The sequence below is a fragment of the Gallinula chloropus genome (genome assembly GCF_964237585.1).
Source record: "Gallinula chloropus genome assembly, chromosome: Z".
Lineage (NCBI taxonomy): Eukaryota > Metazoa > Chordata > Aves > Gruiformes > Rallidae > Gallinula > Gallinula chloropus.
The window spans coordinates 75,914,221-76,035,300 of record NC_140089.1 but is presented as its reverse complement, the minus strand read 5'-3'; the positions used below and the strand labels follow the sequence as shown (position 1 = coordinate 76,035,300).

Below are 121,080 nucleotides of genomic sequence, written 5' to 3'. Positions count from 1 at the left end.
CAGGAGAATATGTTTCAGCTCCGGGCCCCAGGCAGATGCTAATGGAGCTGAACTCCAACAAACACCAAATGCTTTTGTTACGTGCCCGACACTCCTGAAGTCTCATGCCCTAGATGCAGCAAGAGCCCGAGGCACATGTCCAGTCTATATCCTAGTCCGCTTCCACTCACCGAAGAGCCACACCATAACCATACAAGTGTTTCCATATCCCTCAGAGAATTTGTCATCATTGAAGTACTGAGTTGTAATGGGTCAGTTCTTACTGTAAGTAGCAAGTTTTTAGATTTCATGGTTCCTTGACTAAATATTAAAGTGTTATTGTTATATACAAATAAATTCATAGTATTTTCATATTTCATTTATTTAAAATAAATGTTTTAAGAGTTCAGTTTGGACTCTTCCAAAACAAAACTTTCACGTTTTTATCCTAGGATGCACATGCACTTTGTAGATCCCTTTCTCATTGCGCTCACAACGCTCAGACTGTGCCTGGGGCACTGGTAAGGCGTCCAGGGATTCTTCTGAGAGAGTTCTTGCCAGTCTGTGTTCCACACTTGGGACGTAACTACATCATTTCTAGTTTCTACCTGACTCAGGTGGGGTTTCCCTGTTAATTTTTCAGTTGCCTGTATAAGGGAGGAATGCTTTTCACTAGCATCCTGGGTATAGCAGTGTGTGCTGTCCCACACTTGCTAAGTGTCTCCTCCAAATATCCCTTTCAAAAAAAATCCATAGCTTGAGGGTTGGTGCGTGGGGAACCAGGGGTCTGGGAGTGGAGAGTTCATCCTGCACGGAACAGTGCTCTGCCTTCCGCAGCCGGGCACCAGAGTGGTGGTCACCCAAGTGTGCGGCACAGGGTACGGCGGTCCCCTGTAGAGGAGGCAGTCTGCTGCAGGGGAGCTGCAAAGGTACATCCCCAGTAATGGTGTCACAGTCCGTGACTCAGAGCAGGAGTATTGCCCATCAGTGACTCTTTAGAGAAATTTGTTTTGACTTTGAAAGATCTTTCTCCATCACTGTGCTTAGGGCCATTGTGTTGAAAGGCTCATGTTTCTGTTTTGGGAACAGACATCCTGCTTCCTAAAAGCTGGAACATGATTTGGCTCGTTTCCACTCACACCTCCCCGGGGGATTGACTCCTGAACAGGGTGCTACAGGTTTCAGAATACCACAGACCACATAATTTCAGATTCGTGAGGGCATTTGTGGTTCTGCATGTTCCTGTGTGGAGATGGATTTTTCAAGGTCAGCCCCAAACATCTCCTGTCTGATCTGAATGGTACCACTTCAGATTCCTGTAATAGTGACTTCTCTGTGGTTCGGGTCACTCCTCATGGATTCTTTTTACTTGCCATCCAACAGTGCTGGGTGGAAAAAAGCGAGTTTTGTAAAATAATCCAACAAGTGTTACACCTTGTATAAAATTCTCAGCTCTGACCAGCTCCTTATCAGGACTTAGAATTTTAGCTAATTATTTTAATGCTCGATTTGTCAAAATCAGCATCTGTGATGTTTTGCTTAAACTCGTGCAGTTGTCAGAGATTTCTGGGAAGTCAGGAATTTATTCCTTAGAGCTGCTGGAGGAATAAATGATTTGTCTGCTATGTTCTCAAAGCATCAGTGGTACTTTAACACCAGAACATCACAAGGAAAGGGGGAAAATAATGTCCTGAGCTAGAAAGCAAATTTCTTTTGAAGTTTCTGCTCTACCAGAGTTCCTTTCCTTCCCTTCATGTTGACATCCACGGGAAGCAGTTGCGGCAGAAGCTGTCTCTCAGTCTGTGTTCAGCCTTCAAGTCATTCAGACCAGACTCCAGAACAACCATGCACTGCTTTCTACACACTTACTTTTTGGGCATCTCTGATGAGCGCTTGGATGCGCCAGAGTAATGGGATTTTTTTTTCTTACCTTCAATTTTAACTGGTGGGTGGGAAACCTGCCCATACAAGCCACTTCCTCAAATGGCACATCAAATATTTCAGGACACAGCTGGTCATCACAAGACATGTATTTCTTTCATCATGCCCATCTCAACTCCACGTACTCTCTGAGCTTGCCTTCTGCCTATTGTTGTGTCTTTATGCATCAGAAAAAGAAAACCCCTTTATTTTAGCTTATTTTCAAATCTTGCAGTTGAGGATCACAGTGGTGTATTGCTGCCTCACCTCTCCCCCTGCATTGAGCTGTGCAGTGTGATTTCATAACGCAACTTTCAGGCTCATGTTCACTGTGGGGTTGTAGGTCCTGATGGTGCTGTGTTCCTTCTGCTTACAGCATTGTACACCTCGTAGTGCAGACACTGCTGCTGTGCATGATCTAACTCCTCACACAGTCCCTTGAAGCCTGTGTGCGGTCTGTAGGGCTGAATGCTGTCTCCCATCCTCAGAAAGAGCAAGTGTGAGCTCAAGGCTCAAGGAAGCCCAAAATGCAACTGACTTTCCTGGTGTGTTCCTTATGAAATACACCCATTCCTCTTTCTTTACTAAGGCAGCATTTTTGGAAACATAGATGCCAGCCCTGTGTATCTTAAGCTGCCTTTTCACATTGTTTGCCATGATTTTAGTAGTCCTTTGGTTTAAATATCTCAGCCAGCTACGAGAGAGAGGATTCTGCTGAAGATGCATACCAGAAGGCAGGCAGTGGTAAGTACAATTTTCTTAATTTTTCTCTGAGTAACTTAACAATTGAGATTTCATATTGAAAAATGAAGATTGTCAAAGTAGCATCTTCTTAATTTTGCACCTTTGTCTTTTTCCTCTTCCTATTTTAATTCTCTTTGGGGTTTGTTCTTTGGGTTTTTTGGTTGGTGGTGGGGGGGGGGGTGTTGTTTCCAATACTTTTTTTTTTTAAGTTTAGGTTTGTGAGGCTTTTTTGTGTGGGTATGTTTGGGGATTTTTCATTTTAAAGGAAAGGTGCAGGGTTTTTTTCTGGGAAAAGTTGATTTGGGTTTTTTAAGCTTTCTGACTGAAGCTACTAAAGAAACTAAGAATTAAATCATGTGTTAAGATGCAAAAATATGTGAAAATTAAGCACAAAACCAGAGAAAAGCATTTCAAACAGTAATTTTTATAAAATAGAAATCTAAAGTCAAGTCTGTATCTTTGATTTAACCTAATAACGTAATTTTATTCTTAAACATGTGATGCTTCAGTGTCTTTCAGCCCAATGGAAATGTCTCACACTAAAACTGCTGAAGGGAATTTAGGTTTCTTCAGGCAGGACTCCAAAAGACTATAAGCCCTGGCTCTAGGAAAATGAAAACTGCTGCAGCTGGTCCCACTTGAGCGGCTCTAAAAATTCAACCTTTCTTCTTGAAAAGTTTTTCCTCCATATCTTATTTTACAGTTAGGTTATTCTAACTAAGTATGCATGAGAATACACATATATTCCAACTCCCACACCTTCCTCTGCATTTCCGTATGTATTTTCTGAACTAATTGATACATCCATCTTGATTTAGCTGCTCTGCTCCATAACACACCCTCTTTGGCTTCTGTGCAGAGCTTTTTGGTTAATAAGCAAACAGGTAAATCAGACATTCTCTAATGAAAACAGGACTGTGCATCAGTATTAATTCCCCTCCCTCTGCCTCTCTTTCCAGCAAACACTTGGAAAACAGACAGAAGCCGCCGTCATGGGGAACAACAAACTTGACTTCGGAGTCAGCCCTTCAGCCCAAGGCTCAGCCAAATGCAAGCTGCTGTGCTGCTCTGCTCCCTTCATGAATGGACAATGTATCATTTTCCTGGTAGGACCACTGGCATACTGACTCTTGCTGAGGATGGGACTGATGCTCTTGCTGGCTTTGTCAGAAGTGCTCCTGGTTTGCTTTCATCTTGCAGCCAAGAACCAGTACAACACCTCTGCCAAGGTTTTCAGAGATGCTCCAAAACTTCCATGCTTATTTTCCCGCAGTAAATCAGAAGAGGAAGAGGCATTCCCATTCCTCTCATCATGTTGCTGTGTTTCTACTAATTGTGGATCTCCCTTTGCTCAAGGGGTATCAGAGGGAACTCCAATTACATCAGCATCACTCAGAAAAAGAAAAGGAATTACTTCAACTGGTTCACAAGACAGTATTTCTACAGGTAAAGGTTTTGTAATACAGAGGAGAGTTATTTGCTCCTTACAGACCAGAATAATTTTTTGAAGAGAATTCTTTCTGGCCTGTCTCCTGTGACATCATTGCCCACTGTTACTTCCCAACTGCTGCACCCTCAGAGGGGAATGATCAACAGAACATCAAGATACTTCAACTAACACAGTATGCAACCTGCTTGTTTGGGTTAAAACTGGTCTTCTTGGAATCAAAAGAATGCCTCAGACTTAGACACACTCTTCTGTGTCCATGTTGACTAGAAATCTGCTCTCATGACAGACAGGAAGACCACTGTAGCCACCTGCCTGGCACTAAGGATTCTAAGGCAGTTCTGAATTTTTTTGCCAGCAGAACAATGCTGAGGTGGTTGCATATTGCTTTTCTAAGTAAAAATAGCCTATCTCTATCACAGTATTATTTGCAGTTCTTGAGACATTGAAGAGTCTTAACTGAATGTCTCAAAATTGAGAATGCCAATATTGTTAGAATACATCACAGAATCTTAGTTTAGGGGTTGGAAGGGACCTTGAGAGATCATCGGGTCCAACCCCCCTGCCAAAGCAGCTCCCTAGGACATATCACCCAGATTGGAGATATTCAAGACCTGTCTGGACGCCTGAGATGGAGACTCCACCACCTCCCTGGGCAGCCTGCCCAGGGCTCTGTCACCCTCACTGTGTAAAAGTTCTTCCGCATGTTGGTGTGGAACTTCCTGTGCTCCAACTTGCAGCCATTGCCCCTTGTCCTGTGCCCACAGACCACTGAGAAGAGGCTGGCTGTTTTCCCCTGTGTCCCACACTTCAGATATTTAAAAACGTTAAGAAGATCCCCTCTCAGTCTTCTTTTCTCAAGGCTGAACAGCCCCAGTTCTTTCCAGAAGCCAAAATCAGCTGATATGTACAGCATTTTAGAGCAAAGGACCTTTTTTGCCAACAGCCTGGAGCACAGAGGGAAGCTTTCCACGCTTCCCAACATTTGGACTTTACAGACACCCCCTCCAGTCTAGTTAGGGTGTAACAGAGAGGGTGCACCCTCTCTGTGCACTTATCCCTGAGAAGTATTTTTCTTCTCCTGAAGTTCCTCGGTGACCTGTGGAAATTCATGGCTGGGGAAGATTGTGTGAGCCACATTTTGCAGAAGAATCTCTGCTCACTGCACTACAACATTGTTTTGCATTCAGTGGAGTAGAAATTATGTCACTCCTCTAAACACAAAGCAACAGAACTAAGGCTGTACAGAAGGTATGTGCCCTGTAGAAAAAGAGATGAATTCATGCAGATTTTTATATCAAAGTTCAGTCATGGTAAAACAGCCTTTACCAGGTAAGACACTTGACATTTTTCTCCCTCAACTGGGATGGAGACTCAAGTCCTTTGCTGGAGTTGAGTTTACTATTAAGAAAATCTTCACAAAGCTGAAAGTTTATTACAGTCTTGAAACTACAGCTTTTTTCAGGTATGGGTTATGAGCCAATTGTTACCTGAAGAACTACTGTGATAGAGAAAGTTGTGGTTCCTGGGCATTAGAACTTTGGGTTTGTGTATCTTCAGAGTAATTTATGGGGAGGGGACATATGTCTGGTTGTTTCTCAGTGAAACAAGCAACAAATTTCTCTGAGAATCTATTGACATCTTTTCAATAGTAAGATAAATCTGAAGAAAGTAAAAAATAACAGAAACCAGAATCCAAAGCTCAAGTTGTATAAAATTGTATCACCTCAGATCCACCTGATGGGTAGAAGTCTGAGCATAGGCCTTGTGTCATGTTACAGCACTGTACATAGCGAAGTCTTTGCTGAAAGGTGGTTGGGTTTGAAACTGCTTTCAGCTTCACAGGAAGACTATTTGCAGCCCTTTGTTCTATCAAATTGGGCTTGACATTGTTATGATCGTCAGCTGTTGCATAAACAAAGGTCTTTATGTTGGAGATACAATGGAAGACAGACTGTTAATGTTCTAAGGAACAGCTTTGCTTCTCTCCCATTTGTAAAAGAAACTCCTACTTGTGCTCATTTTTGTTTCCTCCCCTATACGAGTCTTGTTATCATTACAGGCACAGAAAATCACCTGATGAACACAAATGGCAAAACTGCTGGCAGCCCACAAGACAGTGGCTGAGGAACTCAACAACTCTTTTGCCTCAGTCTTCACCCGCAACCTTGACAGGACACCTCTCAAGTGGATGGACTGGGGGAGCAAAGTCCCTCCCATTGGTTAGAGAACATCAGGTTTGTGACCACCTGAACATACAGAAGTCTATGGGACATGACAAGATGCATTCCTGAGGGAATTAGCTGATGTAGTTGCCAAGCCACTCCCCATGATATCTGAAAAGTCACAGCAGTCAGGGGAAGCTCCCAGTGGCTGGAAAAAGGGAAAAATCAGATGAGGACTCTGGGAACAACCAGCCTGTCAGCCTCCCCTCTGTACCCAGGAAGAGCATGGAACAGATCCTCCAAGAAGCTATGCTGAGGCACATGGAAAACAGGGAGGAGATTTGAGACAGCCAGCATGGTTTCACCAAGTCTTATCTGACCAACCTGGTGGCTTTCTGTGATGGAGTAACAACATCCATGCACAAGGGAGGATGTCATATATTCCAAAAGGCCTTTGACACAGTCACACACAACATCCTTCTCTTTAAATTGGAGAGAGATGGACTTGGTGGGAGGGCCGATCAGGAACTGGCTGGCTGGGTGGTGGTGGTTTAAGCCCAGCTGGTAGTTAAGCCCCATGTGGCTGCTCTGACAGTGGAATGTGAGAGAGAATCAGCCAGGTGTTCAGCCATCCCCAGGAAAGCAGGGCTCCCTCACGCCTAACACTGACTTGGGAAGCCAAACACAGCCACTTTGAACATCCCCCACTTCCTCCTTCAGCTCTACATGCCGAGCATGCAGAGTACTCCCCCTGCTGTACTGCATCCAGCTCTGGGGTCCCCAGTACAGGGAAGACATGGAGCTGTTGGAGCAAGCCTAGAGGAGGGCCATGAAGATGATGAGAAGGCTGGAGCACCTCTGCCACCAAGACAGGCTGAGAAAGTTGGGCTTGTTCAGCCTGGAGAAGGCTCCAAAAACCCCTTACAGCACCTTCCAGTACCTAAAGGGGGCTGGTAAGAACGGTGGGGACAGACTTTTTAGCAGGTCCTGTAGGGTAAGGATGTTTAAGCTGAAAGAGGATGGGTTAAGATTAGGCATTAGGAAGAACTTCTACCCTGTCAGGCTGGTGAGGCCCTGGCACAGGCTGCCCAGAGAAGCTGCCGCTGCCCCCTCCCTGACAGTATTCAAGGCCAGGCTGGATGGAGCTAGTGGAGGGTGTCCCTGCCCATGGCAGGGGGTGGGACTAGATGGGCTTTGGGGTCCCCTCCAACCCAAACCAGTCTGTGAATTTATTATTCTAAAACACTAAGGCAGTGCACGTGCACAGGTACGGTCACTGTGGTACACAGCAATAACAGAAGTCTGTGTGCAAAAACACTTCACAGCAGAAACTAATAAATTCCATTTTATTAAATCACCTTATCACAATTCCTAAGTTATAAAAATAGTATTTATAATAATTATGGATGAAGCTAAATCCTAAGGTAAAACAGTTGTGCAATGCTCTTAAAATAGAGTAAAACTTCTTATGCATTTGAGAGGAGCAAAGTAGCTGACCCAGAAGTTCTTCCTTAAGACTGTTGGTCTGTACTTACCCCTCCCTGTATTTAGTTCTTGTTGACTTGAAGTCATATGGAAAGCTAACTTGAATGTCATCTAGGGAAGACTGAAAGAAGCAAGAATTTCTGTGCTGCTTAAGAAAACCAATGCAAAACATGGCCCCTTTTAGATAGAACATTTGAAAAAACAAAGCCAAATGCCAGCAACTGTTTGAAAGTGCACAGCATCTGAGAAATTTCATTCACTTCTGTTCCACATCTGCCACCAGAGCCTCTACTGCACTCCAGTCCAGTTTGCTGATACTTCCTGTGCTTTCAGAAATGCCATCAGTGTCAGTAATGCCCAGAGGAGAGGAATTCACAGGATGAGGGGCAGAGTCCTGTTGGAGGAAAAATGAGATGGATCACTGTGTATCATTCATGGACCAGACCTCTATGCAGCCAGTAGAAATGACCCCACTCTTTTCAAACATGTCCTAATTGAGTCACTTATCTGATTATTCTGCAGCAACTGCAATCTATTGTCCTGTTTATGCACTCCCACTAGCACCTCTTGCCTCAACAGACAACGTACCCATGCAGTTTTTATAAAGAACATTCATTTTCAAAGCTCACAAGAACGACTTTGCTAGTAAAGTTATAATGCAGTTACCCTGATCCATCATCATTTATGCCTCTGTCCATCTATCCCACCCACACATTTTGAATACAGAAACACCTTTTAAATAAAACAGAAGTAATCAAAGTGTTAAATGGCAGGTATCAAATCATTCCTGGAATAAGCAGGCATCCTACCAGAAACAAGGAGTCATGAGTATCTTCAAGTATTCTTCTCACATCATCAGGCACAGTCCACGGACTCACTATGTCTCGATCAGACTCTTCATCAACATCTTCTGTCTGAACTGCAGTGGCAACATGTAGAGTCTTTTGTTTTGAGGTTCCACTTACTCTGCACTCTTCAGCTGAGGAGAGAAAACAAGCCAACCATAGCATTGTGATGTTTCTTGCTGTTTTCTTCTGAGTACCTTGAAACTTCTCCAACAGCAGAAGCTTCAAGTCCTAAGAACAGAAGCTGCATAAACAGATGTAAAAACCTCATGCTTCATTGTCTGGAAACAATTTGGGGTTGTGACAAGAACATGCTGCTGGTCCCTTCCAGCCTCACAGGCTTCCCAGGGGAGACCACAGAGTGCAACAGGAATATTCAGGGTGCCTACAGCATCCAGGTCCTGTAGTGTTGTCTACAAGAAGGTACATTCCTACATTATTTGATAGAGGAATTAAACTATGTAAACGCTGTATTTGTGCCACCTACAAGACATGGAACTGCAGTGGAATCCTTACAGTAATAGAATATAGATACAAGAAGATGAAATCAAGAGCATGAAATCAGAGAAAGATCAACCTGCATTTAGAGTTTAAAAAAGAAAATGTATGGGAAGGAGGAAGAGATGACTTTCCACACACATAGAGGTCAGTGACTTACTCAGCAAAAATGCCTACCTGCTTACTATTGCTTGTCTCCCTTTCCTGCATTGCCAACAAACTGACTACCCAAACAGGATCTCTACTATGCCACTAGTGTAATTCTGGGATAAAGGAAAAAGTAATCAACCCACAGTATTTCCTAAGTTTCAGACTAATTCTCTCCTCAATTCTTTTCTGTATGACCAGAAACTCTGCTCTTGTAATCCTGCATCTGTTAAAGAATTTAATCAGTAGGAAACATTTATGGAGGAAACTTCTGTGGTTCCAGTTCTACACAGACAGGAATAGGGAAAAAAAGATCACTAAAATCCAGGCTTTTTTTAAAGGTAAGTCATTAATTCTTCTGCTCTGACATTATGATAAAATAGTATCTTAAACAGATACTCTACAGAGGTGTAGCCAAGACTTTAAAGGGCTCAGAAAGTAAGCAGCATAGAAAGGTAAAGGAGAGGCATGATACTTGTGCACTGCAGAGCTATCTAACTCTCCCTGAGGGTTCCAGCTGACAGAGAGACTGAAATCCTTTTGCCCTCATGACTCACAATGCCCATGTCAGGAAATCACTCAAATCTAGCACATTTGCTTCACTAATCTTGGAACTACTATCAGGCTAAAACCATTCAGGAGGTAAACAGAGGTGATTTCATCAGTTTCTAATGGAAAAGGGATTGTTATGTGAGGGAAAAAATGATGATTTTTATTCTTCTAAACAGATTCTGTATCTGAGGTCTGTGTTGCATAAATTCTATTCAGGATGCAGTCTGAAATCTGTTCTGTGTGTCTTAGTTCTCCCCTGTATTACACATCTGAACAGCACTATGTCATTGCTCTTTGTAACTTACAATGCCTAGAGTTAACAGGACAGCTTGCAGCACTCCTCATTCTTCCTCTGGAAAGACTTTTCTGTGGGACAATACCAGCATTTCCTGGAAAGTCAGAGAAAGCATTTCCCCCATTAGGTGCAGTAGATCAAAACTATTCAGAAGATACTTCAAAATTGTCATCTATGAGCTTGTTTGCTCGACCACGTGTACTCTTGCTGTGGCAAATTAAGCTACTTTGGATTTAGAAAGAGATTACAAGGAAAAGTAAGTCTTATCATTTAGCAGGTCAGTGACAGCAGAGTTGTAAAAGTGTCAGGACAAGAAACCTTCAGGATCATAAATCTGACTACCTACACAGGTGTTATTAAAGTTCCCCCCTCCCAAAATCCAAGAGTAATGTGAAGATCATCTTCACATTAGATGAAGTATAATGTACATGCCTTCATTAATAGGCTGCCCAGGGAGGTGGTGGAGTCTCCATCTCTGGAGATATTCAAGACCTGTCTGGACGCCTATCTGAGTGATATGTCCTGGGGAGCTGCTTTGGCAGGGGGGTTGGACCCGATGATCTCTCGAGGTCCCTTCCAACCCCTACAATTCTATGATTCTATGAGTCTATGATTAAGAAAGTTCTGTTCTTACCCCTGGACTGTGTGAAACCAAGTGTTGGGGTGAAACGTTGTGCTTTATGACCACAGCTGCGTTTGGCTGCAATTCTGCTCCATTCTGACGTAACTGGGCTGTTCAGAAGCCCTCTGCAACAAGACAACACACAAAAACAACAACAAAGCCCAAATACAATCACATACCATTCCTCCACACAACCTAGACCTAACAGAGCTTCTCTGGATAAGGTAAAAAGGCCACGGAAATCACCTTCAGCCCACTTAGCTGAGGATCAGAATCACATGCTGCTTGAGGGATCAGTGAGCCTCACCAGGATCAGAACTGCTGTCAATCACAGTAAAGAGATATCAAATTGCCTTTATAAAGAGATAGTTTAGGTCCAACAAAACTTAATAATAAGTTACTGCCACTCAAAGTGGCTTCCTGCATGACATTCCTTAGTGTTTCTAGGTATGGCAGGGCCAATCTTTTTTAAACAGCCTTTGGAAACCACCAGCAGGCTCAATAAAGCACTGACAACATTCAATTTAATAGCTCTGTCCTGCAACTTTGCCTGCTAAAGAGATGCAGAAATATTTAAGCCTGGAAGTTACAGGATTACCTAGAAAACATAAAACTGTATGTAGAAGAAAATGTATACTGCAATATACACCTGGATTACATACACACACACATTATATTAATGTGTATTTATCTATTCAATTAGAATAAATTCACCAATTTATAATACTCAAATACCATCATCTCCTCAAAAGGCAACAAGCACCAAAATTCAAAAGAAGAACCAGTAAAATTCTAGGTAATGAAAAAAATTAGAAGGGAGCAATCTAGTGAAGTCTATATGGAGACAAAGAAGTATTTTTACTTGCTTCTTGCTTGTCACTAGCTGCTCCTTTTATCAGTAACTATGTTGCTGGCTATAGTACAGTGGAATTGGGGCTGAGGAAAATGGATGAGGACATCAATTACAGCTCTGGCTGTAGAGCTGGCTTACTCTGTGCTCTGAAAGGCATTTTTAAAGATCCCTCCAACATGTGCATTACTGGCTGTAAGAAGACTGGTACAGCAATTTAAGACTCCTCTCACCAAGACAAAGTTTGTCTTTGACTCTGCCAGAATATTAAGCTTCTCTCATGCTAATCCTGTAGCAACTGGCTACTGGATTGCAGACAAATCTGAAGTGCTGTAAAAATACCAATATATTAGAGCAAGTGTCATGCTCAAAGTTGTTACCCTTTAGTAGATGCCATAAGCCTTTTCCTGTGCTCTTGGGTTGATCTTGTCCTGGACAATGGTCTATGTTCTTTTGCAGGTAACACCTCTGTTTCAGCTAACATTTCATTCATCAGAGAGAGTGCTTGTGATATTCTCATACTGTGATGCTCAGATAACAGGGCTCTGTGGAAAAATTATATATTATATATTAACTCATTCTATTACTCACTTAATTGAAGCTTGCTTCTGAGTCTTGTAAGGCCACATGGCAACCAGAACAGACAACATATTTTTGCAATTTCAAAGAAGACACACTAATCCTTTAAAGATCATTAGCAAAAGCTAAAACATTTATTAACAATGGTTTGTCAGAATGAATGAGTCAATGTTGGAGAAGAGGGGAAAAAAAAAACCCACCCAAAATGCTATTTTAGAAGTGAAAAATACAGTCAAACAATAAAACAGGTTCAGAGTTTTCCAAAATGGTAAAGCAAACAAATTATTTATGCTTTTGGTTGGAATGCCATGCATATCTGAAGTTTCATTGACGAGTGTTTTACCCTGGCTGAGAGCTGAGATCCATGCAGCTGCCTGCTCTTTAAAGGAAAACAGGAGGGGGAGAAGGGGGCGGGGGGAGGGTGGTGAGGCAAGGGAAGGGAAAAGGAAGGGGCAAATAACAACCCCAAAACCAAGAAACCAAAAGCCCGGGGGTTGGGATAAGGATAGTTTACTAGAATAGCAGAAAGATACAATATAACAATGCTAACAGGACTTTAGAGAAAAAAAAAATCTATGAAGCTGTTGATACACAATGCAGTTTCTCACTGAACCCACAGCTCAGGCCGTGCCACCCAGAGCCGTCCCGGGACCCGACCGTCCCCCAAAAACCACGCGTCCCGGAGCCGCCCCCTCTTTCTCCCCCCTTTATACTGAGCAGGACGTAATTGGCATGGAATACTCTCTTTGGCCAGTTCGGGTCACCTGTCCTGGCTTCGTCCCCTCCTTTCTCATTAGTAGAGAAATATGAAGAGCTGAGACAGTCCTTGACTGTCTGACAGCAACTAAAACCATCAGGGTGTTATCAGCACGGCTTTCATTTTAACTCTCAAACACAGCATTCCATCCGCTGCTACAAAAGAAGTTAACTCCATCCTGACCGAAACCAGGACAACAAGACAGTTAAAACTACCTCTTCCTTACATCACGAAGACTCATATATAAATAAGAATACCACAAGTTAATTTATAGCAACTTACCTGTCTTTTTCTTCTTTCTTCTTCTGGAATAATCTAATATCCTTTGAAGTGAGACTACAATGCTGTGCAAAAAAGGACAGTAATCATTAACTTACTAGGTATGGTGGTCTCATTCTAATCTCTCGTTATGAAAATGACAACCTATTTGACTTGAGTTACTGTTTAAGACACTCTCAAGAATGAAAAACAATATAAAATTACATGGCCCCACCAAGAAATTCAGGTAAGATGCTATCTATAAACTTCCAGCTTCTAAAAATACTCTGAAAGCTTGCAGTCACACCTTCCATATGTCCTATGCTTAAATAAAATAGTAACATTCCTAAGAAGATGTCTTCATTGTCAAACTCAAAGTTTCAAATGGCCTTACCTTCAGTTTCCTAAAAATCAATGATGTTCATAAGAGTAATTAAATTAAAGAACAGGGTAAGTTTGTACTTTGACCTGTGTTTGCTAGAGTACAATCTGTGGTTTTTTAATGCTTTCTTCTAAAATTTCACAAGAAAAACCTACAATGAAATCATTAAGTATGTATTTATGGGTTGTGAACACAGAAGAGGGAAAGAAGCAGGGCCCATTTTTCCTTGATCCCTTCTTTCTACAAGTGTACAAAAGAGCAGAGGGATTCAAGACTGCTTTAAAAAAGAGGAAATAATTTATTTCATAGTTTTATCTCCTGTAACCCTGGAGCTTCCCCTGACTCAGCAGTGACTTTTCAGATCCTGGGGGTTACAAATGCATACTTTGAGACTTGATACTGATTGGAAAATTATGTCTGGACTACTTTTGTACCTTTTTTCCCTTCAACTATTTCCAATACAATGCAGTAAACATTGCTGGTATTTCCATTACAGTTATGGGACTATACCTCCTGCATCTAGACCTGAGGGACAGAGCAGAATTGCCACCTGCAGCCAACTGTCATCACTGCAGCCTGTGAGAAGCTGGTGTGGTTGCTTACCGATCACTTCTGACATGACTATGGCTGGTTCCAACAAAATAAAATTATACATATAAAAATCCAGCATTAAAATAGGACACTGCCCCCAACAGCCTTTATGTTACCTAACCTGAACAATCAGCACTTCTACAATAGTCAACAATTACTCTTCAAGATACCCATAACTCTTACTGCATTCTTTCGTGGATTGAATGGATTACGCTCCTTCTGTCTTTGTTCATCCAGTTTCCTCACATATTCTCTCATTCTTTCCTTTTGCTTTTTTTTCATCCATGCTTGTATCTCTTTCTTCTCCTTTTCTAGTTTTTTAGAATGTGCAGCAGCAGAATCATGAACCCTGAGAGCAGATGTAAATGGAAATAATCTAGCACACCCCTTAACTTGCAAACAATGACAGTTACACATGATATAACAAAAACACTGCAATCCTTTTAAAACTCTGACTCAGCTGGAAGCATAAGTAACAAACAATGGGAAAAATCTTCTAATTTTTACTTCAAAAAATCCTGACACACAGTAATTTCCACCATATTTCCTAAAAATTTTTCTTTTATTTAGCAACTTGTTGTGCTTTTGCCCCAGCTGAGAACTGGGCACCACGCAGTCGTTTGTTCTTTAAGAGCGAGTATGAGGAGTGGAGGGGTGGGGTGTGTGGAACTGAAGGAGGGGGAAAGAAAACCCAAAAACCCAAAACCTCATGGGTGGGGATAAGGACAGTTTACTGGGATAGCACAAAGATGTAATAATAATATCAGGACTCTATAGTAAAATATATGAGACTGTTGCTACATAATGCAGTTCCACACTGACCCGTACAACTCAGGCTGTACAGCTCAGAGCCATCCTAAAACTGGACCATCCCCAAAACTGCACATCCTGGAGCTGCCTGCTCCTAACCCCAGCAGTCCCCCTTTTATGCTGAGCATGACATAACTGTCATGGAATACCCTCTTTGGCCAGTTTGGGTCACCTGTCCTGGCCGTGTCCCCTCCCTTCTTGTTAGCAGAGCAATATGAACAGCTGAAAAGCCCTTGACTTCTTGGCAACAACTAAACCATCAGTGTTATCAGCTCTGCTCTCATCCCAGCTCCCAAACATGGTATTCCATCTGCCTCTAGAAAGCAATTAACTCTATCCTAGCTGAAACCAGGACAAAACTACATTCAGACAGTAGGACCAAATTGTGGTCCACCTGTTATTGTCTTTCCAAGTTATCTGGCACAGGAAAATACACAAGTCATTTTGCTTTGATCTTTCATTTTAAAGTTTGTCCAAAAATTAAAGACCAGTGAGATGCTATCATCCTTTTTGTTCCCTCCCTTCAACCTATGAGCTCCTTCAGAAGTCTATCTATAGAAAGTAATTTTAAAACCACTAAATTGGAATACTAACAACAGAAAAACACAGCCAACAAGAAATGCTGTTCTTCAGAAATATTAATTCACTTTGCAATAGTCTTTAAAGTAAGCAACCTCTCTCATTTTCAAGATTGGCAGGCACTAATAATTCTAGAAAACAGAATGTATGAGTGTTGCAAAATAAGGTGTTGCTAGCAGCTGAAGTTCATCTGAAAGATTATGGATTGAAGCATTAAAAGCCCTGAAGGGATTAGAAGAGCTCTGATACATTTGTAAGTGATTTACTTTATGGCAAAGGGAAGTATCATTATCAGAAGTATTCAGTCATATGTGAAAGTATGTATGTGAAACCGAGTTGCTTTTATCTCTTCAGAGAGGTTTGATTAGATACTACTTGAATATGTTTCAGAAGTTTTCAGTAATTTTTAAAATATTCACATAGCTGCACAAAACAATCCAGCTAACATTAGTAACTACTGTGGAATTCTCAAAGGACCACCACGATGTTACGACCTGAACTCCTTCTACAATTCAAATAAATGTCAGAACAAGTAAACCAGAGCACTGCACTCTGGTGTCACTAGAACTGTCACTAGAACACCCTGATACAACTATCAGTGTGGTATAGACTGTTGCACCAACACAAGAGATTGATTGGCATCGCCGATGATACGAAGCTGGGAGGAGTGGCTGACACGCAGGAACACTGCGCTGCTGTCCAGAGAGACCTGGACAGGCTGGAGAGCTGGGCAGGGAGAAACCAGATGAAGTTCAACAAAAGCAAGTGTAGAGTCTTGCACCTGGGAAGGAACAACTGTTTGTATCAGTACAGGCTGGGGGATGACCTGCTGGAGAAGAGCTCAGTGGAGAAGGACCTGGGGGTCCTGGTAGATGACAGGTTGGCCATGAGCCAGCAGTGTGCCTCGGTGGCTAAGAGAGCCAATGGGATCCTGGGGTGCATCTGGAGGAGTGTGGCCAGCAGGTCAAAGGAGGTGATCCTCCCCCTCTACTCTGCCCTGGTCAGGCCCCACCTGGAGTGTTGTGTCCAGTTCTGGGCTCCGTGGTATAAAAAGGACAGGGATCTCCTGGAGAGAGTCCAGAGAAGGGCTACAAAGATCATTAAGGGCCTGGAGCATCTTCCCTATGAGGAAAGGCTGAGTGAGCTGGGGCTGTTCAATCTTGAGAAGACTAAGGGGGGATCTAATTAATGTCTGTAAGTATCTTAAGCATGGAATGCAGGGGGAATCAGCCAGCCCCTTTTCAGTGCTCTGTGGAGACAGGACAAGGGGCAATGGCTGCAAGTTGGAGCACAGGAAGTTCCACACCAACATGGGGAAGAACTTTTTCACAGTGAGGGTGACAGAGCCCTGGGACAGGCTGCCCAGGGAGGTGGTGGAGTCTCCATCTCTGGAGATATTCAAGACCTGTCTGGACGCCTATCTGTGCAATATGAGCTGGGGAGCTGCTTTGGCAGGGGGGTTGGACCCGATGATCTCTCGAGGTCCCTTCCAACCCCTACAATTCTGTGATTCTGTGATTAATAGCTGTATTTTTGCCTTGTAAGCAACTGGTACCACAAACAGCTGTAATTTCAACCTGAGGAAAGAACACAGCTATAGTGACACTCATGAAGGTGTAGAAATCTCTAGCAGGGAGGAGAGCATGACAAGCGGGAGTCTGGGGCCAGAAGCTGTGAAGCTGCTTTGCACCAACAGATTTCTATTCTGTCTTTCAGAACTGCTTTAGAAGGCTCCAGTTCCCTCAGCTGAACTGTATCTGATGGATATACAGAGTTGGCTCCAGCCTATACCTGGTAGAAGGAATAAACAAGTAGGAAGGAAAGAATTCTGAAACCAGAATAATAAAACACCATCAGTACACTGAACAACAATTGTCAATAACAGTTCTAATACTAGTCCCATTAACATCAACTCTGATCACACACTTGCTTCCACTGTTGACAGGGTGTGAGCTATGGGAATAATATCCAGTATTAAAATTATTTAATAACACATAATCAAAAACAGCCATGTTATTACCTAGAGATTTTCTTGGCTTGCATTTTTGTTAAGCCCAGTTCTGATGGAGACACATCACCTTCTACTACAAGATCCTTAATGATGTCAGTAACACCACTCAGACCAGTAATGTGCAGGGGATCTTCTAAAGAGCTGAAGTTAGATAGGGGAAAAGAAATGTTACTGATTTAATGCAGAACAAGCCTGTAAGAACAAGCAGCTAAAATCCTTCCTTTTACACTTAAACTAAGAATATTCAGGTTGCGTTAACAGAAGCCTTTGGACTGATTTTTCTTTCCCCTACATCTCACTGTGTTAGTGTACACAAACAACACCTGGAAAATGTATGTAGATGTGCCCTAAAGTTACCAGCCACCACCTTAGTTTTGCTGTCACCACGTACACATTAGCTAACTTTATAGCTTCCCAGTGAAAATGGGACAGGATGAGCAAGACTGGACTAACTTCAGGGGTACTGCTGCAACCAAACCAAAAATCAACCATCTAAAAATATGGCCCCATCCAAAACTGAACTGCCTGTGCTTCACTGGGTTCCATGAACATTGCTGGCCCAGAGGAGGCTCCTGAGCCTTCTGTGGCTAGCACAGAGGGCCAGAAGCACTGACAGGGTTTATACTGTTGCCCATACTGACATACACCTGAGGGATGCTGCCAGTCTCAGGAACCCTAACTCACAGTGACCACTGAGCAAGAATCAGTGTGTCTATCAGAATAGTTCTGCCTAAATTCTACCCACCTCTCTCCTCCCTTCATCAGTTGCCATCAAAAATAAAAATCTCATGTAGTTTATGATTACAAACTACACCTGTTTCAAGGAACTCCCTCTGGATAAAAATCACCATCTGCTATTTTATTGCCTCATACCTATCCTCAAAGTTAATGCAATCACTTCTTCATCAACTTCAGTCACAACAAGTAGTTTAATTTAAAATTAATTTAAAGTGCTTTAAAAATAAACTAAACCATTCAGTTTGCTGCTATGCTTCAAGCAAAAAAGTAAATGTGGTCTATTGAGGAGAATGACCAGGAAGAAAGAGAATCCAGCTTTCTATTGCACAACTGGATACAGAAGACTAACAGCAGCTAACAGTAAAAAACCACGTATGTCACACCATCATATTTAATTCTTAAGTACATTCCAATTTTGAAATCTCTGGTTTGTTGCTTTACACTGTTCACTTCCAAAACTTTCTGGTGATAGCTGGCCTCAGTAGATAACTACTAGCAGCAGTTACATGTGCTTGTTAGAAACCAGTGTTCTGGAAAAGGGAGAAGTAACCAATGCACATAGACAACAGAGCATCTATATTAACACCTCTTGCTACTTGTAACTAGAAAGCAACATGGTTCCGCAGCTTTTGCATAAAGTAAATTTAACAGGCACTATCAAAGTCAGAGTAAATGCCTGAAAATAACTAAGGAAAAGGCTTTCACTGAGTTCAAAAAGAAATGCCTAGGTTTTTATGTAATTGATAGTTCCACCTTGACAGTCCTCTTTTTGGCAGTAGTTTAGAGTAAACAGATTTTTTCAAACAACATACCTATCACATAGATCTCCATGTGTGTGAAGGCCTGAAAGAGAAACAGCCTTTGTTAATGGAAGATTTGCACTTATACACAAACTAATAATACATATATTAAACAGCCTGTGGAATAAAATACAGCAATGTAGCAACCTGAATATGTTGACGTCAAAGATAAATTAGTACTGTACATAAGCTTAGTGACCCGTGAGTTAGCATGTAACTGACTGCAAAGATAATAAAGATTCACAGATTTGGGCTGGAAGGGACCTCGAAGATCACCTAGTTCCAACCTCCCTGCCATGGGCAGGGACACCTTCACTAGACCAGGTTGCCCAAAGCCCCATCCAACCTGCCAGGGATGGGGCTTCCACAGCCTCTCTGGGGAAAACTGTGCCAGGGCCTCACCACCCTCATAGCAAATAATTTCTTCCTAACATCTAATCTAAACCTACCTGCTTTCAGCTTGAAGCCACTGCCTCTTGTCCTACCATTGCCTGGTGAACAGCCCCTCTCCCACTTTCCTGTAGGGCTGTAAGTATCGGTAGGCCATAATTAAGTCTCTCTGAAGCCTTCTCTTCTCCAGACTGAACAAACCCAACTCACTCAGCTTGTCTTCATAGGAAAGGTAGTCCAGCCCCTTGTGCTTAGTTCCAACTAACTGGAAATTATCTGTTCCAATTAACTGCATGGCATTTTATGGAAAATTAACAACTGACACTTACCTGAAGAAGCTAGACTTCAAAGTCCTGGCATTCGGGAAATGTAGCCAAAAAGCTGTATAGATGTCTTGGGGGATGAACACTGCTATGCTCTCTAAGCTTAACTGTACTCTCAAAATACTATAGTTGAAACTTATTATCACCTACAGTTTTCTTAGCTGGCAATTAACGAGTATATATGTAAAGAGAAAATTTTAAGTGAACTGCTGCTTATAAAATGCATCTGGGTGTGCATACCATTTGAGAATCACTTCTGTGTGCATATATAGGAACCACATTATAACACCTTTTAAGATTGCTGCAAATGCACAGCCCCTTTTCAGTGGTCTGTGGGGACAGGACAAGGGGCAATGGCTGCAAGTTGGAGCACAGGAAGTTCCGCACCAACATGCGGAAGAACTTTTTCACAGTGAGGGTGACAGAGCCCTGGGACAGGCTGCCCAGGGAGGTGGTGGAGTCTCCTTCACTGGAGATATTCAAGACCCATCTGGACGCCTGTCTGAGTGATATGTCCTAGGGAGCTGCTTTGGCAGGGGGGTTGGACCCGATGATCTCTCGAGGTCCCTTCCAACCCCTACAATTCTGTGATTCTGTGATCCTGTGAAATGTGACTGTAAAATGCATATTCACTTCTACAAAGTATTTATCATTTTTAGAAGCTTGAATGCAAGCAATGCAGGCAATACGCAGACAAAATAAGACACTACATTTTTAAACACAGACAAGCAGTTGCTTGCATAGTGATTCTTCCCCCTTGTAATGCTAATGCAGTCTTCATAATTGCAAAAATTAATTTACTATCAGTTTGCAAAATTAAATAAGACCTCATAAAATGATATTTTAGGACACAGACAGTAGTTACTGTATGATGTCATAAACCAATTTATTTTGCTGATATGGGTTGGCCTTAATTGAAATCTCATCTTTCTAGAACACAGGAGGATGATAGAGATGAGAAAGACAGCTTTGTAAGGAAGCTGTGAGTGTTCTGCAGCACTGTGCCTATTTATATTCATGCAAAGTTAACTAAATAATTACAAATCAGCACAGTTGTGCATTTCAAAAAATAGATGCGAAATTACTCATTTTCTTTCAATAATGGTGAATTTGTGTGCAAATATAATTCATTGATGAACTCTTTTCAAAACTTAGTGATACTGTTCCATCATGAAAACTATAACCTCATTATGAATGCATATCCATGAAGCCATTCTAAATAAAACAATCTAGAAAGACTGACAACTGCATTTTATGAGCTGTGGAGTTACATAACATTCTGTGTAATAGCAATGAGGAAGTATTACATGAGGAAGAAAAGGTTCAGTTATTTTTAAAAGCAGAAAAAGGGGAAAATAATCCGTCAAGAGTATACCAGAAGATGACTTTATGCCACTGGGAAAGTTAGAAGCAGACACTGCAGAGGCAGAAGAGTGTAATTCCAATGAGGTGTGACTGGGTACAGCACATTTCAAGTTTAAGCCCTCCTTTTCATCATCTGTAACATCTTCAAAAATCATGCCCTTCAAGTGATGTTCTGATTCCATGAAAAAATTAATAAATACAGTAATTAACACAGACCAATGAAAAATACCCACAGCGCAAAAAGTATCACTCAGATATATTGGTTAGTGGTTTATTTAGTTTTTCTGTCAAATCTAGAACAACATGAACCTAGATCAGTTGTACCACCCTGAAAGGGCACTATCAGAAAGAGCTGTGATATACAGAAGTGGTACATATATGTGAACAAAAAGAATAAACTATGAGTTGTTCTGTGTGAGGCTAATGAACATCTCAAATATAGTCTTATCTATGTAGATATAGCTATGATTTAGTTCTATACACTCGGCTGTGTATGAACTTCTTAAGAATACTATGTCAGCAAGCAAAGCACTCATAAGCACCATGTTTTGGTTTTATGATACAGTAGTAAAACATACTATCACCTTTAAAATCCTACATAAAAGTCCTGCATTACCATTTTGAACAAGATAAAAGTATACAGATATTTTTAAATTCGTTTTTGTTGAAACAGTACATGATGTTCAGATTTCCTACCTTTGCTTTTATTTCCCCTATTTTTTATTTTTAGTGCATATTTCAGTAATTCCTGTTGGAACACCATTAAACTTCAGCAGAAATTGAAAGTCAGGCAAGTTTAATATTCAACTGCAAGTTTACTGTGCTTAATGTGTACTGAACACATACCGTCATCAATGATTCCAACATCTTCAGAGAATGAAGGACGAGCACCAAGGTCTGAATTGTCAGCCGTTTCAAAATCTTCTATTATTTTCACTAGCTATAAATGAAACCCAAAAAACTAAATAATGATACATTCTTCAATGTATTTCTGACACTTACACAACAGATATTCAAGCAAAATGTTTTCTTTAAATAACTTTTTATCCTCAGAATCCTATAAATGTATTTTAACGGTGTATCCTAAATAAAAACAAAGAAAACTGTTGAGGAATCAAGTAGATTCATATTAATCTTAAGAGTTTAATCTTCTGGACCCTTCCTCTGAGAAAATACATATGAACTCTATTATCCTTGTTAAAAATTATCCTTTTATCCTTTTACTTCTATTGATCACATTATTTTAAAAATAGCTGGAGTTTTCCAATATGTCTTATCTAAAAAATGTAGAACTATTTCTGTACTCTTCACAAATCAGGAAAATTAGAAAGTGAAATCTAAAACTTAATAATCCAGATTGAGACAATTTACTTGCAAGTTATTCTTACAAAAAATAGGCTTGAAAACTGCTTTCTAACATGTAAGAAATATTTAAATAAGGGACAAACAACTGGTGTGTACTGAAGAAATGTGGTTTATTTTCAGGATTTGGCTAGATATCCAAGTTTTAAAACTCAAATGCATTGAAATGCTGAAACAAATAAAGATTATGTGAAGACTTTTTTTCACTACAGGATTTTAAAACTGTGCCTTGGTAATCACCTTGACCAAGGATATCACCAATTAAATAATCCACTTTAGTGCAATAACTCTGTGTAAGTGACACATTGAGGTCCTTACATTTCTGTGAATATATGGAAGGACAGACAATGGACACTTGGTTCAAATGATTATACAAAAAGTAGATGCCATGGAATTACACAGTGCTAGTGAATGCAACCTGCACTAAGCCCAGTCTACAGGAACTGGAAATTGATTCAGTTTTCTTGATATGGAAAGAATTTTTTTTTTTTGTTTTTTACTTGCTAGGTAAAAATCAGAACTCCTGGCTCATCTTAATTAGTCATTCCAAGTTTGATCTAAACTTAATAAAAATGTAAAATCAGTGTGAGAAGTAATTGCCAGCATTCCCCATTTCAAATACACCTAGAGTCAGCCCTGCCTGAAGGTTTAGGCAAATTAAACTAGACAGAGTATTAAGAAGTTAGTATCTTGAAAATTTTTTACTCTTTATTATGATCTTTGTCACGGTCTCTAAAACAGTAATTCTTGAACTATACATAATATCATCTCAATGCACAATGGCCAAAATGTAAAAATCCAAATATTTTACGATATTAATAGGAATAGGTTCCAGACATAGTCAGGCAATATTCTGCAGAGGCATATCTGCAGAAGTCTTTGCCAAAAAAGGTCTATTCAGCCTGAACTGTGCTCTTCTGTTTTCCCAGTTACAGAGACATTAAAAATATTTTGCCCATGCACTAAGAACATCACAATTCTGGCCAGCACTTGGAGCACTGTAAGTAACTATGTCAGCCAAAAGATGCTGCACTAAATGTCAAAGAACTGTGTATCATTCTCAATTTCTCTCAACACATACTAAGTGGACTTGAAAATACATGGTTCCAAAACATAAATTTTGTCTTTATCTGAAAGAAATTAGAAAAATAACCGTTTCAGAAACAACAGCTGGCAGTCACAACTCACCAGTTCAGTACTTCTGAAATTCTCCATATTTTCTGCCATGTTTTCTAGCAGCTGTAATTGCATATCCATTTCCTGCTGCTTTGTGGAGAAACATTCTTTGCCAGTTAGTTTGGATGGAAGCCCTGATGGAGGAAAAGTTCTGTCATCTTCAGGTACTATGTTCGAAGTAATACCACTGCCAGCAGAACCTGACTTCTCATCTTCATTTTGTGCTTGGCTTGGTTCACTTTTCAGGTGATCATCTTGAAACAAACAAACAAACCAACCTCACAACAGTGCACTGCAAGTAATTAGACATATCTGTGCTATATCTAATAGTATGTTTCAATAGACATGAGGCATCACAAAAGAACTCAAACATATTAATGTTTTTGACTATAAAAAAGCAGGAGGTGAGTTGGGGAAATGCTGCAGGTTTTCTCTGGGAGGTAAAAGTACTATAGCAAAAACATACAGCTTTTCTTTCCTGACTTAAAACTGAAATGTCTTACCTTTATTCAGAAGCACCTTGGGTGGAATTGCATTAGTAACAGAAGCCGCTGTGTGATGAAGTTTTGCAGTAGATGGAATTTCAAACTTCTCATTTTGCTGTGCATTAGCTACCTCTTCAGTAGATTCAGGTATCATTGTTAAGGGCAAATTGTTAAGGATGTCACTGTCTTCAATATCAACTACATCAATATATTCATGTCCATCCTGAACAAGATTATGAAGAATTACACAAATGAGGAATTTAGCACATATTATTTACAGTATGTTCTTAACCATTTCCTGTGTTTACCTCATTGCTTTGAGTTGAAAGACTTTGTTTTGGAGACAACTGCTATCTTCCCTACAACTGATTCATCCATATATAAAGAACACAGATTTGTGAGATAAGATAAACAGAATACTTAAAATGCATTTTAGCCATTGGATCACTAACCAAATCAGGGGCATCTGACAGAAGGGATGGTAAAGCTGTCTCGTTCACTTCAGTGGGAAATTTCAGGTTTAAATATATGTCTGGTGGTAGTATCTCAGAGGCACTAGATGATTCTATAAGAAAAGAGTAACAGTCAGTACTGTATTTACAGTAGAGGCCGTGAAACTTCAAACAAACTATTTGGAAACAGGTCTGCGTTCTCGACATGCTAAGAAAAGATTTGACTAATATTTCTTTAAAAAATAGAGAGTGTACCTTAATAGGCTTCTCTCTGCCTCTCTGGGCAGCCTGTCACAATCACAGTTAAAACGTCTTTACTTATGTTCACATAGCACCTCCTGTGCTCCATCTTGCACCCATTGCCCTTTGTCATATCATTGGACATCACTCAAAAAAGCCTGGTTCTGTCCTCCTGACACTGACACTTTAAATATTTAGACATTAATGAGGTCACCCCTCAATCTCCTCCAAGCTAAAGAGACCCAGCTCCCTTTCAGCCCAAAATCTAAGTTACCTTTTTTTTTTTTTCACACATCTTAGCAGATGCATGGAACAACTGTCTAATTAGCTGAGCTATCACAGCTTGATTTCATGTGGAGCTGAGATCTGTACTATTGCACTAGTCAATCTATTTGGTCCCTAACACCGACTTCCCAATGTTGAACAGCTAAAATCCACAAATATACCTCCTCATACAGGAATATACAAGCATAGTTGCACTGCATAATAAAATTCCAGCCAATCTTTTCATAAACAGTATTACAATTATTTCATGTTTGGTTTCAACTACCTCATGTACAAAATCCATATTAATATACTAATATTTTATAGACTTCCCAAGCAAGAAATCAAGTAGAGAAAGATTGAAGCCGCACCTGACACAGGAACTGACATGAATGAGTTGTTTCTTCTAACTTCAGAAACTTCACTTCCAGCACTGATTCCAACATCCTGATATGATTTGAGCACTTGATAGGAAAAAACCCAAAACACATGAATTTAAGGAAGGTAAAGACATTGGTGGCATTATTTGTACGTTTCTGATTTCCCAGCTCACACTCAAAGCAAAGTTGGGGAGGGAAAGAGGGACAGAACCAATTTCAGTCCCACGTGAAATGTTTTCTAAAATATATTTAGGCAGAGTCAAGCTAAGTTATAAGAAGCATTCAGAAAAAGTCTCAGCAGAACTGAGTTACAGAAAGCATGCCGAGGCTCTTACACAACTGCATCAGTAATACTTTTATTTATAATTATTTTAAATAATACATAGTTTATATTCCAATAGCTTCTGATTTAACACTTTTTGAATCAAAAAGCTACAGCACGAAAAACTGAAGCTACGTCATAAAAAATTCTTTCTCCCTTTAAAAAAATTACTCCATTTTGGAAGCTTTCCAAATATCACAATTAACAAGAAGCAATACCAGAACTAGCTGGCTGGCTGTTGTAGGTGACACAGGTAGCACTTACCTGGGTCAGTATTTGTACTTGCATCTTGAGTTTCGGCTGGTTTTTTTCCTGTAGAAGCCATGTCATATAGATCTGCTGAAGGAGTAATTGTTTCCCCCCTCGTCTCTAAAAATGTGATAAAATACAATAGATGTCTAAATATAATGCAAGAATTAGAAATCTATTAAAGCAATTACATTAGTTAAAAACCAAGGGCTCCACCAGATTTTTCTTTGTATTTCTGACATAATTTTAGCCTTTTCCTAAGGCTAATGAATGCTTTCAAGACAAGCACTACCTGCCTTACGTGAATATACAGCTGTACTGAAATTTACAATGTGACCCTGAATTAAAATCAAGCCTCAGGTTGAATGTGTTATTAAATATTTTATGATGCTGTACAGTAACAATATTTCATATTTTTAAAAGGGGAAATTATTTTGACATGTATACTTTCCTTTACTGATATTTCTACGGTGCTTTGCGAGCCAGTATGTGTCTCAGGCCAAACATCAGATAACCAATTGCGTTTTGGAATACTAAATAGTGTTCTAAATTAATGTACTAGCAAGAACCAAATCTTCCTATAGGCATGGTCTTCATTTTTCAAACTAGAAATACTGTTTATATTTTTTCTTTTAAAAGACTTTTAGATTTTATGTAATTATAATAGTCAAATACAAACAGTACCTTTTAAAAACAAACCAATTTAGAATTTGTAAGCATTTTTATAGCATTCTTCTGATTAACCAACAACATGAGCAGAAATCATTGTGAACCATAGTTGATGAAATTCTTTATTTCATGATGTTCATTGTTTATAAAAACAAATACAAGTTTGTCATTTATTTTTAAGAAGCTTAAAATAATTCTGTAATTTTCAGGACAATTATTACAAGTGTACAGAGAATGGGTATGAGATCTTGAATTTGTCTGCATCTCTCTCCACCTCAATGCCCTAAAAACTGACTACCCCCGCAAAAAAAAAATTGAATATCTGTTGTACATCCTGAAAGGTTTCATTATTTTCTGGGGAAAGATCCCATAAGCCATTATGATGCAGTGCTCACAGACACAACTGGTATTTTTAACATCTCGATGACTATAGATTTTTCCTTTGAAATGTAACATATGTTTGTTCCTTGATTTTATTTAAGCACTCAGAGTGATAAAAAGACTTATACTTGCCCATTGTAATGAAAAAATCATCTTGAACATAAGATGTGGGTTTTTCTTGTTGATCCTAGTAGAAGAGAAATAATTATTTTAAAAATAGTGCCAATACCAATTAAAGGCTTTCTTAACGCTGTTAACTTTCGACTATATTACCTTTGAGTAATAATAATATGAAAAAAAAAACCCACATCAAAAAAAACATCATTGTAATGTATCTTCCTTACTACCTTATTTAATTCTTTTGATGCATTTCAATTTGGTGGAATTACTGACTATGTAATGTTCTTTCCCATATGTAAGTTAAGAGTGATCTGCAGTAAGACAAATTCCTCATTCTTTTCTGAGTATGTGTGTCCTGGTTTTGGTCAGGATGGAGTTAACTTCTTTTGTAGCAGTGGATGGAATGCTGTGTTTGAGAGTTAAAATGAAAGCTGTGCTGATAACACCCTGATGGTTTTAGTTGTGGTCAAGCAGTCAAGGACTTTCTCAGCTCTTCGTATTTCTCTGTTCATGAGAAAGGAGGGGACGAAGCCAGGACAGGTGACCCAAACTGGCAAAAGAGTATTCCATGCCAATTACATGCTGCTCAGTATAAAGGGGGGCTGGTGGGAGGAGGAGGGGCAGCTCCAGGACGCGCGGTTTTTGGGGGATGGTCGGGTTCCAGGACGGCTCTGGGTGGCACGGCCTGAGCTGTGGGTTCAGTGAGAAACTGCATTGTGTATCAACAGCTTCATAGATTTTTTTTTTCTCTAAAGTCCTGTTAGCATTGTTATATTTTATCTTTCTGCTATTCTAGTAAACTCTCCTTATCCCAACCCATGGGCTTTTGGTTTCTTGGTTTTGGGGTTGTTATTTGCCCCTTCCTTTTCCCTTCCCTTACCTCACACCCCCCACCTTCTCCCCCTCCTGTTGTCCTTTAAAGAGCAGGCAGCTGCGTGGATCTCAGCTCTCAGCCAAGGTAAAACCACAACAATGTGGTATCTGTGCTGTACCATAACTAACATCTCCCAGCTCTGGTGTGGCTCTCCAGATGCAGAGCTGGGCATGGAAGTCTCAAAGGTATGCTATGGATCAGAAATAGAAGCTACTGCTCTAACTTTAAAACACATAATGTTCTAGCTTGAAATCTGGTACTTGCAAGGAAAACTCCCAAATACATTAAAAGGTACCAAAATGGCCTAAGTAAACAAACAGTAGAAGTGCACAAATAAAAAAGAGCTTGACAATGACTTCAACTCAGTTTCCTGGCTGAGACAGAACTGAAATCTCGTGCTCCCCATCTTCACTCTTACATTATCATCATCCAGCCTCATGTGAAAAGAGTAATGCCTAAGTCATTTGTACTATTATTACTGCTAGGCTAAACAGATCCTTATTTTTTAAAAAGCAGTTTGTCATATATACAGAGAAATATCCTGTCAAAATACTAAGTTCACATCTCAGGCAAAACAAAAGCAACCCTGAAAGACTGTATAAAAATAAGTATCTTTCTTACTGGAAATCAAGGGTATAAATGAAATATACTGCTTCTAGGCTAGAGCCTGGAAGAGCTTTACATGATTGTTTTGGTTTACAGTTTCCTGCTGCTTTCTTTCCTGCTGATATTTGAGTGGAAAAGGCAAAGAAAATAACATTTTTCAGTACCTCAGTCCCTGGTTCCACATGTCTCACTGTGTCACTACTACTGATGATGGAGTCATCTGGGCGGAAGGACACACTTTGTTGTTTCTTCTTCTCTTCCTCTTCCATTTGTTTCTTCTCACGCCTTTTTTTTCTGTCAACATATTAATTACAAATAAGAAGAACTGCACTGAAATAACAAGAATACCTATCATTATTTTCTAAGTATTACTGTTAAGAAATATACACTGAAAGAAAGGTGGAAAACCCCACAACTATTGCATATTATTAGATTAGTTCAAAGCACTGTTTTTGCCTACCAGATAGCTACACAAAATTGTGACAGAACTCATAAAAATGCTTATCCTGTCAAAATCTGCAAATTCTCTAATACGCTATTTATTTCAAATATTACAAACTGCATAACATTCAATATCTATACTTTGTGTACAATCATTACTGTGAAAAATGCCTGTAAAGACTCTGTAAGAAATGCTCTATCAAGAAACAAACATCTGTTATCATCCAAACTTTCTAATTAACTATTTTATTTTAAAAGTTACAAATTTTCTTTAGCGTCTGATAAGTAGAGGCAATAAGACAACAATTGTAACTTGTAAACTCTAGATTGCAGATACTTACGTATCAACTGTTTTTCACCTTAAGAGCTGACAAATCATTTTGAGTCTATGTCTCCAGCTGCCAGAGTTAAAAGCACCATGAGAAGTGTTCTGTTCTAGATGCCATTAACTCTTTCACAGAAAACAGATGTGTGAAAAATGAGGAATGTACTGGCATTATATGAGAACTGAACAAAGAGAAGGGCTACAAAGCTGGTGAAGGGTTTAGAAGACAAATCTTATGAGGAGTGGCTGAGGGAGCTGAGATTGTTTAGTCTAGAGAAAAAGAGACAAAGAGACTCAGGGAAGACTTTATTGCTCCCTACATTACCTAAAAGCTGGTTATAGTGAGGTGGGGCTTGGTCTCCTCTCCCTGGTATCTAGTGACAGGGCCAGGTGAAACGGTCTGAAGTTGTGTCAGGGGAAGGTCAGGCTGGATATTAGGAAAAATTTCTTTACTGAAAGGGTGGTTAGATATTGGAACAGGCTGGCCAGGAAGGTGTTTGAGTCAACCCCAGAGGTGTTTAAGAGTAGATGTTGTACTTGGTGACAATGTCTAATGTTGGACCTAGTCGGGCTGGAGAGATGGTTGGACTTGATGACCTTGAAGGTCGTTTCCAACTGAAACCATTCAATTATTCTATAAGCATACAGCTTAAAAAAACTTGTTTAAAGTACTGGTGTGATCAATTAAGAAGGAATAATCACATATCAAAAATAATGATTAACAACCTAGCAAAACTAAACAAAGTATCCTTTCAGCAGGAATTTTTCTAATCTCTCTCTGGATTCAGGAACAGAGCCTACACCTTCCATTACATCAAAAGAGCATAGCCCTTTCCTTGAAGATCACTGCTAACAGTGACAATATGCAGTGCAGGCCTATTAAGATTCACTGTGTAAGCAGCAAAGCACTTCATAAACAGTATACAGCAATCAGCCAGATCACAACTTTAAACCACAGATACCAGTACGAAACACATTTCACCTCAAATTTTCTTCCTACTAGACTGATAACAGCATCAACTCCTCCATGCCCTCATGCTGTACTTATTCTTCTGTGTCTTAACTACTATTTGCTTCTTCATTCTACTCCAATAAAATTACACTCAATTCCTCCTTATTTCAAGTTTCTGTAAAAAAATCCCACTGATTACAAAGCTAGAAGGTATATGTTACCACCAAGTTGTTCAAAATGAAGACCCACTTTTAAAGTTTTTCTTGCCTTTTTGTATTATTCTGCACATCTCTTAGTTCAAATGGTTCAACATCAGTTTTTAGTAACTGGATAAGTTCAGTTTGCTCTTGTCCAAAGGAAGCACTGGGCACAGTATGATGCTGGTGGCGTTGCTCAAATGCAATGAGGTCTTGAAGCGGAATAAGTTTTGGTGCCTGAAGGGGTTCAAAGAGAGAAGGAAACAAAAATGAAACTACAACACAGGAAACAGAGGGGGAACCTCAGTCAAACTGGATGAAAGCAGCAGATCCTGCTTGGATGTCAGTTATACAAACACAACACTTGTAACAATTTGTAGAGAAAGTATGAGCATCAGACCAGAATCTCAGCCTCAACTGACATGCTAATAAGAATGTACTTCAGTTTCATATCTGTTCTCGTAGCTGTTCTAAACACTTACAAATTATAGAGTCTGGGAACACTTATTTTTGATGAGTAAGAATCCATGAAACTGAAAAAAACTCTACAACTAGGAAAAACAAATTATTAAAATTCAGTACCTTCTTTTTTTGAGGTAAATTAGCATGGAGTAGCGATACTCCTGTGTGCTGTACTATTTCTTTAGAGCCAGTCTCCTTTGTTGCAGGTTTAACAGGTATTAAAGTAGTAGTGATTGGCTGCCTTACAAATGATGGAAGTCTAGGTACTGGATCAAGTTGCAAATGTAACAGTGGAATGCCAGTCACTTTCAATTCTTTGTCCATATTCACGTTTGCAGAGAACTGCTGCTGAGGTGAAACTTCCTGCTGTCCTTCATATTGACCTAGACTTAGATGCCTGGGAGGTCCTTTATTCACTTTTTCTGCCCATCTTTTTCCTTCATCATGCGTTTGCCTTGGGACCTCAGGGTATTCATATCTGCTCATGTTCAAATTTTCTTTTGACATAGTCTTTCTTGGTTGGTATGATGACTGATGGTGCCATAGCGTATCTGATGAACTCCAAGCTATTCGTGGTACTGGGGGTGGTCTAGCAAAAGCTGATGACAATTCTACTGGATGTAAAAATGCTGGTTTGAAATTATAACGTGATTCAAGCTTAAGCAAAGGAAATCCATTTGAGCAATTCAGGTTTTTTTCCACTGGGATAAGCTTCGGTGTTTTCTGGATGCCTGAGGAAGGAGCTAAGAGATGAAGTGGTTTAGTAGGTGTTGAAGGATGCAAATCTTGAGACCGTGGCGTAAGTCCTGTTTCTCTATGGCTTTCCAGTAGGCTTAAAGAAACATTCACATCCAGATGATTCTAAACCAGAAAAGCAAACAAACAGCATTTACAAATAGCTTTAAATAGCAATCATACACTATATATGTACAAAAATGGTATAATTTTTTGTCATCTTCAGCAGTCCCTCCAAGAATACTTCCTAATTTAACAGGACTGATAACATATCAGATATACAGACCAGTCTTCATAAACAACACTTTGATATACTTTGATATACCTACTTTCATATGACCATTGTTGCTTTCAACTCTTAAACTATTCCTTGGTTGAAAATCTGAACTCTTTTGACCAGTTTCTCCTTTGTCTCGAGTGGACAGTTGAGTTTTCAGAGAGCCATTGACTTCAACAGTGTGTGCAGGCTGGCTTCCTTCCAGGTGAACAGATTGATGCTGTTGCAAAATTTGTTGCACGTTTGGCGGGTTGGCAAAGGATGTCTGCACTATTTGCATTAAACTCATGAAGTTGATTTGCTGTAGCTGAATACACATACACAAAGTTAACACTGTAAACAACTTTAACAGAAATCTTAGCAAAAAAAGCTGTGTCTATACTGTAACTGTTCATTATAGTGTTAATATAGGTGACAAAATAAATGGCATCCTAAAGTTTCAATAACAATTCATTTGTATGATTGCTTATTGGGCTGGGCTATCTTTTAGAATACAGTGAGGTTATGCTACAAAGAAAGACCAATTCCTTCACTTTTTTGGTGAAGTATGAGTAAGCGTAATGTCATGATATCACAGAATGTTAGGGGTTTGAAGGGACCTTGAAAGATCATCTAGCTCAACTTCACTGCCAGAGCGGGATCACCTAGATTAGGTCACACAATAACATGTCCAGGTGGGTTTTGAATGTCTCCAGAGAAAGAGATTCCACAACCTCTCTGGACAGCCTGTCCCAGAGCTCTGTCACCTTCACCCTTATGTTCACATGGAACCGCCTATGCTCCAGCCTGCATCCATTGCCCCTTGTCCTATCATGTAACCTTGTCTCAATGTACAAACAAAAATTAAATCCTAGTACATTATGTGGAAGTAGAAGTGTCTTTCAAAAACTACCACACACAGAACACCTTTAAAACACAATTATCTTAATTGTTAAAACAATTAAGCGTTTTAAGTAACTGAGTTTGTATTACGAATGTTATTTTCAATAATGATAACTTCTCACCTGCACTAACTTAAACATTTCATCTTGGAGCATCTGCCTGACAGTTTCTGATGTGTTTAGCTTCTCTTCTGTAGAGGCTTCTTCCTTGATTTCTTGCTTCTTTGCCAAAACGGAAGTATTGGAGGCAGCACTCAACATAGTTGACACAACAGTCTGAGAAGGCTGACCATCACTTACAGAAATCTCTGTATTACTTAAAAAGGAATAGAAAAAATGTATGAAAAACATTGGGAGTTCAGAATACCTACATGAGTTGGTCTTAAATGAATACAGAAAATTTTATATGTATTAATTAATGCATAGGACTAATGTAATAATTAACACTATACAATCATCACTAGAGAGTATGTATGACATTTTCCTTAATACTTCCTAATATGGCAAACAAAACCAGTAGTAAAGATGTAAATTAAATGATTTTTAGTTACAAAGGTATCTGAAATATTATCTTCACTGGAGATACAGGCAGGAAACAATGATTTGATAGAAAGAGGGCCTGGCTGGTCAAACTCAAGCAGCTGATGGAAAATCAAGGAGGATGTTAATAGCTGAAAAAAGAGAGATAGCAGATTCCTTTTCACTTAAATAAACGTGCCTTCATATATTGGGAATTAAAAATAAATCCCAAAAATTCAGATCAGAAAACAAAATAATGTACCAGAATATATGGAATGTGTGTAAATATATATGTGTGTATGTATATAAGTGGTTGGGCTTTTTTCAGTGACAATCCAACCTAAACGATTCTAGGATTATATACTGAATTTTCTCATAGAGATAATTAGATCTTTTAGTAGGTAAAGACTATCAAGTAGGGGAAGTCCTCAGATAAAATAAGGTTAGGATTTACAGTAAGTTACAAAGAAACTGAAGGACTTTACCTATATTAACAGAAATTGATACAAAAGAGATTTCTCTGTTGAAGAAAAATGCTGACATTTTTCTGACAGATAACAGATTTTTCACAACCGAACACAATGGCCTCCATGCATGTGAAGAAACAGACATATAAAGCAATAGCTAAAGAGTAACACTGAAAAAGTTTTGGGTATGTAACAGGCTTGAAGGGACAGAGGGAATCTTTTGGAAGACAACTAAAATGTTTAAGTACGGCCTGAAACACAAAGTTTGAGAAAAGTTTTTTTTTAAAAAAAAAACCGACATGAAAAACCCAGTAAAATTAAATTAGAGACAGAAAAATAGCATTCAAAGGGCTACAACATTCAGGCCTTGCTCTTAACTGAAAAAAAACACAGAGGACTGTTCTAGAAATGAAAGTCTAGGATTGACTTCTGAGCCCTTTCTTCCCCATTTCCAACATTCTCCCTGTTTGCTGTAGGACATAAATTTTAAGAATTATTTTAATATTAATATAATTTTAGAATTTGTTTAGGTAGTTTATACTAATTCTGCCTGAGAGCAGAAAATGAAACTATCACATCTCTTGAAATGTGGTAGCTCTGAATTAACATGTTTGATTCATGTCATATTCTGGACAACATGCAAAAGTCCTCAAGGATTATGACAACATGCAAGACTCCTCAAGGATTATACTACCAAAATGCTACTTAGTACTACATTTTGCAGGTACTATACTTGCAAATATTTTATAGTTGTGGTGGTTTAGCCCTGACTGGAGCCCAAACGCCCACCAAAGTCAGTCTATTACTCCCCTTCTTAGTTGGACAGGGGAGAAAATAAATATAGTAAGAAGCTCCAGAGTCAAAATAAGGACAGGGAGAGATCATTCTGTCAGCAATGACATGAGCAAAACAGACTCAACACAAAGTGAAGAAGGAAAACTGTCTAATTTATTACACTACGCAGAACAGTAAAACTGGAGTCTGGCATGTGACCAGATCTTAAAACAAATGCATATCTTAAACCACTTTCCCCCCACCACTCCCTTCTTAGCAGACTTCAGTCAGGATTTTGGTCCCTTCTTCCCTCCTGCTCGCAGTACAGGGGTGCAGGGACTGGGGAAAATTGGGTTCTCAGTAGCACCTTCCCCCCACCCCTCCATTCTAAGCAGACTTCCCTTTAGCCATGATCCTGCTCACTTCTTCCCCTGCTCAGGGGGGCAGGGACTGGGAAACGATGGGGTTCTCGGTTACTTCTTCATGAGCGGTTTTCCTTTTCCAGATCTTAAAACACCTCTAACCTCCCTCCCCCCTCCCTTCTTAGCAGACTTCACTCTAGTCATGATTTCACTCCCTTCTTTCCCCGATCGCAGCACAGCGGGGCAGGGACTGGGAGATGCGGGGGTTCAGTCAGTCCCTTGCAAGTTGGTTTCTTTCTCAGCCAGAGTGGGGGAAGTTGTGTGCATTCATTCCACACCCTCCCCCTGCTGCACCGTGGGGTGTCACCCATGGGAGACAGTCCTCGACAAACTTCTCCAATGTGAATCCTTTCCCACAGGGCTTTATCTCTTTATCACAGTGTCTCTCAGTTCCAGTCCTCCACAGGATTCCAAGACTCCCCCCGGCAAACCTGTTCCGGCGGAAATATCTCTCTCTCATCTCTGTGTCTCTGATTCTCCTCCTGGCTGCAAGTGCTGGCAGGGGCTTGTTCCAATGTAGAGTCACAGCATCTTCTATAAGTCTCCACCTGCTCCATCCAGCATGGAGCCTCTCCATGGGCTGCGGGTGGGGTCTCAGCCTTTTCCATGGGCTGCAGGGGGGCACACCCGCTCTACCATGGGTTTCTCCATGAGCTGCAGCAGCATCTTTCTCTCCCGCACTTGGGGTGCCTCCTACCCCGCCCTTTCCAGCCTTGGTGTCTGCACAGCTCGTTACATCTTCTCGCTCCTCTGGTGGCAAAATGTAGCTGCTTCCGGGTTTTTTCTCCTATATGTCATTCTCAGAAGTGCTATGATTATCTCTTTGCCACAACAGTGGCCTTGAATTGTCTGAAGTTCACACTGAGGCTGGCAGAAAACTCTTAACTGCTGCTTACAAAAACTGCCTCAGCAGCACAGCCTCGCAAAACTGCAGCATTCCACCCCTCACCTCTGAGAATCACATATATGACAACCGTGCTTAAAATCCCCATCCCAACAGAAGTTTTCTACAATTATTATACTACCCAGCTCTGTTCAGTCTGTTCTGCCCATTCCCTCATCCAATTAGTGTCCTTATCTCAAATTCCTCAAGCCCCGCGTTGGGCACCAAAAAGGACTGTGGTGGTTTAGCCCTGGCTGGAGCCCAGACACCCATCAAAGTCAGTCTATTACTCCCCTTCTTAGTTGGACAGGGGAGAAAATATATATATAAAGAAGCTCCAGAGTCAAAATAAGGACAGGGAGAGATCATTCTGTCAGCAATGACATGGGCAAAACAGACTCAACACCAAGTGAAGAAGGAAAACTGTCTAATTTATTACACTACACTACAAAGAAGAGTAAAACTGGAGTCTGGCGTGTGACCAAATCTTAAAACAAATGCAGATCTTAAAACACTTACCCCCCACCACTCCCTTCTTAGCAGACTTCACTCTAGTCATGATTTCACTCCCTTCTTCCCCCCGATCGCAGGACAGAACACAGGGACTGGGAGATGGGGGAGTTCAGTCAGTCCCTTGCAAGTTGGTTTCCTTCTCAGCCAGAGTGGGGGGGGGCATTCATTCCACACCCTCTCCCTGCTGCACCATGGGGTCTCACCCACGGGAGACAGTCCTCTATGAACTTTTCCAACATGAATCCTTTCCCACAGGAATTTATGTCTTTATCACAGTGTTTCTCAGTCCCAGTCCTCCATGGGATTCCAAGACTCCCCCCAGCAAACCTGTTCCGGCGGAAATATCTCTCTCTCATCTCTGTGTCTCTGATTCTCCTCATGGCTGCAAGTGCTGGCAGGGGCTTGTTCCAACGTAGAGTCACAGCGTCTTCTCTATGTCTCCACCTGCTCCATCCAGCGTGGAGCCCCTCCACGGGCTGCAGGTGGGGTCTCAGCCTTTTCCATGGGTTTGTCCACAGGCTGCAGGGGCATCTTTCTCTCTAGCAGCTGGGGTGGCTCCTCCCCTGCCCTTCCCAGCCTTGGTGTCTGCACAGCTCGTTACATCTTCTCGCTCCTCTGGTGGCAAAATGTAGCTGCTTCTGGGTTTTTTTTCTCCTATATGTCATTCTCAGAAGTGCTATGATTATCTCTTTGCCACAACAGTGGCCTTGAATTGTCTGAAGTTCACACTGAGGCTGGCAGAAAACTATTAACTGCAGCTTACAAAAACTGTCTCAGCAGCACAGCCTCGCAAAACTGCAACAATAGTCAAATCTGCACATCAGACTCAAAATTTAATAAGCATAGTCCATTTCTTACTATAAAACATTACAGGTTTATCTTACCGAGGAGCTTCTGCATCTTGTTCTAAAGAGAATGAGTGAGAAGTCGTGCTAGTAATGACCTCAGTCATGCTATAAATAAAGGAAAAATTAGTATTGTAAATATTATAATCTGTTATGATGTTAATTCTAAAAAACTATTTAAGTAAGTAACAATATAGCATGAAAGCCACTTGATCAGAGCTATACTCATCTGCATTGCTTCAGTAACTGCATTACACTGCAATTTGAGCTAGCAAATATTGACATTCAGGATTTGTCTCCGTAGCAATATGAAGCTGACTCAAACAAAAGCATTGAAAAGGTTCTGGCTATTCAACACACACAGCATGGAAAAGAGCGGTTGATCTGAGTTGACAAAAGAGAAAATCAAATCTAAGCAGTACTGTTAATATCATTACAATATGCATTCCCCAAAAATGGAAAGCATAAGAAATCCCTGAGAGTCATCTTATGTGTAGTTATTTCTGTTTATTTCAAAACAAAAATTTCGGTTAAAAATCATAGAGGATTCTAAGTCTTTCTACAATTTAGCTATTTAAGTTTTTCATAAACATTACACAAACACAGAAATATTTATGCCGTAACAAATAGATTTCCTAATTATCAAGACATTCAGGCACTGTTTGTTTCAGGTTTCACTACTATAAATTTGATGGATCCAAGAAGAAAGCTAATTAAAATAATAAGCTAATGTCTAATTTTTTAGACATTAAAACAAATGAAAAAAATCTCAAAAGACTCAGAGTAAACATAATGAACCCTGTGCTTACACAAGCTTCTTCCCCTGAAAAACTTCAGAGAAATCAAACTAAAAAGTAATCTATTCAAACAGATGATGTGACAACCAGGTTTAAGGACCGTTCCTATAATTTTATAAGACGTTATAAATTTAAAGATATTTTAAAACATAAAAAAATTAGAAGATCAAATGAGGCAAATTTCTAAAGTTCTGTAAAATATCTCCCTCCCTCTTCCGAGGGAAAGCTCTTTCCAAGCTTATTTGCCATACTCTTTTTTATCTCACCTTCTGCCTCCTAGTCACCTCCCTTTCTTCTACATTGTGTGACAAATTAACTGTTAAAATTTCCTAGAGTAACAGCTCTACACTTGTATTTAGCCTGAAAACCCTACTAACAGCAGCAAAACCCCTCTTCACTAGATACCACAATAACAAAACTACTTTAGATTTTTAAGCAAAGTTAAAGGAGAAATTGAAACAACAAAAGAGTCTCTCACACATTCTGCTCAGCCTGTCTTTTCTTAGTTTCTTCCACCTTTTGATCTTCCTGGGGTCTATCTACATCTGAAATGGTGACCTGCTGGAATATAAAGACATGCATTTGCACTTGTGAATTTTATATCCCCCTTCTGCTTCAACACAGTATTATATTATTAGCCTAATACAAACCTACTTTTGATTAATCAGACACTTGAAAAAATCTGACTGAAAATTAACCACAGTTACACACTTACTGGAAGAGCTACAAATCAGAAATACTAGGTATCTCTGTCTTTAAGTCATTATTTTCAAATTCATGTACACTGGAAATATACTCTGGTAATCCTATACCACCTACGCAAAGATGAAAATGCAGAAGCAATCCTATTACACACGAACTATCTACAAACTAAGAAATTGAAAGAAATGCAGTATTTTACGTGTCACAGATTCACTAGAGTAAAATGAATTGTAGAACTGAAGACCACAATACATTCCTTGTTTCTAACGCCATTAACAACACTGACTCTTAAGTACTACAGCAAATGAACCAATAGCATTGCAATTCACATTCCAGCATAAATAGTCCTTAGCCAATTTCAAAGAAAGGAGACTAGCAACCAATGATGAATGATAAAGCTAGGCTCATTTACAGATCCAGACTGAGTTTTCAGACAGGAGCAAAATAAACATATTTACATATTTACTTAAAGAGAAGCAAGCATGCCAACAAGTGGTAGAGTCTTTGCTTAATCACCCTGTGACAACTTCAGACTTCAATTTAAGAAAAAAAGAGTTGTTAGTGCAGTTTTCTAGTATAAGAAAATGCACATTAAAAACTTGTCTATTAAACAGAAGACCACCTGGTTTGCTTTTTTAAAATTCATATGGTTTTGTATGTATGCGTTGTGATTTTACACAGCAAGGTTCTGGCAGAGGAGGGGGCTGCAGGAAGCAGCCAGAAGCTCTCTGCAGGCCCCACAGAGCAAACACCAGCCGGCTCAAGGCCAGACCCACCACTGACCAAGGCTGAGCCCATCAGATATGGTCAGAGTGCCTCTGGGAATCACATTTAGGAGGAAAATAGCAAACAGACACTTCTTGCAGCCAGAGAATCCCAAGTTTGGAAAAGACCTTTAAAATCATCAAGTCCAACCATTCTTGTCCTATGCTAAACCATATCCCTCAGTACCTCATTACCCTTTTTTTTAAAACACATCCAGGGATGGTGACTCAACCCCCTCCCTGGGCAGCCTGTTCCAGGCCCTGAAAACTCTTTCATAACATCTAATCTGAACCTGCCCTGGTGCAGCTCCATACCAATTGTTCCAGAAGGGAGTGAGAAGACGTAAGAAACTGCAGACACCAAGGCCAAGGAAGGGAAGCAGGGAGGAGGAGCTCCAGGCGCTGGAGGGAAAGGTGTCCCTGCATGCCATGGAGAAGACCACAGTGGAGCAGGTTTTCCCCCTGCAGAACATGGAAAAGGACAGGGAGCAGAGATCCCACCTATAGTCCACGGAGAGGCCCCTGACTAAAGTGGGTGAAGACACATGGAAGATGCTGTGATCCGTACTGGAGCAAGCTCCTGACAGGACCTGCAGCCTGTGGAGAGAGACCCCCCATGCTGGAGCAGGTTTGCTGGGGGTACTTGTGATTCCATGGGGGATGAGGCCAGAGCAGTCTGGGCCTGAGTGACTGAGAGACATTCTATGATTTATGACTGCACCCCATAGCAGTGACCCACGCTGGGGCAGCTGGTGAAGCACTGAAGCCCCATTGGAAAGAACTCCCTTTAGAGAAGTTCATGAAGGACTGTCTCCTGTGGGTGGAACCCTACGGTGCAGCAGGGGAAGGGTGTGAGGAATGCCCCCTGGCTAAGAAGGAAGGCAACTTGTGATCAACTGACCAAAATCCCCATTCCCCATCTCCCCCTGTGACACCTGGGGCAGAGGAAGCATCAGAAGTAATTAATAAAGTTGAGCCTGAGAAGGGAGGGATAGGGGGAGGTGTTTCAAGATTGGGAAGTCGGGAAGCGAGACTGTGTGTCTCTGTGCAATAAATTAGGTGCTGTTGTTTTTATTCTGTGTTGACTCTGTTCTGCCCGTGAAGCTGACTGTGGAATGATCTCTCCCTGTCCTTATCTCCACTCCTAAGTGTGGGAGCCTGGCTACCTGATCAAGGCCACAGCTACTTGCGCTTGCAAAAACAGCCTTAAGAACTCACTAACAAGGGGCTGAAAGGCTTGGGAATGAGAACGTGTAAGGAGATCTCATGGTACTTTGAAATTCCATTGTGGTGATAAAGACCTGATACGGTGCAGATGGCCTTTTCCCCCCCTATTCTGGCCCCTAGTTATGTAACCCTCAGATGTACATAAACAGCTACCGGCTTGAATAAAGTGTACTGATTACTTCTAACCATATTGGTGTATAGTCTGTTCCTAGTGCCTCTCTGCACTTCCAAAGCCCCTGGATATAAATTATTTCCCAAGATCTGGATTTTGGACATGGGAACTCGCAACACCTAGGCTTGTTGGTATACATTTTCTTCCCTGCCCAAATGAAAAGGGGAGTTTGGTGGGCATTCAGGACACTGTGAAAAGAGTATTAATAGTGATTTGATACTTCTAAGCAAGGAGGTAAAGTACCTTTCCTCTTTGTTGATCCACAGGTTTGATCTTGACAGAGCTATTGGAGCTTTTTGGAGTTTCGAATGGCTCTTCAAAAAACTCTACAAAATTAACAGAACTACTTTAAATCAAAAAATTACATGATATACAGCACTGTGTTGTGATTTCTGCCACGTGGTTACATTAGTCTACTAATTTCCTTAAGAGATGTCTCCGCAAATTCAAAATTTGTATTACTAGAGATGATGTACCTGAAGGAAAAAAGCAGCGGCTTATTTTCATGGTAGGAATATGATAAACTGAACCTATGCATATTGTTTTTACAGTTTTCAAATCCTATTTTACATAGTTGCATGAAATTTTTTTGAATGAAAGTAAATAAAAGAATGAAAGATGTTATCATACATTGTCCTACCTCTGTAGAAAAAAAAATCATGTAAGTGGAAAACGGATCAGGAAGTCTTGAGAAAGCAATCCTTAAACATTTAGTTATAATACAAGATGTAATACAATGATAATTTCAATAGAACGAGTAAAACTTATTTCCATACTTTGGTTAAACAAACAGCAGGATATACAATCCTAATCAGGCAAAATTCCTACCGTTTTGCATGTCAGACTATAGTCAAAAGTTATAAAAACAAACCTTCTCTTTCTGATGATACATCTAACTCCTCCTGAACAAATGGTTCCACTTCATTAAAATCTTCATGCACAGAACAAGTCCCATGATTAGTTTCCATCTCATCAAAATATTTTGAATTTGTAGACATTCTGGTAATTACAAAAGGTAATTAATAACAGAAGTAATAGGAGTATCTTTAAGCATGTCATTCCTCTCAGATGCCAAGCTACAGCATAAATGTAAAATACACTCTGCTGTAATATAATTAATGTTCATATAAAGATTCTTCCAGAATGTCAATTAAAGCAAGATCAATATTATTTTTCGGTACAGTAGTGATATTTCAGTAACATTAATGGTACCATCTTTCAGATGTGGATCTGAAAGATACATCTAATTACGCAGAAAAATGGAACTAATTCATATGATCTACCAAAACCAGAAGGCATAAACTGCACCATGACTTCAAATTTATTTCTCACAAACCCTGCCTTCATTTAAAAAAAACCCCAACAACAACAACACCCCCCCCCCCCAAGAAACCTGTCAGACACACAATATCTTGGAACACTAATATGAAAGATCTTGGGTTTTTAGTGCAGCAGAAGATAAAAGGTTCAAAAATGGTTTCAGATTAAGGAATCTCCATCTTCAGAACCATGTAAAATATTAACAAATAAAGTATTTCAAATATTTCCATCTATTTTTCTGTCATGCACACATTGCTAGATTACAAATTCAGGAAAAACAATGTTGCGAACTCTCGTCTCACCAGAAAGAAGTTACACTAAAAAGAGTGTAAGTTACCTGAATTATTTCAGAAAACCATAGTATCAGTTATATAAAAACACCTAGACTCCACTTCCACATGACTAAGTTTGTAAACAACCACGTACAATTCACTTCATGTACAACAGCTACATTGGTTTCTACCAAGAGGTACATCTGCTGATGGAGCATATTTAACCTGCTTCCTGCAGCTGTAAACAACATGTATGAGTTTGATTTTACACTCAAAATCCAATGTATATAACACATAGCGACAGCACAACTCTTCATATTGATATGGTGCTTGGCTGAGGAATTATGACCAACTAGAGTTCTTAGGTTAAAAAAAACCCCAAACATACCCAAAATCAGTTTCGCCGGGATCATCATAGGCTTGTACATGCTGAACATCAAGAGGAGGATTGGCCAGTATAGAAGATTCTTCACCTGTATTACTTTCTTTGTCTGTCCTAGTCTGGTCTTCTGATAGAGATGTAGTTTCTTTCAGATATTGATTACCCGTACTCTATTAATAATGATTTAAAAACCCCACTAATTAAAAAGAAGACACCTGATACTTGAAAAAAAAAAATCACGATTATATATTCTATGTTTATGCTTAACTTCATATCCTTTTCCCTACTATACAGCTGAAAAATTCTGGGTTTACAGTTGCCTGCAGAACATGAATTTTGCCCCCTTTTCCATTAAGTGAAGCAATGGTCCTCTGAATTACCCAAAGGAAACAAAGTTAAAGAGAGATCTGTCAGTGTCAATTGAGCCTCAAGTATCAAAAGACACTATATGAGAATTAAATATACTCTATGCAAAGATACACAATAAGATTTGGCCTTCATCACATGTAATACAAAACTCAAAAATTATCACCAAAGACAACCATGTAATGACCCACTTAGATGCCCATGCAAAATTTTGGCAGCATTTTCTAAGTAAAACACAGGTGGCACTTGTTAGAAAACAGAAAATACAAACCAAAGCTAAGATAAAATTTCTTTTGATCTGGGAGAAAAGCCTTCTCCAAAAAAATGCCGCAACCCATTACCCTCAATTCATGTAGGCTTAATTTCACTGACACTTACCCCATCATCTTTCTTACCTTAAATTTTATGCTCTTTGCTTGAGATCCCTCTCTGTGTAACCATTCTAACAGCCATAAAGAAGTAAGAACTGCAGCTGCTGATGTCTTCATATGTATCATTGGGAAAATCTCTTCTAAGTCGTCTTGTTTATTGGAACCACAGAGCAGTCTTTTATCAGACCATCTGATCATCCACTCAAGTAATTTTGCAATACTGCTCAACTTACCCATCAATTCTATAGCTAGTTCTTCTCCTGGTACAAGACCACCTAAATCAACAATTTTATAAGTGTATTTTGAAGTTGTCTGAGCTTGCAGGGTAGAGAAAGAATGGTTAGGAAAGGCCTGGCTTGCTGGTGCAACAGTGACTCCTTGATTATCAATCTTAGTTCTATAAATTGTCTTGTGTTTTAAACCAAATAATCCTTCATTAAGTCCTTTCACAAAGTTACACAGAGAAGGTTCTGTTTTCTGTACAATGGACTGAACAATGCTTGGATTTTCCAAAAGATTTTGGCTTTCATTATAGACAGGCACTGTTTCAGAATCAGAACATGTCAGGGTGACAGTATAGCAAGATCCTGCTCTAAACACACTTTGGCTTCTAGTTTTGCTTTGTCGACGTTTCAGTGTTGTATGAACATCAAAAAAGAGAGAGTTTAATTCATGCTCTCGAAGAAGTCCAGAAAAGCTTCTAAGAAATGGAATTCCACAGTCACTGTACTTTACCAGGTCTCTCTCAATAACATAACTCAGAAAGAGTTCTAAAAAATTAACATATTCATCATCATCACGTTCGAATTCCCATACACCAACTACAGGCAAAGCACGCTGTTTATCTATGTCTTTTCCACATAGTTTCTCTTTATGTTTTGTTTTCCAGTTATGAGCTTTTGTCTTGTGCGTGGTATCTTTGCTGCTTACTTCACCATGTCTCTGATGTTCATTATCTCTGTTATACAAGAAATGGAAGTACTATTAACACCAAAATCCAAGTTAAGCATTATTACATGAAAAAAATAAGTAAATGCAACACCAGTTCCTGTTCTTCCTCTGTTGATAAAAATGGCAAACTATCAACCATTTGATAGTTTGCCATTTAAATTTAAATTAATACAATGCCAAGGTGGAAAATTAATCACATGCAAAATCCATAGTTTTTACACAGACAGCAAATTAGCAGTATTATATATGAATGTGGTCACAGGTAATTATAATTTACACTTCAACAATATATTAGTCGTATAGTAACTGATGTAACATTGGCAGCTGTAAGATTTGATAAATTTATAATTCTTCATTTGATAAATTATGAAACATGGCAGTTATGTTTGGTGAAAAGATTACTAGAACTGAAAGAGAACTTTTTTTTTTAAATAGAAAGCTTTTTGTTAGAATTTTTTTCATACCTTTGGTGTGGAGGTGTTTGAGCTCTACTTTCTTCAGTAAACAAAGCATCAGAAAGTGTATCTGCTGTGTCAGCATCACTGCATACTTGAGGATTCCCAAGATCAGTAAGTGTGCTTCTGCTTAGACTAGTGCCTAATGAGAACCTGTCATAACAGTGTTCCTCATCATCTGCTGCTTCCTCTTCTACTGGCTCCCAAATATTAATGTCTATGGGGCCTATGTTCCTTATTACATCTCTCAAGACCTTCATTCTCACTTTTTCAGTAGCCTGTATAACAGACATCATTTCTTCATTTTCTGTATCTATTGAAAGAAAAAAATCCAAGAGACTTTACATGAAAACTTCTCAGTTTTCAATTAGTCTCTTAAATTGAGACTTGAATGAGCTCAGAATCATCATAAATTATAGCCATTTAGAAATACAGACAGAAACTGTGATAAAGTGAAGAAATACCTACAAGTCTGATACTGGTACAGACATATCAGAAAGACAATACAGATACCGCCACAAAACTATCTCTAAGTTTTCTAACTGAAAACTGTAATTGTTTTACATGGAGTATCAAAATAGGTATCATCACAAGTTAATTAAAAAGTAGGGAAAAAAAGAAAGTTTGTTTAATAATTTCTGAAGAAGGATGCATATTACCTTTAACAATACTGTGTCTGAGTCGCTGCTGAAGTCCTTGATACTTATCTCTTAGTGGAACTCTTACATCTTCAGGATTAGGAAAAGCTTTTACAAAAATCTCTGCCACCTGCACAAAATAAAGTATGTGAACTACTTGAAAAGATGCAAGCAAGCTGTAATTTCCAACAGAATTCACACCGTCAAGAGTGTCTAATCAGTAGCTTTTATAAGAAAAAAACATTTGTGATGATCTCTATTGCTTTTGTTCTAGCTTTAATCTCTTATACCTTTTTCACTGGTGGCAATTCTCCAAGCAGACTCAAAATTACATCTTGAACTAATTCTTCCACATTCATGAACCTGCAGAAAGGAAACATTCGACAAGCCCACTCCACTGCATTCAGACAATGCTCAACTGTGGAGGCATCATATTCATTCTTCTTTGTATCCTAGGAAAAGAAGAAAAAAAAATAGCCTTGCTATAGAAACATTAATTGATAAAAACAATATATTTCTGTTAAATTATTCATAAGAATATTCATAAGAAGTATCTAACTTTATTGGGTAACAGAGAAGTATATGATGCTAGGAGAAAGATCAAGATGGTCATGGACCAAAAAAGAGGATTTCTTTAAATGAACTTAGGAAATAATTCCATTAACACTATGCTAAAGAGTCTGCTTGCTGTCGCTTCGAGTAAAACTCTTCTCTAAACTAAACTAACCATAACTAATTAAATATACTGATTAGTACATAATTTTATTGTGACTTAAGGTTTCTTTCTTAGGAGCAAGATATTTATTCCATCCAAGAGGCTTTTAAAATGGATGAGATTATTCCGAAATAGTCAATTTCTACCTTGTCACTCTAACACAAAGCACAGAAAAATGATATTATTCTACTATTTGAAACAAAGCCATCCTGTTTATTTGAATCTTGACTTTTATGGTGAAGAGAAATTTTGTACTTGTTTGGAAGCAAACTTGGTTAAGGACAGCCAAGCTGCTAAACTAGGTAGGACAAAAATCAACATCTGTACTGTTACAGATATCACACAAGTAGTTTCTTTCTCTTTCTTGATCTCTGACATAAATTGATGAGGGTCTAAGTAGAGAAAACATGATTAAATTTTAATATTTTTCATTACCTCTTTTTAAAAACATTTTTGTTTGTTTGTTTTGGTGTGTTTTTGCAGGGTTTTGTTTGGTTGGTCTGTTTTGCGGGTTTTTTTGTGCATTAAACACAACCTGGTCAGGGATCACCCAAAATATCTTTATGTAGTGAGGAGAAAAAACCTTAGGTACACATGCAGAAACTATTTTCTCACACCAATATCTCTTCAATTATCTGGGTTAAGTATCAAACAAATGTTCAAGTGAAATACTGTTAAAAGGACGTTGTTCACATGGACAGCACTATTCTGTAGCATCAAATACTTACTACTAATTATGTGTTATTAAGCAAATAAGAGTTTTCATAAAAACATAGACCACATCTTTACAATTCTTATTATAGCTTTATGAAATTTACATATATCTTTACCTTGCAATTGTTAGAATTTTCCCTTGCAATTTGGTACCGTCTACAGTTTTCAGATAATCTTTCACGAACATGAAACATCCAACACAAAGCACACAGCTCTCTGAACCAACCTACAACACAAACATGCAACATGTCAAGACTCTCTGTAAATAAGAGATTATTTATTTTTAGATTTTTAGCTAGAAAAAATGAATTAGTATTATTTTAAGAATAACTGAGGAAAGAAATTACTCGTTCTTGAATTTTCACCTGCGCTTTGCAGCTAGAAAACTTTAGTCCCACTTAATGTTCATGTTCTTTCACAGCTGTGAGATCTATACACACACAACAATCCACAACTGCATCTTTCAGATTAAGAGTTCTGATAACCAACATAAAAGATAGCAAGTAGACATGTTTCTGCACACATTGCAAGCCAGTAAGGTTTTCTTTGTACCTGTGGCTTCTCATTTGGTTTTTTTTTCAGTTCTAAATGATTCTATTTTATTCCATACCATACAGACCTAAAATTTTACAGGTAGTATCATCAAACTGATGGTCTCCAGACAACGCAGATCTATAGAAAACAGTGTGGAAATTGGAATAACGAAGCAAAGTCTCTGGGAATGGACTGAGCAAAGGAAGAGATCTTTTCATTCGAATCTATGGATAGTAAAAATAAAGAATTAAATAAACAATAAAAATTGAATTAATAGTAGGTTGAAGTTTTGTATGCATCACTATTAAATGTACAGCCTCTTGGCTATTTGCAGAGTACTGCCAAGATCAGTAAAATTGCATTAAGTTTGCTTTCCATTCTCTTCAAATCAGTATTCTCAGAATTAATTTGAAGGAGTTTCTTTTGTATGAACCAAGGCACCAAAAAATGCCTTCATTTGCATGGTCCTCATGAAACTCATGATTATCATGAAATCCAAGAGCAACAAAGTGTAAGAACTAAGATCACAGTTAAGAAACCAGTTTAATCCAACACAGTCCAGGCTGCTGTTAACCAAGGCAGAGACTAGTTTTCCCTCGTTTCAGTTGGTTCTTCTGATTACCTCCCCATACCAGCATTAAACATGCAACCTTGCTATGAGCAAGCAGAAGGAAGTATGTGTCAGATCAATTCCTGATGTGCATCACTGCATGAATGCTCGTGTAGGTGGGTTGAGTGAAGGTAGACAGTGACACTCAGACCCTTCCTTAAGTGGCTGTGTAACAATGATAAGAAAAACACAAGTTTACAGAATTTTTTTTCATCAACGTATTCTGAATTTGGTTCTGTGCAAACAAAATGTACATGAGGAGAACAAGATCTTTTCAAGTCCATGATCTCTGCACTAAGAGGACCACTTTTCCTGCAGTGAGCTTCATGTTGACTGTTACATATTCAAAATTATTTGAATCATGCTTTCAGTTAACAGTTATAACTCCCAATTAAAACCAGCTTGTTTCTTTCCAATGGAGAAAGAAAACAGTTTGTATGTTAATAAGTGGGTATGGAAAGGCATATAGAAACACTTTATAAAGTAGATACCCTATGTTCTGATTTCCTAAAGGAAATGAACATTAAGTGTAAAACTAGAAGAGAACATATAAAACACATGACATCAAAGTCCAGATGAGACTGAATACTTCTGCAATGCAACTGTAAAGTTGTCAGTAATATTTATGATTGATAACCAAGTTAAAAAAAAAAAAAAAAAAAACCAGTTAACTGCTTACTTTTTGCATAATTTTTCTTGCCCACTTCAATCTTGCAACATACCACTGTGCTGCTGGGCAGGAACAATGAGCAGCCCGGAAGAGCAAGATAACTCGTTGAAGAACTCCTGAAATTTTCTGACGACTTTCTCTCTCAATTTTTAAAAGAATGTCATTACAGTCTTCCTGAAAAATGCAAAATCCAAGACAAAAACAAGACCCAAAATGAGAAGGGACACATACAACAAGGAATCTGACCTAAATGTTGTTTCTGCTTCTAATAATATTTCCCTTTTTCTTTAGAGCACAGATCCTTTAGGGAAAAAAACCAAAGGCACACATACTTATCACTATGGTGTTACTCAAGTAAATGAATGGACATGAAAAAAACATGGAAAAATGAGACCATGATTATTTCACAAATGCATTTAAACAAAGGTCCATGCAACTTCTACAGTGCATACTTACTTCACTGAGAGAAGCTGGCTGAGGACAGTACAATGGTGGTGCTGGAAGATAAAGCCCATGTGGAACTAAACCATATAATTTTCTGCTAAGATCCTTGGCAGAATCCATCAAAACCTGAAGTGTCTCTGAGAGAATATCAGAATCTGCCATAACAGCTGCTTTCAGTAGTTCCTGCATTGAACTATAAAGAACATTTGCATCTTCTTCTTCAATGGGATCTATAAAATATTAAGCACAGAAACCAATAAACTGACTCGGTGAATCATGACTTCATTTTGAAATTATGAGATTACATTCTCAGAATTTGCATTCATCTATTGCAATGTATACGTCACATCTAGTTGCTTTAAGATAAGATCTCTCACATTTGAAAATAGTATTCAATTGTTAATTTTAGGTTTTGCCACATTAAGAGGGAAGATACTGCCTTTCTAGATGGTGAGCTGAACTCTTCAGGTATGCGTTTGCATGACATAACATTCTGGCAAATAATTCTCACCAAGCAGGCATAAAGTAGATATACTATTAATAATGACTATTATTACTGTTTTTATCAGTAAGGATAACAATCAAGGAAAGGGAAATCGATTTATTGAATCTCTTTTACATAATTGTTACTTTTTCTCCCTCTCATCTCCTAGAATTAGGTGATGCAAAATCTTGCCACTACCTATCATACTTATAGATCTTTATATACTGCACATATGTGCATGCCTATTTGAAATAAAGTCCTTGGAAACGAGTACAAAAGAAGAATCTACACAGTGCTAAACTTCATCAAAACCATACCCCAAACATCTACCTGCTGACAGGAACTTGAAATGTGGTTTCCAAATACACAAAAACAAAGTAATGAATAGAGACCATTATAGTCAACTCTCTGTAAAAAGTAAACAAGGGCATGTTAATCTAGCTAATTAAGGGAACTTCAGTAGTGAAGTAGGTTATCTGATAAAAGGCTTGTATACACATATACAGAGGTGCAGAGAGGCAACAGCAGCTGGGGAAACCTGAGTAACATCTAGACCCACAGTAGAAAAATCAGCCCCTGATAAATTCATCTCCACAGGCTCACAGTTAATCTGTGTACTCACAGAAATGGACACTCTGTCCATGCCCTTCCCAGGGTAGCCATCAGTCCCAGTGTCCACATATGAAATCCATCCAGACAAGCCAATGGGACTGAGGGCTTACTGTCAAGAATGATAAGCTATACTAAAAGATGCAAGAAAGAGCTTATTGCAATTACATTATTGGATCTTTAGGAATTAAATCATTGGTGTGTCACTGCACCTCCATTGGGCCTTGTCAGCACTTCTATTTTCCTTGGTGGGGGACTTCTATCCTGTGTCTGTGCATAGGAATTCAAATGCCAGTGGCTGGAGTGTGACCATGAGTCAGAAAGCCTGTGTGCTTGGGATGCCATCAAATGCAGAGACCAGAGTTAAGTCAAAATCAAGTGCCAGCAGGACCACAGGTCAGAGTGCCAACATATGCACAGTGCCAGCAACTGGAGCATGTGGGGCTACATAAGTGACTGTGTGAATGCTACCAAGTATCAAGTCAGACTAAGCCATGGTAAGTCAAACAGCCTGGGAGCTGGGGGTATGGCTCATTGCTGTGACAGTGAAACCACAGCAGCTGGCAGGGACTAGAAAGACCTGTAAAGACTTGCCCAACTGCCAGAAACCTGCTTGTATGCCTGCGTGTCTCTAAGGGCAAGACAAAGGGATCTGGATACTGGAAGGACCAAGGAAGTCACGACCACCTATCAGAAACAGTGGCTACACAGGCATGTGTGTGTCTAAGGATGAGGCATCTGGAAGGACTGAGGATCCCAGATCAACTAGCTATTGGATGGACTGTATATTCAAGCCCAGCGACTTGTGTGGGGGTGTAGACAGTGTGTGGGGGGGGCAAGAGGTCTGTTCCAGGAAATGGAGTGAGGCTGGGGCTTTGGTGGCTTGTATATGCAGATGTCTGAAATGTGGGAGATGCAGCTACTAGGTCTAAGCCCAACTCTGGCAGAACCTGCATTATACCTCCAAGTACGTATATGCAGACCTCCATCCTGAGTAGCAGGAGAGAGAAATGATGGGATTGTTGGCACAGTTTGTGCAACTGCTGAGCACAGTTATAGGTGTTGATCTATGTTAGTCAGTTGTATAGAGGTGGTGTGTCTGTTTGTATGTGCCTACTGAGGATCCAGTCTCAGTCTTACTAACTGTTGGACCTGGGGGCACAGCTGCCAGGCTATTAGATACCATGCCCCCTTAACAGAAAGGAAACGCAAAAATTAAACACCATCATACAACTTGTTTTAAGTATGATTATTCTAACCATTCTGTAAATAGATTCAGGGTCTCTTCTGTTTTGTTTGTTTTAATGAGGTTTAAGTTTCCTTCCAAAACTAAATTTATTATCAATTATAGTCAAATAATGTTTGTCCAATACACACAAAGTAAGATTGACAACAGGCTCCATGATCAAAGCAAAACCACACACGCCTATAAAACTGAAGAATTTGAATACATTATAATACTAATGCTCACATTGGAGAAGGCAAGGCAATTGTTTCTTTTTAAGACAGTGTGTAACAAAGAATATGCCATAAAATAACATGAAAAATAAACAATTATTTATAATTTTATGTACCTGTAAACTGCTTATGTTTAACATATCCTGATGCTTCAGAAGTAACTGGCTGGCCTAACAAAGACTGTAACTTTTCCTGAAAAGTCTGCATTGGTGACAAGCTCAATGGCAGGTGACAGGATGCAGTTTTGAGCCTGCAAGTGTAACAGGAAACTGTTAATAAAAAAAAAAATTGCACAGATAATCTAATGAAGCTCTGTTAAATGAATATCTGAGACAAAGTAACTAATCTCACTTTAGGTCCTACACCTACTAGGAGTCTGGGAAAAGCAATTTTTGAGGCAAAGGATATGCCTTGTTACAAAAAGCTTCATGCAAGTAACATAAATTATAAATAGAGTATACTAATTTGAAGCTCAAATTTACCTTGAGATTTCAGCAGAGTTCTGACAATAGAGCTGGTAGGCCATACCAATTGAAACAGACAGTTTCCAGTCCCCAAGACTGTGTGTTAACCACACAGCCTCTGGAATGAGTCCACCAATAAAGAACAAATCAAGAGCATATTCAGCTGTCCACACAGATGAAAGGTTCTGGTCCCTGACAGCTCTGGTAACCAAACTATGTTGCAGCGGAATAATCCGAGGAGATAAGCCTGACACACAAAAAAACACATTTTAAAGTTTAAATGAATCTGCATGCTATCATATGAATAATACAGAATTCATATGTTCACATTACTTTAAATCACTTTTAAAAATTAACTCTGAAACAAACAGGACAATTTCCTAACAAGGGAAATCTTTAAACAGAATGTCCTGCAGAAAACAGATAAGCCACTCACCATGACAGATACTAATTCTCAGGAAAATGCTGAAAAGCAGGACTTAAACGAACAAGTTAATGGTGCTAAAAGTATAAATCACCAAGCTAATGCATGTAAATCTATAGCAGGATTTAAGCACAGCAAATTAAACTGGTTTTGGGGAAAATACCTTGTTTAATGTGAAGTGGATGCAAGACGTCAACACTGTGTGGGGGGAAGATGTAGAGCAGCTGGTTTGTGAAATAAGCAGCCATGAATCTTGCCATGGATCTAATCACAGCCATAGCAGTTTCAGTATGAACATCTGCTACCATCCATAGTTCATGCTGAAAATACTTGGCATCTAAAAAACCATACCAAATTAAAACATTTTAAGAAAGATTATTTAACATTTGAATGCTCAAATTGTTTAATCACAGCTTATAAAACATTTTTAAAACCAGCAAACTGTAGTAGTATTTATTTTCTTGACAAGCTATTGGAATTTATAGAGCTTAATACACTAATACAGAGCTTTTACACTAATAGCACATTATATTAAAAGACTTGTGTACTAGGGTTTTAATGACTGTAGATGGATCTCTAGTATCTAAATTAAATCAGTACTGAGTGAAAAAAACTGTTTAACTTTGGAAATTTAGATTTCATACTCTGACTTAATTGAAAAATGCAGTTCTGAGCATCTGCAGAAAACATTCCAACTGTCAACCCAGGACTGATGACAATCTAAAATCCACTACTGTATCATTTTCTTATGATACAACATAGTAAGTCAGTAAGATAAAATGAAATCACATCATTTCCTCCTTATTTTTCTTATCCAAAGTGTTTCCTTAAGCACACTGGAATTTAAGAACATTTAGCAGGCCATGTTTTCACTATTAATCATACAGTGGAAGTTGTCTAAACACTTATTCCAAGTGCAACTGAAAGAACATCCAAGGATCAGGAAAAGACCTTTAAAATCACTGAAAGCAGATGTCACCCCATTGCAACAACAAAAGCAGGCTGCCAAGCTGTCTGTGTGATGGGACAGAAATTAGATACTAGGCTATTCAAACAGTATCAGCATACCTTATCAGGCTTTTTGCACAATATAAACATACCAGAAAATTCTTCCGTCTGACTCACTGAGAGCTGCGATCGCCTTAGAATCTCTCCTACCAGATGATCACAAAGGCCCTGAGCCTCACACAAGTTATACTGATACAGGTGGCAAAATAGTATTGCAAGATAATATCTACTCTGAAGAAAACATGTTCGTTTTCCTCCTGCATTAGGAGAGAAAAAATAGCAGAAGTACAATTAGAAGAGAGACAATAAATATAAAAAACAGACAAAGATTGGAAAAGTGCTAGTTCCTCTCATTCCACAAACATAGCTGGATAAACTTTGGGGAGAAAAAGTGTAACTCAGAAGCAGCTATTTCAGGAGATACAATCTTCTAAGTTACTAATTAGTTAATGTACAACCACAAGAGCTTTACTTCTATTGCTCTGTAACTTTTCAAAACAATACAGTGTATTATGACACTTAACCTGTGTTAAGACATAGACAAAGACAGAAAAGCTCAAGGGAGCCTAGCTTGCAAAGGAGGGATGCGTAAACCACAATGAAATTGCTTAGACATCCACCAAACTTCCAAATTCCTGAATTCTTCCTGCACTCCTCATCATAATAACAAGCAAAAAAGTTCCTCATGATGCCTGGAAGAGACTCTGGAGCACACGTTTCATATCAAATCCTACCTGCCACAAACTGTTTTGTTACTCCCAAAACACTGCTGGATTTTACAGCTACTAAAGGAATTAACTTTTTGTTCATCTATTTTTCCCTGACCCTTTCTTCATCAGAAAGTCTTAAAAGTTTTTTTCTTTTCCAAGTATTTCATAACCACAAGAAAACCCTGATATTAAAATAGAAATGGATTAAATTTTCTCAGACAGCAATCAGACTTAAGTTTTGACTTAATTTCAGATATGCCTTTTACCTTTCTTCCCCCTTTTCTGAATGACAGAGTTGCAAATACTTACATCAAGTGATTATACAATACCCCCTCCACTCCCAGACAAGATTTTATCCCTTACCTTTTGCCTTGATTTCACAAAGAGATCTTTTCCAAATGTCCACTGATTCTCTGTATGAGCCTAAAAGGAACTTCTCCTCACCTATAAAAGTCGTATATATAGAAATTAAAAGTTCTGCATTGCTAGTTTCACATCTGCTAACACACTTTTACTTACTTCAGTATTAAACATTTATAAAAAGGAAAGTAAAATGTGAGTCTCCAGCAAATTACTATTATCAGAGCTAAATCTAGGTCTTGAGGACCCAAGCGAAGATAACTGAATATCCTTCCTGCCTTTTCTTTTTCACTGCTAAATCAATATTAAATGAAAAAAAAAATCAGTCATTATCATCTCTCCTATTTTTCAGTATTTTTTTTCAGATTACACATTTACAAATGTTAACTAGTAAAAAAGGTCAATATTTTCTCTAATCTGCATATTTCCTATCATGTGAAAAATGTTTTTTCATTGTAAAAAGCAGCTGTAAAACTGTTTAGCAAGTCGAATATATATTTTTTTTCAGTGTAAAAGCACTCTCAAACAAGAGGTCCGCAGACTGTTACACACTTCAAGTCTCTAAATGACACCTCTCCACTTCTATTGCCCTTCCAGTTTTTAATCCATTGGTCAATTACTTTCATTTGATCTGTTAATTCCTATTGATTCAGTCAATACTATGACAGAAAGGTAACTGTAAAAGAACACAGCTCCTGGACAGAGAAAAAGGAGGAAAAATAGCACTACTATAGAAGAGAAAGACAAGGACAAATTTGCCACTCTAACCTGCTTAGCAGCCAGCCAGCTAGCCAGTTCAGGTATTGGCTGGCTCATCAGCATATATGTTACTCTAGCTCATCCATAAACCATGCTGTAATCTATTTGGGAAACAGAAAGAGTAGTAGGAAGTTGCACGTATTGTTAGGATGAATGAAATAGACATGAAGGAACTAATGTAATGTACAGAGTGATGCAGGAAGAGAAGCTAGACATACATTTAAGGGAGGCAGATCAAGTATATAGTGAGGAAATAATTGTGGTGAGTGACAAATGGTAAGCTGTGCTTATTGGAATAGAAAATGAAAGGAATATATAGCACAGGACAGTAACAAATAGGAAACTAAACTACAACCATGCATTATTTGCAAAATAAATATGCTACATTAAGTCTATTGCACTAGATTACACTAAATGAGGTGAAGAGTTGAGGCTGACTAAATTCATGTACATGACATGCTCATGCCCACAGTGATCACATGAAAGAACTGGATTTTTATGTAGAAATCCTGTTAAGTGACACATTGTGATGCCTATCTACTTCAAAGAAAATAATACAGAACAAATGAGATTAGAATTCAGATCCTCCATTCAGATTCTCTAGGACCAACTCAAGTTAATAACCTTTTTCTTTAGCTCAACAAGCTCTGAAGACTGTAATTTAATCTACAGGTGCATTGGGACATGAAGTATTTAAAAGAGTGTTATGATCTGTATTTCAAAACCAAGTCCCACTAATTAAAATCTGGTGGTCAGCTACTGACTGTCATTAAGTTAGACCTAATTTTCCTAGTATTCAGTTGAACATGGAATTCCCTAACATTTGTAGTTCTTTCCAAAGTACTAACCAGAAACAGAACTAATCCTGAAATGATGTTCTAAGGTCACTCCTGAAGACTGGAGGGTTGCTTGTATATGACTTAAAAGTGATGAGACAACAGACACTTCTTCTGCATTCTTGTTCACTTTTCTGCTCAGCTGCATCTGATACCAAATCACTTTATTATATAGTAATCGCCATAGTACAATCAACCTGTAGTTTAAGAAGTATAACATTATGAAAATCATCAAAAGTGAAAAAAGTACTTACATCTATTTCTTATGTTCCTATATTTTGCATTATGTATCAGAAAACAAAATTATGTAACTGCTTTCTTGACCTCAGTGGGCGTGTGTGTGTGTAAAACTGAAACACTTCTTCCTTTTGTTTTTGGTTTTTGATCAGCAAACATTGATTCTTCTGAATTTGTCTAAACACAGCAATCTACATGAAGCACCCAAAATTAATCCTTTGCTATCTAAACAACAAGGAAATCACATAACCCAGATAAACCTCAAAATGGCTATCGGTTTATGAACAAGACAGATTAAAAATATAATGAAAGCATAACAGAAAAGCAAAGACTGGGAAACAAAATCTGCAAAGAAGGTTTTTAGGGCTAACAAATTCCTGCTGTCCAGAACAGTACTATTAGATGTACTAGTTCAGACAGGTAAGAAGCTTGCTGATATAAAGAAAAACACAGTGCCAGGACTAGAAAAAAAAATCTTGCACAGAACTGCAACAAATCTGCATCTTTTTGTCTAGCACTACTGCTTTCACCCTTAATATTTAAAAGTCAGTCATATGCACAGTGCTCAGCACCTTGAGCACAATTATCAAAAATTAATGAAGTATGTTTCTTAGGTTCTAAACATCTGGAAAGGAACAGCTTGTTCACATGATCATATTTGAGTTCAGCAATAGAGAAAGGCTCTACTGACAATAATATACTTTTCCAACAGTTGGACAGCTCACTTAAGTTCTTTCAATTTTACTGGTATCTCTCAAAGAGGAAATAGCTCTGGTAGTTCAGTAAGTTTCCACACACTGGGCTTTTTCTGGCAGTCTGGAACACAATCTACACAGTCAAAAGCAAACTTTACTGATTAACATGAGATGTAGATATATTTCATATGAATATCATCTTTGCTACAGAGAGTTAAAAACGTCTTCATAGGAAGGAGTGGAATGGGTAAGAAGCAGTTAAAGCTTCTTAACCTCCGCTGATGCCCTACCAGACATGGTGTGAGCAGGTAACACACCATTTTTCTCTGAACTGATTTGCAGTAATTAGTTAAATCACCATAACTGAACTACATTCAACTGTAGGTCTGAGGCCCGATCTGCATACTTTAATAGGTTATCATGCTTTTCCATGGATATGACGCAGAGAAGAAACAGAAAGATGGTAATTTCTGTATAACTGAAAAATAAAACTGCTGTTCCAACACGCAGAATCTTAGAATCATTTAGCTTGTCTAACGTATACCTCCCCTGGCACAAGTTGAGTCCATTTCCTCTTGTCCTTTTTGCTTTTACCTTGAGAGAAGAGACCAGCACCCACCTGGCTACAAGCTCCTTTCAGGTAGCTGTAGTGAGTGAGAAGATCTCCCCTCAGCTTCTTTTCTCCAGACTAAACAACCCCAGTCCCCTTAGCTGCTCCTCATCTGACTTGTGCTCTAGACCCTTCACCAGCTTCACAGCCCTTCTCTAGACAAAACCTAGCACCTCAGTTTCTGTCTTGTAGTGAGGGACCCAAAACCAAACACAGCACTTAAGGCACAGCCTCACCAGTGCTGAGTATAGCGGGATGATCGCTTCCCTAGTACTGCTGGCCACACTAGTTCTGACACAAGCCTTGATGTTGTTGGCCTTCTTGGCCCCCTGGGCACACTGGTGTCGTATATACCAGCAGCTTACATTATGCTAACTCATCTTCAGCCAGCTTTTGACCAGCACCCCCAGGTCCTTTTCTGCCAGGCAGCTTTCCAGCCACTCTTCCCCATGCCTGTAGCGTTGCCTGGGGTTGTTGTGACCCAAGTGCAAGACTCAGCACTGAGCCTTGCTGAACCTCACACAGTTGGGCCTCCGCCCATCGATCCAGCCTGTCCAGATCCTTCTGTAGAGCAGATCAGCACCAGCCAGCAAATCAACAGTCCTTCCCAACCTGGTGTCACCTGCAGACTTACAGAGAGTGCCCTCTATCCTCTCGTCCCAAATATCGGTAAAGATACTAAAGAGAACTGGCCCCAGCACTGAGCCCTGGGGAACACCACTTGTGACCAGCTGCCAACTGGATTTAACTCCATTCACACAGCTCTTTGGGCCTGGACATCCTGTTTTTACCCACTGAAAGGTACACCTTCCCAAGGCATGAGCAGCCAGTTTCTCCAGGAGAATGCTGTGTAAAACAGTGAGAAAGCTTTTGCTAACGTCCACAGCCTTTACCGCATCACTGAGTGGGTCACCTTATCATATAAGGAGACCAGGTTAGTCAAACAGGACCCATCTTTCATAAGTCTATGCCTACTGGACCTGAACATTTAGTATTTTTAGTATTTTTTTTATCACCATACAGATCATTCATACCTTTTTTCTGTTTTTACATCATGGTTTACTGCTTGAGGAGGCTGTCTAAGCAGAGATTTCAATGAACTGAACTGCTGAGTAGTACTGTCATCAAGAACTAGGAAAATTGGCACAATGAGGGAGTCAAGTTCTACAAAACTATTACCAGGAGGAGATGCAAAAAAATTCTCATACTGTAATACACACACACTACTTAGAGTGTGAGAAACCATTTTCAGGAGACAGAAGCACGCCAAAAGGTTTTTTGAGAACAACTGCTCCTGTTGCTGTGCAAGCATCAGTTTTAAAGTTTGCAATGTCAGCTTAGCCATGTGCCCAGTCAGACTGGCTCTTGAATGCCAGTACAAGACAGTTAAAAACTGCTGAAAATATTTTAGAACACAATGCATCCAGTGAGTGTTCTTCATAGACTTGTTTGAAGATGCATCCAGGTTTAGCATGGAACGGTTCACAAACTGTAAAATGTTGAAAAAATGGATAATGCAGTTCACCGTGTAATTCAGCAATGTGTCTTTCTCTTCCAGGTTTTTTGAAGTCCCTATTTTCCAAGCAGCAAGGACATTTCTCTGAATGGTATATAATTCCACTGATATTTTATCTTTCTCTTCAGTATTGTCCTTTGCATGGACAGTATCAAACATTGACGCAAACTCTAGGTGGCCTTGATCAGCTTTGCCAACAAATGAATGGATTCTTTGGCTATAGAAGTTAGAAGGGCTATTGCAAACCTGCTTCTCATCATCCGATTCTTCTTCATAATCCTAAAACAAAAGTTAAACAGCATAATCTGCAAAGAATCACCATTTAGTCAGTGTCACAAATGAAATCTTTATGCTTAATTAACTTGCTTAATTCCTAGTAAGTTTAATTCATAGCAGCTTCATTGAGATCTCAAACTTTCAGCAGGCATAAATTCAATCACTTAACAACAACAACAAAAAAAAAAAAAAAAATCACACTGTAATCACAGCAGTAGCTTTTATACCAGAAAATAAAATCCTGTCCTTTACTACCCCCAGAGAATGAAGAAGAGTTTTTGCCAGAAAACGTAATTCAACAAAAGCACAAAAAAATTCAAAGAACAAATCACAAAACAATACGTGAAACAGAGTAAAGCCACACAGTAACTTCAGGAAGAATGACTCTGATCAAAAACATGTACAAGTTTTGGAATTGATGGAAGAATCCTCTAAAATTGATGATAAATATCTCATTTACTTAGGATAATACCAAATTTCTTTCCAATATACTTTACAGCCCTTGTACATTTAGTAGTAGAATGTTACGTTTTATGATAAATCGAAGCTAAAGTATTGATATGTATGTATAATTGGTAAGTATTTTTCAAAAGGTTATTGCATTGCTGCAAAAAATACGTTTGAAAATAAAGTAACAATTGAGAAAAATAACCATATTCCTCACACCTATAAAGAAAATGAGAAATTTATAATTACTGAATTATTTTAAATATGCTTAGTAAGATACCTATATTATTAAAAAAAAAATTACATCTCAAATACAATTATGCCAATTATCTCATTTTAAATTAAGTGAAAAAGTGCTATTAAGTACCAGTAAATCCATTGTTTTCTCATTCATTTCTGTTGTGTCTTCTTCCAGGAATTTTGGAATGGTGGAAAAGATGGAACTTTGACTTCCAGAATGGTTTAAAAGACTAGCTTTTAAAGACATCAGTGATTGTAAACACAGAGGTCTCCGTTTAGACTAAAAGAAATAACAATAGTGTAAAGTATATTACTAATCTAGCAAGATAAAGCAGCCATTTTATAAACAAAAAAAAGGGAAGTGGTCTCTTCTGTAAAAAAGCTTCAGCTTAAAAGTTCCAGACAGAAAGGAAGGACGGGACAGCAGACATCTTTTGCACAGAAACAAAACTATCATTTGACCATATTTCAGGAATGCAGAATTTTCTCAGCACTAGACAAATTTTGTTCCATGTTGAAAAAAATATGCTTTCTTGATCCCTGACATGATCCAAGTTTGCCACTCTGCAGGGCTTTCTTGTATTCTTTCTAGCAACTCATGTCTTTAAATCCTCAAATCTTTGCCTGCTCTTCTAGCTTATGCATAAATACCATCATAACTCACTTATCCAAAACTCCAAAATATGAACTGAACTGGAAGAGAAGTTGTATTCCATCAGCAAATACAAGTTTCTGAACTTATTATCCATTATATCTTATATGAATGGTAACAGCTGAAGGACCTCTGACTTCAAATGTTTCCCTTCTCCCAGACTTGACTTAATTTAGAAGAGACAGAAAAATAAAGCATTTTTGTTTAATTGACAACCTCAATTACGGATCTAGTGGACACATGCACACAGCACCATTCTGACAGCTACTGACTGTTCTAAAACAGCAGCAGCCTAAGACAGCAAAGTTTTACTGAACCCTTTCTGCATCACTCCGAGATGGTGAGTTAGTCAGAGCACCACAATACATGTCAATACTCTGAAGCAACATACATATATATACACTGAGATATACAAATATCATAGCAAAATAAGTTGAGGTATGCAGTTTAAAGAGAAGGTTTTAATTAAAACCACAAAATAACCCTACCTTGGAGTCCAGCAAATTCTGACGGATATTTTCAAGTCGCTGGGTTGAATCAAGCAAAAGTGATCTTATGAATCCTGATGATGAAAGATTGCTAGGAAATCTAAGCACTGTTACCATGTATCCATCAGAGACAATGAGGTAGGGTAATCTTGAATGTACAGCAACAGAGAATCTCTGTCTCATAATATCTCTTTCAGAAGCTGAAGAACCCAGAGACTGACTGGAGTCATGAAAAAAAGAATGCTGCTGTCTAAAATAAAAACACACCAACAAGTAAGAAGCATCTGACATATATAATAATCACGAAGAGAATAGAGAATAAGTTACGAACATTTCATACCACTCCCATTACTGTTCCAAGAGGTTCATTCAAAATTCTTCATGTCTACATTTTTCACAGGATGAGTGCTCTAGACAATATCTATGCTGCAAGATGCCAGCATTTTGCTGCCATTCCAACTTTTTCAAGAAAAACAAACCCAGCTTTCAGTATTTTTTTAATTCATGAATAAGTATTATATGTATTTTTTCACAATTTGACTTAAAATCTCTGTAGCTTCCTTATCTAGCTCTTACTGTATATGACAAGTGCTTGAAGATGAACTTTTAAGTAGCATCTAATACACAAAAAACATCCTTCAGATCTGAATCTTAGAATTTCAAAATCAGTTCAGATATTCAGCAGAAATATTTATTGTCAACATAAAAGCCTTCCCTTATAAAAGAAAACACTCCTGACTGAGTTCCAGAATGCTATCTTGCGCATGTATTCTAGTATCACCCCATTATACTCTGAAATAATGTGTAAAATTACTGGGGTTTATTTATATTTCTTAGTAGTTCAAGTTTGTAGATTATTTGAAAACAAAGTAACTATATACATTCAATAAATAACCACAACTAAGATATGTTTATGTATTTTAATATGTGATTTTACAACCAGACAATGTAAGAAATTAAAATGCTCTGATTGTTTTCATGAGATGCTACGCTTACACACTATCTTGCTTTAGTAACTCAGAATTAATAAGATTTTTTTTTAAATTAAATTTAAATTTGTTTTCCTCTGTTATTCAGACAGTATTACTTTTGTAATTTCAACAAATGCTAAAAAGTGTTTCCTGAGACCTTCTGTTCCCCCATGCACCCAGCAGCATAATTTCAAAATTTCAATCTGGAGTACCCCAAAAAAACATTTGAAGAGCTAACTACTTTTTTTGTCCATGCACACCCATTATTTAGGAGATCTGATATGGAAACATGATATGAAGTTCAATAGGTAGAACTAAATATTGAACAGCGAAATACAACTGCATTAAAATAAATTTGCACTTTCAGTACTTGTGTAAGCTTAATTTCTTCTTACACCATAATAACATGGTATTTTAAATTGCTAAATTAAAACACTTAAAAAACCACCCAAATCATTTAATGTATACTTACATTGCCAAACTGTCAATTTTCATCATGACAAACACAGTGGAAGAAACAGACCAATGAATGAGAACGAGATATTGAGACCCAGGAAAAACAAACGACCGAATTTGGAAGATGAAGTTTATGTAAAATTGTAAAATGTATGTCAGAAAGTAAGATATGATAATATGACAGAAACGTATTTTCAAACCTTTTTACCTGTATGATATTAGTGGATGAAATGGAATAAACTCTGCTGGTCCAAATTCTACAGAGCAACCAGAAGTAATCAAGGTCAGCAATTCACCCATACATGTCAGTAAAATCAGAGATCCACGTTTTAACATGCAAGCCAAGAAAAGGCTATCAGGAGTCCAGCTCATATCACCAACCCAGTAAGATCTACATTGGGCAGATAAAAATATTTTGACAAATTTCTGTATTAAAAGGTTAGGATAGTTAAAAAGAAAATAATCAACAAAAATCCCAGACACTATACAAGCTAAAACATCCACAACAGCAGAAGAAACAACATCAATTACTGACCTGATAAATTTGGATGGGACTATGCTAGTATTCTTGCTACTACAACCTTTAAGGCTACCCGAAATAGTTACAAAATTCAATGTGTTTAAGAACAATATCTGAGTTGCCTAGAAAAAAAAAGAATTAAAGAAAATACAAATGTCATTATTGTAAAAACAATTTTTGTTTAGCAAGTTATGCATTAAATTTGATGTACTGGAAAGAGTATTATACATGAAAATTACATGGTACTTTAGTATTCATTATTATTTGGAGTATTAATATTATTATAACAGGATATTACTATTTATTAATTTCTATACATGTTTATAAATTTGAAAAATAAATATTACATACTCAATATATAATGTAATATTCTTTTTAACATAACTTCTAAAAAAATCTTCAAAATAATATGAGTACTATTCTTCAATCTTAGGACATGAATAACAGAGCTTTGAAGAACTGCATCATCCTACCATGGTACACTAAATAAGCTGGTCCATATTCCTTGACATAAGCACTAGCATAGCTTTTACTATATTAATATTTGGTTTCGGAGTTCTTAGAAGGATTGACATTATGAAGTAGAAACATAATCTCCAACCCGTAAGGCTGAGGCCTGTTGAGAACCATCCACAACCTTTGCAGATGCAATGCAGTAACTGAATTCTTTAATATTGTATTTCTTGGAGATTAGACATGACAGAAGGGCTTACATAAATTTCTTAACCGCAAAACAGCATTTAAAAATTAAAAGTTTCAGTGCTATTTTTTAGCTGTGGATATCAGTGCGAGTATAATCACATGAATCAACATGAATGCTGAAAAATTGCTCCTAAAAATGTGCTGTAACAGCTTGTCCTGCTTTCAGTCAGGATGGAGTTAACTTCTTTTGTAGCAGGGGATGGAATGCTGTGTTTGAGAGTTAAAATGAAAGCCGTGCTGATAACACCCTGATGATTTTAGTTGTGGTCAAACAGTCAAGGACTTTCTCAGCTCTACGTATTTCTCTATTAATGAGAAAGGAGGGGACGAAGACAGGACAGGTGACCCAAACTGGTCAAAGAGAGTATTCCATGCCAATTCTGTCATGCTCAGTATAAAGGGGGGCTGGTGGGAGGAGAAGCGGGTGGCTCTGGGACACGCGGTTTTTGGGGGACGGTTGGGTTCCGGGACGGCTCTGGGTGGCACGGACTGAGCTGTGGGTTCGGTGAGAAACTGCATTGTGTATCAACAGCTTCATAGATTTTTTGCTCTAAAGTCCTGTTAGCATTGTTATATTTTATCTTTCTGCTATTCTAGTAAACTATCCTTGTCCCAACCCACGGGCTTTCGGTTTCTTGGTTTTGGGGTTGTTATTTGCCCCTTCCTTTTCCCTTCCCTTGCCTCACACTGCCCACCTCCCCCACCCCTCCTCCCTTCTCCCCCTCCTGTTTTCCTTTAAAGAGCAGGCAGCTGCGTGGATTCGGCTCTCAGCCAGGGTAAAACCACCACACAGCTACCACTTAATTCAGACTGGACTATTACCTTAAGTGATGTACAGTCTATCAACCATACCTTTGGATCAGTTTGATTAACAGCTACCGCAAGCAGAAGTCCATCTCTTGCAAACGCACACAGCAAAGCTCCTCTTGACTTTATAGTCACACACGGGGGAACCAAATTAGCAAGAGAACAAGTCTGCTGTACCCAGTGGACCTGATATGGCAAAGAACTGAATACCAGAAAGACAACAACAAAGCCAAGAGGTTACTCAGTTATCCTGAATGGAATGATTCATACCTAGTAAAAAAATCATACAAGACAAAACCACATAAAACCTCAACAATAACAAAAAAAAAAATCTATTTAATTTTATTTATTATAAACTTTGCAAATGCAAAATATTTTGTCTTTACACAAGTTTAAAGCTTATTAATTAATTTTCTGGGACAGGAATTAGGGCTATATGTATAGAACATGCCAATAATATAGAGGCATATTATATAATTAAGACTATTGCATTCAAGCCAGGAACAGCTTCCTCGAACAGTGTAACATCATCCAAACACAGGAATACTCAGAATTCAAAAATTAAAAACAACAGTATGTTGCTCTGAACAAAGAAGCTGCAGCTGCCCCCAACCTGGCAGTGATCAAGGCCAGGTTGGATGTGGCTTTGGGCAACCTGGGCTAGCAGATGGTGTCCCTGCCCAAAGCAGGGGTTGGACTAGAAAATCCTTAAAGGTCCCTTCCAACCCAAAACATTCTGTGCTCCTAAGTTTCAAAACCTGATAGAAAACACAAGAAAGATTAGAAGCATGCCACTTTATATTGAAAAAATAAGCATTAACATAAAAAAAATCAATTAAACAGAAGTAAGTTATGAAATTGACTGACACTTGGCATAAAGAAATCATGAGTAACATGGCTGAGAAATGTGGTTATAATTTCAGGCTGCAAGAACTATGGCATCAGAAAGGGATTAGCATGCTACTGACAAAATTACAGAAAAGTGATACCCCTTAGCAGAACAAGAAGTCAACATAATTAATTTAGTATCAAAAAGGTATAATTTAATAAAGGCAGTTGTACTACGTCAAGTGTGGAGCAAAATTTTAGCAAATTACTCAAGTTATATGTTTAGAGGACTTAACCATTTACACTTACACATATGTGTATCCCACTTAGGAAGAAGAACGGACTACACATGTACTCAGGATTATTATTTAATTGCATTTTTATGTGCTTTCATCATTGCATCTATTTCAGTACACAGTCCTAGCCCAAATAAAGGCAGGTACACACACACCCTTCCACAGCCTAGGCAGAAAAAATGAAAAGGAACACAGAAAACAAGATGCATAAATGTGCACAGCATGCATCAGTAGTAAACAGGACCAGGACACTCCATGAACACGATGCAAAAAGCTCCCTAGCACTAACACATATGCGCACGCAGGCATGTGCGCCCATATACAATCACCCACATAAAACCACTCCATACAGGTGTAAGCTCATAATGAAGTATGGAATACATACATAAATCCTGTTACACTAGCCACATTTAAATACTTGGAAATGATCATATATGTCCACATACAGTTACATACATCCTTGTAGCACCCTATGTACATACATATAAAAACACAAGTAGGTGCTTGTAACCATAGGCTAACTGGACATCAACGTAAACATGTTTAATTGCAGCTCCAATTCTCAGCTCTAATGCACTTCATAATAAAAATCTTCCTCTTGTGCTAGTGTGCCTTCAAACACCTCAGAACTTACCTAATATATTTAAAGGTATTTTCATGCCATCGAAGAATCAAGAATGTGAGCACCAAACATTCTCCAACGTAAAACACAAAAGAGCACAAACAGCAATCACCCAGTATCTGTGGAAAAAAAAAAAAAAACAGAACTAGAACAAGCCAAAAACCTGGTTATTCATAATTTTTGTATTTAGAACAGTAGCTGTTGTATACAATTCATGTTACATACCATAATGCTGTCATTCAGAAATATAAAGACTGGCAAGAATATTACTGGGAACTTTGATCTCATCCACTATGTCTGTTCTTATGTTGTCATTAAATCTAGGAAGAACTACAGACAACACCAAAGAGGCAGACATCGCTCCCAAAATCCACAGTTGCTTCTTTGGCTCTAATTTATGTAATAGACTAAATGATGGCTTTACGGCTTATTTTTTTTACCTCATTTTGCAGGAAATCAGCATGCACTCCAATTTCTTTTTCTTCAATAGAAGGCAACACGACTGACTCATCAGGCAAAACTTGTGTCCAACGCCCAGGAGAAGAACTTTTATAAGAGGTCATACTTTCACATTCTGTGCTCTCCCACAAAAATACACATCCTGTAGGAGTAGTTAACAGTGCCCTTCTGCCATCTCCAGACACATACAAGTACAATCTCATTGAACACTCTGGGAAAAAAAAAAAAAAAAAAGAACAACATGCCATAATAAATCCTGGTCCCCTGTTACTCCTTAAAAGATAAAGGAACCTTGTTTTGTTCTCTATCAAAAGAAATACGAGCTTCTACCTTAAGTATCTTTCATTTCCAGCTTTATGACCAACAGTGGACCTTGAGAAGCAGTATGTCAGCTAGGAAGTCAAATTTTATGCATTTTACTAATCACCTTTCTCACAAACATTACAGTTGTTTCCCAAGATCACCTTTTTTTGAAATCTATCCATCATAAAAAATATATAGTAAATGTGTAAGTGCTCTACTATTACCTTCACCTCCTAAACACACTACTGATCTTCCCTGAAGTGACAGAATTGCTTGTACAATATTTCACATTACAACCTGGTATCAGTGAGATTATTCAGTATCTGACAATACCTGATACTTAACTTTGCAAATATGTGTCTTTATATTATACTCTCCAGTTGGCATTTGTCATAAAAACCTACCTACAAAAAAAACTTCATGTTGTGTATAGGGTTTACATTAGATGTATTCTCTTCTAAGATACTAATAACCTAGTAAAGAATGGTGTTCTACAGTTGAAAACTAACCATTACAAAGTCAAAAATGTATTAAGTTTATTACTATTTACAAGAGACTACTTAGTGCAAAAAACTGTACCATTCAAGAGACAAAAAGGACATTTGTCAAAGCTTAGCTAGCATTCAAATTACACAAATGCAAAACAATGTGAGAGCATAGTTTTTACCTGTGCCCTAACACTTAACAAAAGGAAAACCACTTTCTCTCTATTCAGTTTTTCAAGAGCAATTGAAAACTCCTACCTTGTGCTGCTGCAACTACTTTCCTAGATTCTTCAACTGCTGGCACAGTTTTCAAGCAGTCCTGATCTTTATTCCAAAGAAACAGTTCTCCTGATGTTAGTATTCCTGCCAACCAAGCACCTGTGTTCATGAGGAGAGAGATGTTTTGAAGGATATTATTATGAAATACTCAGAATTACTTCCTTTTTATGTAAACCACAGTCCTAAAGCTGACACTGAACTAGCAGATCGCTTATACAGTCTACATTTCTAAACTGTTAAAACTATAAAAAAGTGTGTTTGAAATACATATTATACTTAACCATTTCTTGATGTTGTTAAAGTAACTACATTTTTCAGTAATGACTGTAGCCGAGGGATTTTCTTCTTTGTCTTTCCTGACGCCAGGTTAATTTCATTTATATGTTTATCATCTAGGAGAAAAATAGCCTCTTTTTCCTGTTTGGAAAAAAGAAGAAAAAAGCCCATTTTATTTTAAAAGTTATTTTCTATGTTAGCCCACAAAATAATACAGAGAAAAACATTAGGGAAAAATAAAGAAAATATGTTGCAGCTGTGATTTCAATCTTCATTCTTTGGCATATTGGCCAACACAAGAACAGATTAGACACCAGTTTTCTCATCTTGTAATGCTTAATTTAGTAGAGATTGTTGCCATTTCAACAGAAATAGTCATTGACTTTAAATGGATACCTACTTAAGCTCAGATTATGTATTAGAAGAGAATGAATAAAGAATAGGCTCATTTTATCATAAAAGCTTAAGAAAGCATGTCTGCGAACAGATGGAGGATGGAATGGGTAAAATGTATTTTGGTCACTATTTCCAACACTGCAATATGAAGAACGGTATTTCCTGAGACATTTTAAACATATCCTGATGTAAATGAAAGCACAACTATTCCTGACAAATTTAACTTAAATAAAAAATTGCTTACACTCACCTGTCCAATCCATGAAATCCGCGGCCATGGTTTTCTTTGCTTGATAGATGTAGAGATGAGAACATCTAGCTTAATCTCCATTCCTATTAAACGTCTAGGAAACCATTATAAACAAAATCACCTTTTTCACATATCTATGTGACTCTAAAGAAAGGGGGGAGAAAAAAAGACATTAAGTTTTTATTATTTAGAGGCTGGGAGCAGAAGATAAGAAGGGAGAGGGGAGCTTCTCTAGGCAGCCTGTGCCAGGGCCACACCAGTGACCCTCACAGGTAAGAATTTTTTCCTGATGTCTAATCTAAATCTCATCTCTTAGTTTAAACCCATTACACCTCATCCCATCAGTACCCTCCCTGATAAAAAGAGTTCCTCTCCAGCTTTCCTGTAGGCCCCTTTACATGCTGGAAGGCTGCAATAAGGCCTCATTGCAGCTTTCTCTTCTCCAGGCAAGAATTCAACTGTCAACTCATGTTGAGCTTTACATGAATGCAGCCTCCAAGCTCTTCTCCTCAGGCTGCTCTCAATCCCCTCTCTACCCAGCCTGTAACCATGCTTAAGATTGTGCCAACCCATGTGCAGAACACTCATTGCACTTGGCCTTCTTGAACTTTATACAGTGTGCATGGGCACACCTCTCAAGTCTGTCAAGGTCCCCCTGGACAGCATCCCTTGATAGTACTTGATGATCTTAGAGGTCTTCTCCAACTTGTAAGGTTCTATGATTCCCTCCAGATTGTCAGCCATACCACACAGCAAACTTGCTGAGGGTGCACTTGATTGCACTGTCTGTGACTCCAACAAAGGTGTTAGTGCCAGACCCACTGTTGATTCCTACTGAATGCCACTCACCGCTGGTCTCCATTTGAGCATTGAGCCCCTGACCACAACTCTGTGAGTGCCACTGTCCAGCCAATTTCTTATCCACCAAGTCATCTATCCGTCAAATCCATCCCTCTCCAATTCAGAGACAAGGATATCGTGAGGAACAGTGTCAAATGCTTTGCACAACTCCAGGTAGGTAATGTCTGTCACTCTTCCTTTTTCCAACAATGCTGCAACCTTGTCATACAATACCACCAAATTTGCCAGGCATGACTTGCCCTTAGTGACACCATGTCGGCTGTCACCAATTACCTCCTGATTTTCCATTTGCCCAAGCTTAGTTTCCAGGAGGATCTGATACATCTGATTACCAAAGAAAGGCTCTGGGATTCCCTGCAGTGTTGAGAGCTGGGTGGCTGCATGTTTCTGTAGCAGCTCTGTCTGGGCTAGCACATCCATCCTGGCAGATGCAGTGGTCAGACCTTTCTGCCAGGTGGGTACTACAGCTAAGCACCTGCTGATGGGGTGATGACAACCAATGGAGCTCATGTATTTAGCCGGTAGGGTGACCAGGACCTCCTGTGTGTGATTCAATGAAATGTAATCATGCTGAGTGGATTAATGTAGGTATAGCTTAAGAGACAATTAATATAACTTTGATGTAAGAATTTTCCTGGTTTTAAGAATACATTAGTTCAAGAGAAAGCTGTAACTGTGTAAGCTGCTTGCAAGAGCAGCTGCAAAACTTAACCATAACAATGCAATAATAACAGCCTTGAAGATAAACAAGTAAGAATTTTTGTGGTTTTAGGAATAGGTTTGTTTTCATTTCAGCAGAATCTGGCTGTAATCACACGAGCTGTATTGCGAAAGCAACTGCCCATAACAATAGTGTAGCAGCCTTAAAGCTGGAGGAAGCAGCAGATGGGGGAGTCATGGATGGTGAGACTGATGACCAATTGGGAGACAGACTGTATCTTGTTTTCAGCAAAAAGGAATGTGTCTTTGAGCTCACATAACCATGGAGAAGAAACATAAAGAGCATGCGCCGAGAACCAGGACGATGTTTAGCCTTCATCCCTGAAGACCCCTGGAAGACCCCCTAAGTGTCACTGAGCATACTCTATCTGGGAGGAGTTAATGTAAATGATTTCCTGGACATAATTTGCATAACCCTGCCTTTTCTTAACAGTTATAATGATTATGTATAGTTATTCTGTATAAATGTGAGAAATTTGGCTTTAACAGGAACACACGTTTGAAGGAGCGATGCCCTGTGTGACCAGCACTGCACTAAAGAATACCTGCTTAATAGTCACCAAGGCTACTGAGTTTTGAGTCCTGCTTTGCAAGGCATCATGTGAACTGACACACCATGCTCTGTTCCCAGCGCTCCCCAGGTGATTCATTATAGGCAGGGTATGGGATGGAGCCGCCCCTCTGAAAGGCCCAGGTCTCATCAGCCCTCCTTTGAGAGCTGTTCGCTCCCCTGGGGCTTCCCAGGCCTAGGAAACCACCTGAGCAGCTCCCTTCGGTGCCTGACTCAACAGAGCTGACACTTGTACATCCACACTAAACCATCTGTTTTAATTTAACTCTTCGTGGTTCACCTGTGCAGATTACATGCTTGTTGCAGAGTCCAAAGGAGCCACAAGATGAAGCATCTTGATGAAAGCTCTACTAAAAATGCAGGAAACATACAGCTGCCTCCTAGGCACAGGGGATCCGAAACTCAAGCAAATGCTACCCGGGCTCCTTGGCCACAGCGGGCAGCTGCGTTTCAGACCAGACGCAGAGGGAGGGGCAAGGCATCCCCGTCTCCAAGCCACCTCAGGCCGCGAGGCGACAGAGCGTGGGGCACCCCACAAACCGACTAGGGTCAGTGTCGGACCCCAGGCGTCTTCCTCACGCTTCGAGGGACTTACGCGGGGGGCGACAAAGCCCCCGGAGCGACTCAGAGCACAGCCAAGCCGCTTCCTCTAAGTGGGCAGCGGAGGGAGGAGGCAGACCTCCCTTCCCTCCTCCTTCGGGCGCCATCCACACGAATCCTGCCTGCAGAAACTTCTGCCGGAGGCAGAGCAAACAGAGCCCCTCAACCTATACCCAGCCCTCAGAACGCAAAGGACGGTGATGCATGCCCAAATCGATACTCACCAGTCGGCAGGGCCAGGGCACTCCCGGGCCGCACCATCACCCGCAACTCCCGACCCCCCAGAAGAACCCCGGCCAACGGTTGGAGGCGGGGCTAGGGTAGTGCAGGGCGCAGGCGCAGGGCCCAACGCCGGCCGACGGACCGCCTGCGCTCAGCGCCGTCACTGCAGAGATGTCTCTCTGGCGAGGGCGGGGCTCTCTTCGCTTTTCCAGCCCCCGGCCGCGCTAGGCGGGCGGCTTCCCGCTGTCGCTTCGCCTACGGCCCTGTCGGCTTGAGCAGCTGGCTGGAAGCCTCATGCATTTGGCTCATGACCGGCCGCGGTGACTTGAAAAGTGCCTCTCCCTCAGCAGGAACCAGTGGGCATCCCATAACCTGCCGCGACGAGAGGGAAGAATGCTGCCAATCAATGTGGTTGATAAAGCACTTCAACTTTATTGCAAGCACACACTTCTTTTTATACTATTCCTACCACGTGTTATACTTGTTGTATTCTAATTGGCTCTTAACTAAAGGTTACATTAACATACTCCACCCATCTTGTAGCCTGGGAATCATGTCATCTTCTCAGTGCCAGGAGCACTGAATCCTTATAACACCTCCTACTCCCACATCTTGTGGCCATGCTGTGTGATACACAAGAATAACGCTGACCAATTGCTGACCCTTCTGTTCTCACCAAGACGGTGTGGGGCCCAGCCTTACTAAGCTACACAGGTGACTGCTTGGACAGCTGCTCCATAGGCTCATGGCCTTGCTTCTCAAGTCACTCTGCAACAATAACCCCTATGGCAAGGGTGCAGGGTGAGAGGGCGCGCTGATGAGCTTTCATATGGGAATGTGCATCCCCATCCCCGTCTGGAGATGGGGGCGGGGAGGAAGATTGCTTGTATTTAGTTTGCATAACAAGGTTTTTGGTAGTGGGCGTGCTAACGGGGGTGAGTTCTGCAAGTAGATGCTAGAAGCTTCCCCTAGGTCTGACAGTGCAAATGCCACCGCTGAGAAGATGGACCCACTGCTGGCCAAGGCTGAGCCCATCAGTGATGCTAAAAGCACCTCTGGGATAACATAGTTAAGAAGGGAAGACTGACAAAAACCCAAACCAAACATGGCAATTTTTGCAGACACAGTGGAGTGAGATGTGAGGAACTTTGCAGACACCAGGGTCAGTGAAGATGGGGGAAGGAGGCGTTCCAAGCACCTGAGCAGATTCCCCTGCAGCCTGTGGAGAAAATCACTGTGAAGCACGTTGTCCCACTGAAGCCCATGGAGGATGATGGTAGGGGAGAGACAGCCCGAGGAGATGCCACAATGGAGCCACCTAAAGGAGGCTGCAGCCTCATGGGAAGTCTATGCTGGAGGAAACCCCTGGCAGCACCTACAGCCTATCGGAGAGAGGGGCCCATGCCAGAGCAGGTTTGCTGGGGGTATTTGCGAACCATGCTGGAGCAGTGTGTAAAGAATGGTAGTCCATGGGAGGGACTCAGATTGGAGAAGTTGGTGGACTATCTCCCATGAAAGGGACTCCTCCCTGGAGCAGGGAAAGAGTGTGAAGAGGAAGAAGCAGCAGAGACAATGTGTGATGAACTGACTATAACCCCCCTTCTCCATCCCTCTGTGCTTTCAGCCAGGTTGAACCAGCACAGTGACAGTAGGAGACACAGCTGTAAGTGACCAATACTCCCTATTAAAAACCAGGAATTTAGGTGAAATATCAAGAATTAGGCGGAGCAGCACTGTGTTTCATCACCTGGGAGCGATGCCTTTAAATTTCCTTAAAGTAACTATTTCTTCAAACTGCTTTGTGTTCCTCAAACCCTTCGACCAAGTGCCTTTCTATCTTCGCTTAACCACTCTTGGTCAACAAGAAGTAACACAGGGACAAAGCCCAAAATAAAAACTTAAAAATACTGCTTTTGAAAAGCTTGCAGTATTGCTAGAGGCATTCATACCTAATTAACTGGAGAGGAAAAAAAAAGAAGAAAAAAAAAAAGGGAACTGAAACTCAAGTCTGTGACTTGTGCCTGTTCCCAACTCTTGATTATTTCTCCAGACCTGCAAACAGAAATATACTACCTAGATTATGGAATATGGCTCAACACAACGTACTTTTCTGCTAGGATTTAGTACTAACAGTTAAATAAATCAGGGAAGAGTAGAGGTTGGACCCGATGATCTCTCGAGGTCCCTTCCAACCCCTACAATTCTGTGATTCTGTACTCCAGTATGTATACTAGTATGGAGTATAAAATGGAGTAACTAGACCAGGGTAAATGTGTATGAATCCCTTGGTGGGAAACATAGCTAGAGCAGAAAAAGACTTAAGTATCTAAAGACAGTACACTTGATATGAAGAAACACAAATATTTTTCCCACAACACAGAGCAATACCTCTATTTAAATACTATGTGATGAAATTTCAACACTGACAAAAGAAAAAACCCAGTAGTAAGATTTCAGCTCTATTTTGCTACATCAAGAGGTAAAATAGATGCATGTTAATTTACCTAACTGCCTTCTCTGGCTGAAAATCATTAGAACGTACCTGGCAGTTCACAGAGAAATAGATTTAATGGCTGTACTTAGAGAAAAATTTTAGAGCACAGTAATCAGATTTGGTAGTAAAGGCTATAAATAGGTAATTTACATGTACATAGCTATCTGAATCCTTTTTTTTTTTTAAAAGACCTGAGATATTTTGCAACTACTACTTTTCCTGGAAAAAATCCAAACCACCTATATTTGCTTCTTTTCCCCATTAAAATGTCTCTCCAAGCTCTTTGATTTAGGACTAAGGACCAGCATGGACTGGTAATTTATTATGCATGTTCTACAGTGTTTGTGTTGCTGAACACATATACAATGCATAGTAGCAAAAGAAACAGAAGATATTTCCTTGTAGGATCAGATTTTAAAATCTAAGGAAGCATGCCTAGAGGATGATGTGTGGGCTTTGCTCCCTTTAAGGAACATACACAATTTGATGCTTGTGTGCACATGATTTTAAGATACAACTTCTACTAAAATCGCAAAGGAAAAACTTTTTGATGGGCTTTTAATACTGCTCTTTCAATTGCAATACAAATTGGATTGCAGAAACTAGCAAATTCATCTACAACATTTTATTTACAGAGGCAGGTTATGTTTAAAATGAGTTACAAAGTAATAGTTATCTTTATTCTTAAAAGACCTGAAATCAACTCATGCAGAGAGCTGAATGCATCACTACTCCCTGGTATGAACACATTTGCAGCCTGACTCATCGACATATGCTTTTGTCATCATCTTGCCTTCTGTGGTTGCAATTTCTTGCTTCAATTTTTGTAAAGCAGGTATCACCTGCTTCTCGATTATGTCATGTTACATCAAGAAAAATATTTCCCAAATATCTGTAATCCCCAAGGGAAAGATCATAAAGTGTATTAAGTTTTATTTCCACAGTAAAAAAATCCCCCTTCGTTGCTTGGCAGTAATAAAAGAAACTCCATTGTCACATTTACATTATACAATTTGTAGACACCTTTAGAACAGCAAGAACATAGGCTACTGTAACATCTGAGCTAACAATTCTGTTGTTGTATTAGTCAATCAGTGAAGCCGTTCTAATTCAGCCTGCAGTGATTTAAAATTCCCAATAGTAGTTTGCACTGTCAGTGTTGGACTCATGGACTGAAGTTCAACCAGGTAGCAGCTGACAGCATCCAAGCAAACATTTGTGAATCGTCGCCTGTAAAGAAAACAGAATGACAATCAGCTCCTTTTTGTTTCTGTGTATTACAGCTCATCTGAAGTAGAAAGTGAGCATTCTTTGAGCTTCAGTGGAATAACATATTAGCAATGTATCTGTCAGACACTTTTAAGTATTAAACTATTAATTAGAAATTGAATCTAATGCTTGTGACTAAGGCATAATGGAAAAATAAATGAATCATTACTGTTTACCTGATATTTAAACAATGAAACGTGATACTTAACAGCACTGTAACATATTCCAATATTTATCTATTACAATATTAATACAATGACTTGGTAAATTATTGACTTAAGATAGCAATTTATATACAATTAGTATTAAATCACCAAATCAGGTACTAATTTCAAACTAGGTATTAAACATTCATTAAAGTTTGAATAACAGCATGTAAATAATGTAATAACATAAACTCTATTTGTAAATGGGGAACATTCATGTGTATTTTCAAGAGAATCAGAAAAATGTATGGTTAAGAAAAGTTAAAGACTTTGCCTAGTTCTGCTTGTTGCTTCAGAGACAAGCCTGAATTAAATCTGTATTGTCTATTTGCAAAAGTTGCCAAAGCAAAGCTAGAGATTTTAAAATATGCAGGCAACTCCTTCAAGCACATAGCTACTGTTCTGGCTAGAAACTTTTTTCTAAAATTAAACCTTAATTCTTTCCTGTTACAGTCTACAAAAAACTTGGGCAGATCAACGCCCATGTTTAAATCTTTTGTTTTCCACAACAGAACTTCTAGCCTTTCTTAACAATTCACTGTTTCAAAAAAAAATTCACAAAAAGCCCAACTCCCATTTCCCCCCACTTTTCTGATATTCCATGAAATTTGTCTGTACTACTCTTTAGAATGCTGTCAATACAAATTAATCCTCTGGGCTTCTCATGAATCTTCAGTGAAATGGAAGCAAGTATCTCTATTGATGTAGTTTATTGGGAGAACCCTGTAAGTTTTTACCAACTGGTCTGGAATGAGAAGTCTCAGTAATTACTAGTAGGAAAGAAACAGTGAATTCATCCAAAAGAAAACATAAAAAAGCTTTGGGCCCTGCTGAAGTGCAGTACTTCAGGATATCTCCTATCTTTCACTGTCTATTTGGATAGAGTTGCCTTTCTTACCTCAGAAGTACTTTGTTTGGATCATGTATGTATCTTGATAATAACACATGAATACACTCTAAAAGATGTAAAGGTTTTTTCATTCTATTCCAGTACGGGTCCTAAAAAAGATTCCAAAATATGAAGGAGACAAATGATTAAGAGTCAAGACTAAAAATAGCGTGTGTATACACACTAGTTGCCAGCTGTGGGAATATTTATTCATTGTAACAAAAAATGTTAGACAAATAATATAAATTAAGACAGAACTCTTAAGTCTGTATTTGAGTACTCTTTTGACTTTTGAGTACTAAAACATACATGAATTTACGTCAGTGTTCCATTATCTACCTGTCTGTAAAAGAACTGATCTTAAGAAGTTCTGAATGCTTTACACTGTAACAAATCTGGGTAGAAAGAAACAAGTTAACCCTCTGTTTCAATTCTGTTTAAGGCTGTTCTACAACCCAAAAGTTAATATGACTTCTTATTCTTTATGCCAATTGCATTAATAGATCAGACAAGATGCAGTTAACATAGCAAATTTTAATCATTAACAGAAAACAAACTAATATATCCAAGATATGCTGTTCCTTCTGCAATATAACAACTCTAGTCCAATCTGATCATAAAAGTGCTTTAGGAAAACTGAAAGTATTAACAATTTTCCTTACACTTTAGGATTGAAATGAGTAAAATCAATGTGGTGCCAGGGGCATGGGAAACAGCATCAAGAGCCTTTGAGTATTTAAAAAAAAAAAAGGTAACAAAGACTATGAAGTGGACATTTTTATATATCACACTGTACATTATGTTTCCCACTAAAGAAGATCTTGACAGTAGTTAAAACCAAAATTTTTGTGGTTATTTTCCTTACCCGTGCTTTGAACAACTGGTCATATACTTCAAGCAGCCTTGGCAATAGCACTCCAATTTCTTGCATGGTGCATGTTACAAAACCTACATCCCAGTTCAGAGTGCAGACCTGCTGCTCTAGAAACTGCACTAAAAAATCTGGAATACAAAAATAACGGAATGTTCAGATTCCAACTTGTAATGGGAGTCACATAGAGAAAAGCATTTGAAAGCTGTTTACTCCAGGTTTTATTTTCTGTCTTCCACAAAGTTAATACTTTTCTCTTCTGAAGCATGTGTGGCAGTTTCCCTCAGTCTGCACCAAAGGACAGATATGCAAAATGTAGCTACCTCCAATGACAGTATTAAGCTATCAGCAATGCATAACAGGGATTACTCACACCAAGTACTTTATCACAGTTCCACTACGGAATTATGCTTTAAGAAAAGTTCATTAACTTCTGTTCCATCACAAATGAACATAGTATCAGTTAATGTGATAGAATAGCCAGCAACACCACTACATGCCTAAGTGTCAGTAATAACTAACAATACGTTGATCGCACTAGATGTACTTTTGCAATACTAAAAATACATTGTTTTTTACAGTATTTTAGTAAAACAACATTTAGTGCTAAGCAGTATCTTTTTGTTTTTTATACATAGTACCAAGTTGTCAAAACACGCCAGCATCTCAAAAGCAGAAAGAAGCTCCAAAAAGGATCTAGAAGACTTAATTCTGGTTTTAGACTCTGCCCCTGCAGATAGCAGTATATACTTCAAAACACAGCAGATAAATCTAGTGGCCTAAAATCTTACTATAAATACACATTTTTACTTTGCACTTTGATACAGACTTTTCTACTCTACAAAATACGATCTAGACAGCCATCCAAGTTGCTGCCTTATAGGCTTCATTTATTTCCCATGCAGGGTGAAAAACTGTAAATTCTGTTTAAATCCCTACGTAAATTCAAGGAAAAACTGTCAACGGTTTGTAACCACAGAACTATATTCTGTTTACAAAATTAAAGCCAATAGGAATTCTATTTCTACTTTTTGTCTTACCTCCCTCTCCTCAAACCCTTGTCAAGTTGTTGTAATAATGAACAAGTATGACAATGCTTTTCTTTCTAATTTCCTGGGTGAAACTGAGAGATACTACTGAGCTACCCTCAGTATCAATGCCATCGCTACTGACAACTGAAAGAATTTGTTGCTTTTGCTATAGTAGAAAAATTCACAAATAACTATGGTAATTTGGGATCACAAGCACGCCATTATGTATCACCGAATTATCAATATTATTTCCTTTTAGATTTTAAAAGGCAGATATTTCTTAGGTTAAAACTTCTTTCAGGAGCCTAAAAAGAAAGCTAAGACCTAGCCATATAATTTTTATGTTTATTTACTATTCCGGCTAAACAACTTGCCTAAAGGGAAGTAACGAGGTGTGCCAGCATATATCTTTCCAAGCAATACCATCTTCAGACTAAGTGCTTGCATTCTGTCAGATGGGCTCAGAGACACATTATCGTTCAACTCTGAAAGTGAAAAGAAAACATTGAGAGAGAACTTCAGAAAGACAGTTCCACATTTACACACAACTACACTGAGGTCATTAATTTACTGCTAATAAATCAAAATCTTATGTCACTGTCAGCAAAAAATCAGCACATGGCAGTGAAAACATAACTTTCACTGGTGTGTATGTGTATATATCCACATATTTTTATGTTTTCTTAAGTTTTTCCATAAAAATCTACTTAAAGAAACCAAACAACCCCAAATCCTACCACACAGCTCTTCCCTTAAATAACTGTCACATAATGACAACCTCAAGCACCAAGTCCAAGGAAAAAAACAAACACAAACGGAACCCAAAGAAAGTGGCTAGGCTTGCAGAGCTTTGCCCATTACTCTGCTTCTCTGTAATGGGATAAAACCCTTATGCTTCCACTTCTGTCAATATTAAAACTCCTTGAAGATTCTTTAATCATTGTCACAATAAATCTAACAAACAACTTCTTAAATGTTATGTGGGATATAACTATTCAAGGCACACAAGCAACGTGCTGCAACTATTTATAAAAATATTACTTTTCTGGCCTATAGGCACACAAGCAAAAAAAGTAGCAACATTAATGAATCACTATTTAATTCAGCTTACCAAATACATTACAGAACAGTCCAGAAAAGATGCATCTCTCTTGGACAGCATACCAGTAGCAGCACATGGTCAGTCTTTAAAGCTTGAATTGTAGTATTTTCCTACAATTCTAGTTTGTACCACTCCTCATCCATTAAGACCTACCTTTCTCAATGATTTCTTGCCAGAGGGTTTGCACCAAGATAGGATCAGAATGGCCCGCACAATGTATAATTGCAAGCTTACATTCCGAGAGCTTAAAAGGGTCAGCAAATTCTCCATACAACTGAAAAAAATTACCAGGATTTACATTTCAAATAGGAAGAAAAGTTTTCAAAATCAGCTTTTCTTTATTTTGTGTGGTAAATACAAAACTAATGCAACTTAAGTAACTGCTGTCAAACACAAAGTGATTTTTTTATTACATTTAGTTTCACTTCTTAAATACTACCCCAAATTTTAACTTACATTATATTTAATACTATTATTTTTAAAACAATTTTCCCAATAAAAGAAACCTAGGTGACTTAAAGATAAAACACATGGAAGAAATGAAAGTACTGGAGACTGAAGAAATATTGAAGTCCAGAAGATGGCGATTCAGAGTAACACTGTCCTGGTTTCAGCTGAGATGGAGTTAATTTTCTTTCTAGCGTCCAGTACAGAGCTGGGTTTTGGATTCAGTATGAGAACACCGTTGATAACACACTGATGTTTGAGCTGTTGCTGGGTAGTTGCAGTGCCTACACTAAGCCAGGGACCTATCAGCTTCCCTCGCCCTGCCAGGGGCACAAGCAGCTGGGAGAGTACAGCCAGGACTGCTGACCCAGCCTGGCCAGAGGGACATTCTGTATCATGTAAAGCAACCTGTATATAGCTGGGGAAGCCAGCTGGGCGGTGGGACCACTGAACAGACTGGGCATTCAGGTTTGGGGTTTTTTGCCTTTCACATATGGTAAGCAATTGCATTTGTGCTTCACTTGTTTTATGGATGTTATTATTACTACTATCACTATAATTTCCTTCTTTTGTTACCTTAGTAAAACGTTTTTATCCCAACCCATGAGTTTGTTTTTCCACTGTCTTCCATATCCCCTTCCGGGGTGGGGGAAGGAGTAAGCACCTGTGTGGTGCTTAGATGCTGGAGGGGGCATGACACAGACATGTTGAGACAAGCAATGCCAAACTGCCCCTCTCTTACTTTTCCTAGTCAGCACAGGACCATTCTTTGCAAAACATCCCACACACCCAAACGTGAAAAATTTACTTTAGATACAGAGAAATTGTAATCACCTTTGTTATATCCATCAGCTCAGCATCCAGCTGGGAGACTGCATCTTGCACTGTAGAATGATGGGAATACTGCCGTTGTAATGTTTCTTGTATTTGAAGCTGGATCCTTGCAACCTCGATTAAAAAGAAAAATAAAAGATTTCAAGGTTAGATTAATTTAATCAAAGCTTCAGAGTACACCTAGAATTAATTTTAACTTATTTTAAAGTAGAAACGTTACAGTCTTACATCTCAGAGTCTCCTATTAACTGCATAACTTTACTGTGTTGGGAAGAACGAACAGAAAACTGTTCTTGCAGAACTGGCAACAAAAATGTCACATGCCAAAGAAACAATCTGAAATAATGCATTTACAGTTTAGCTTAGATAACTATTTTTTCTTACTTCCATTTTCTCTTCTAGTTCATGTAGGAATTCACCATCTGCAGCCAAAGAAGAAATGGCAGTGGAACTTTTGGCACTCAGAATGGCACGTGCAATGTATTCAAGACGCTGCTGAAGTGAAATCTCGGTGCTACAAAACAAATAATCAAAATAAAATGGGCACTTAATACAACTGAGATTTAGTTATATCTTAACTAGATTTCAGAGATTTATGTGTAGCTTCTCCTGATTGTGCAGGACATTATCCAATCACGTAACCCCCATCTTTGTTGTAGGCTCAGTTCTACTATACTTCTGTACTCACTGATTTGCAGTTACACAATCTCATTGTAAGAAATGATCACTTACTATACAATACTAACAACAGGAAATACACAGAAAGCTAATTTGTAATACCTAAACATATATTTCCAATAATAGCCTGGATTAAACGCTAGTGTATTCCATTTAATCATTTTTTTTTCTATCAAACATCCTTGGGCATTGGCCATTTCTAGCCCTTGTCTTTTTTCCTAAAATAACTACACAGAAAGTTTTGATTTTAGTTTGTTTGGGGTTTTTTTCCCCAGTTATTTCAATATATGCAATAGATCACACATAACCCATACCTATGCAGGTCAGCCAATTTAGCCAAGACTCTGGCTGCATTACTGAAATTTCTGTTCTTTTCAAAGTATCTCCAAAGTAAATCCATGTAACGGACTTTGTTTTGGTCAATCTTGGTCATCCGCACAAGGTAGGGTTCCAAAAAGGGGGCAGTAACCTGCAGAAGTCAAAAAGGTAACATTTAGCTTTTTGCACTCTCCTCTTGTTTAAAGCATCTTTTCCAGTTGTCATGGTTTTACCCTGGCTGAGAGCTGAGATCCAGGCAGCTGCCTGCTCTTTAAAGGAAAATCCTGGTGTGAGGCAGGGGAAGGGAAAAGGAAGGGGCAAATAACAACCCCAAAACCAAGAAACCAAAAGCCCATGGGTTGGGATAAGGATAGTTTACTAAAATAGCAGAAAGATAAAATATAACAATGCTAACAGGACTTTAGAGTAAAAAATACATGAAGCTGTTGATACACAAGGCAGTTTCTCACCGAACCCACAGCTCAGGCCGTGCCACCCAGAGCCGTCCCGGAACCCGACCGTCCCCCAAAAACCGCGCGTTCCAGAGCCTCCCACCAGCCCCTCTTTATACTGAGCATGACGTAAGTGGCATAGAATACCCTCTTTGACCAGTTTGGGTCACCTGTCCTGGCTTCGTCCCCTCCTTTCTCATTAATAGAGAAATATGAAGAGCTGAGACAGTCCTTGACTGCTTGACCACAACTAAAATCATCAGGGTGTTATCAGCACGGCTTTCATTTTAACACCCAAACACAGCATTCCATCTGCTGCTACAAAAGAAGTTAACTCCATTCTGACCGAAACCAGGACACCAGTTCAGTGGAACCCTCTAACAAATCATTCTGTTGCAGAGAGATGAGCTCACCTGTAACAGTTTGTCTGCCAGGTCAACTTGTATCAACCAGTTGTAAAGTGCAATACTGAAGAGTTCATCTGTTGAACGCTGAGCCAGTTTCAGCATTTGTTCAAACTAAAGGAAGAAAAGGACAAAGTAGTTATTCCAGAAGTGGTTACATTATATCAAGCACTGAATATACAGGCAACAATATTTAGGCTCACATTATCATTGCTATTAACACTGTACATAAATAAGCCAAAAGTCAAGATTTGTCATGATTTATTGACTTTGCTAAACTATTCCATAGGTTGGTTTTTTATACGGAATTTTACACCATTAAAAACACAGTACTTTCTGGAGTGCACTCATGATTTCTTTGTGAATTTCTTACATGGTGCCCTGCTTCTTCATTGCTTAGCATGTTGGGGTCAGAAGACATCACCGGAGGACCTGGCTTTTTTGGTACACTAGGAGACTGAGGAGCAGCTTTACTTTGATTCACTAACTCTTGAAGGGTGTCAGTGATACACTTGTAACTGTTCAATCTGTAAATTGAGAAAAAAAAAAATAAAAGCCTCACAATTTTCATTGCAATTATCTAAAAAAATGCTTGTTTCAAGTGTTATTGTATGACTTTGTAAGCACAATTACTAAAATTTTAAAAAGGTCATATCTTATTGTCAGCCAATTGCCACAATCTTATTTGTTCTCAATTATTACCTTTCTAACAAGCACTCCTGTAACATTCAGATTACGATGTTTCCTACATCTATCAGTTTACCCCGTTTACCTTCAGTTCCAGATTCACCCAATGCCATAATAACAGTAAGCAGTAATTATATCAGTGACAATGCTGGGGAAAAAAAAAAATCTACATATTACATACTGTGTCCAGCTTTGGAGCCCTCAACACAAGAAGGACATGGACCTGTGGAACCACATCCAGAGGACGGCTACAAAAATGATCAGAGGACTGAAGCACCTCTCCTGTGAAGACAGGCTGAGAGAGTTGGGCTTGTTCACCTTGGAGAAGGCTCTAGGGGACCTGAAAGGTGCCTGTAAGAACGCTGGGGAAGAACTGTTCCCATGGGCATGTAGCAATAGCACAAGGGATAATGGTTTTAAACTAGAAAATGGACATTTAGATTGGATATTAGGAAGAAAATCTTCAATGTGAGGGACAGGTGGATGACTGGAACAGGTTGTCGAGAGACGTAGTGGAGGCCCCATCCCTGGATATATTCAAGGTCAGGCCTGATGGGTCTCAGAGATGTGATCTAGTGAAGTTGTCCCTGCTTACTGCAGGGGCATTGGACTAGATGACCTTGAAATTCCCTTCCAACCTAACATATTTTATGATTCTATGATTATAAAATGTTTGTCATTGCCCTGCAATGACAAATGAAAAGAGTTACTTTTCCAGCAACTTCAGGTAAAGAACTCCATATAATGTTAATAAGGTATCCTGAAAACTCACCTCTCTTGAAAAGCTTGGAGTCCAACAGCATCCTCTTCTGGTTCACCATTTTTATAGAAATGAAGGCCAAGACCTTGGGGATCCTTCTTCTCAGCAGCTGTCAGAGAGAGTTCTACAACTCCCTCATAGAAACGCACTACGAAAAAAAAACCACAAATGCCACAATTCATTATTGTATTAAATCTACAACAAAATGATAAGTGACATTAAACAGTCTGTATCACATAAATGCTCATAGCTCTACCTAACCTGTGGCATTACATGCAAGTTTGAAGTTACATATTTGCACACAAGTTGAAGTCTTGACTGTTACAACAGTTCTATCTACCTTTAAATTAGGTACTAGCTGCTGCTGCATGGGATTCAGAATCATCTTTCAAACAGCTTATGTGGGATAAAACATTCCCTGCCAAAGTACAGTAATCTACTCTCTGCTTAGATATTATTTTCCTAGAAACGTATATAAAGCAAATAGATTCCACATGTAAAAGAAGTGGATAGGAACACATTTATGGAGAAGCTTTTGGATTGGTTGGTGAAATCTAGAAAGGCTTTAAACAAGAACAGATTAACTATTCATTGTGGGAGTTGAGAAACTGTTTATGGTAATCACTGTAACATAAATTGTACATTAGTAAATGAAACAAACACACAAAAACATAGCATGAATGGATACTACAGTAACTATATAGCAGAACTTGATCAGTGAATGCCTCTTACCTTGTCTATATTGTGCACAAACATTAGCAAGATCTACTTGATTGCTAATCTTCTGGTACTCTTTCAGTGACTCCCTCAGCATCTTCTCTTTTTCCATTTTACTTTGAGCCTGTCGAGATCTCTGAAGCAGTTCATTTGCCTGAATTTATTCACACAAACACAGCACAATCAGAACAAGGATTTGTTGTAATTTTAGCAATTCTTACATCAAAACTCAAAGCTGTAAGAGTAGAAACATCCTCTTCTCAGGAGCACACTCTCATCACTTGATAACACTAAATATTATAGAAACACAGAACAGTGCTGCACATGGGACATAACAACCCCATGCAGTGCTACAGGCTTGGGGAAGACTGGCTGGAGAACTGTCAGGAAGAGAAGGAACTGGGGGTGTTGCTTGACTGCAGGCTGAACATGAGCCAGCAGTGTAGTGTGCTCAGGCAGTCAAGAAGGCCAACGGCATCTTGGCTTGTATCAAAACCAGTGTGGCCAGTAGGTCTAGGAAGGTAACTGTGCCCCTGTATTCGGCATTGGTGAGGCTGCACCTCAGGTGCTGTGTGCAGTTGTGGGCTCCCCACCATAAAAAGGAAATCGAGGCCCTGGAGCGAGTGCAGAGAAGGGCAGCCAGGCTGGTGAAGGGGCTGGAGTGAAAATCATGAGGAATGGTTGAGGGAGCTGGGGCTGTTTAGCTTGGAGAAGAGGAGGCTGAGGGGAGACCTTATCACCACCTACAACTACCTGAAGGGAGGTTGTGCAGAGGTGGGCAATGGTCTCTTCAGTCAGGTGACAGAAGAAGGGACCAGGGGAAATGGCATGAAGCTGTGCCAGGGCAGGTTTAGATTGGATATTAGAAAAAAATTTTTTACTGAAAGAGTATAATGCCTCATGTAGACATTACACTATCAGTTTATGGTAGCAACCTACTACAGTCATTTAAAGAGGTATGTGCATTTGTGGAACAGGCTGCCCAGGGAGGGGGTTGAGTCACCTTCCCTGGATGTGTTCAAAAAAAGGGTAGATGAGGTACTTAGGGATCTGGTTTAGCTTGGGATGGGAACGGTTGGACTGGTTGATCTTTAAAGGCCTTTTCCAACCTTTTGATTCTGTGATTCTTTCCTCAGTTTAGTCTCTTGCTTTTTTTCTGTTGACTACTTTTATTGAATTTGTAGAAAGATAATTGTGTTTAAGAACTTTACTTTTTGAAGTTCTGAAAATTAATTTGAAAAAAAATTAGCTGGGAATGGGGAACCAGTTAGTTTAAGTCTTAATCACAGAATCACAAGGTCCCTAAGTACCTCTTCCTAAAGACCATTCTTCACAGGATCTATGGGAAGTTCCTTGGTCTGCGAGCAGATGTGAGGCGGCAGACCAACGTTTTTTATAGGTTCCTCTGAAACAGAGCACCACAATGGGATCGCCGAGCTGCTGGAGATCCTGGGAAGCATAATCAATGGGTTTGCTTTGCCTCTGAAGGAAGGGCACAAGATGTTCCTCATCAGAGTCTTGCTACCGCTGCACAAGGAGAAGTCTCTCAGCGTCTACCACTCCAGTTGGCATACTGTGTTGTACAGTTCTTGGAGAACAGCAGCTTGACAAAGCCAGTGACTGTGGGCTTGTTGAAGTTCTGGCTGAAAACTCAGTCCCAAGGACGTGATGTTTTGAAATGAGCTGGAGGAGATCCTGGATGTGACTGAGCCATCTGACTTTGTGAAATAGGCACATGACCTGCCTTCATTAGTTCTTGTGCTCCTCAAAGTACTTGAGCACAATGATCTACAAGCTCAAATTATCTCATCTGAACACGTCCTAAGGTGGTGTTTTAGGGCTGTAAAATCTGGAAGCATGCTTACCTTGGAACACACAGCATCATCAGTACTATAAAGAAGAGGACAGATATCTTGCAAATGGGCAATGATGCCATCCACAGCAGCGTTATCTCTGATGTAACAGTTTATGAGAGAAGCGATGAGTGCTCCAGTCAACTCTCTGTCTCTAATTACCAAATCTTTGAAAGCCGTTATCTTTAGATGTTCTTGAAGTTCCTGAAGATAGACAGAAGTTCCTTAGCACAAGTTCTTAATTTATTCTCTTTAGAAGCATTAGAACATTATAGCAGCAAAATTAACCATTTCCAGTGAAAACATACAAAACTCTAATGACTTAAGTGCACAGCATAGAAATACAAGATTTACAATATAAATTATCTAAGACCACTGAAATTAAAAAAAGCCTTATCCAATGAAACTTGTAGCCAAAGAAGAGCAAGAACTCCTCTTGGCAGACTTCCTCTGCCATCTTCTGTATGTCACTGTCTTGATTTCAGCTAGGATAGAGTTAATTTTCTTTCGAGCAGCCAGTGGAATGCCATGTATGGGAGGTAGGATGAGAGCACAATGATGCTTTCACTTGCTGACAAGCAGTCAGGGGCTTTTCAGTTTTATTATTGTTCTGCTAAGGAGAAGGTGGGGAGCACCCAGGAAGCTGGGAGGGGACACAGCCAAGTCAGGCAACACAAACTGGCCAAAGAGGGTATTCTATGCCAAGTACATCAGGCTGAGCATAAAGATGGGCTGGGGGGGGAAGAGGAGCACTCCGTTCCAGGATGCGTGGGTTTTGGGGACGGTCTGATTTCAGGTCAGGTCTGAGCTGTATGGCCTGAGTTGTGCAGTGAAACTGCATTGTGTATCACCACTTTTGCATATTTTTATAGAAACTCCTGTTATTTATCTCTCTGCTATCCCAGGAAACAATCCTTATCCCAACCCATGAGCTTCTGGGGTTGGTGGTTGGTTTTGTTTTCTTTTCCCTTCCTTCCCCCTCCCCCAAGCCCCCCCTCACTCCCTCTTATAGCGAGTGGCTGCATGGTGCTCAGCTCTCAGCTGGGGCAAAGCCACCACAGTCACTTTTGTTTCGTATGTCTCTTAAGAATGTAATTAGTAGTTCCCCTTATTTCACAGGGCACTGACAGAACACACATGCTGTGAAATGGCTATCTCAGTTTTTAATAATGGCAACTGTCTGAGTGCTGTCAGAGACCAAAAAAAGATGGATAAAAAGGTTGAATTTTAAAAGTTTCAGGTCTGTACTCTCTGCTTTTTTATATTAAATTACATTGAAGTTTATAGGTTGTTGCAGTTTTGTGAAGGCTGTGCTGCTGAGACAGTTTCTTTAAGCAGCAGTTACAGTTTTCTGCCAGCCCAAACTATAAACAACGAGCAATTCATGGCCAAAGTTGCAGCCCGAGAGACAGCGAGCGCCTCTGAGAATCACATCTAGGAGAAAAGAATCTGGAAGCAGCTGCATTTTGCCACCGGAGAAGACAGCGAGAAGATGTAACGAGCTGTGCAGACACCAAGGCCAGGAAAGGGCAGGGTAGGAGAGAAAGATGCCCCTGCAGCCCGTGCAGAAACCCATGGAAACAGCCGACACCGCACCTGCAGCCCGTGGAGGGGCTCCACGCTGGATGGAGCAGGTGGAGATATAGAGGAGACGCTGTGACCCTATGTTGGAACAAACCCCTGCCAGAACTTGCAGCCATGGAGAGAAACAGAGACACAGAGATGAGTGAGAGGGAGATTTGCACCGGAACAGGTTTGGTGGGGGAGGCTGGTGACCCCACAGAGGACTGGGACTGAGAGACATTGTGATTTATGACTGCTCACCATAGCAGTGACCTACACCAGGACAGCTGGTGAATAGCCCTGGGGAAAGGATTCATGTTGGAGAAGTTCGTGGAGGACTGTCTCCTGTGGGTGAGACCCCACGGTGCAGCAGGGGGAGCGTGTGGAATGAAAGCGCCCTCCGCTCCCCCCCCGCCCCCCCACCACCCAGAGGGAAACCATCTTCCGAGGGACTGACCGAAGCCCCCATCTCCCAGTCCCTGCCCCCTTGTGCTGTGACTGGGGGGAAGAAGGGAGTGAAATCATGACTAGAGTAAGTCTGTTAAAAAGGGAGCGGGGAGGGAGGTTAGAGCTGTTTTAAGATCTGGAAAAGCAAAACAGCTCATGAAGAAGTAACCGAGAATCCCATCTTCCCCAGTCCCTGCTCCCCTGTACTGCGAGCGGAGGGGAAGAAGGGAGCAAAATTCTGACTAGAGTCTGCTAAGAAGGGAGTGGTGGGGGGAAAGTGTGTAAAGATCTGGTTGTGTTTTGTTTTAAGATCTGGTCACGCTCCCGAATCCGTTTTTTTCTTCACTGTTCTTTGTAGCTGTAGTGTAGTGTAATAAAGTAGTTTCGCACTTCTTCACTTTGTGTTGAGTCTGTTTTGCCCACATCAATGACAGAGTGATCTCTCCCTGTCCTTATTTTGACTTCTCAGCCTCTTAATATATATTTTCTTCCCTGTACAACTAAGAAGGGGAGTGATAGACTGACTTTGGTGGGCATCTGGCCTCCAGCCAGGGCTAAACCACCACATGGGTTTTTTAGCTACTAGCAATATTTGCTCACATACTATGTATGGTCTATGGATGATCACCAAAAGCACAAAACTGTTACAAAAACTCTCAAACTGTTGAAGACAGATGAAAAGGGTCTGTGTGTTAAACAATTAGTAAAAGTTCATGTCCAATACAGGAGAAAAGGTGCCTGTACTAGAAAATCATGCTAACTCCCTAAAGCAACAATGTGAGGAGCTCCAGCTTCTGTGCATTTGTAAAACTGAAAAACTGTTCTTTTTACACACAAATCACAGAATCACAAGGTTGGAAGAGACCTTTGAAGATCATCAAGTCCAACAATTCCCATCCTAAGCTAAACCATATCCCTAAGTACCTCATCAACCCTTTTTTTTGAACACATCCAGGGAAGGTGACTCAACCCCCTCCCTGGGCAGCCTGTTCCAGGTCCTGACAACTCTTTCAGTAAAAATTTTTTTTTTCATGTCATTTCCCCTTGTTCTATCTTCTGTCACCTGGCTGAAGAGACCATCACCCACCTCTCCACAACCTCCCTTCAGGTAGTTGTAGGTGGTGATAAGGTCTCCCCTCAGCCTCCTCTTCTCCAGGCTAAACAGCTCCAGCTCCCTCAAACTCTGCACTCGCTCCAGGACCTCAACTTCCTTTTCATGGTGGGGAGCTCAGAACTGCACAGAGCACCTGAGGTGCAGCCTCAATAATGCCGAGTACAGGGGCACAATCACCTTCCTAGACCTACTGGCCACACTCTTTTTGGTACAAGCCAAGATGCCATTGGCCTTCTTGGCTGCCTGGGCACACTGCTGGCTCATATTCAGCCTGCAGTCAACCAACACCCCCAGTTCCTTCTCTGCCTGACAGCTCTCCAGCCAGTCTCCCCAAGCCTGTAGTGCTGCATGGGCTTGTTCTGTCCCATGTGCAGCACTCTACACTTGGCCTTGTTAAACTTCATCCTGTTGGTCTCAGCCCACTGGTCCAGTCCGTTCAGATCCCTCTGAAGAGCCTCCCTACCCTCAGGCAGATCAACACTTCCTCCTAGTTTAGCATCATCTGCAAACTTACTGAGGGAACATTCAATCCCTTCATCCAGGTCATTGATAAAGATGTTGAACAAAACTGGACCCAGGACTGAGCCCTGGGGGACGCCACTCGTGACCGGCCTCCAGCTGGATTTGGTTCCATTCACCACCACCCTTTGGGCCTGGCCATCCAGCCAGTTTTTAACCCAGCTGAGGGTCCACCTGTCAAGGCCAGTGGCAGCCAGTTTCTCAGTCAGAATGCTGTGAGAAACTGTGTCAAAGGCTTTACTGAAGTCCAGCTAGACCACATCCACAGCCTTCCCCTTGTCCATTAAGCGGGTCACCTTGTCATAGAAGGTGATTGGGTTAGTTGGACAGGATCTACCTTTTGTAAACCCATGTTGACTGGGCCTGATCCCCTGGCCATCACGCATGTGCTGCATGATAGCTCCCAAGGTGACCCTCTCCATGATCTTCCCAGGGACTGAGGTCAGACTGACAGGCCTGTAGTTCCCCAGATCCTCCTTCCGGCTGTTCTTATATATGGGTGTCACATCTGCCAGCCTCCAGTCAAGTGGAACTTCCCCAGTCTGCCAGGATTGCTGATAGATGATGGAAAGGGGTTTGGCAAATACATCTGCCGGTTCTCTCAGCACTCCCGGGTGAATCCCATCAGGCCCCATTGACTTGTTAGTGTCTAACTGGCCAAGTAGTTGGCTAATCATTTCCTCAACCATGGGAATTTTGCTATTCCTCCCCTGTCTGTCAGCTAGATCCTGAGGATGAGTACTCAGGGAATACCCATCTTTACTATTATAGACTGAGGTAAAGAAGGAATTAAGGACCTCAGCCTTGTCCTTATCCCTTGTCACTAATGTTCCCTCTGCATCCAATAAGGGATGGAGATTCTCCTTGATCCTCCTCTTACTGTTAATGTACCTATAGAAGGACTTTTTATTATCTTTTACAGAACTGGCCAGTCTGAGTTCCAGTTCAGCTTTGGCCCTTTTGACTTTCTCTCTACATGATCTCACTAAATTCCTACAGTCGGCCCAAGACACCTGCCCCTTCTTCCAAAGCTCGTACTTTTCCCTCTTTTCCCGAAGATCTTCCTGGATCTCCCTACTCAGCCAAGCTGGCTTCCTTCCTCACCGACTCCTCTTCCAACAGACTGGGACAGCCTGTTCTTGTGCCGCCAAGATTTCCTTCTTGAGGAGCAACCAACCCTCTTGGGTTCCTCTGCCCTCAAGGGCTGCCTCCCATGGAATCTTATTGAGCAGCTTCCTGGACAGACCAAAGTCAGCCCTATGGAAGTCTAAGGTGCTTGTTCTGGTCACTCCCTTTCTTACTTCTCCCAGCACTAGGAATTCTATCAACTCATGATCACTGTGCCCCAGGCGTCCTCCAACCTTCACATCCCCCACTAGGCCATCTCTGTTTACAAACAACAAGTCCAGCCAGGACACCTTCCCTGGTGAGTTCATTCACCAGCTGGGTCAGGAATTTGTCTTACAAACACTCCAGGAACCTGCTAGACTGTTTCCTCTCTGCTGTATTGTACCTCCAGGAGACATCCGGTAAATTGAAGTCCCCAGTAAGGACGAGGGCTGGTGATCGCGAGACTTCTCCCAGTTGTTTAAAAAAAAAAAAAAAACTTATCAGCTTCCTCCTCCTGATCAGGTGGTCTATAGTAGACTCCAATCACTGTATTTCTCTGGTTTTGTTTTCCTCTGATCTTTACCCAGAGACACTCAAGCCTGTCATCACCATACTCCAGCTCCAGGCAGTCACAACATTCTCTGACATACAGGGCTACCCCACCTCCTCTCCTACCCAGCCTGCCATGCCTGTATAGTTTGTAACCAGCAATTGCAGTGCTCCAATCATGTGAATTGTCCCACCACATTTCAGTGATGGCAATCACATCATAGTCTCCCTTAGTAACAAGGGCTTCTAATTCCTCCTGTTTATTGCCCATGCTGTGTGCATTGGTTTAAATGCACTTCATCTGGTCTACTGATCTTGTTATGCTCCTCAGGGAAGACTTGTTTCCAAAGTGACAGCTGATTAAGTTACCTAGCCCATTCGCAGTAGTTACATTTCTACTCTGAATTATCACACTATACCCCGGATTATCTAGGGTGGCTGACTGGAGGTCATTGCCAGCACACCGTTCCTCAATAAGTTTACCACCACAACCAGGTTTTTTTCCATCTAGCCTGGCCTTGTCCCCCTCCCCCTTCTTATCTAGTTTAAAGCTCTATTAACGAGCCTCGATAGCTTCTTTGGCAGTATCCTTCTGCCCCTTGGGGATAAGTTCTCCCCATCCCTAGAATGCAAGGCTGATGAGTCTCGAGCCAGCCCACTGTCAAAAAACCCAAAGTTCTGTTTCTCACACCATGCTCTGAGCCAGGTATTAATTTCCTGGCTCTTCTCCTTCCATCTCTTCCCATTCCCTGTAGTAGGAATGATGGAGTAAAACACTACCTGTGCTCCAGATCCTCGTACCATGTGTCCCAGGGCCCTTGAGAGCACAGCTTCTCAAATAATCTATTTTCACATCAAGTGATAGGAAGGAATGCCTAATATTCTAATCAACAGCTGCTTCAAGGGCTGGATGTAAATTTCACATTAGCAAAGCACAGATAGCATTAGCATCTACAGTTCTCTAAGCTTCCTTCTGTACAAAGAGGGAGAAGCTGAAAGAACTGGGACTGTTTAGCTTGGAGAAGAGGCAGCTAAGGGGCAGTGCGTGAGATATCACTAATATGTATGTGGAGGTGATGCAGAGCCAGATTTCTCAGTAGTGCCCAGTGACAGGACACAATGCAATGACCAAAAGCTGAAGCAAACAAAAATGAAACCTGAACAGAAGGAAAATACCTTTTTTATTCGAAATGTGGTTGAACACTGCAACAGGTTGCCAGAGAGGCTGTAGAGTCTCCATCTTTGGAGATCAGAAACTTTACTGGGCACGGTCCTGGGCAAACCTGTCTAAGTTGACCCTGCAATGAGCAGAGGTGTCAAATAATCTACAGAGGTCCTTTCCAACCTCAGCTGTCCTGTGATACATTTTGGACCCCTAAATACACAGAAGTGCAAGGGTTTGAGAATCTAAAACCTTATTGCTCTCCACTGCTAAACATTTACTAACACCAAGGCAAAAAGTGAATAATTCCTCTCAGCTGGACAACATTTGTCTATACTTTTAGCATATTTTGCAGAATGGGTTAAGGTGAAAACACAGTCATTTACAAAATGGGACTTCTAATTTACTGCCAAGGAAAGTAAAATAAAATCTATTGTTGATGACAACTCCAGTTTGCTCAAATTGGATGATGAATACTACATGGGAGTGTCTTAAAAATAAATACCTGCAACCTGAATATAAAATTCATGTGATTTAAAATTCATGCTATGTTTCTCCATGAATTAAAAGTAACACTCCGTTGGGAATACGTAGGTTGAAATTCAGATGTTAAATACACAAACGGAAAGAAAAATTGTATGATTTACACCTTACCTTCTGAAGCTCACCTACGACGACACTGAACTGGTGCTCACACAGCAGCTTCCATAAAGCCAGCGCCTGGCAGGTTTTGCAAACAAGCTGCTGGATGCCTTGAAGTGAGGTCTTTTCAGTTAGCTGTGCCTCAGCTGAAAAAGTTGTGTCATTAAATAAGTGTTCAACATGTTTCAAATCAGCAAGTAAATTTTGAGGTTTTACAGTAACAATCTTCTTAAATTCCCCAGTTTTCTTTCCTCTTTCATTCTTGATTAAGACTCCAGCTGTCTTTGGAGGAAAGTGCCATGTTAACATTTCCCCAAAACAAATGGAATCACTTAACATTTCAAACCATGAAACACAGGAGGACTACTTTTTGAGAACGGAGTAGTTTTGTGGGATTTACATATTAGTCTTAAATTCTTGCTTATTTCATAAATAATTACTATAAATGTATTTAGGAACATAAAAGAAAGAAACAAAACCATACATATTCCCTTTATGATTACTTGTATTTTGCTTTTAGAAAGAGGTATCACAGTTACAGCTTTAGTCAACACTACCTACAGGACCTTTAAAGAAACAATTACTCCTCTGAAAACTAGTGACATTGCAATCTGATAAGACAGTATTATTTTCTCTGAAAGAATTATATGGTCATACTCACTACATGGGTGGAACATAAGTGCAACAATTCATATGTTGCCTTTTGAGGGATTTCAGCTTAGAAACAAGACAGAAATAATCACATTGTGTCATTTAGCAACCCAAAAGAGTTCAGGGTCTTTGCAATGTATAACAATTCTACGTAATGACTTGAAAAAAAAATATAATCACATTCACAGTATTGAAAGTGAGCAGTACAGAAAAAGAAGTAGAAATGAAACCCCAGGATTACAACCAAAGAGACCACAAACACCTTAAAACCTGCATATAGAGCAGCAACACTTCCCAGCTTGCCTGCAAGCTCTATGCTACAGGAGAACAGGAGTTCAAATGGGCAGTGAGACAGGCCTCTTCTTGCTATACAAAGCTTTTTAGGCATTACAGTATTTATTTTTAATAGGACAATATGAGTCTGCAGTCACTAAAGTGCTGTAATGCAGAGATGAACCAAATTTATGAAAAATGGAGAACATTATGAAGAAAAAAGAAGACAGGTTAAGTGTGCAAAGAAACCTCCAATTTTTGTAGTTCGAAGATTGTCCAAATGAGGAAAATAGGATAAAGAGAACAAGTATCTACTCAGAATTGACATTTAATTCTTTGTAGGAGAGGCAAGTTTACGTTTACAAGTGCTTTAAAGCTCAAGCACTTTTACTTTAGTTTTATTCCTAAAGGCTGGAATGTTTATCTAGATTTGAGTTTTCATTCTGGGTATATACTTCACCTCTAGCAGAGGTATGGATAAGTTTATTTTTTCACATCAATTTTACTGCAAAAGAACTGGCCCTGATAGAACTGGATGATATGGAAGCAAAAGCAAGGTGATAGTCAAGTTAGTTTCCAAACTACAATGCTGTTCTGAAGAACTTAATTAGTGCATATTTTGCTAGCACATTGATTAATAAATCATTAGGGGAAAAAAGGCACCTTCATTCAGAGGTTTCAACAGTAGATGTGAGAAAGGCAACAGCCAAATTCACCCTTCCCTGACACTTCCTGTTCAAAAGTAACTACATACCATGATACTTCCTCTGCAGTTCTTGCTGAACTTGTTGAGAACTTCCACCATCAGGCCGCATGAAACCCAGGAGCCTCTGTTGCAGATTGGCAGGTGTGCTGAAACTGCATTTCCAAAACAACAAGAGATACTAAGATGATTACAAATAGGGAATCTAGCAACTCACTTTTAGCATACGAATAGTTGATGCTTGAGACTACATGCATTTCACTTCAGCACAGATACAGCTCTTTTCAAGAGCTGGCCATTAATACCACTAATAAAACTTAACAAGTAATACCTTGGGTTTCCAAGGGCTCCTACTGTAGCAAACTGTGAATTTCTATCCAAAAATTCTTGTAAACCTTTTAGTTCCTGTAGTACACATTCCAGAACATGGGATGGAACACTGCTTTCTACCTGCAAAAGACAGCAGACTGCTTTACAAAAAGCTTAGTTTCCAATTTTTTTTCAAAAAGTTTACAATTTTAAGCTAAAGCCACTAAAAAGACAACTGCAAAGAGGGTACAGCAAAGAAATAGCATATAAGTAATGCTACCACCATAACACAGCAGTATTTTGCCACAGTCACCGAAGAGGCAGTATTCCTCTAAAGATACACAGTGTTTGAGATGCTACTTTATTTGCCCCTCTCATAACCAAATCAGCTGTGCTTCTAATGAAAATTCTGAACAATGACTAAGCATTGCTAAGAGAGAATATAAACTGCCACGGTCTTCCAGGGTCTCCCAGCTACCTCCTAACCGAAGGAGAAAAGGTAAACAGCAGTTTTGTGACAGTTTGTATTGCGGAAATGACTCCGTTCAGGACTCTGTGAACACCCACAGTCCGAAAATATTTTGATCATGGATGAAAAGTGAAACATCAAGATGTTAGTCAGGAAAACACTGGAAATGATTTGATGTCCTTTCTTAACTGTCCCTACCCTGACTCACTAAAGCATTTTAATTTTAGTTTTTCTCTGGAGGGAGTATGAAGAAATGAAGTGAAGGGCAACCACTGAACACGGAGAAAACCGGGCATTGCCAATTAACAACAGAGATCAAATTACAATTAGGTTTCTAAAAAAGTCATGTTCAAAATAGTAGCTCAGAAAGATTTAAAACCTACAATTACCTCTTAGTGGAGAGCACAGTACTTGAAAGTACAGTCAAATGAAAATGGTATTTTTTCCTTACCATTTTATAACTGGGAACAGAACAGAGCTTAGGACATGTAAGGAGCTTTTAAAAATACAAAATAATCTTTTACATACTGCAACAACTTCTCGATTGCCACTCTTGAAAACTCTTTCCACAACTATACTGCCATCCCAAATATTTCTGTAACACAAAAACAGTACTGTGTTAACAGCTGAGTAACTGCACCAAGTAGTTTTGCAAGTCTATGTACAGGTATCCCAAGAAAGAAATGGTAATGCTTTTCACTTGGATGAAAAATCAAACAATCGAAAAAGTTACCATCACACAATTTTGAATGGCACAGATATAATTAACAAAATATAAAATATAAAACTTTAATCAAGTGAAGATTAATCAAATACTTAAAATACAGGCCAATATGATTTTTTGAAATAGAGTTTATGCAAAAAAGTGTCACAACCAACATATGAAAAACTCTGTTACTGGGTGGGATGTTCAGTATCACAGGACTCAACATCCAAGGAACAGAATCCTCTTTAGTCTTGCTTTATGGTTGATTTGAGCATCCTGTTTAAAGCTTCTTAACAGAACAGAATTCAGACCAGGACTTTGATCCTTTAAATTCTTCTGCATTTCTGTTTTATCTTCTACTAGGAATTTCAAACATAAGCTCACGGATTTGAAAAATAAAACTAAAGTTTTCAGAGCTGTGCATAGACACTTGATTCCAGGATCAATGTCTAAGCTCTTTTCTTGTCCTAGCCATTCACTGACTGTATTAGTACAAATAGAGCTGTAAAGAACACATTACATCGAGGTGTATTTAATAAACACAACATAAAAATGCACTTTACTCATTTCAAATTTAAATGCTGTTAAGACAGAACTCACCACCTATAAACATCTGGGGAAAGAAAAGCCCTGAGGCAAACTGAATGACAGAATCTCTTTTTACGCAAACATCTCACCCTATAATTCGAGCAAAGTATATGCAGATCCCATTGTGTCTTCCAGAAAATACGATTTCAGGACCCATCATTCCACTAATGGATGTACCAGGATGAGACATGGCATTCCCAGGACAAAATAAGGGAGTTGATGTACTACCAGGTTGAAAACCTAGGATAAAAGTAAGTATATATTACTCATTTGAATGTAAAAAAAAAAAAAAAAAAATTGGAAAAAAAAAATCGCTGTTTCTCCATCAACGGAAAAGGCTTTACCTTGCCCAGGTGCTGTCAACAAGCTAAAACTAGGATATGGACTATCAACACTCAAGGGGCTACCTAAAATGAAAAGCAATACAGATAAATTTGTTAAAAATAAACCCAAAACATAATCCAGGAAATCCTTATGCGAAAGCAGCAAAGTGCTTAATTCAGGTACTTGCAAGGTAAAGCCATTCCAAGACCTTTCATTTGTATTTAAATACTGATTTGTACTAGTTTATTATCAACCCAACACTCCATAAGTGAAAAGAAATGGATATGCTTCTTCCAAGAGCAGTTATTAAGCACTTTACCCCACATTCATGTGTTAGGTATTGCACACCATCTGTTCCCTCCATTGAATATAATGCTGTTCCTATACCTTTTCTTGTTCTTCAACTTTGCCTGCTCCCATTCCTTATAGGCACCCTCATGTCAAAGCACTCAGCTGCAGTCATTTAGATCTTTTCAAAAAACACAACCATTTTACCTTCAAAGCACTCAGCTACATGAAGCTGGTATTGCTGCTCTTGATTTTTACATAGGGCAGCTGAACAAACACTACAGCAGCACTCTTAACCTGGAACACTCAATTTGAGACTATCTATTCGCATAAATTCAGCGGTGAATCTCATTCCTTCTGGAAATAAATCCTGAATACCTAACTTAAGACCCTAAAAATAAGAGGGACATGCAAGGTCATCTACAAAAATGTCCACATACAATCAGCATGTAGCATTACAATCACAGAAAGGACAAGAAAACTGGAACTCTGAAAATTTAGTTTTTATCAAAGAGTCAGTCCTTCTTGCCTTATTCACAGCTCTCTCAACTTGGCGACACACAGCAGCACAAGATGACAACAAAGTCCTTCACTGAACAGTGCCAACGCATTCTCAAAGCACATTCTCTTGTGTGCCAAGCAAAGCACAAACTTGCAGAAAAGCGGCATGTGAATGCATGACTGGACTTTTGTGGTGAGAAAAAGAAGGAACTAAGTTGCCTGGCCTTTTAATGCTATCATTATTGTAGTTTCACATGCAAAATTTCAAGGTCTTATAAACAATTTCTGTCAGCACTGTCTGACCCACCACATAGGACATCCACAACATCAGAATCTTAATTTTACATGACAGTTCTCTACCCTTTGAGCAAATGGAGTAAGTAGTAGCAGAAGAATGGTGCCATCTTCCACCTGGACCTGTCACTGAAGCAAAATGGAAACATGCTTTCATACTAGCTTTCCAAGAGACTTCTGTGACAGCAAGTAATAAAAATATCCAAACATTTAGACTTGGGAAAAAAATAATTACTTATAAAAAGGAATCACCTTATTGACTACAGTGCTTCGTGCCACTTCTCCCACACCTTACTTTCATCCTCAGTCTGCTCCTAGCACCTGTTGTCCCCACAGCTGCCAACCTTTCCAACTCAGATTTATTTTTACATTCTTATGCCTTGCCTCAGGTCCTGCCCATGTTGTTATTGTTCCACACCATCAGGCTTAGAAAGCAATGCCATTAATGCATTAAAAATAGCCATTCTTCTCAGTGCTTTAATACTATTTCAGAATTCTGGGGAAAAAAAAACCCATACAAACTCAACTGTTTTCCCAAAACTTCATCCTAGTTCTGCACACCTTTCTCCAATACTTACTCATTTTGATATATGTCAGAAAGTGCACTGAAGTGGAATTTCTTTCCATTCCAGGCAATGATTATTTTTTCCCAAGTCTAGTGTGTAAAATGGAATGTGACATATCAGGTAAGAGTAAAATATCCTGGAAATTAACAAGTTCTTGACTAAAAACCCCACAACATAAATAACATCATTCAGTAACTCAGAGTTCCAAACTCATTATTATTAATTTATATTTAAAAAAACCCTAAGGTGTGGCAATGCATAATACATGTTAGGGGACAACTTCCTGAAGGAACTCTAGAAATTTAGGTGAATCTGAGTAATGCATACAGGCTTACACTCCAATAAGCATCAAGTTCTGAGAAGAACAGGCATCCTTCTCATCTGTAGGTGACACTGATGACCTACGCAGAAACCAAATGGTGAAGCTAGAGCTTTTACAGGAAGCACCTGTAAAAGCACCTGTACTGCAAACAACTAACCCAGTACTTGATCCAATCATTCTTCTCATAAGCAGTATCTGCAGTGGTTTGACAATGACACTGTAAGAAGATACTTTGTTTGAGCCACGAAACATCTAAACTTTCTGAAGTTTGAGCTACAGTACTAATGAATTGTTTTCTGGCTGCTGAAGTGTCTCTGGCAGCAACAACCGTATAGCTTCTTCACACAATCTTAACAGCCTGTGTGCACTGTCCAGACATAGTATGAGATCCCATCACCCACTCCCTAAAGCCAAAAATTGTTAAAGAGAAATTGAAGTCTAATAAAATAGTCAGTGAATGGAAAAAAAAAAAAGACTATTTCAGACAAAAAGAACACAGGTAGTTATGAGAAAGACATAATAAAATGTATTTAAGGCGAAAAACCCTTGAAATGGTCCAAAACCATGAAATGCTTGCTACTTACTGGAAGAAACAGGAGAACCCAAAATAGGTCCAACGTTGCTTGGAGGAGGCATAGCTGATGGAAATCTCATTTGTGCTTCTCCACCATACCTGTCATTTACATGCAAAGACAAAAATTCCTTACACTTCACACCGAGCCCATTTAATTACATCTTTGAGATTTAACAGAAATTTTGGGGTTCTTTTAAAATGGGGAATACAAAACACAGCTTAATTTACCAGAAATAGTTGTGACTGTTTAATATTTTTGACAAAAGAAAACTAACTGAATACGTTATATGAAAAGCATTAACATCTGTGACTGCAAAGATAAGTCAAGAAGAACAATTAAGTTGGGGTTTTTTTATGTGGATGATTTAAGTTCTGTGGTGATCTGATATGATCAGACTTTATAGAGAATTTAAACTGTTTTCATAATAAAGCTTATGCTTGAGGAAATTGAGATAAGGACACGAATTGGATGAGGGAATGGGCAGAACAGACTGAACAGAGCTGGGTAGTGTAATAATTGTAGAGCATTTCTCTTGGGATTGGAATTTTAGGCACAATTCTCATATACGTGATTCCCAGAGGCGAGGGGTGGAATGCTGCAGTTTTGTGAGGCTGTGCTGCTGAGGTGGTTTATGTAAACAGCAGTTAGTTTTCTGCCAGCCTAAACTATAAACAAGGAGCAATTCAAAGCCAAAGTGGAGGCCCCTGGAAGCAGCCGCATTTTGCCACCAGTGAAGGGAGCAAGAAGATGTAACGAGCTTTGTAGACACCAAGGCCAGGAAGGGGCGGGGGAGGAGTTAATAATGGCAGCAGGTATGGTGGGGGCACAGAGGGGAATAACTACACTGCTTTCTTTTCCTTTGGGCTAAATACAACAGCTCTTGTAACAGTTTTTGAAAATCTTCAATATCCCTGGGATATTCAAACTAGCATTTCGCTGTTGGTAGGTTTGGTGCAGATGGTTCAGTTTCTCACACCCGATGGTTTGGAACTTCACTCCTGAACAGCTACAGGGCCCTGATAAAGTGACTGCATATCTGAGAAAAACTTGCTGTAGGTTTCCCAGAGATGCATGCCTTACTACACTGTGCTGGGCCCTGGCCACTATTTAACAAACACTGCTTGATAGCAGGCAGCACTGTCAGCATTGTCAGGGGGACAGGGCTAAACCACCACAGTATCTTTTCAAGATTTGCCTCTACAAGAAAGTGGAAAGGACACAGTTGAGATAACCCATGTTATCTTTCTACCATCCACGAGTAATTTCTAGCCACCTCTCTCCTACAGTGCGACATGAACACTGTTACATCTTTCTTTGCTACGACCCACCTCTCCAGAGTTGTCACCTTCATTTCCTCTCATATCTCGTAATGTAATTGTTTTTAACAAAGAGTGACTACTAACAACCTACTGAGAATAGCTGACTTGATCTATAACCCACACAAGTTTTGGGGAAAAAACAAGCAATCTTTTGGGAACATAATACTCAAACTCTAGTGAAACATACAGTCAAAGCTGCACATCTTACCAACACTTCCAACAGCTCTACCTTTCCAAACCCCTTTTTTCCTTCAGCCTACATGCACTGTGAGGACAGTCAAGAGACCCACAATATACCAATTTGTTTAAGGCATCTAACTAAAATATACGTATATGCACCATTCCAATGAGAGGCAGTACTTAAGACACATATATGAGAAATCAATTTTCCAGAGGTGAAGCCAGTACTTCCTCACTCAATTAATAGCAGAAAAAAAACAAACCAACCAACCAATGGAAAAAGGAATCTGAAAAATTCAATATGTTACTATAATCCATCAGCCCTAAACCAGGCAAATCCATTTGAATACACATTTCCTTTGCGAAGTAATGAACAGCATATATAACTACAATATGCTAAGTAAAAAAGAAAGCAGTCTCAAACCCACACACCATTCCCTGCTCCCCCCGGGCTCTCCAAAAAGAAACCCAAAAAATTAAAACCTCTGCCTCTTCTTTTTCCAGCTGAGTTGGTCTCACATTACTACACACAGCACTTCAATGAACAGGAATACTGTGAACTATAGTTAAATCCATTTCAAGCAGACTGAACTATGTTTTCAATAGCCTCCTTCTCCTCATGTGGAATATAAACATCCAAAATGGGAACTAACTAGAAATCCCCACAACTGGAAAATTCCTTTGTCAACAAGCCTAAAGTTAGCATATTCCACCAGATTTATGTCTATGTTCACTTTGAAGTAAAGCTTGTACAGGCAGTAGATTAAAGAGCATGAACAACTCTTTAATGGCTGTAGCAATCCCAAGCATGGTATTTTGAAAAACTTACAGTATTGAAACTTACCTGAAGAATGCTCGAGTAGCCCAGGCAGATACTTCTCTATCACATGCAGCATTAGAACAGGCCAAGATAAGGCAAGTGGCACAGGCCTGATCCTCCTAGACCAAATCATATTGTTAGTGTGGCATCTTAGATCAAGTTGGTAAGAAACATACAAGCTACACTGCTCAATAGCTGAACAGCAAATACTGCATCATTTTATTTAGAAGGAAAGAAAACAATCTCCTCCCAATTATCAACAGGAAGTGAATTATAGTGAGGCATCTCTCTTAGAAGTTCAGCTTTTGTTACACACAGGTTTTACAAACTTAGTATGATACCGGTAAGAAACATCCGTGTCTGTCACCCAATTATTACTAAGACTCATACAATTTCTACACAAACATGTATTAAGATTGTGTTTGGAGAAAAAAGTAAATCTATAAAAATAATGATTTGCATATTCTAATGCATGTTCATCTACCACTTATGTCTGTCCTGGTTTCAGCTGAGACAGTTAATTTTTGGACTAGTATCAGGATAAGTGTTGTGTTTTGGACTCAGTATGAGAATACTGTTGATAACACACTGATATTTTAGTCATTGTGTCTACTTTAAGTCAGGCACTTACCAGCTTTTCACACCCTGCTTAGGGCAAAATAATCTGGGAGAGCACAGCCAGGACGGCTGACCCAGTCTTGCCAGAGAGATATTCCCTACCATGCAATGTTGTGCTCTGCATATAACTGGGGGAGCTACCTGGGAGGAACATCACTGCTCAGAAATAGATTGGGCTTTCGGGTTTTTCAGCAGGATGGTCAGCAACTCTATTTGTGGTTTAATTATCATCATCATGTTCCTTTCTTACCCTATTAAACTGTCTTTATCCCAGCCCATGGTGATTTTTCCATTCTCCTCCCCATCTCCTTGGCAGAGGGGTATATGAGTGGAGGTCTGTGTGATATTACACACTGGCTGGGGTTAAACCATGACAATGTCTTATCAAAGATTAAGACAGCAGACTATGGTGGGTATAAATTACAGATGCTACTCAGTGCTAGTTATTAAAGTTGTAATCCACAATAACTTCTTTCTTGCTTTTTTTACATTAAACAAACAAAAAGACCAATTATAAATATTTCTACTGGCTTCAAAATACAAAAAACCCTTACAGGAATTTAACTAGTTTAGAAACCCTTCTCCCTTGCTCTTAGATGAGCCTTCTTCCTTAACTAAGAACTGCATTCTACTTCTGCATAGCAGTCATGTAAGATTTTCACAGAAAGTGACTTGCATTTCCATTTTTAGAGACCCTAAACCAAGAAGTTATGTATCATTACATAATTTGACTTATGAGGGCAATGCAAGCGGAAAAGCTAATACTTTAATCAGTAAATGAAATGTTAACTAGACATTTACACCAACAAGATGCTAAAGAAAGTTAGTTTTGTAATACTTACGTAAATCTAGTAACTTTCATAGCAGGTTAGAACTCCTTACCTGATGCAACTTGAAAAATCTTTCAATCTCTTCTCCATCTCCACCTACATTGCTAACAAGCAGGTGTCGCAGCTGATCAACAGGTCTCAGTTTATGAAACATAAAGCTCCCCTAGAAGTAACCCAAAGTAAGTCAAAGTTGTCTTTATTCTGGCCATTGCAACACCCTCTCCATACAATGCACAACTTTTGAATTTTCTGAATTTTCTGAATTTTCCTTTGTTGCACAATTGGATCAAAGTATAACATGTATGCTGCCTAAAACCTAGTTCGCATTCAGAAGCAAAAAAATTCTGTAAAGTCTATGAAAGGCAGGAAAAACACTTCAATGGCTATAAAGGCCCCATGAACTGGACAGTTTCGCTGTTTCTAGATCACCATGAAGCATAAAATACAGATGTATATCATGTATACACAGAAAAGAAAGGCATTATCAATCTTGCAAATCCTCAAAACTGGCTGGAAAAAAAAAAGCTTGAAGAATTCAGGATCAAGGGTATGGTAAGACCACACTCAATCACCCTGCCTACTTCCATACTAACTACTGGAGAGGGTCCCATTAGTGACTTCAACAAAACAGCTGCCATCAAACAAATACAGGTTGAATCTAGAGCTTGCAAGACATTCTTGATTAAACTTTTTTTTTTTGTCCTGTTGGTTAAGATAAAGTGCCCTAAAATACTGCTAAACGTAATCAGAGAAGAGAAGTAGGCAAGTTAATTTCTTTTTTTGTGTGTTTTGTTTCTTTAAAACCATTTCAAAAACACTTTTGGGACTTCATCCACAACAAAGAATTACTTACTCAAACTCCAAATGCCAACAATATTTAACCAAACTATTTTTTCTGGGCAGTCAGTGTCTGTTTTAACTTCACCTAAGCATGAATATAACCAAGGTTAAAATAACTTTTAAGGTGATCTGTATTTACAGGGGTCTCTGGAGGCCGACAAAAACTATTAGTACACTGCTTTACTGTACTTCAGCTTTTCGGGCCCAACATCTTTGACTAAATTTAAAATAGATGCAAATGGTTTCAGCAATCTTCTTTATTCCTTTTTATCTTCAGAATAGAATGCTTAAAACATATAAAAAAAAAAAACCAAAATGAATAGGTTTAGGTCAGTCTTCCTAATTTATACTTACTCTTCTGATTTCCTTTATGAAGACTAATACTCACCTGGGCTGATAGCAGAACAAACTTCTTAGGTGGAAGCATGTGTTGCTGCACAACAACAGGTGAATCCGTTATTGGAATAATATCTTTATTTAGTGGTGTTACGATCTTCTGAACTTTAAATTCATCAATAGCAGAAAGAGCCCAGGAATGTCCATCAACACGTGTGGTCATCTGAACAACAGACAGTATCCAAATATTAGTAATAGATTTTGAAATATCCTTTGTGGTATTTTACTGTTTACCATTTAAAATTACACACAATACAATCTACTTCTGATTAAAAAAAAACCTCAAAGAAAATAAGCAAGTCATTGTCTTGTCTAACAGAAATTTACCACCAAATTTACAGCTATATATATGCTGCTCCTTTTGGGAGACAGGGAATAATACAGAGCTTCTCTTAGGGGACAGGGACAGTAGTAACTGAGAAAGAGACATAGGGTAGTGAAGACATTCCACAAAACCATACATGCAGGTGTTACAGTTTTGTAAGGCTGTGCTGCTGAGACAGTTTCTTTAAGCAGCAGTTACAGTTTTCTACCAGCCCAAACTATAAACAACGAGCAATTTAAGGCCAAAGCCGTGGCCCGAGAGATATCGAGCGCCTCTGAGAATCACATCTAGGAGAAAACAATCTGGAAGCAGCTGCATTTTGCCACCGGAGAATGGAGTGAGAAGATAAAACGAGCTGTGCAGACACCAAGGCCAGAGAAGGGCAGGGGAGGAGGCAGCCCAGGTGCCAGAGAGAAAGATGCCCCTGCAGCCCGTGGAGAAACCCATGGAAAAGGCCGAGACCCCACCTGCAGCCCGTGGAGGGGCTCCACGCTGGATGGAGCAGGTGGAGACATAGAGAAGATGCTGTGACCCTACGTTGGGATAAGCCCCTGCCAGCACTTGCAGCCAGGAGGAGAATCAGAGACACAGAGATGAGAGTTTTGTGTCGGAACAGGATTGCTGGGGGAGGTTTATAACCCCATGGAGGACTGGGAATGAATGAGAGACACTGTGATAAAAGAGAAAAAGCCCTGAGGAAAGGATTAATGTTGGAGAAGTTCATGGAGGACTGTCTCCTGTGGCTGAGACCCCACGGTGCAGCAGGGGGAGGGTGTGGAATGAATGTCCCCCCACCTCCCAGCCAAGAAGGACACTACCTTGCAAAGGACTGATGGAATCCCCCATCTCCCAGTCCCTGCCCCCCTGTGCTGCGATCGGTGGGAAGGGACTGAAATCATGACTAGAGTGAAGTCTGCTAAGAAGGGAGGGGGGAGGGAGGTTAGAGGTGTTTTAAGATCTGAAAAAGCAAAACAGCTCATGAAGAAGTAACCGAGAACCCCATTGTTTCCCAGTCCCTGCCCCCCTGTGCTGCGAGCAGGGGAAGAAGTGAGCAAGATCATGGCTAAAGGGAAGTCTGCTTAGAATGGAGGGGTGGGGTGAAGGTGCTACCGAGAACCCCATTTTCCCCAGTCCCTCCACCCCCTGTACTGCAAGCGGGGGGAAGAAGGGAGCAAAATCCTGACTAAAGTCTGCTAAGAAATGAGTGGTGGGGGGAAAGTGGTTTAGATCTGTTTACGTTTGTTTTAAGATTTGGTCATGCTCCAGACTCCAGTTTTACTGTTCTTTGTAGTGTAGTGTAATTAAGTAGAGTAGTTTCTCTCTTCTTCACTTTGTGTTGAGTCTGTTTTGCCCATGTTATTGCTGACAGAATGATCTCTCCCTGTCCTTATTTTGTCTCCTGCGCCTCTTAATATGTATTTTCTCCCCTGTCCAACTAAGAAGGGGAGTAATAGACTGACTTTGGTGGGTGTCTGGCCTCCAGCCAGGGCTAAACCACCACAGAGGCCGCAGCTTCATTTGAGGAATCTAGCTGTCCGTTACTGTCAAATGCCTTGGAAAAAATAAGAGCTCAGCACTTGGGATATTTAAGTTTTTGCAGCAAAAAAAATAAAGCTCCTTTCCAAGTTATTAAAACAGCAGATCAATCAAAACCTGGTTTTGAAACTTTTAACTTATAGTCTCTCTATTCACTCCAATTCTACCAGTGCTTCTCTGATAATACGATTTTTGACATATCACTATTTAACAGAACTGAAAGACATGAAATCAAGGAAGACATGAAATGTTTTCCCTCAACTGATACATAAGGCAACTAAACTCCTAGAAACCCACTCATGAAACAATTAGGAAAAAGAAAAGTCAGGGGAAAAAAGGAAATAATCATGATTAATCCTGTCTGAAACATAACGAAGTCATGGCGTGTCAGTTTACAAAAAGAAACCCGAAGTCTCTAACACCTACAAGTTTTATTGTCATTAGCAAGCACCACTATGTAACGTGGATCCTGTTTTCCTGCATTACTGTACAATACCCAGCTTGCTAGAGTCAGTATTTTCAATTATGTCAGTTAGAAGCCAAGTCTTATAAGTCAAAGCAATTGCTTTTGATACATAGCTTGCATCAAGCTAAAAAGCATGGCCAAACTAAAACCTCCTACTAAGAGACCAGTTCCCATTCACTGACAAAACTGTCAATTAATTTCCTTTTCTTTGAAGCATATCGATTAGTAGCTTTGTGTTTCCAAACTCCTCATGGAAGTTTTCTGTGAACTCCACACTTCTTGCAGGTAGTGTTATTCAAGTATCTGTTATCAGAAAGGAAAAAGCGGTATCTAGATTCCATCAAAATTGTGTAAAAGTTTGCTTTAATACCTGTGTTTCCATCATTGGTTTTTGAAAAGGGAAAGAATCATGATTGATACACCACAGGATGTCGTTATCCTCATTTTCTGATGCTGCCATCAGCAGGACCCCTAGCAAGAACAGTGATAATAGGTTTGTACTAGAAGCAATAGTGATGCATTAGATGCAACCCTGTTAATTAATTCTATATGTAGTAGGGATCAATCTAAGTCCTAATCATAAAATCTGAACAAATAGTATCTCTTGAGTTTCTATGTCAGTAGGCTCTTCAGAAGGTCATTTTTCAAACCATTTGTCATCTACTTTAGAAGATACAAACAAAAATGCCTTGAAAGTGAGATGTTTAAACTAAACACATCATGGATAAAAACCACTGGGAAATTACTTCAATGCTAAAAAAATGTATGAGTACAGGGGTCAATAACACAGGTATTTCTTCCCCACATTTCTGCAGCACTTTCAAAAATTTAGCCTACAGTCGGAAGTGACATAAAGCTGGAACCAGCTGGCAGCTGTTTGTTATCTTATATGGTACCAGTAGCTAAAGTAGTTAAACATGAACAGCCAGCAGACAGTGAAATCAGCATGAGAGGCACTACAGAGGTAGAAAGTCAGTTCTATTCTATTCCCTACTTTCATGAACTAATCATGGCTAGAGTGGGGAACTTTAACACACTACATTTATTTTGTAGGGACATTAGAAGAAAAAAAAAAGAGTGATCAGCACATAGAGTTCTCTGTTCAAACATTGCACCTTGCAGAATAATTCTAAAAAACATGACAACTTCCAAAAACTCCCTCATTAACACCTGGAAGTTCTCATTTATTTCCACTGCTTCAAACTTCTCAATGTACAAACACTGTGATAGCGACTATTACACAACACCCCCCAACGATTTCAACTGAGACACGTTCGTTCCTCTGCTCACCTTTGCTGTAAAGAGCTCTGTGAACTTTTGTTGGCTTCTCAACATTAGAAGCAGCTGAAAATCCAGGTGGCAAACGGACATGAACCAAGGTTAATGTAGAGGGACGAGCTGCTGGATGTTTAAATTGTGAAGTACTAAAATACAGTCGGACACCTGAACAAAAAAGATAAAAAAAGGCCACATTTTTGCTAAACTGTGCAGATGATTTTTCTCAGATTACAATTGGCGGTGAGGGAATTGGCATTGCTCTTTACCTGCATGTGTGATTGCTAGCAGTTGACAGTCTATGGATTCAGAACTTTCAATCACTGCTATCTGAACAACAGGTTTAAATACAGAGCGATCTATTGTTCTAAAAAAAAAAAAAAAAAACAACAAACCTTTACACTCTCAGTCCAAAGTAGTAAACAAACAATATTCTTCAAAAATACAGCATGAAACTATCAGCTGTAAAGGAAGCGTCTTACATACAACTATCATAAATATACCTGGCAATGCTCCCAGCAGCAGCAACTATAGCATTTTGTGAAAGAGAAGTAACCCTGGTCATTCCCTGTCCCTCTTGTCCCAAATCGTAGACCTGCAATTCAACAATACAGCTTAGAGATTTATGGTTGAATTATTTAATACAGCCTCACCTACCAAGCAGCAACTCCAACTCTTTGGAAATATATGGATGAAATAAATGTAACGGTAAGATCAAAAAGCAACTCTTTCCTCAAAAGAAACTATTTTAAGACTTCAGCACCCACTTTGTTACAAAACTGGCATAATATCCTGACACAGAGAATTCCCAAGCACTGAGGAAAACCTTAAGAAGTTATACACAGGTCAGTAACATAGCCAACAGACATTAGAAGAAGTCACATACTTGCAACATTCCTTTTTCTGAGCGGGTATATAAGATATTTCGAGAGTTGTCAATGGCAATTTGAACTACAGGATCTGGAGAGAATGGGGGAAAAATAAGAACCAGTAATCAAGACTGTATTTGTTGAAAGCAAGACAGAATATCTGTAAAATAACTGATTACAAATTAACAAAACCCAGAGGAGTCCAACACCAAACTCCTACCAGAAGTGGTTTAAAACAGCAATCAATTTCACATAATCATTTGTAAACTAAAAAAACAGAGAAAAAAAAATTCAGATTTCAGAGCAAATAATTTTTTAATTTCACATTTTTCACTAAACAGCAAAACCAAGTAAAATTATTTAAACATTCTGCTGTTGGCAGTGATCCCACTAAGCATGTATTGATTTTAATAATGACACTAAGTTTAGTCATAAGTTTCAAACTTTCCAGGCTTTGGTAATCTATATCCTGAACTAGAAACAAGTGACCTGATTTTTATAATCATCAACCACTGTAAGTTTCACTGACAATAAATGAATGCTCTGAGTAAGGAAGTGCTATTTTCCAAGGGAAGTACTTCCATTTCCAGGGAAGTAGTGGGTTCTCTGACATTGTACACTTTAACGATTTGGCTTGACACAGTGCTAGGTCATCTTGTCTAGACCATGTTGTGGTCTAGATGGAGTTTTTGCCAAGACAGATCAGACAAGATGATCCTAGAGGACCCTTCCAACCTGATATTCTATGATTATTACTTAAAAGGTTATATTAAATTATTGTGTAAGTCTTCAACATTAGTACTTACCATCCTCTGAGAATGTGAACTGTAGCAACGATGGAATAAGGAAAGACAGGATGCTCTTTGAATGGTTAATTTTTCTACAGCGCTGGCTAAACCAGCCTGCTTCAGCCTGCAGTTTAAAAAAAAAAAGTACAGCACTGAAATAAAAAACCCCAAACTGGTAAATACATTAAAAATGTCATTAGAAGGACAAGTATGAAAACAAGTAAAAATCTAAGCACACACCATTGACTTAAAAGTGCAAGTATGTACTATTCACCTGAAAGAAACAGATGATCATTAAAAGGAAAATTTCAGAAGGCAATGGTGCAGGAGGTCACAAATTTAATTTTATTTTTCAAGTTGACCACAGCTGGGTTTCTATTCCTTATAAAATTACTACTAGTTCAACAAAAATGCATCTACACTAATATATTAGAGCTGTTGCTCAACCAAGTCATTCAACATAATTATGGAAGAAAAAAAGACAGCAAGCCCGACATGTTTTACAACTCTTAGTGCCTAGACCCCACAACCATGAAACAATGAAAAATGTCTGTGTGTAAAACCTAGAGTTACCTGGTATGCTACCTCATATAGGCAGCCATCTTTTCCAGCCAAAAAGATACGCCCATTATCGGTGGAAGTTATCGCCATAATGTAAGTATTGTCAGTAGGGAGTGAATAGAGAGGATCTGGTAGCAGCTGCATTCCACCAGACATACTGTCATTGAGTGATCCAGTACCTTAAATAAGCACATATGTAAATCCCCTTCGGTTCTGAACTTGTTCTAATGAACATTATAGGTCTGTGATAAGAAGCATTTTGGAAAATAGGAAAAATTAAAGAAAATTTCCTAATTGCTACACACGTTCTGGAATAGCAGTTCCCCAAAGTAAAATGCAGAGCAACAACATTGCTGATTTAAAAAAAAAAAAAAGTTTAAAACAAATTCACTCTATAGGTTTCCACATAAGGAAAGGCAATTTTTTAAAATTTCTATAGATTGTCCCCTCCTCTACATCACAAGTCTAAACCACAGATTTCTACTTTCTTTCGTTTTCATACCAAGATAGCACAAGAAAGCAAATGATCGGAATCCACTCATTTCAACCCATTCTGTATTTTCTCTGTTAATATATATGTCATTTAATAAAAAGTGTTATCAGCTTCTCTATTTCTACGGTTGGAATACAAATGCCAACCACATTAATGAGCTGTATTCACCAAGATTCATACCATCTTTTCTCTCTCTCTACCTACATGCTGTTTAATTAACAGGAGTAGCTGTTTCAAAAGCTCTTTTTATGATTAACAGCTGAGCAAAACAATTCAATGCTTGTATGAAGAGTCCAAGATCCAGAAAGAGCACACACCACAAAGTTATTTCCCTCTGTCTGTAATGAGATTTAAAAATTATCAAAGTGCTCAGCATATGGTCTTGTTTTGCCTTTTTTGTATCGTTTAAATGACTACTAATACAACAGCCACATATACTTGTTAATACACAACTAAGAATGAGGAGAGAATTAATTACCTGCTTGTATATTAGCACAACTAAGACCCAAAATCACAATATCCACAGGGGTAGCCAGAACAAGTAAGTGTCTCACGTGAGGCTGGAAGATACCTAAAGAAGGGGAAAAAATTTTAAAATTTTAGTTTTCAGTCAATTTCTCAGATCACACTGACTGATTAGAAGGAATAGTCATACTTGAAACCTAATGACATGTGAAACTCCCTAGTTAGAAAGGAGGATCAGCCAGAAGCTCAACTTCCAGTTAATGAAATGCAGGATCTTTAAAATGACATTTCTCTTATAAATATGCTTGTTTCTTCTGTTAATTGCCAATTCAGCTTTTGATTTCAATGTTATCTAAGCAGTAGCTACCAAAAGAACCAAGAGGGCTAAAAACCAGGCTCTCACAGAAGTCGTTACTTGAATGTGTAAATTTATAAACACTACAAAAGTTAAGAGTACAATGTGGAAAAAACCTGCAAGCTTATCAGTGGTTCTTAACCTATACATTATTTTTTGCTTGTAATTAATCTCTCATTCCTAAAAATGAAATAAAATCATGCATATTGTGCATACACAGGTACACACACAAAATAGATTTTCACATATACATGTATAAAAAAACATATCTAAAAGATTCAGTACCTAATTCTATGCAACATCATATATTCCTTACCTCCCTTTGGCTTTACAAGACCCACTGCAAGAATAGTTTCACTAAGGCCGTCAAAATAAGCCAGATCTCCCCTGTCAAGGAACAAGAAAAAGAAAATAACAGCCCTGAGTTTAGCTGGAAAAGTCTGTTTTCTTTTTAGCAGCTGGTGCAGCGCTGTGTTTGGGAGCTAAGGCAAGAGTAGTGCTGGTAACACACTGATGTTTTAGTTTTTGGGAAGCAGTCAAGGACTTTTTCAGCATCTCCTACTGCCCTGATAGTGAGAAGGTGGGGGAGGAGGAAACACCCAGGAAGCTGTGAGAGGACACAGCCACAACAAGTAACCCAAACTAACCAAAGGAGGGGTATTCCATTCCATGATGTATAAAGGCATGCTGGCAGAGGAGGGCTGTGTGGCCCCATGATGGGGACAGTCCGGCTTCAGGATGGACCTAAGTTGTGTGGTTCGGTGAGAAACTGCATTGTGTACCACCTCTTCTGTATAGTTTAAGTCCTGCTGTTATTTCTCTCTCCCTCCCTTTGCCATCCCAGTAAACTGTCCTTATCCCAACCCACAAGGTTTGTCTTTGTCTTCCCAGTCTTCCTCCCATGCCACTGAGGGCGGGGGGAGAGCAAGCAAGCAGCCATGTGGTGCTCAGCAGCTGGCTAGAGATAAACCACAACAATAATGAAATTATTTTCAGTTTTATGAATCCTTAAAATAAAATGGGCAGGAAAGCTTCAATCACAGTATTTCAAAGTACTTATGTTGTACTACTTAACATTGTGGGAATAACTGACCACCATAACTTGCATCAGCATACTTATTAGATCAACTTTGGAAAGGTATGCAATTAAGCTAACTTTCTGCAATTTTTTTGGCATAACATCTAACATAAATACAGCAACGACTTTAGCATATCAGCTATAGGGAAATGCATTTTCCTTTCTCTCATCTCTAGATGATTCGGCAGCAATGTTACTAAAACACAGAGATCCTAAACTCTTACTGTTCAAACGTTTTACTAAAATATGAATGCAATCAAAATAGTTAAACCTCTGTTCTACTAGTAAACAATCTTCCACTACTGCAATCACTTAATTCCAGAATAACACCGATTAAGTATGAGAAATGTGTTCTCTACATACCCATCTTCATAGTTCCACATGAAAATGTCACTGTCTATGGTCAGCCAAGCTCTGCTGATTTCTGGAAATACTCCCATCATACAATTGCACTGCATATCTGAAGCACTGCTGATGTAAGGTCTTAATACATTCTGGACAGCAAAGACAACGTTTCCTTTGGCATATTTTAAAAAAAGTATTACTTTATTTACAGTAGGTACACAAACTATGTACCGTAAACACTCAAAGTTCTTCATACAGAAACCAATTCCACCAGCAACTCTATGCAAATGGACCTTGTTACCATTTAAGAGGGATCATGGACAATATTACAGTTGATTACTGAGAGATTGACAGATATATCAGGGAAGATTATGAAAAAAAAACGCTTCCAGTATTATGACTTACACAACCTAACACTGTTTTTCATAAGGATACGTCCAAACTGCTCCACTAGCTCGGGAGGAAGTGGGACTCTGCGGACTGAGCTGATCTCTGGAAGGTTAGGAATCGACAGCAAACCCGGTCCTTGCAAAGGATAATCCATATCTGACATACCGGAAACTGTGGGGCTACCTGCAATTACGAACAGCAGCAACAAAAAGATGAGACTCCCGTAGTGTTTCCCCATCACGGACAGATCCCACACACCAACGCGCCCACCACATTCCAAGCCTGAAACACCGGTCGGCTCAGCCTCGTCGCCATCCTTAGCAACCGCTGGCCCCGGTGCCCCTGCAGGGCACTAGCCACCAGCGGAGGGGTCGTGCCCGGCCGACTGCCAGCTGAGCGTCCCCCACACGTGGTGGACCAGCCAGTACCGACCCACGCCGCCCTGCAAGGGGTCGCGGTGCTCGGGATCACCGAGGCGGCTGAGGCGACGAACGCCGGGGGCAGAGCGCCACCGAGGCTTACCGGGCGCCGGCACCGCCAGGAGCTCGGACAGGTCTGGGTAGCAGCGATCATCCTGAATCTGCCGGTCAACGATGCGGCCCGCACTTTCCAGCGCCTCCTGCGCGGACGGCGCGGCGGGGCTGGTAGCGACAGGCATGGCGGGGCGCGCGAGGGAAGCGAGGCCCAGGCAGCTCCGCGTACAGAGAGAAGGCGTGGGCTCCCCAACCGCCGCTCCGACACCCGCCAAATCCCGGCAGCCTCTGCGCTTGTGACGGAGTTCCGCTGGGCGGTCACATCCGCTACCGGCGGCGAAGCGAGGGCAGGGCCTGACTTCTTGTGCGCCTGCGCGGTCGCGGCGCGGGTTTGCTGAAAGGCTGCAGTGGCCGCGTTCAGGCTGCGGTGCCTTACTGAGCCGCCGCGCTGTTCCTGTGGGCTCTTCGAGGGTTAGGTGCGGGACTGCCCCGGGGAGAGTAGGGGGATGTGATTCCCGTGAGCGGTGTGCGGCCCTGCGCTGATGCCTGACCGCCTGGCAGTCAGTGTAGCTCTGGAGAGGGGGCCTGCGCCAGCCCAGTCAAGGACTGGTTATACTGAAAGCATATTGTGATGCTGTGGCAACGCTTTAGGCATCACAATTGCTCGACAGAGGTTTTGTATGTGGTAGTGTAAAGCAAAACCAGAGAGGCAACTGCCCTTCAGAGGCAAGTACAGCCCCTGCGTGTGGAGTGAAGGTGTGCAAGCAGAGTAGCTTGCCTTTGCAGAGCAGTAACCAGGTGTGGGTGCTGTTTTTCCAAGACTAAGGATGACACATTGTGGAAAATGCTGGGAAATGTTGCTTTTGCAAATTGAAAAGGGTTATTGTATTCTCTGTGGAAGAATTTAGGATACATGGAAACTCTTGGTTAACTGAACAAAACTGCACTTTATTGGTGTACACAACTATAACAACAATAGAAACCAGCCACAATAAGAAAAATAATCAAAATAAGAATAAGTCCGGACAACAAATAACATTCAATTTTAAAGCGCCGCTCCCAAATATCCTGATCATTTTCACTAGAAGCCTGGGTCGTCTGCCTAGAATTAAAACAATTAACAGAAAAAGAAAATCTTGATTCTTTCTAAATTATCTGAGCTTGAAGAGACCTTTTAGTCTCAGTAACACCCACCTGTCTGGTTGCTCCAGTGGGTAGAACCGCACTCGTTCGGAAGGCGACAACCTGAAAGTCTAATGGCAAGGGAACAATATACCACTATAGCCATAGCAAGGACGTTGCCCCTACTGCCTGGCTATAGTGCTGTAGCAAGGAAAATTTACCACTCGTGGAGTTGTAGACGCATCCCGGGATTCAGGCAGGGGGTTTGAGGTCTCGTCTTCTCTAACGCCGGCCATTTTGTACGGCTCTGCTGCTCAGCTGCGTGTTCACCTAACTGTGTGCTTTGGGAAACGCGCAGGCGTGGTTTTCCCTCACCACTTCCCCACAGAAAGTACTAGAAAAGGAAGCTCATGCATGCGTGAATCCAGGGAACCCAGTATTTCCGCCACGATGATGGCACATGACAGAAAAGAAGACTCCAGCTGGTTTTGACCAGGCCTGGAGACCCATCTGAAGCTTAATTTGCTAAGTAATGGGTGATGGGGTGGGAAAGCTGTGGACTTATGTCTCAACATTGCTGAAATATTGCATTAAGATGCTTTTAAAGGGTTAAGGAAGGCTTGCTAACAGGATAGCTTGAAGTGCCACAGTGGTGACCTCCCATAAACAATGCCTCGCTGGAAGGACTCTGCCTCACTGATAAAGAAGAAACATCAATTGGGACACAAGTTTGAGTCTAACACCGTCTTTTAAGTAAAATACACACTCAAGGACTATGTGCTCTGTGGATAGAAAATGACTTCTTTGACAAGTTCCAGCACCCCCCTCCTCCTTATCTGTTCGATGAATTCCTTGCTTGTCTCTAATTGGTCACAAATGCAGGCAAAGCATTTCATTGTAAGTAGTTCAAGCTCCCCCTTGTCCTTGAAGATACACAAAACCTGCTGAAACCAAACTTGTAGTTTGGATCAGAGTCAAGGGGTAACTGAGTCTGCGCAAGACAGAAGGTTACTTGCGGTGACGAAGAGGAGCCATCCGACTTCATCCCCACGACCCTCAACGACCACCACCAAACAGCAGTGCGCAGGCGCAGTGGGGAGGAGTTGATGGAAGTAACTTCTTGCTATTTTACTCATTGCAACCTCAAAAACTTTCCAGGTGGAACTATTCAGTGGCACTCCTACCAAACACGTGATAAATGGCGTACTTGGTGTGGCAAGACTAGCACAAAAAGTAGTAGCATTCAAAGCTTGAGATAATGTAACCCAATACGTTTTGCCTTGGATCTAATGCGCTCCCAGTCCCCAAATAACAAAATACAAAATTAAAATAAATGTATAAAAATAAAATTGTTAGCCCCCCTTTCTTTAAGGCAATTGGTGGGTTCATAATAACTATTCTAGAGTGGTGACGCTTGGACTCAATCGTTTTTGTTTGGTATTTTCTGGTTCTTGGGTATCTGGTGCCTTTTTCAGCCTTGGTGTATGGAGCCACCTCGTGATAGGACTGGAGGGCTTAATACCCCACGATTTCCTTACGCCTCTGCCTCCTTTGCCTACTCCGTTGCTTGGAGCAGCAAGGTGTTCCATCTTCTCGGCAACAGTCATAGTCTTCAGGGGTTCTTCCTGTCCTCCGCTTACGAGTGTTATAGGCTTCCCAATTTTTATGTTTCACTTCCAGGGCTGAACAATCCAAATGTTTCACCTGGGACCGGCACACTACCCGAATTATTTTTGGGCTACCTTGTTTATATTCATTAGGATACATACAACCTAATTTGGGATTTATCCCTTTTGTATATATCCCCCGCCACTCTTCAGACCCTTGGATAATCTCTCCGATTTTTACTGCTAATTTAAGGGTTAATTCGGTTAGTTTTCTTTCTGCCCAATAACATTTTTCACAAATGTCTGGGGTATATTCTCTTTCTCTATAATGTACCCACCAATTGTCTTTACACACTCGACACTCAAAACAAAAGAAAGTAGAACATATACATCCAACATTTGAACAAAATAAATTGTCATTCATAGACAGTTTTACTCGCTGGTTCTTCGAAAGGTGGCGTTTAAGTTCTCAGGATTGTTTGTAGTTTCCCAGCGAGATTCTCGAACCGGTCTTTATTCTGCTCGTGTGCGTCCAACCTCTTTCGGCCGTTCAAACCGCAGTATCTGTGGTAAGCAACACAAGAAAGGGTCCCTCCCTCCCGGTATCTTTTTTTTCTGAGTTGTTGTTTATTGACCTTCTGGCATGTCAGGCACTTCCCCACCATCCTTTTGGCGATTTTATAAATTCCAATACACATATACTTGGTTCCAAAGTGGTCCACTAGTGCCTGTACTACCCAGTGGGTAAATAAACGGAGACCTGTTGGCAAGGGTATGTCCCTCAAGTCAGGTCACACTTTAGTATGATATTCTATTATGTCTAAGCAGTTATGCTCAAGTTCTTGGTTATTAGTCTCCCCTTTTGATAAAAAGGGGGCAGGATTGAGGCATGATTCAGCAGTTAGAACTAAATCATCTTTTTCCATTAAAATTGCTTCATATTTCAAAATCCTAGAATCAGTGAGACCTCTTTCTGCCTTTTGAGTCAGAATTGTCCTTACTTGATGTGGAGTGCTTACTATAAGTGCTCTTCCAAAAGTTAGCTTTCTGCTTTCTACCACCAAGAGGGCTGTGGCTGCTATTGCCTGTACACATTCAGGTCACCCTCGGGATATTGGGTCCAGCAGTTTAGATAAATAGGCCATTAGCTGTCGTTTGCCTCCCCACTTTTGAGTAACTCCCCTCCCTCCCACCCCCCACCCCCCACCCCCCACCCCCCCCACCCCCCCCCCCGGGCTGTTTCCTTATCTATGGTAGCAAACAAGTGGAATGGTTTGTCAAGGGAGGGCAGTGCCAACACAGGAGTAGTGATCAAGTTTTGTTTTAATCCTTGTATTAATTCTTTTTCTTCATTACTCCATACCAAGTCATTAGGCTCTTCTAACAATTTAAAATATAATCCCTTTGTGTTTAGTACATATGATTCAATCCATAGGCGACAATAGTCTGTCAATCCCAAAAATTTTCACAGCTCTTTCTTAGTTTTCAGGAGAAGTAACTCAACTACTCCTCTTATCTTCTGGATATTATCTGGTTTATTTTCTTTCTCCCTTCACTGATTAGATGTCCTAAATATTTAACTTTCTTTTCCATGTACTGCAGTTTGGTAGTTTTTTGATATTTTTAGTCCCTGTTTCCCTAGGAAATTTAGCAAAGCATTTGTTGTTTCCTTTATGATTCTCTTGTTTTTCCCTGAGATTAAAAGATCATCTACATATTGTAGAAGGGTGACTTCAGCTGGGACTTTAAACTTTTCTAATACTTGTTCCAATGCTTGTCCAAATAAATTTGGTGATTCAGTGAATCCCTGAGGTAAAAATGGCCATCTAAATAAATTGTTGCTTTTATCCTGTGAAAGGATCTTCCCATTCACAAGCAAACATGTCTCTACTATCAGGGTCCAGTGGACAGGTCCAGAAAGCATCCTTTAAATCAATCACACTAAACCATCTGTGGTCATCTGCTATTTTACTCAATAGAGTGTAAGGTTTAGGAACTACTGGGTGACACACTTGAACTATTTGGTTTAACTTTCTTAAATCCTGTACCAAACGATATGACCCATCGGGTTTTTTGTTTGTTTTTATTTTTTTTTTTACTGATAAGATTGGGGTATTAAAAGGAGACATACATGGGTTCAGAAGCTTATCCTTAATTAAACTCTCTATAAATGGTTGGAGACTTTTACAGCATTCCAATGAAATAGCATACTGTTTTTGGCAAATAATTTCATTGTCCCTTTTAAGTTTAATCTTTAAAGTGGTAATGTTTAATCCACCTCGATTACCCTCTCGCACCCACACTATTGGATCAATTTGGTTTTCATCTTCCTCTGTTGGTAAAGCCATGGATACCACAATTTGGTCATCCTGGGTCTTCAATTCCAATCCTAATTGTATTCTCGAATCTCTTCCCAATAAATTAGTTGCGGAATCAGGGATATATAAATTGCCCACAAATTTTCTCATCACCTAATCTTAAAGTGGTATTTTCAAACATGGGGACTGGGAATCCTTTCCCTTTTACCCCGATACAGTTATACTTTGGTCTGAGAGCTTCAGTCCTTGAGGTATAAAATTTAAGGAAGTCCTAGAAGCTCAACCAGGCAGACAACGTCCTCCTCCTGGGGTCCCACCTTCAATTTTATCAAGGATTCTTGGTAGGACCTTAAATTAATAACCCCCTGACTTCCTTATTCATGTTCAAAGGACATGAAGGCAATTACCCTTTCTTCTTTTCTCAGCTCAGGACATTCTCACTTAAGATGTCCCTGTTTGCTACACCGGTAACATCCCGCTGAGAGAAAACCAGCCCATAGGGATTGCCAAAGTTTTCC

General features: G+C 39.7%; 2 protein-coding genes across 2 annotated transcripts; both read right to left on the bottom strand.

Moving 5' to 3' along the window:
* Window positions 1-7,580: 7,580 nt before the first annotated feature.
* On the bottom strand, window positions 7,581-69,513 carry CPLANE1 (ciliogenesis and planar polarity effector complex subunit 1; the record flags this gene model as incomplete). The annotated part of the gene is given in 52 exon segments (XM_084278517.1): window positions 7,581-8,134; window positions 8,550-8,719; window positions 10,088-10,171; window positions 10,712-10,824; window positions 11,930-12,094; window positions 13,168-13,229; window positions 14,300-14,465; window positions 17,526-17,657; window positions 19,067-19,097; window positions 21,143-21,302; window positions 21,974-22,072; window positions 23,683-23,924; window positions 24,174-24,378; window positions 24,608-24,720; window positions 25,483-25,575; window positions 26,078-26,182; window positions 27,245-27,299; window positions 28,877-29,006; window positions 30,698-30,864; window positions 31,210-31,950; window positions 32,154-32,408; window positions 33,106-33,298; window positions 37,445-37,513; window positions 38,681-38,763; window positions 41,311-41,393; window positions 41,939-42,066; window positions 43,048-43,211; window positions 43,803-44,736; window positions 45,194-45,497; window positions 45,844-45,952; window positions 46,113-46,274; window positions 47,368-47,477; window positions 47,871-48,009; window positions 49,075-49,239; window positions 49,522-49,739; window positions 52,177-52,310; window positions 52,543-52,771; window positions 53,112-53,285; window positions 54,049-54,213; window positions 55,030-55,110; window positions 56,634-56,818; window positions 59,198-59,958; window positions 60,770-60,922; window positions 61,783-62,032; window positions 63,418-63,600; window positions 63,745-63,851; window positions 65,284-65,440; window positions 66,997-67,103; window positions 67,425-67,654; window positions 68,490-68,609; window positions 68,792-68,927; window positions 69,433-69,513. Coding segments are annotated over 52 exon segments (9,540 nt in total). The 3' UTR covers window positions 7,581-7,996.
* A 5,718-nt stretch (window positions 69,514-75,231) lies between these two features.
* On the bottom strand, window positions 75,232-115,220 carry NUP155 (nucleoporin 155). The gene is made up of 34 exons (XM_084278516.1): window positions 115,088-115,220; window positions 114,671-114,767; window positions 113,546-113,616; window positions 112,888-112,980; window positions 111,929-112,095; window positions 111,374-111,479; window positions 110,585-110,658; window positions 110,202-110,293; window positions 109,968-110,065; window positions 109,714-109,866; window positions 108,794-108,894; window positions 106,089-106,259; window positions 104,913-105,023; window positions 103,437-103,531; window positions 101,103-101,191; window positions 98,568-98,630; window positions 98,313-98,463; window positions 97,458-97,524; window positions 96,483-96,601; window positions 96,203-96,300; window positions 94,537-94,670; window positions 87,431-87,622; window positions 85,581-85,719; window positions 84,861-84,996; window positions 83,775-83,928; window positions 83,411-83,515; window positions 82,542-82,696; window positions 81,934-82,063; window positions 81,550-81,663; window positions 80,422-80,542; window positions 79,541-79,651; window positions 78,130-78,266; window positions 77,274-77,374; window positions 75,232-76,130 (listed from the first exon to the last, which is right to left on the bottom strand). Exons 1-34 carry the CDS (start codon window positions 115,203-115,205, stop codon window positions 75,992-75,994), a joined length of 4,002 nt encoding a protein of 1,333 aa, XP_084134642.1. The 5' UTR covers window positions 115,206-115,220; the 3' UTR covers window positions 75,232-75,991.
* Between the last annotated feature and the right edge of the window lie 5,860 nt (window positions 115,221-121,080).

Bases quoted from the DNA above. Each gene is read 5' to 3' on its own strand.
- NUP155 (XM_084278516.1), bottom strand. From the start codon at position 115,205: ATGTCAGATATGGATTATCCTTTGCAAGGACCGGGTTTGCTGTCGATT. The intron at 114,768-115,087 runs GTATCCTTATGA...GCAGTGCTTCAG, and splicing joins GCTAGTGGAGCAGTTTGGAC to ATATGCAGTGCAATTGTATG. The intron at 81,664-81,933 runs GTAAGAAAAAAT...TTTTTAATCGAG, and splicing joins AACTAGAAGAGAAAATGGAA to GTTGCAAGGATCCAGCTTCA.